The following is a 142,010-nucleotide window of genomic DNA, read 5'->3' as shown; positions in this document are numbered from 1 at the left end:
CGTATGTCTATAAAATTCAACGGTCAACTTCTAAAAATGAGGACAGTTTAGTCGGTCAACCTATTCGGTCACTCGTACCGGTCGGTTAGCGGTCGGTCCTTCGACATAAAATTTTGACCGTGACCGTCCGCCAATTCTTTCGGGCCGGTCGGACACTGACCGTTATGACCATCGGGTGTCCATGGACACTTTTTATCTCGGTCGAACGGGTCGGATAACGGTCTTCCGGATCTTTTTCCCACCCCCGTGAGCATGGAGAAATTTATTTGGGAAATTTGATCAAAATTTCCTATGAATTTTTGGTTTGGTGGAAAAAGATCAGTCAATTTTTTTTTCGTTCAGCTCTTTAGATAATTTTTTAATTTGCAACAACTTATAGCAGTTTTACAACACTTTGTGACAACTTTGCAGGGTTTCAAGGTCTGTTCGCAGGCCATTGATCTGGTTCACCAGATCTGATTCACCACATCTGGTTCACCAAATCTAGAGAGAGAACAAGGTTAAAAAAAGTTTTTTTTTTTATGTTTGAAGGCACCGGTGAAGATGATGATGTGCCGTGTTGGGTGACTTGCAGAGAGAGAAAATGAGATGGAGGAAAGAAAGTAACGGAATGTTAAAGATAACGAAAAAAAATGGGTCATACGAGAATTATTGGTAAAGTAAGGAGCCAGGCAGGAAGTTGATCACAAAGTTGGGGGCCATTTGAGAAATAATCCAAAATTATAACTTGTAACTTAAACAAGTTTAAAATCGAATTTTCGGCTCAATTTCTTGAATTTAAAATGGGTGGTGTGCGAGTGGAGCCAACCCCTAATAGCCATTAGTCCAGGTTCCTTCTAGCAGCGCTCTTGGATGGTGAAGGATCATGGTTTTTGACAATCTATCCCAAAGGTTTAGTCGAGGCGTCGAACCTAGCCCAAGGTCTAGTCGAGACGTCCAACCTAGGCCAAGGTCTTTCACCCCTAGTATTACACCTAGCCCAACCTTGTGTTTGGCATTGGAGAGGGGTATTAGAGCACTCTCTTTGAGTACCTATTTGTAAGGAATCTGCCACTTTATCGATTACCTGAATTTTAATGGCCCACAATGTGAGATAATGCTAATATATCGATTACAAATTTTAATGTCTAAAGGATGAGAGATTATGCCAATATATAGTTGATTAAGCGCATCAAGGAAACTGCAAAATACATCTATTCAAGTTGGGGAAATATTAACTTTATTTATGGATAAGATGTTTCCTACTAAACAGATACCAACACACAAGTCAAATCTACATGAGAAAATAAAACTAGAAGCTCAATTGAAAATAACGGTCTAGATGAAATCTTGAAGTGTGTTAGTTGCCAGGTGGAAGAATCAGGTTAATGAGAAGAATTCCATTGAGCCCAATTAGCTTCACTACCAACACGTGGCATGCTACTGATCCTGGAATATGTATCAACTTTGAAGTTTGCCCCACACATTACTCCTTCACTGTCAACTCTTGGCATTGCCTTCATTTTGTTAATGGGGTGCTCATAGTTAGACAAACCTCCTTCACTGTGGAACATACAACCTACATTTGAAAACCCTAATTCATCAGTCACCCTATAAAGGGATAAATATAAATTTCACATTTTATCTCATAGAAAAATGGCTTTTTGTGGCATGCTAGTTTCGGCTCAATCGGTGTTTCCTCGTCTCACATTGCTTGCTAGAGCTTGTTAGACCCATGGATATGTCTACATGTTGGACTTTGCAAATTTCAAAGTTCGTTTATTAGATTCTGTAAAATTAGATTTGAGTGTAAAAAACAATGACAATATCGATAACTGTTAAGAATTAGAATGTTAAAAACTGTCTCTGTACTACAATATCTACTTTATTACTAGAAGCTAACGTACTCGGTGGGAAAGGAGCGAAAGATTTGCCGCAGCTTCCTTTAATGACACTAATGTCATCTGAAATGACAACTGAACCATCTGCTCCGATACCCCAGAACAACTTTAGGGCTCCATCAGAACCAAGTGCCACAAAGACCGTTTTAGCCTTGTTATCGTGAACTATGAAAGCGAAGCTCCCCTCGAGATCCTTAACAACCTGATCGGCTGGGTATGGGCCTCGGTCACGGAGAGTCCGGTAGGCCTCAATGACAAACATGGCCTCATTTATACCTTTTGATGTGAGCCCATATTGCTTCTTTAATGTGCATAAATTGTTCAAACTCCCTAAGAACAAGCAATATATATCATCCATCCCACAAAATAACCTACAAGAACCACAAAGACAATTCAGATTTCAGAGTTAAATTTCAGATCTGACTTAGAAAAAACAAACACTACCTTACTCAGAAGAAGAAAAGCTAAGAACGTGAACCTCATCATATCTAAGCAATTCCAAATATATAGATTTTTGGGACTATTATAATTAGAATAAGCAAAATATTCAAGATCGGGGTAACTAAAAGAAGAAAGGGTATGTTTTGATTTTACCTTTGGGTAGAGGAGAAATGGCCATTAGGTTTGGCATAAGCAAGAGTAGCACCATTAGCAAAACTCATGGAGAAAGCATTATTTGGATGTAGAGAGAGAAACTCCTTTAAAATCTCATCAGGATGTTTGGGTTTTTTAGATAATCCATCCTTTAATGGAGCTGGACTATTCAGTTCTTGTGGTGGATTTGCTAATTCTTTCTCAAATATTGCCAACATTTTTCCCTTTCTTCTCTTGGATTTTTTTCTCAACTAAAATAAAATTAATTCTGAGATCACAAATAAGTAGGATTTGATTTGATATGAATGATGATGGATTGATGAAGACAAAAGAAACAATGGGAAGTTTATTTATAGAGAGAGAAAGTGATGATAATGTGATGTGTGAGTTTTGTTTAAGGTGGCAATGTTATCCGGATTGGATGAGAATCTTTTTGCTTCAAGTTTTTAGAGAACAGAGGGAGAAATGGATAAGTATTCAGGAAGTTCTAAGAGCGCCCACAATTACTGTTATACGCGCTCTACTTACACATCAACTTCTCAAACGTTTTAGCCGTGCAACTGCATTTACAGCATTAACATGGGGCGTCTTACTATAAATATTTATTAAGTTTGCAGCATATCGGTCAGGCACGAAGAAGATATATTCATGTTAGCTATTTGAATCACTAAAATGAGACAAATCGGAATTAATAAAAATAGACACTAGGTTAGAGTATTGGGGTCACGTTGATATTTGTTGAAAGGGGTCGCGTTTATTTATTGTTGTAAATACATTGTTCTCAAATCTATCTGTATTAAGTTTTTTTTCATAGTCTCTAAGAGTCATATCATAAATATAAATTGAAGTGAATAAACTCAATAACTACTACCTTAAAAATATTTAAGACTTCAGAGCGTGGAAGTCGAATTCTACTTGTACTTTATTCATATCTTTTGATATATATCGATAAATGATAGTTTGTGAATCAAACGTGTGACTTCTTTTTAAAGAAAAAATGCACAAGTAACTAGGGACTTAACAAAAAAACTCGAAAACTATAGGGCGCCTTTGTTCTTGAAATGCTAATAATGGGGTGCCTCCTTGATAAAAAAAATTATGGGGTGCCTTTGTTCTTGAAATACTAATAATGGGGTGTCATTGTTCTTGAAAAAGTAACCGTTTCATATGTACCGTCGGATTACAACTAGATATAGCAAATCTTGAGTTTTTGAAAGGATTTTTGAGTGAGAGGCCCAAAAAATGGAGGGTAAATAAGCATTACCCCCAGTCCCAAAAAAAATGTGAACCCAGTCTAAATTGTCAGGACAGCTCACACTTTTCTGGTTTTTATTTTATTTATCCCTCTTTTACCCCTCCACGGGAAAGTTCCGTGTTTTCTGACAATCTGACGGATGACAGCGAAGCAATTAATTCCCCGTACATGACGTCATGTCAGAGAAACATTCAGATTTTCTGAAAATTCAAAAATGGCTCCATTTTTTGACGAAATTTCAGCCAATTTTTTTTGGATCCCTCCCATTATATTTTGTTTCAATTCCTTCTTTCTTCTTATTTATACATCAAAAAATCTTCTTCATCATTCTTATTTTGTTTTTCACATTTTATCTTCTTCATCTCTTTCAATCTCTAAAAACATAAATTTTCTTTTCTTTCTTTCTCTACAAGTTTTATGTTCTTATTTTTGGATGTTCATCATTCTTATTTTGTTTCATGTTTTATCTTCTTCATCTCTTTCAATCTCTAAAAACATCAATTTTCTGTTCTTTCTCTCTCTTAAAGTTTTATGTTCTCATTTTTTGGTGTTCATCATTCTTATTTTGTTTCACATTTTATCTTCTTCATCTCTTTCAATCTCTAAAAACATCAAGGTTTTCTGTCTTTTTCTCTCTAAAAGTTTCATGTTCTTATTTTTCTCCTTCATCACTCTTATTTGTTTTACATTTTATCTTCTTCATCTCTAAAAACATCAAAGTACATAACCAAATGGCCAGTGCACAGAACCATTTCCGGTACAGAAGAAAATTCCCAGTTCAAAAGTGTCAAGTACTGAACCAAATGGCCAGTACATAGAACAATTCCCGGTGCACAAGAAAATTCCCAACACAAAAATGTCTAGTACATAACCAAATGGCGAGTACACAGAACAATTTCCGGTAAACAAGAAAATTCCCACTACAAAAATTTCTAATACATAACCAAATGGCTTGTACACATAACAATTCCCGGTACACAAGAAAATTCCCAGTACAAAAATGTGCAGTACATATCCTAAAAATGGCCAGTACACTAAATAATTCCCGGTACACAAGAAAATTTCCTTATACAAATCAATGAAATACTACCAAAAATGAAGAAATTTGTTGAGATTGGAAAGAGATAAGAAATAAATCTGGAAAAAAAAAGAACGAAATTTGTTGAGATTGGAAAGAGAAATATGTGTGGGAGAAAATAAAAAAGAAATAAGAAATAAATCTGGAAAAAAGAACGAAAATGACAAGTTGGTAAATTTTGTAATGGCAATTCTGTAAATTCGTGGAAAGTACAAGGTTTGATGTCAGGTGCGTCAGACCATTTTTCAAAAAAATTCGCATTTCCCGGGAATTTTTCGATGGCAATTTTGTGAATTTATGGAAAGTACATAGTCTGATGGGAGGCGTGTCAGATTATTTGTCAGAAATTTTCGAGTTTCCCGGGAATTTTTCGATGTCCGTTTCGTAAATTTCAAAAAGAAGAAGGGTGTTTCGGAAATTCCACCCCCAACCTGACTTGTTGGACCTGCCCCTCATTCTTTATCTGCAGTGGGCCTTATACATATTGTTGGACTGATTTTGGGCCTTTTCCCCAACCCCTCTTTTTGAAAATTAGGTGAGATCTTATCTAGATATCTATAAATGGTAAATGACAAGGAATCTAGTCAGCGTCACCGCATTAGCCGGTACCATCATGACTTTAATCATGACCTGTTGTGGATAAGATGGACTCAATAATTGACCAGGCAGATTTCAGACACTTTTAACACGTGGACTTCTCTGACAAAGCATGGGTTGTACAGGTCATCGAGTAATGGCCTTTTACGTGGCGTATACTGCTTGTTAAAATAGTACAACAACAGCCACCTCAGTCATTTGGGATGATTCTAAAGGCACACCCCAAATCATTCAAAAAGTTAAACCAAATACTTTCTAGTCTACTTACAAGTTATTCTAAAATCATCTAGAACTTAACATAAAATCCAATTATCTAATGATTTGATATTTTAGCATCGGTCTGTGATACTAGAAAAAGACTTTTCGAAGTACTTATTTGCTATTTCTTCAAATTACGAAATGCAAATGGTCTTAAAAGAAACCACAAAAATATCTTGGATTTGTGATGAGAAGTCTAGCAAAAAAAAATGGAATCAGTCTATAAAGTGAGGAAGAAGAAGTCAAGAGGGGATTAACGTGTGAAATATAACGGCAAGAACAATTTTACAAAATAGGGGCCCAAGGGAAAGAAGGTCCAATTGCAAAAAAATTTGAGGCGCCTTTAAAATCACCATATTTGAGGGAGAAATTTGGTCTCAACTCCCTATAAAACTTTTGACTAGGATACAAGATTGTTACTTCGTGCTCTTTTGACTGCGAAACATGATTTGGAAAGTCAACAGTTGGTAGCCCAAGTGGTTCTAAGGTGTTGACATAAACTCCAGAAAGTCCTGGAGGTCCCAAGTTCGAATCCCAGAGAAGGTGGAATCTTTGGTTATTTGATTTGGAATTATTAGGATATAAACAGTTTCAGTTTGAGTGGGCAGTTATTGGTGAGATTTAAGTCTCTTTTCATTTATCTTCTTCTCTTCTTCTTCTTTCCCCTTAATAATATGGATGAAGATGTTTCACTTCCTCCTGGTCTCCTTCTCTTGTTCTCCTTCTATCTTCTCCTGATTCTCTCCCCTCCTCTCCTTCTCTCTTTTCTCATATGGATGGTTCGTGGTGGAACGGTCGAGTTTAGTGGTGACAGATCTGGTTGTAGTGGAGGGGTTAGTGGTGGTGGTGGTATTATTCGGATATGGTGGTGGAGAATTCTATTTTATAATTAAATCGGGTGGTGTTGGGGTTCGTTTCTGATGGTGGTATAGGGGAGATGGTGGTGTTCGGATCTGCTTCATCATATATTTGTTTTGTGGAGCAATTACATTGAAATACTCTATCAAATGTATAAGCAGTTGGGTACATTGATCTTTTTAGGTAGATTGTTCTTGCACATAATGGTATTATCATTAATACATTCCCAATTTGAAACATCATTCTGGCAATTTCTTTTGCATTTAAAGGTCTTAATCTAACTGAAACAAAAAATCCTTTCATGGGTATTTTCCATTTCCATTTTCTCAAACTGGATCACTTGTTCTTCTTCTTCACTCACAGCACCCATTTCTTCTTTGTGGTATGGTGGTTGTGGCATGGAGAAACAAAATTTTGGATGTCATAAATGAAGATGGTGGTGGTGGTGGTTGTGTGGTGGTGGAGAAGAGGGTTGTGGTTCATGGTGGTGGTGGGGGGTTATTAGGACCTTCGTGATGGGAATGTGAGTTGATGGTGATTAGCAATGGTGGTGCTTTCGGTGTGTGTTTAGTGGCGGTGTGGTGGTGGCGCGGCGAAAGGTATAAGAGAGAGGTTCTTTAGTATTAAACTATAGATTAGTACAATAACTTGCCGGTTCTTCAGTGGTGGTTGGCGAATACTTGGTAATGGCGGTGGCGACTACCTCGGTTGGGGCATTGTCAGTCTTATATTATTTACTGTCAACTTTTAGAGTCCTTAATGTTAGATTTTTGTTTTTATTTTCGTCAGTGTCTTGTCAATTTCTCTTAATACATGAGGCACTTTACATTTGAAGTTCTTCGAACTGACTTATGTAACTCTCACGTATCTGGCCTAGAGAAATAACAATTATATACATGTAAATTCGTGATTGTATCACTTATTAATGAAATTGGTATCGCATGGTTTCAAAAAAAAAAAAAAAAAAAAAAAAAAAAAAAAATTGAGAATAAATCAGTTATTTTAACTACATTTTTATCCATGTATTCCAATTGAACGAGTTAAGCCGTGTTACAATGCTAGTTTTTAACAATGATAGTGGTGGAAGTACAGTATTTTCAGTTGGGAATTTTTAAACACACCATCTGCATGTGTTAAAGACGCATCCCTTAAGACAAGTTTGAGAGAAGATTTGTAAGGGTGAGCAATGGTCGACCAAACCAATCATACTGAATTTGACAAATCAAACCGGCGAATAGAAATTTTTTTTGAATTTGCATTGGAGATGCTCTAAGTGTACTTGTATGTAGAAGAGCCGCAAGATTTATCTAAAAGAAGGAAAAGATTCTATAAGTCTTCATTCTATTTCAATTTCAACGTATTGTTATTATGCTCTTTTGAAAAATATTTTACAATTGAATAGGGTGGAGATTTCCCTTTCAACAACAAAAAAAAAGGGTAGAGATTTATAACTGATGAACAAATAATAGACAAATTGAGGGGGCTTTCACGTATCTGATTATAGTCTTGCGAACTCAAATATTTCCTTTACAAATTTTCTAAATTGCTTATTTATCTTTTCGTTAATAGACTCAAAATCACTTATTTATAGGCTCGGGCTAAAAAAATTAGGGCTTCATTGAGATTCCCAAATTTAGAAGATATGAATGTCAGATGAGTCGGGCTAATAAGATAACAAAACGAGTTCCCCCAAGGGGTTGTGGGATTTTTCTACCAATTGGGGCCTCCCTTCACCACCCCCATGGGGACGGTCTCCAGGGTTTATAACGACTCCTCTTACTACATGACGCTTACCTAGCCAACACTTAGATCCGACTCTATCCAAATCTTTTTAGTTCACCACGACATTACCCACTTGTCTGTGTATTCTACAGAATAACAGAGAGTTAATTCTGAGGCTCAACCTGGTCGAGTTAAGTTTTGCGAGTGTTAAAAGCCCCTCGTGGAAGTGTCAAAAGTGCACCCTCAAGATAAATTTTAAGGGAAGATATGAAGAGAACGGACCCCTTAATCAAAACAAAAATTCTATTTATCCTTCTATTTTGGTCCCTCTCGCAACCCTCCGCCGATGTGGCGACAGATCAGTGGAGTATATTTTTTCACAATCCTCTCTCCAATTGCTCCACACTCAAGTGATATGTTGTCACATCGGCGGAGGGCTGGGGGAGGGACCAAAATGGTGGGATGGATAGAATTTCTCAAATCAACACTGGGGGTGCTTTAATACTCCATTTTGGTAGGGAAATTAGTTGAAAGTTAGGCCTGCCAGTTTCACTAAGCCCACCATCCTAGACCTTACCAACTCCATAGTTTTTTTTCAAAAAACCAAGTGAACCATTTTCATTCATAAGTGATAAAATCACAGTATTACATTGATGATAATTGTTATTTCTCTCCTCTGAAGACTTCATGAGAGTTACATACTTTTAAATGTAAAGTGCCTCATGAAGAGATTAAGAGAAAGAAATGCTAATAATAGAGAAAATACGAATATACAATCTTCTCGACTTTCAAGGACCGGCAATAACTCTTGATAGCCTATTCATAGCCACACCAATATTGATCTTGATCTTTTAGTGCACAGAAATTTTAACACCCCATTTTTATTTACTCCATAATAAAAGTATAGAGGAAGTAAGATCTTGTAGACAGTGTTGTTTTGTTCATTACATAACACACTGATTATCTCAAAGTTTTTTTTTTTTGAAATCCATTCCATTAATACCAATAAAAGTTACATAGTTCACCCCATCAACTAAAGATAGGGGTCAAAATGCAAAACAAGCTAACCACAATACTAAAAACCGAAATTACGCAACTCGCCGAGATGAGTCAGCAGCTAAGTCATGAGCCATCGAATTGAGGTCACGTGGACAATAAGTAAACGTGACATGTAGCTGTCGCGCGCGGTCCCTCAAGTCGTTGATCAAATCCAGCAGTCTCCAAGGGATGAACGGATCTACGGCCGAGATTAAATCTAGGGCAACCCTAGAATCCCCTTCAACTATATAAAAGGCTTCCTTCCTGTCCTCCATAATCTCCACAGCCGACCGGAGCCCTAAGAGCTCACTGTGCAGCGGCGATATAGGTGTAAATAGATCTGTCCTAATCTCTATAATGGTTCCATTTTCATCTCTAGCTACTGCTGCACATGCAGCTCTTGTTTCTTTGTGAGACCCATCGAAGTTAATCTTTGTAAATCCAGCCGGTGGGGGACACCATCCATCTGCAGACATCATGTGAAGCGATAAAAGGGGGTTAGAAGTAATCGACGCATACCTGAGTTCATCTCTTGTCTGCCACCAACATCTCTTCAGATCCAGCTCTCTATTTCGAAAGATAAGTTCATTTCTTCCTTTCCACCAATTCCACATGAGTGTAGTTAAGCAATACCATCTGTATTCTCTGTTTTGGTTTGATTTTAGGATCGATTTTAGTAGGTCTATTGGATGTGATCCTATTTGATACCTTTCTGTTTCACCTACTAACCCTAACAACTGTTGGAACTTTGGACAGTAGCCGAAAAGATGTTCGACTGTCTCGGGTTCATTTGAATCACACATCCTGCATGTAATAGGTATTGAATCGATTCTCTTCCCTATATTGCTTAAATTTGCTAGACCGTCGTGGATTAGTTTTCAAATAAAGATTTGTACATTTGGTTTCATTTCTTTCATTTTCCAAAAGGGTTTCCATGGAAATTCTTCGGCTTTATCACTAAGCTGAGGTAAGCTTTTAATTTCTGTATAGTACGACTTGGTCGAGAACTTGCCCCCTTCAGTAGGAATCCATATTAGCTTATCCTTTTGGTTTCTAGCTGAGATCTTCATCCCTATAATTTCCTGAGCTGTCTGACTATCAAAATACTTGTTGATAAGCTGAACATTCCAGCTATTTGTATGCTTTATGATTAAATCTGCAACCCAAAAGATGTTAGATGGAAGTTCTTTAATCATTACTGGTCTGTGGGTAGGGGTGTTGAGGATCCATGGATCCATCTGAATTTTGACGTTCGAACCGTCCCCTATGATCCACAGAACATTCCTCTCCAATGTGTCTCTAGTATGCATAATGGATCTCCAAAATGGAGAAGGGGAGGGTGGGAGAGGGGATGACCAAAAGTCATCATAGGTCAAGTACTTTCCCTTTAGAATCTTGACCCAAGTGTCTGTGGGGTGTGTCAATAGTCTCCAAGCCAATTTTGCTATGAGTGCTTCGTTTACTTGGGCCAGGGACCTAATACCCAGGCCACCTTTGTGTTTAGGGCTACTAATAATATCCCACCTGATAAAATGTATTTTCTTTTCATGTTCTTCGTGGCCCCACCAAAAATTACGTTCCGCTTGTTCGAGTTTGTCAATGACCCCTGTAGGCAATAATTGGTAGCTAAATGGGTATGTGCAGTACGGCCCTAGCACAGATTTTATCAAGACAGTACGTCCAGCTTGCGAGATCAATTTTTCCTTCCATCCTGACAAAGATTTTTGAAATTTGTCTATAAGCCACTCATGACTTTTAATACGGTTACCTGGTTTTAAAAGGAGAGCTCCGAGATATTTTGCCTGGTCCGTCATTTTTGGTGCTCGGAGTTGATCGACATAGAGTTGCTGAATTGTACCTGGGACCCCTCTACTAAACAGAACTGAAGATTTTTCAAAATTTACCTTTTGCCCCGAGAAGGCCTCATATTGAGCAATTAATTGTAATATGTTTTCTAGGTTTTCCTTGTTAGCATTACCAAAGACAATCAAGTCGTCCGCAAATAAAAGATGAGTGATGCTCGGACAGGCTTGATTGATCTTAAACCCTGTAAATTTCTTTTGATTTTCATAATGAGAAATTAAGAGGGAGAGTGATTGGGAGGTTAGAATAAAGAGATAGGGTGATAATGGGCACCCTTGTCTCAGGCCCCGAGAGGCCGAAAAATCACCCACCAAATTCCCATTGACCTTAATATTGAACCGGGTGGTAGTAATACAACATTTAATTAAATTGAGGATCGTACCTTGGAGTCCCGTGGCAGAGAGGACTGTGTAGAGAAAATCCCAGTTGACCCTGTCATATGCCTTAGCCATGTCCATCTTTAGCGTGAACACCCCTTTTTTCCTTTTTGTTAAGTTCATCGAATGCAACAGCTCTTGAGTAATGATTATATTGTCCATGATTTGGCGCCCGGGAACGAACGCATTTTGTGTCCACATAATGTTGTCCTCGAGATATGGTCTCAATCTATTTGCAATGATTTTCGTGATGAATTTGTATACTGAGTTGCAGAGGGAAATCGGTCTGAAGTCCGAGGCCTTACTCGGGTTTCTGATCTTAGGGATCAAGGCTATTGTTGTCTCATTGAGGGTTGGATCGAAAGACCCCGTGGTGAAAGTCTCCTTAATGAAAATAATCAGTTCTGCCCCTAGCACCTCCCAATTGTGTTGGAAAAAATTTCCGGGTAACCCGTCCGGACCCGGACTTTTCATCGACCCCATCTCAAAAACAACGGCCTTGATTTCCTCATCTGAAGGAACCCTAGAGATATGGGTCAGGGCTTCATCCGAGAATACCTTATATGCTTTGATAATCTCAGTTGGTGGATCCGTCACGTGTTCTGCCTGAAACAAGTTCTGAAAAAAGTTTATTAGTTCATTGCAAATGTCACCTTCATTTGTGGAGAGTTGTCCTGAAGTTAGGCGAAGTTGGTGTATTCTGTTTTTCTGTCGCCTCGTAGACATAGCTATGTGAAACGCTTTGGTGTTCCTATCTCCGTTGAGGGCCCACTTTGATCTTGTCCTTTGTTCAGCTTTTGTTTTCTGGACTTCCTCGAGGTGCATTATCTCCTCTTGGATGCTGCTCTCTATAAGAAGTAGGTCCTCTGTCGGTGCAAGACTTTGAATATCTGCAAGTCGTTTTCTCAAAATTTTAAGTCTATTTTTCAGAATGCCGAAGGCCCTTTTACTCCAGGTTTGAATGTTGTCTTTAACTAAGGAAATCTTCTTAAGAAACGTTTCCTGAATGTTTTCCCAACTCTCAGCAAAAGTTGTCTTATAATCATTGTGTTTAGTCCAGTAAGCCTCGAAATTTGAGATAGTGTGGATCACATTGCCCTGAACAGCCAGTCTAAGCAAAATAGGGGCATGATCGCTATTATACCTCGGAAGGTGAAAGACCCCAGATTCAGGGAATTTCGACAACCAAGAAGCGTCACATAGAACACGGTCTAGCCTCTCCCTAGTTAGATGATGTAAAGCCTTACTATTGGTCCAGGTGTAGGCTGGTCCGTTGAACCCTAGGTCCAGGAGATTGGCCTCGCTAATGAAATGCTGAAAGTTAGTCAAAAAAGGGATAGTAGAACTACCTCCCCACTTGTCCGACCTAGAACTCATGGCGTTTAGATCGCCTATACAACAGTATGGATTCGCTACATTTTTAATTTTATCTAACAGGTTAGACCAGAATGGTTGTCTATCTTGTACTCTCGGAGGGCCATAGACACAGAATAAGTCCCACGGGTCTGTTTGATATTGAGTAGTAATAGTAATATGAATATAGTTTATAGACGAAGAGTTGACAACGACCTCGATATCATCGGACCAATGCAACAATAGGCCACCACTTCTACCCGTGGCCGGAATATCAACATAATTTTGTAACTTAAACTTAGAAAAACACGGAAATACAACATAATTAGAAATTCTAGTTTCGGAGAGAAAAACTAGCTGTGGTTTAATCGCTCCTAGGAACTGAGAGAGAGTCTCTTTTGTCGGGGCGTTCCCTAGACCCCGACAATTCCACGCTAGTAGATTCATGGTACATCCGGCATTTAGGTTGCCGGGACCCGTTCTTCCTGCTCCTGTAGTGCTTGTCTGGCTGTCCTTTTATAATGTTTTTTGGAGCGTTCCACATGCTGTCCTTCCAGGGAGATTGGTTGAATGTTGGGGTCTGGAATGACAGCGTAATGAGTGACCTGTTGATCAGTTTCTAGTACTCTTGGGTCTTCTCCGCCAACATTAATCGATGTTACTCCTTCTGACGTTTGGACTTTGCTCCTTTTGACCTGCGAGAGACTTGACAAAAGTTCACCAAAATTAGTTCGGATATTTGGTGTCTGTCTCACTGTCTCGGGCCCTTCATTTGGAATTTCCAAATTCGTGTTCCCGGTTGGGTCGATTGAAAGTCGCTCCAGTCCTAGAGATCCCAACTCTCTGCCTAGGGATTTGGCATTTAATGGAACCTTAAAATTATCTTTGTATTTGGGTTCCATTGCTTTCTTAACTAATTGACTCTGTTCAAAAGAGAGACGCTGTTTAAGGAGGTCTCCAAACGCTAACATGGTTGGACAGAACTTGATAGTGTGGCCGAGATAACCACATGACTGACAAAATCGGGGTAGTTTTTCTACCCTGATTTCAATTGCAACTAACTTTGAATTTGAAATTTTCAGATAAACAATTTGAGGAAGAGGTTTGTTTAGAGAAAACTCGATCTTAGCCCTTCCAAATAAGCTCCACTTTGCCGCTTCCTCTGGAGTCGTCTGCCGGTAGTTTCCTAATGCTGCTGCACACCTATTGACTGTCTCACAATTGAGAAGACCTAGCGGGATTCCATGGAATTGTGTCCAGAAGCAGGCCGTATCAAATTTGAGTTCTCCTGGAGGACAATCTCCTCGGCAAGGTTGAAATACCATAAGTTCCTCCTGTATAACCCAGGGAGAGCTATCCAACGCCAAATCAAGTTCCGTTGCTGTGAGGAAACGTATAATGAAAGTATTTTCCTTTACCTCCGTTATCACAAACTTGTTCGGACCATGGATAACCCTGGCTAGTCTCATCATTGCTTGTCCGATTTCGATTCTTTTGGTACTCTGTATCCACACAACGCCTGTCTTAATCATATCCACTTCTTGGTTGGTGTTTTCCGCCACTTCTACCATCGCCGGTGGCTGTTCGATGGTGGTTAATGCTTCGAACTGTTGAAGAAACTGTGTGTTCGTGTCTGCCATGACTGAAAAGATGAAAATTGATAAAAGAGAGGGAGTCTAAAAACGAAATTGAGACTAAATCTCGAGAATAAGAATCTCCTGTAGAGAGACTAATGAGAAATTTCTTTGCTAAAATAGACGGTAGGAGGAGGCGCAGGGGTGGGAGACATGGGGTAACTGTTGAAAACTGCTAAAAACGTGGGAGAAAACTGCTTTTTTGGCCGGAATGTAACTAACTTAGCACCAATGGAGGAGGCTCCGATTTTCAAACAAAATCGCACCGCCCGGGAGCAAAATTAGGAACATATTGTGTTGTGTGATTATCTCAAAGTTAACTGAGTGAGTGGTCTCAAAATATGCTAATTTTATTCATCTTCTATTTCCCATACGTTGAAAGAGGGTTAATGTAACCACTAACATCTTAGCTAGACGTGGATTATCTGAAAGCTAGCTGAGTGAGTGGTCTCAAAATATACTACTACCTTTATACACCATGGCCCCTCTCTTTATGTTTTGGTTATTGGTACAAAAATTGTCCCTCGAACCACGGACTATCCTCAGGTCGCCAATTGACGTAGTCCGGCCTGACGGATCTATAAATTGGTCCACCTAGGGTGACCATGTCAATCTTTAGTCTTGGTGAGCCCACATTTCCGGCTTGCATTGTTGTTATCTCTCCTCTATGTAGGCCCCTCACCATGATTTTCCACTAATAACGTGTTTGGGTGAAGGAATCATGAGTCTTTCGGATTCATGGTCTAAGGATTAATGAGTCCAAATGATTTTTTTGGTTTGTTGGGTAACTAAAGAATCTCATGATTTATTGTTATTTGATTTTCTTTTTATCGAAAATACTTTTTAATTTTTTTTAAGAAACCGTTTTTCTCAAGACTCGTTTTTTCAAGACCGTCTTTTTTTTTTTTTATTTTTAATAAATCGGTTTTTCTCAAAAATCGTTTTTTTCTGAAAATTTTTGTTCCTTGAAAATTGTTTCTGAAAAAACAAGGTTCCAGGAAGAACGGTTTTTGAGAAAAAAAAAATTATTCTGAGAAAAGCGATTTCCAAGGAAAACGTTTTCCTGAAAAAACGATTCCTCAGGAAAAAAAAATAATTTTTGGGAAAAACGATTTCTAGAAAAAAACGTTTTCCTGGGAAAAAAATAATTTCTAGGAAAAAGCGATTTCCTGCGAAAAACGGTTTAGGGCAAAAATAATTTCTGGGAAAAAAATGTTTTCAAGGAGAAAAATAATTTCCAGGAAAAAAACGGTTTCTAAAGAAACGATTTTCGAAAACAAGATTTCTGGAAAAAACGATGTTTGAAAAAAAAACATAGTCTTAAAACAATTATTTTGTTGAAAAAAATACATTTTTACAGAAATATTTTTCTGGGTTGATTTTAAGTTTGAAATGTAGGTTTAATAATTCAAAATTTTTACAAATCTTAGGGTGTAGGGTGGGATTTTGGTCTAATAAAAAGTTTGAATTTAAGATATCTTTAGGATTCAAGAGTCTTAGGATTTTTAATAGCCAAATAGACCAAAGAATCTCAATTCCTACCAAATCTCAGTTACGATAAGAATCCTATTTAAGAATGTTGCATCCAAATGCACCATTAACCCATTCTCTATTGGTTAGTTAATCAAATTTTTTCAGATATGTTGTTGGAAGAAAATTGGTTATGGTCGTATCCCGATAGCTCATTACGATATACGGTTAGTTTTGGACAAATTAATTTGGTAAAGGGTTTGATTAATCCACCTCTCTATGGAATGTCGAAAAGTGATATCCAAAATTCAATAGTTCAACGAAAAAACAAATAAGTGACTTGTTCAACATGATGAATCGCTGGCATCACCATGGGATCTACTCTCCACAATAACATCGTAACGAAATAATATTCTTCAAAAATCAAAACCAGTTGAGAAGTCTTAAAACATAAAGAAAACTAAATGAGGCCACCAAGTTCAACTTGGCAGGACTATTGTTACTTTTTTTTGTTTTTTTTTTGAAACCATGCGAATCATTACATTCATAAGTGATTAAATCACAATGTTACATGGAAGATAATTCTTATTTCTCTCCTCTTAAAACTTCATGAGAGTTACATACCTTTAAATGCAAAGTGCCTCATGAAGGGAAAGAAATTGGACCAGACACTGACTCCATACAATGACCATAGAGGTCGAAAAATAAAAAGATCCTAAAGATCGAGGATGAAAAGACCCTGAAGGTCGTGAATGAAAAGACCCTAAAGGTCGACAAAATAACTGAAAATAATCTAAAATAACTTATTGAACTAAAACTAAAAGAGCCACCGCCGCTAACGTCGGAAAACCGCCCCTGTCGCCGGAAACCCGCCTCTGAACCCAGATTTGGCCGGAATAAATGTCGGAGACTTATAGCCGGAAAAGTTACTCCTTAAAATTCCATTTCAATTTTCTTCTAAAGCCGATCGATAAACCACTGTCTTCATTGATTTGATGGAGATAGATAGAAACTTGCTTCCTCTATTAAAAGGAAACCCTAGATAGAGCTTTCTGTTCCTTCTTCATCTTCTGTTTAATTATCTATTTATCTCTCTGTAATTGTTGTTGGTTCCATTTCATATGTTGTAGTAGAGCAAATTCAATGATAACAAGACATCAAACAAACACCTTTTTCACCATTAAATGGAATTATTAGAACCCTGGGATCAAAACATGAATGAAGATGATGTGATGGGATTTGACATCGACTCCGGCAAGAAGAATTGATTTAAGAAATTGAAGCAACAGGGGATGAAACCATTGAAACTTAAAGCAGACTCAAAATGAGAGTATGATCCATTGAATCTTCTTCCAAGCCGTACTTAGAGAAGGAATTTGATGTAGACGCAGCGGAAATATAAAAGCGATAAATAAAGTAAACGAAGAACGGTTAAATAACTGAATAAACTGAATAAACTATAAACTTTGATTTGGTTTTTCTCTTCAATATGTATAATAAAATAGACTAGACCTCCTTTTATAGGATAACAAACTTTCCTAGATAGACTCAAACTAGGATTCCTAAAAGGGTTATTTCCCTAATGACCCCCTACTTTGTGACCAGCTTCCCGCCTGGCCCCCTACTTTACAAGAAATACCCATATGGCCCCCTTCCGTTATAACACCGTTACTCTCTCTCTTCCATTTCTTTTCTCTCTCCTCCAACATGTTTTCTCTCTCTGCCACCTCGTTAAAACCTGCCAACTCATCATCTTCTCCGGGAAAGGTCGCCGGCCGACCAATTTCCAGCCGGCGACCTTTAAACCTAAAAAAAAAAAAAAAAATTTTTTTTTTCATCTCTCCTCTCTCTCTCTAAAAAAAAAAAAAAAAAATTTTTTTTTTTTTCACCTTTATGGTCTGTTCCGGCAGACCTTAAAGGTCCTCCGGCGAAGGGTAACCCCCTTCGCCGGAGTTTAGAGAGAGAGAGAGAGAGAGGAGAGATGAAAAAAAAAGGTCGCCGGCCGGAAATTGGTCGGCCGGCGACCTTCCCGGAGAAGATGATGAGTTGGCAGGTTTTAACGAGGTGGCAGAGAGAGAAAACATGTTGGAGGAGAGAGAAAAGTAATGGAAGAGAGAGAGTAACGGTGTTATAACGGAAGGGGGCCATATGGGTATTTCTTGTAAAGTAGGGGGCCAGGCGGGAAGCTGGTCACAAAGTAGGGGGCCATTAGGGAAATAACCCTTCCTAAAATAATAAAATACTCAAAACATAGAAACTTCAAAATAAAGAAATATCAAATTAAAGTAACTTCCTAATCCTATACTAACTAGGACTACTATTATGGCCGAATAGGATGTGGGCACGCGTGGACGTGAGCCCACATGTTATGCGCCTGCATCAGCACCCTGTTCCCCAGAAGGTTCGTCCCGAACCTTTTCAATGAAGAAAACCTTTTGAAGCACCCGCATATGATGAACTTCGCCATACCTATCCTTAATTCTCACTTTTCACGAAATTTCTTGGAAATCCGTAGAAGACAATGATGGACTAGTGAACCCACTAGAATCCGGACCCTTTGACATGCCAAGATTCGCAAAATCAACAATAGTGAAGAAATATCCAACAAATTGCGACATCGACCGTCATCTTTGAGTTTCAGGAAAGAAATCACAAATACGACCTTCTTTATTGGGAAAACAACAATGAATGTCGTCTTCAATTCCAATATGAAAACCACCTTGTTTCGTTTCATAACCACCTGAAATAACTGAACAAGGTGTCGACTATCTTCAAACCCGTAGAAAAAACTCGTAGAAGCATAACCAAGTGCGATTAAGATATCGATCTGGAAACATGTAGCGTTGATATGATACGCAAAAACTACCTTCCCACGTTCATCTTCGTGAATTTTATAAACCCGAACTCGATAATCACGTGGAAATTTAGTTACATTCCGAGCCCACATAGTTCCAAAATTTATATGTTTGACATAAGCTCTGCTTTTTCTAGAAGGTATTGTAGCAAAATTACCTATCGCATGAATATTTCTAAGAAATTCCTTATCGAACACATTAGAGACGTGAATGATCAGTCCCATTAATTTGAACACTTCAATAGAATTTGGTTCATCAATACCATGAATCCTCCCCAATACCAGAGTCACTGGCTTTCTTGTATCTATAAGATATAATTGACACATACTAACAACACAAAAACTAAACCCATCATAATTAAGCCCAAAAGTTTTTATCTTCTCACCAGGAACAATATGTGGTTGTAGATCTTGTATCATAACAAAAGATGGTTGCTGAAGATAACCTCTATTTGATGGATTACCCATTAACGTAACCCATAAATCTGATCCTTGAAAGATATTTCCAAAAGGAGAAGCGCAAGAAGCCGAAGTTCGAGTTTGTGAAACTGTGAAGGCTCCTGGATCCCAAACAAAGTAAAGAATTTCTTCGTCGAGAGAAAAATCATAGTCTTCACTGAGCAAAGGAATGTCTTCTTTAGGCGATGATCCAGAATAGAAACTGTACGATTGACTCAAGGGTGTTGTGACCGAGCTTCTGTTATGAATATAGTGAGTACGTTTTTCTTCATGGTAGTTATAAATTAGCCTCAAATTTCCTTGCCCAACTCCTATGGTGTCATATTCACTTCCCTTGGAAGTATACATGGTGGAACTGGCAAAAAAATTAAGCCAATACTTTGGAGCATCTTTCTGGGATTTACCCAAGTATGCCTTAGCATAAGAATTTCCTAAGGGCAAAGAAACGTTGACTAAGGGTAATATTTTGGACTTGATTACGTTGTCGCTTGAATTCCGAAAAGTAACTGAGCCACTGATAACTTTTTCTTCCACCAAATTCGAAAGAATTTTGTTATGTTTAAAGTGAACGCCTTTATTGGTATCATCTTCTTCTATTATTTCTTTGTAGTTGGAATCATCTTTTTCACAATCTCCCTCTTCAACTTCTTCATGATCAACTTCTTCCACTTCTTTGTATTCTTCTTTTTCTTCTTCATGATTGAAAGATAAAATCGACGAGGAATATGGTTGACGTATTAATGTTCTGAGGTCGTCACACATATCTTGAATCTTAGCTAAATCGGATAGTAGTGATTGAACCGTTTCAGCAGAAGTCGTTTGTGGTGGTGGTGGTGGTGTATAAGAAGATGGAGGTGATGGTAAATAAGAGTACGGAGGTGGTGTATAAGAAGATGGAGGTGATGGTGAATATGGTGGTGAGTACGGTAGTGGTGTATACGAGGACGGAGGTGGTGTATAAGAAGATGGAGGTGATGGTGAATATGGTGGTGAGTACGGTATTGGTGTATACGAGGACGGAGGTGGTGTATAAGAGTAATATGGATGTGAAGTTGTATAAGACAATGGTAGGGGTGGTGACGGTGATGATGAATACGGTGGTGAATTCGGTGGTGGTGAATGATTAGAGTACAGCGGTGGAGTATAAGAGTACGGTGGTGGTGTATAAGAGTACGGAGGTGGTGGTGATGGTGGTGGTTCGGTGTTTGTCGGATAATAAGAGGATGGAGGTTGCGATGAGTTTTCTCGTACGGTTTCTCCCGGATTCCAGTGATAATCGTACGAATTCTTATTCTCATACACACATGATGCACATGAACATCGATTTGTTATCCCTTGATGAGTATAATCTGATTGAATATAATCATCATGACGAATATAATACGATCGATACGGATTTAACAGGTCTGGAAAAAAAATTCCAGAATCATTATCCAAAAACTTTGGTGGCTCTGAATACCACATGATGTAGACGCAGCGGAAATATAAAAACGATAAATAAAGTAAACGAAGAACGGTTAAATAACTGAATAAACTGAATAAACTATAAACTTTGATTTGGTTTTTCTCTTCAATATGTATAATAAAATAGACTAGACCTCCTTTTATAGGATAACAAACTTTCCTAGATAGACTCAAACTAGGATTCCTAAAATAATAAAATACTCAAAACATAGAAACTTCAAAATAAAGAAATATCAAATTAAAGTAACTTCCTAATCCTATACTAACTAGGACTACTATTATGGCCGAATAGGATGTGGGCACGCGTGGACGTGAGCCCACATGTTATGCGCCTGCATCAGAATTGGGTAAATCACCATCTCGAATCAAACTAAACAAAGTTAAGAGTTTGATCCCGCTCAATCACCACCATAGCCCGAACGAATCAAACGATTTAGGATAGAAAAAGAGGAAGAAAATTATGAAGGAAGCATAAAAGAAGGAGATTTCCCTTCGCCGGAAAGGCTGGATCTTGAAACTCTTTCTCTAGAGAGAAAACCGTTTTTCCTTCACTCCCGAACTCTCTGTCCAAATATACCGTTGGATAAAATTAAATGTTAGTTTTTTTTGTTAAGACAGGACTATTGTTACTTTGTTGTTTTTTTTTTCTTTTTTTTGTTGAAAGAGATTGTGACTTGTTGTTACTTGTCCCATTTGTTACCTTATATGTTCACATTGAAAAATATGAATAAGCTCAAACAGTTAGATGCATTCTACCACTTCGCTCCATGAGTATTTGTTTTTTTTGTTGCAATCTCCATGAGTATTAAGAGAATGTCATTATTATACTAGAATACAATTATGTCGACATAATGTTTCACTTGATCATTTGAAAATTTATTAATTGACTAGATGTAACATATAAACTTCGAAAATAATAGCAAATGGTAAAATGGAGACTTGGAGAGAGAGTGAGAATAGGGAAAGAGAAATATTGCTTATTGGTCAAACTATGACAACTTTGACAACATAGAAAATGAGCAGTCGATATAAGGGCATAAATCTTGTTAAATCAATCGTATGCTATATTGAGTGTCTAATACTGGGCTTTTCCCAATCCTAAGTGAATTCGGCCTTCTATTTGCTAAACATTGTGGAGGCATGAAAAAATTAATTCGTGGATCCATCAATACTGGTTGAGTAAAAAAGTTCCTACCGTGACTGCTACATTTGGAGTCTGCAAATTGGAGTAACACGTTCATACTCTTTAAAATATGTTGATATTTCCAAAAAAGAAAAAAGAAATTCTAGGTCACGCTAATAACCTACATGGGCCTCACATGAACGATCTTATGGCACATAATAACAACCAATTAATTCTAAGATGTCGAGTCCTTTAAAGTCATCTTCAAATTTTTTGTTTTTGTTGAAATTAAGTCATCTTCAATTGATATCATGATATGTGATGAGAAAAATATCTAAGAAAACATGACAAAAAATATGATATAAAATGTTGTCGCAATGGGGACCATCTTAAGAAATAAATAAACAAAAACAACAGAAAAAGTATATGCTTAACTCTTCTGCCGTGTGACCACCATCTCTCTTTCTACGAATAATTTAATAAAAATCTCAACCCTCCTACCCTTTCAGTGCGTAACACGGCCCAATCACAATGAAAATAACGGCTATGTTATTTCAATTTTGTTGGCGGTGGACTTCATCCCGATTGATATATTTACAGATCTATCTATTAATAGATAGATCTTAATCTAATTTATTTTATTTCTGGAACCCACGTTTTCTTTTTTAAAATACTAGTGTGACTATTCAAACTATTAGCACAATAAAAATAGAAAATGACAATTGAAATTAAACTTTGTATAATGTAAGACCCTGTACGTTGTGTTGTCATTTTGATATGTATATTAACTTACAAAAATAGAGGCGGATTTATCTTTCAACGTTGATTATCGGTCACGATACACGATTACATAAGTAAAATATGTACTATGTAAACATAATTTTTATGTCATTGGAATATGATCCTTCTAACTGTCTCTTTTCTCCAATAATTACAAATTAAAGACTAAATAGTGATTTATTGGGTGAAGAGAAGTAAAGACAGATAGAACCTGATTTTAATCCCACTTTCTTTTGTTTTAGAATCAGAGTAGGGTGAAGGGAAACCTACCAAACAAAATATTTAGTAAGCCAAGACTTTGGGGGAATAAAGAAAAATCTCCGGAGAATAAAGATTTAAAGACATATTTTATTTTTAGACCACAAATTGACATGATTGTTATTGACTCCCTAAACTTCAATTCTTCATTATCCCTTCTTTCTTCCCCTTTCTCCCACTGAATCTCACAAACTCTCTCTCTCTCTAACAAACTCTCTCTCTGTCGTTCTCTCTCCCCCCCCCTCTCTATCTGTCGGTCTCTCTTTCCCCTCTCTCCGTCGTTTTCTCTCTCTCTCCCCTTCTCTCTCTGTCTTTCTCTCTCCCCCCCTCTCTCTGTCGTTCTCTCTCTCTCTCTATCTCTCTCCCTAATCTAGGATTTCCAAATTATCTATCTTTATCTCCCTGATGTAGGGTTTCCTACATAAATAAGTTTCTATAACTTAGGGTTTCTTATGATTGTTGTGCTTGTTGTTCATTCCTGCCTATTGAAGGCAAAATTTGATAATCGTAGAGTGAGATTTAGGCATTTATAAAAAGAGAATTGTGATGTTTGTTCTATTGAAGAAAACATGGAGGTGGTGACTAACTCTAATGAAGAATTTTAGATTTTAGGAGAGTAGGTGGATTTCATTATTTTTTGCACTTGATTTATTAAGGTATAAATACTATTATTAAACTTTAGATCATAGTTTAGTTTGACTAGAGGCCCGTTTTTGTTGTAATTTGAATTAGATGGTTAGACGGTTATTATCACAATGGATCAGTTGTTATTAATAGTTCCTAGTCGATTTCCAAAAACAAGAAATAATCACTAATAGTTGTTGTTGCAGGATATACCTTTGGGAAACTCTAGAGGTGCCTATCTACACATAAACCTCACCAACAGTTTGGCGGCAGAAAGGCGCCTATACACCTACTCTTTTTCCATTCTCAATCATTGACTTTAAAGTTGTTTACCATTGACTTGGTGACCTGAGCCCTGAGGTGGCTAACAGCATTTACAACCCAAATTTGGATATTTTGAATTTGGGTCATAAAATACTCCAGATTCGTTGGAGGGTCACTTTTTTCTTATATTTTGCGCTTTGGTCCCAAAGTAATAGATTTTACGTTTTATCGTCATTGATTCGTGAAGTAACTAATTGTTATTACTGCTGTTATAATTTTATTTTGTCAAAGTTATTGAGGGTCTCTTTGAGTGACATTCACGACCAACCACTAATAATTATTAACTGTTTTGCGATCTTCTCTCTAATAGTTTTTTATCTGCTAAACCATGTTATCATCTTCTTCCTTCAAAAGATATGTTTACTATTAGCAAATATGTAAAGCTCTCTAAGCAATTCGATGATCTTACGTGCACACAAGACTTATCATAATTAACAATTCCAGTTTAGGTATTTTTATTATCTAATGTAGTGTTATAATATCGCTAATCTGATTAGGAAAATCATGTTAGAAGGCCCCAGACTTGTTTAAGATCTGGTTAAACAAAATTTTGTATAATATATATGTTACATCCACCATTGCCACTTTTGCTTTCTTTCTCTAGAAACGTAAGACTGGGGGGACCCTAATTCGGAGTTCCAGAACAATCGATTGAAATCTTAGGGTTTTAGTTGTAGATCGCGACCAAGACCGTGGTGTTTCATGCGTCTGCGCCACAAGCCACCCCAAGATTTCAATCGAACTTAAACCCAGAGTGAGATTTCCCCAATATTTTAATTTTAGAGAAACAAATAGAAGATGGTAGTGGTGGACGAAGATGGTCGAGTGGTGGTGGAAGGAGAGGGGGAAGAAGAAGAAAAAAAAAAGAGATGTTGAAAAACAAATCAGTTGAAGGTTGTCGACATATGGTCGACCAACTGTGTGCCAACCACTCGTCCACTCGTTCCGACAAGAGGAAAGATAAAGGAACATTGAGAAAACTTTTTTTAAAAGAACGATAAAAAAAGGATTGAAAATAACGACGATTAAGTCGACTGACAAAAGCATGATCTTGGAAGCCTAATCGGAATACGTGGCCAAATTTACTAGTTGGTCTCATATTGGGACCAAATTGAAATCCACCGTAAATTATTATATCAAAAAATAAAAATTAGTATTTCATAATAAAATAAACATTTTTAAAACTGTTATTCCGGTTATTACAACCTTTATTTCACTAGTTAGTTTGTTATAACAGCTAGTATCTTCTTTTCCAAACACGGTTTCCAAACGTCTAGGGTTATCTCTATCTTCTTCTTACCATCTCCCTTATAAATATCCCCTTCCATTTCATTTGTATTATTACCACCCAAACCCCAGGACCTCCATTTCCTCTATCTCTAGTTTCTCTCTCTAATATACTCTAGGGTTTTATGGCAAATAGTTTTTTGGTTAATGAGGTATCAGACCTCTGTCTTGGAAAACCAGCACTAAAATCTCTATCAATCTCTTCAACCATTTCTGAAGCTTTATCTGCTTTAAAGAAATCGAATGATAATTATATCAGTATTTGGAACTTTGATTACTCATCAAATAAGACTGGATTATTATTTCATGATGATTTTCAATGTCTAGGGAAAATTTGTATGGTTGATATTATTTGTTATCTTTGTAGAGAAGAAAATTTATCTTCTCCTTCTTCAGCACTTCAATCTTCTGTTTCTGTTTTGATTCCTAAAGATTCTCGAATTGTTCGTCATATCGAACCTACCTCAAGGTTTGAATTTTTTATTTGTTTGATCATTTTGGTCTTTTCGATTAAGTCATATTCAATTGAAGTTTTTAAATTAGGTTTTCTTTTCCCCGATTTGATTGTCGATTTAGGGCAAATGCCGGTGAAGTTGGTTTGAATTGCTATGAATTCAATTTGAACTAACATTCACAAATTCGACTTGATGGACAATTTTGGTTTTTCATCAATTTAAGGGAGATATTTGTCAATTTGTTCAGAATTTAGATTTTGTAGCAGTTACATCGCTCAGGAGAGTGTCTAGAGCCTAGATTACATGGGACTGTTTAGGTTTATAAAGTAGGGCCAAGATCTCTAGGTGTGGAAGATAAATCGAGCATGTTCATTTTCACGGTGTTAGTGTTTATTCCGATGGGAAGGCGAATCTTCTGTCTAATGGAGTCATTTTGGATAGGCTCGTAAAACCCTTACCAACAAGAAACCCCATTTTTTTTTGTTTGGATTTGAGTGTCGAAACTGACCACAATATAAAAAAACTGTCAATCTTATGTCACTTGGTGTGGTTTGTGTCTGACGATTATGATCAACTGGAGCGGGAACCATAGCAAATCACATAGAATCTCTGTCTAGAGTCTGTCTGGATTTTCTTGTTCCCTACATTACTCTTTTATTTAGATCTAAAGATTTGCTTATTTCATCATTAATTTGGTTACTTGATTAGAAATTTTTGATAACATTGATTGATTTTATTAGTATTAACTCCAATTCTGTTTTTTTTTTTCAGTTTATTGGAAGCAATTGACCAAGTTCTTGATGGAGCACAAAACCTAGTTGTTCCAATTAAAACCAATCCCAACAGAAAGAAAAAACTTCACAAATCATCATTCTGTTGGCTAACTCTAGAAGACATAATCAGATTCCTCCTCAATTCAATCAGTTATTTTTCCCCAATTCCAGCTTACACAATTAAATCATTAGGGATAATTCAAACTGAAGTCTTATCAATTGAATATTATCAACCAGCTTCATCTGCCATTAAAGCTATTTCCAAAGCTTTGATTCAACAAACTTCTGTTGCAGTAATAGATCAAGAAGGGAAATTGATTGGAGAAATTTCTCCATTTACTTTAGCTAGTTGTGAAGAAACAGTAGTAGCTGCAATGACAACACTTTCAGCTGGTGATTTAATGGCTTATATTGATTGTGGTGGTCCACCTGAAGATCTAATTACATTAGTAAAATCAAGATTAAGAGAAAGAAATTTAATGGGTTTGTTGAATTTACTTGATGAATTAAATAACCCATTAAGTTCATCTTCTTCTTCTTCATCGTCTTCTTCGTCTGATGAAGAATTCGCTTGGTCACCGGTAACTCCATTAAATTCGTCTGGTCGGAGAAGAAGGTTAAGTAAATCAGGTAATTACTCAGCAAGAATGGTAAGAAGAGCTGAAGCAATTGTTTGTAATCCAGAAAGTTCATTAGTTGCTGTTATGATTCAAGCATTAGCTCATAGAGTTAATTATGTTTGGGTTATTGAAGATGATAATAGTTTGGCCGGAATTGTTACATTTTCTGATATGCTTAAAGTTTTCAGGCAACATTTACAGTAAACAAATGAAGAGGTTGGGATTTTTTTCCTCTCATTCTGTTTTTGTTTTATGGAACTTTGTGGGTTTTGTAGTTCTGTATGAAAATGAAGAGAAATGAATATAATTCGAAAAAAAAAAAATCATTTTATAATGAATTTTGATTTAGGAAATTGGGCAGGAGGCCCAATTTAATGTTTTTTTTTTTTATCAAAAAAATAAATTATCTTTTTGTCCTTTTAGGTCCCATATATAGTCTGGAAATAGTCTTGAACGACAATTCTAAAAGCACTCTCATTTTTAATGCCGAAATTGCCCCTACAATTTTAGCTTGCGAAGCTTTGCAAACTGGTTTGCACTGCTTTGCAATCTGGTTTACAGAGCTTTGCAATCCTGTTTGCATTGCTTTGCAATCAGGTTTGCCTTGCAAAACTTTGCACACACTTTGTAAAGCTGTGCAATCTGGTTTGCACTAATTTTCAATTTGATTTGTCTGGCAAAGCTTTGCAATCTGATTTTCAGAGCTTTTGCAATCTGGTTTGCAAACTGATTTGCAATAAGGTCAGTTTCGTCTTTTCCCTATATTAGATAATTTACAAAAATGCCATAGGGAGTTGAAATCTATAAAAAGATGGTAAATCCTTTTTAACCAAAACTCAAAATTTTTAAGAAATTTTGGCCAAATTTCCCGTTTGATTTCAAATTGAGACTATCTGAAATTAATGTTACAAAAGATTTCGAGGAACATGAGATAAAGAGGGATAGGGGGATCGAGACTTGAAATGTAAATGATATACTGTCTCTTAAGCATTATTTGCTCCATCTCAATTGAGATTACTTAAGAGTTACTATGCAAATTGCGTTCCAGAACATGATAATTAATCTTGATCATAGTAAATGAATCTGAGCTATTTCAAAAAATGGAGAATAATTTCAAAATGGTGGGTGCTTTAGGGCATATACTGTTTTGGTTGAGGACATAAAGACTTTAGGTCGATCTCGTTTGACCCAAATTGACCTGAGTGCAACTTAATGATAGGTCTTGAAAATTAACTTGTTTGAGTTTTGCCCCTTTAGCTTCACCGCCGCTACTTCCAACCATTACTGGAACTACCAATCACAATCACCTTGGACCACAACTACCCGTTTTCTCTCTCTGACCTCTCTCTCTCTCTCTCTCTCTTTCTGCCCCTCTATCTCTTTTTCTTGGTCTCTTTGTTCTCTCTTTCTATTTTGACGAAAGAAATCGTTCATTTTTCAAAACTTTTTCGTCTAAGAAGGGGGTAGATTGCGTTCTCAAACAAAGGGGATACGACAAGTTCTCCTTCAGCTCTGAAAGGAGTCAATTTCCTTGTGAAATGGATCTATTTTTTATTTTATTTTATTTTTCTTATTGTTTAAATTTCACAAGTCTAACTCTAAGTCGTCTTTACTATCAAATATACCCGAAATAAACTCTAATTAGCTATTCAAATGAGAAAGAAAAAGAGAAACAATATCAAATTTCAGCCAAATCAATACAAACTTCCGCTCAGATTACAAATCTTAAAAAAGACAAAACAAACACCAGTTAAGTTGTTGAATCTATATTATCCACCAAACCAAATCTAAACTATTGAGCAACTTTAAGAAAGAATAGTCTCTTTTGTTCAAAATATGCTTGTAGTCACAAATATAAGGTGTCTATCTATGAAATAATAGTGGAAGGTAGGTTAGTAAATAAACATTTCTAACCTTTCAACAAAAAAAAAAAAAAAAAATAAACATTTCTAACTTGAAAAAAATAATAATTTCTTAGAACGGGGAATATGAATATGACACAGGTAAGTTTGTCAATATTCGCACAGGAATATCTCTAAGGACCATTAGAATATTCTCATAAAACTAGTGTACTCCATGCTCGAATTGTACTGATAATGACTTCTCAAAAATAAATGTTTTATTATGATCAATAATGTTATTAATGTCCATACCTCCACCAAAATTCGAATATAACTACTTCCATTATTTTCTAGATTGGACCACGCGGTTATTTGTCTCATTGTCTTGTTATTTTAAAGGTTGAATTTCATTTCGTCTTCTCAGATTTAACAGTTTTTATGAAAAATCTATCACTTGACAATGAAATTATTTTGTTGGGTTTCCCTTTTTGCTAGATGGACTGCTCAATTATTTCTTAAGTTTACCGTTATTGTGTCCAAATTTTATTTTAAAGACTGAACTTTTAATAAGACTAGGTATAGTCCGTGCCTCCGGCACGGCGAAACTCATCAGGCGCATTATATAATAGCAACTACAAAGGTCTAGTACACTATGTTGGTATTCTTATATTCCATTTATTCATGATGGGTTGGCCCTGTTTCTGATAAATGTACTATATTCACTAATTTGGTTTGAAGATTGTATGTTATTTCAAGTCCTAAATTTAAAATTATTTCGTATAGTTCTTGATTTGTGCGTCATTCCCTGTCTAGTTTCATCAATCAAAAATACTTCATAAGATATTTACAGAGACATACACAAATGTACTATATTCACTAATTTGGTTTGAAGATTGTATGTTATTTCAAGTCCTAAATTTAAAATTATTTCGTATAGTTCTTGATTTGTGCATCACTACCTGTCTAGTTTCATCAATCAAAAATACTTCATAAGCTATTCACTAATTTGGTTTGAAGATTGTATGTTATTTCAAGTCTTAAATTTAAAATTATTTCGTATAATTCTTGATTTGTGCATCATTCCCTGTCTAGTTTCATCAATAAAAAATACTTCATAAGCTATTTACAGAGACATACACAAATATTATTAGGTGTGTCTTATTTATTTATTTATGTCTCCGCACTTCGTTCAATTTCTCCTCATAAAGTGTAAAATCAAAACGTGTCATAGTTGTTTGTTCAGCAAACCAAAGTTCTATATTGAACTAAGTTGAAAGTTATATAAGTTCAGTCACTTGCTTCAAATTTCATATGAAAAAAAAAAAGTTTCACATTAGTTATCACAGACTTGTCGAAATTTTTAATATTAGTAGTATATGGTACTAATATTAACAAATGTAAGAATAAAGAAAGAAAGCAAAATGACAATGAAGTTCAATGGATAAAAAATGAAGTTCGGAATAGATGAAGTTCAGTGGATAAAAATTACCGAATTCAAAATAAAAAGAAATTAATACTATTTAGGACAATGAATAAATTAAAGCAAATACTAATATTAACAAATGTAAGAAAAAAAAAGCAAAATGACCTTAACTTTTTTCCATTGAGTTAAAAAATATGAAATTAAATATTTGTGTTCACATGTCTAAATAATATTTAAAAATATATATAGGGATAAGGAGAAGGAGAGAGAGATCTTGATAATAATATTTCAAATCTAAATACTCCGATGACTGAAACTTCACTACTCTCTGCAAATTTGTCTCCTATAAACTAAAATTACAAAAACTTATGAATAATTTATAAAATTAATAGTTAGATAATACTAATCATAAATGAAAATTAGATAGATGATAAGATGTAAGTTTCGATTTTGATCTACACTTTTCAACAAAAACTGTTTAGCCCTTTTCGGCTGTAATAAAATCTAACGTTCATTTCGCAAAATAAAAATGAGAGAAAATTGAAGAAGTTGAAAAGTTATTAACCGAAAGAGTTGGAAAAGTATGTAATATACATTATGAAATTGAAAATCTTGGAGATCCTGCAATCTAGAGTTGGTCACAAAATCTAGAAAAAAACTAAACATTTCATTATTTTCCTAAACGAATACCTCAACTTATCGAACACCTCGGCTGCAGAGAGAAGCATATAACATGATGAAAAAGAACATATATTTACCCTAATTAATAGCTTGAGTTTCTTAATAAGTACATCTCAAGAAACAAAAATACAAAAAGAAAAACCTCAGATTGTTTGTGTTACCTGTATAATTCGAAAACAAAACTCAGTTTGCATATTGCAAATCTAATAATAAATATTTTGTTGAAATAAAATAAATTTATAATTTTCTTTATACACTATTTTCATATTTCACTTTGACATGTCAAGAAAACACTTCAGAGTACACCCTTTTCTAGTCTTGATTCCAAGCTACTTCAATTCCATTGACTTCACCAAACGCCTTATATCTATACAAAAATCACCATAACTATTAAAATCCATAACAAACGCGAAGTCTCCGCACATAAAAATTTTAAAAAATAATTTTAACTACATATACATCGTTTTGAAAGTGCTTCGTCCAAGAATCCCTTTCTAATACGAATAACAACCAGATAAGGACAAACAAATTGGTATTTGGTGGGTTATAATATGGGAGAGACAAATGTGTACCTGCAAGAGAGCATAGTGTTAGAAAAATAGGTAAATTTGTATTTTTATATCGTAATATCTGAGAGACAAATGAGTACCTTCAAGAGACAGATATCAGTGAAAGAAATTGAGATGATTTGTTTGCTCATTGTAATTTATAATGGTGAAGAGGAAGTAGAAGAGGGGAGTTACAATTTAGTAATGATGGAGAATAAATTATACTAATGGTGAAGAGGAAAAAGAGGGACAGTTACAATTTGGTAATGAAAAAAATAAAACATAACTAAAAATTAGAGGGAAAAAATGAGTAGCATTGAGACGTTTTATTTCAATTTTAATGACCTGTATATATAATATAGTGATAATAATGAAATTCTAATGGCTATCATTAGAAGATAAAATATTGGATGGCTAGTTGTTTCATATCATATCAAAACTCATGCTTTAGAATTTCATCATTATCCATATGTTTGACCCAATTTCTCATTTTCTTTTTTGAACTTTTCAGTTTTTGTTTAGAGAGAGCAGAAGTTATATAAAAATCTTAATGACATTTATTATGTATAATGGTCATTTAGTAGAGGATATTTAGAGGAGGTTTTATGGGTGGTTTGTGAGGGTAAGACATGTTAGGGTTGAGATTTGGAGATAGTGAATCAGACGGTCATGATTTTGAGATATATAAAACGGATAACCGTGATAATGAGTGGGTGAACGAATTATGTCTTTTTTAGGAAGGTAATAAATCTAACCGTCAAGATTTAAGATCAAACACAACGAACGACCGGATTTATCTATGGGTCTGTCCCAGGCAGCACAAATCATTGCGTTTTATATAATAGATTATAATTTTATAGTTTTGCAATAAGGATACATAGGAAATTGGAGGTAAATTAGATAAATGGAGGGGTCGTTGCAACCGTTCGAAAACAAGATACTAATATTAAAAAACTCTTCACTGGGGAAGACTAGCATAACCGACTGTTGGTCAAAATAGACTCATTACTAACACGCGAGATATTTTGATAAGATCCGGAAGGAATGGGAGAACAATTGAACTCATTACTAACACGCGAGATATTTTGATAAGATCCGGAAGGAATGGGAGAACAATTGAACTCATTACTAACACGCGAGATATTTTGATAAGATCCGGAAGGAATGGGAGAACAAATTATACAGGGTTTCTAAAGAGAAAAATAGAGATAAGAGATGAAGAAGACGAAGATGAAATGGTTAATTTATAAAATAACTTAATTGTCGACCGATGAAAAAAAAATGAAGTGAGAGCCATCTAAGTGTTTATTTATCTAAAAACAGGGGCCAAACAAAATGGAAGGATGCTATTTACAGAACTAATAAGTGCTATTTACAGGTCTGGCTATTTGTAGATCTACTTTTTACTATACAAATATTTTGACTTTATCACAACCTTATTAGTTATTTAGAATAAAATCCCTATTTTAGAGATAGGTCTCCTGACCGAAAATGTTGAAAAATTAAACATCAAACTGACTGTAAATGTTGAAAAATTAAACATCAAATTGACCGAAAATATTGAAAAATAAAAAATCTAATTAACTGAAAATGTTCACCGTTCTAAGCATTATTTCACCCCAAATTTGGGTTGTTCACTTATAATGTTGACCTAAAAATTTGAGTTTTTTCAGAAGGATTTTTTGAGCTTACCCCCTCGTCACTAATTGGTAATTGAGTTTACCCCCCTCAATGATGGGTAATTGAGCTTACCCCCTTAGACTTACTATTATAGACAAAAACAAAAAAATTGTGTTTGGCATACGTGAAATAATTGTGACTACCAAGAGCAATTATTCTTTAATATGATTCCTAGTAGAGACTCTACCTTACTTTATTGTTTGATTTTGTCGAGAATATGATTAGTAAAGATTGATTTTGTTTATATGTTATTTAAGTTATGATTTTATTATTACATGCCAAACATGTCTTTAGTAGTTTTGACAAAACTCTAAATTCAAGGGGGTAAGCTAAACCAATTGCTGAAGGGGGTAAACTCAATTACCAATTTGTTTTGAGGGGGTAAGCTCAAAAAACCTCTAAAGTTATGTCTTCACTTAGATTGTTGTTATATGAGTCCAATGAAGAGTTGTAGTTGAGTTCTTCAATATCAAACTTTTCTATTCATGAAGTTTCTTGACCACCAAGCTCCTCCATTAATGTACCTTCCTCATTGTTAGGTTCTTCCATTACTAATGTTTCTAGTAGGTGATTGTGAGTTGATTGTTCATAGTTGTGGTGGTGATTGTTGGGGTGGTGGAAGGTGTTGGTGGTGGGATTTAGGAATGAAGGAAATAAAATATCTTCTACTCTATAATCAATATTTTTTTCAGTTTGATCCTTATCAAAATTTGATTTTAGTCCCTATGTGCTCTGTAAATAGCAAAGCCTTATTTATAAGGAAAGTGAAAAGATTCCAACTTTTGTGCTTTGTAAATAGCCAAAGTAGCTCTGTAAATAGTTTTGACCAACAAAATGGTATGGTGTGTCGTTAGTACGTGGAGTTCTATAGACAGCTAAAGGCGCCTCCTTCAAGATGATGAAAGTGATACAGGAAGTTCCATAAGCGCCCCAAGTTATAAGTCAAAAGGAAGTTAATTATATATACAACCAGGGTTCTTGTTGTTGAAGGAACGAATCCCCCAAATCACAGACGAAGAAGACAAAAAGGCCAGGCCTTCTCTGTCTACAATTTGGACGAAGAAGATGAAGATGCAAGAAGGCAGCTTCAGTTGAAGCTTTTGTATGATAGCAGTGTATTGAATTCAAACTGCATTATCCTGCAGTATTTTCCCATAGTAGCTATGATGGAGACCATCAAGATGGGCCTCACGGCCGAACTAGTTAGAGGGCCTCATGGCCGAGTCCATTAGGGTTAGAGTTTAGGAGTTTCCATGTTTTAGTATTTCCTACTAAGTCTAGGTTTAGAAGTTTCTATATTTGAGTATCTTTGATATTTAGGAATCCTAATTTGAGTCTATCTAGAAGTTTTTAAGTTCCTATAAAAGGAAGTCAGGTCTGTCCTTGTTAATCAGATCAGAGAATATTATCAACCAAGTTTATTATTAATCAAGTTTATTGTTTATCGTTATTTTATCAGTTTTATTTTGTTAGTTTAGTTTATTAACAATGGTGGATTCCATTACTTTTACGCTTCCGCAACAATCTACATCAGCTGGTATTCAGAGCTTTAAGAATCTCGGAACAGATAATTTTTTTTTAAATACTTCTCATCTTGAATGTTGGAATAATCTTCCGCGTTTAGGTTGGGATCCTTTAAGAGATGCACAACAACTCTATGTTGATCGAAAAGATCAAAACAAAATTAATGTCGATTCCAAAATTCCTATGTTTGATTATCAATATCATATAGATTTTTGGATTCAACAGATGGAAGATTGGTTTATAAACCAAGAAGTCCATGACGAAGATAAGGTTTTTGTCATCGAACAACACTTGTCTAAAAGAGTCTATGAAAAATTCAACGAGATGCAATGGAGACTCATTGATCAAGGAAAAAAATTCGTCGACGATTGGACTACATTGAAAAACATCTTTAGGTATGTTTTTCTTCCTTTAGATGAATATTTTTCATATGTAGAGACAAAGATTGAATCTAGTAGACAGTTCTCGAATGTTACTTCGGTCACCGTGTTCGATAGTATTGAAGAAGTTCTTGACAAAAAAAATAAAATTTTCTCAATGACGGAGGAACAAGAAGAACAAAGTGAATTATCCTCTTTTAGCTTGAAAATGTCAGTTCATTCTAGTTTAGATTTGATTAAGCCATATTCGAGTTTGGTTTATAAGCAACACGAAGATGAACGTGGGAAGATCGTTCAAGTGAAGAAATTCAAGGTTGATTTTTCCATAAAATATTATGTGGTGTTTGTGGTCTTCTTCATCAAATTAAAAGATGACGGGAGATGTTGCAATTTGTTGGAAGTTTCTTTCCTACATTTATTTTTGCAAGATTCTTTGCACTATGAGATTGAAGCTAGTGATTTCGTCCAAGTGGGTGTCCTTCGACCCCAATGCACCGTTCGCTCGAAGTGGGAATTAAGGATTGCATTGTTGAGTCTCACTTGAGGGCAAGTTCGTTCTCGGTCGGGGAGTATGATGGAGACCATCAAGATGGGCCTCACGGCCGAACTAGTTAGAGGGCCTCATGGCCGAGTCCATTAGGGTTAGAGTTTAGGAGTTTCCATGTTTTAGTATTTCCTACTAAGTCTAGGTTTAGAAGTTTCTATATTTGAGTATCTTTGATATTTAGGAATCCTAATTTGAGTCTATCTAGAAGTTTCTAAGTTCCTATAAAAGGAAGTCAGGTCTGTCCTTGTTAATCAGATCAGAGAATATTATCAACCAAGTTTATTATTAATCAAGTTTATTGTTTATCGTTATTTTATCAGTTTTATTTCGTTAGTTTAGTTTATTAACAATGGTGGATTCCATTACTTTTACGCTTCCGCAACAATCTACATCAAGCTATTACTCATTTACTCTTTATAATAGCTTCAAGCGAAGAAATTTTAGGGAGAAATTAGAGATAGAGAGAGATGGAGAGGATGATTGTTGTGGTGACAGTTAGTGACGTGTCCATAATTTGGACCAGGGGCAGCGAAGTTATAGACCCTAAAAAACTACAAGTACCACAATTAAAATGCAGGGGTGTCGAAGAGGGGGCCATAAGTGCGACTGCACATGACCCTTACAATTAAAAAGGCCAGCGCTTTGGGGAAAGCTAAATAATTTCCGGGGTGCGAAATTTTAAAGGGAATATGCAAAATTTTGAAAATTTTCTGGAGAAACATATTTTATGGGGAATAATTTTTACCTCTCTCTCTCCCCACCTCACCTCTCTCTCTCTCTCTCTCTCCACCACTCTCTCTGTCTTCTCCAACGAAGGGGTTACCGGAACTCCGGCGAAGGGAAACCCCTTCGCCGGAGTTTCTAGAGAGAGAGAGTAATTTTTTTTTTTAATCTTCCCAGGTCGCCGGTCGAAAAATTTTCTGGCCAGCGACCTGGACAGAGAGAGTAGTGGGGAGAGAGAGAGGTGAGGTGATGAGAGAGAGAGGTGAGGTGGGGAGAGAGAGGTAGAAAATATTCCCCATAAAATAAAATTGTCAAACAAAATTGACCAATTTTTTACCAAGTCTTCACACTCCAGAAACTATTTTGCTTTCTCTGAAGCGCTGGCCATAAAAAAAAGTGAAGAACTTGGAGCCCCCTCAAATAATTAATTTTGGTTCAATTTATGAAAGACTAAATTATTATGGGAACTTAGTTTTTTTTTTGTTGAAACAATGGGACCATTTTTTTTTAAGATAAACAATGGGAACTTTGAGGGTGTTTGATTTTCGCACTTATTAAGTGATTTTCACTTAATAAGTGCGGGCCGACAAATTTAGGCTGTTTGATTTTTCACTTAATAAGTGAATATCACTTTTAAGTAGGGTCAAAGTAAGTGCAAAAAAGTAAGCTCTAATGTGGAGCTTATTTTTTTGCACTTACTTTCTAAGTGCTAAAAAAGACATTTTTATCCTTCTCCGAATATAATAATTACCAATATAATTATAACTAAAAAGAAAATCTTAAACAATTGATAAGTAAAAAATCTTTTTATGACTTTAGCGATGACTCTTTTCATTTTTCACTCATCCTTCACCTAAGCTTTTCTCCTAATTATTTTCGCATCTCTTTCTTCATTAATCACGGAACCACCCAAACTCCATGACGCAATGTAAGTTTTTTCTCGTTCATAATTCTTAATTATTTGAGGTTAATATTTTCAACACAAAGTATTTATAAATCGTAATTATCTTGTATCCAAACTTGCGAGCATAATGAATTAGCATGAAATGCTAAAATGTAACTACTTTAAGGTCAAAATAGACAATTTCTCATTTTTATAACATTTAAAATTAACATAAAAACAAAAATCAAACACTTAGAAACGATGGAAAACAAACGCCATAGCACGTACAAGTGATAGCACTTACTAAAGTGCTAAAAAATCAAACACCCTCTTAATTGGTAGGTGCATTCTTTTAACAAAAAAAAAAAGTTGGTAGGCGCATTCTTTTACAAAGAAGAGTTAGAAGTCTTATCTTTTTTTTTTTCTTTTTTTTTTCCTGAATAGTCCATTACAAGTATATGCTGGTAGGAATATCGCTGAGAAGTTTTTTTAGGAGAGAGAGGCTCCTCAGTGACGTCAGCCCTCCCCCTTTCCACTTCTCTCAAACTCATCTCTCTGAAAAACCCTAATCTCCTCCCAACAGCAACCCCCGTTAGCTTGCAAATCCATCAAAGATATTGCCTTGGTATCTCCCCTCAGCTAAACATTAATTGTTGATAGAAGCTAATCACTCCATCAGTTGAGTGACTAGCTCTCTCCCCAATCGAACGGAGAGCAACTTCTACCCACCTTCATCATTCATGCATGCAGATTTGTAAACTTCCAGAAGGAAGTTAGGCCGTTGGTGGGGTGTCATCTCGAAGGTAGTCACTACTCAGACGAGCAGCAACCCCGAGAGAAGTTGGATCACGCCTGAGCTTGCATTTAAGGTACGTCCTCTCGATCTGCTACTAGTCCCTTGGCCTTCTCGGCCTTATTTGTTCTCTCTCTCCTTTCTCGCTTGTCTGATTAGTGGATCTTTTGTCGTTTGGTTTTCCGAAGTTGGTTTGCGCCTCCTCTCTCTTCTTTTTGGTTGTTTTTTGAGTCTTTTGATTTGATGTTCGTCTTGCCCGACGAGTAGAGTGGACGGGTGGTTGGCTCCCACCAATACTTGAGCATGCAAAGTGATCATTGCATGGCTTGTTTCAGCAGAACTCCCCTCTTCCTCAACCTTATAAACCCCATCCTTGGTCCTCCTCAACTCATCAGCTTCCTCATCTTCATCCTCTCTGTTACCACAAACCCTAACAGACCCTCCTCCTTCACCTATCAAACCTTAGTCATCCTCTCCCCCTCCAGTACCCCTTACATACCCATCGTGTTGCTTTCCTGTCCTTTACTCATGGCCACCCACTTTGCTATATCCCCAAGAGGCCAGCTCTCACTACGCTACCAGAAACCCTCCGTTAACCATGAACTACAGGAGACTTCGGAAGGATGGGTGGCACGTTGGTGCTGCCCGGAAGAGGCCTCCTTAGCTCAGCTCAGACGTATGTTGTATCCCCTCTCTGTTTTCTTCAGAGACTGCTTTTACTCGAGTGTCCAAGGTCCGGTGAATACCTTTCTTATTAAACCCAAAAGCCTCTTTGTGCTCAACACCCTAAACGTCGGTCGACCATGGATTATGAGAGGTTGACTCCTTGTGCTCAAACAGGTAGAGCTCCCACTAAACGAGGAGGTGGATGATCTGTTCTTCGAGCCCATGTGGTGCACCCTTTACAAACTCCCTCTCTCAATCCAAAACAAAGAAGACTTGGACGTGATCTTCGAGAAAATGGGGAAGATCATTGAAATCAAACCTAGAAGTTTAGGTTTCATCAACAACAAAGTCATAAAAGTACATTTCCTCTATGATGTACGTACACCACTCCTTGCTGTCATCAATCTCCTTTTTGCCGATAGAGAATGCTCCATTAACATCAGCTACCAAAAATTCCCGGGAGCTATATGTCAATCCTGTCGTATTATCGAACATCCTCTCGGTCACTGCCCGGAACCAGAACCTATTCCCCATCCGACGATGACGATGACTCCAGCTATGAGCCGATGGAGGACATCGAGGAAGACAACCAAACCTTCAGGCCAGAAGAACCTATTCTAAGGGCACCCCCACCTTCGCCAGTGAGGGCCCTTAACCAAGTTCCCCTTAGGATCAACACCACCGGAAAACGTGCTCGAACCAGCTCCCCACCCCTCTCTATCAGCTCCTCCGAGGAATCCCCACCCTCAACTCGTATGCATGCTCGATTGGTGGATGACTCGGAAGCCAGGCAACTACTCGAAGAATCCAATGTTCTCTACCAGAGTCTGGAGATGATCACTGCTCAAGAGGCGGAGGGGGCCTCTATACCACCCGTCTAGTCCAGTTGGCTTTGTGTTTAGGTCGTGTTTCTGTTTTGGTTGTTCTGTTTAGTTTTCTGTTTTTTGTTTATCGGTGGTTTGTTTGGCAGTTGTTTGTGGTTTCTCCTGGTTCAGGTGCAAGAGTTAGGTCCCCTCTCGGGTGATAGTGTGGTGGCTCGGTCCCCACCTTTTGTGGCCCTTGTGGTTGAACCAGGACAGTAGTGTTGTTTCGGTGCCCCTCAGGGGTGCCTTTAGTTTGTTAGTTGGTGGCTTTAGTCGTTTAAACTTTTGTTTTTGTTTTATTCCCGTGGTGCCTTTAGTTTCTTTTCTGTACTTGATAGTAGGGCCTTTTATTTTGTTCTTGCTGTCCTGATTCGGCGGGTGTCCCTGGGCCTTAAATCCTTTTGGGATGGCCTCAGCCAGTCTGACCCTAGTGCGAGACCCGGTTTCCACCCTTCATTCCCACCCTAACCCGAGCCCTTTAACCATTTTGGCCTGGAACGTCCGGGGGTGTGGAAGCTTTCTAAATCGGAAACACCTTTGGCTGTTACTCAAAGAGCACAATCCTGATCTTATCTTCCTTTCCGAGACTAAATGCATGAACATGAATCTTGACAAATTGCTCAACCTTCACAAAAGCTACAAAAAAGTTACAGTTGAGCCAATTAACAAAGCGGGTGGTCTGGTTCTTTTCTGGAAATCGGATATTGACCTCACGATTCTACAAACCACTCAAAACATGATCCATGTGTCTTTGTCTTTCGAAGATCAAAATAAAAATCTCCGGCTCACTGGATTTTATGGTTGTCCATACAACAAAGACAAACTCAAACCCTGGGAAGCTCTTCAGAATGTCTCCACAGCCCAAACCACACCTTGGTTAGTCATCGGCGACCTGAATACCATCATGTATCCTTCCGATAAAAGTGGCCCCCAGAAACCTCTCCCCCTCATGGTAAGGAAAATTGTGTCCAGTATTCACGATATGGGTCTGCATGACTTAGGTTTCAGTGGTCCGCAATTCACTTGGTCCAATCGGCAGTTCCATGGTACATTGATTCAAGAGCGTCTTGACAGAGCGCTTGCTAATATGGACTGGCTTTCTACCTTCCCGTCTTCCAGCATCACTCACCTCCCGGGGGTGGGATCTGATCACTTACCTATTTTACTCACCACCCACTCCCCATCATATCTGAGTGCCAAACCCTTCAAATTTCTTAGAACTTGGATGTCCCACCCAGACTGTCATACTTTTATCCTTGAAAAATGGACCATGAACAACTACTTGATTCAGCAAAAGCTCAACCAGCTAGCCATCAAACTGTCTCAGTGGAATAGAAATGTCTTTGGTCACATTGAGAAAAAAATCAAACACCTCACTACCCTTATTCAGTCTACGACTAATCAAGTGGGTTCACCTCACTTCTCAGCTGGAGGAGGCTTACAACCTGCAGGAGAGTATCTGGAAGGAAAAATCCAGAGTAGCACACGTTCAGCTGGGTGATAGAAATACCAAATTTTTCCACGCCAAGGCAATAACCAGAAATCGGAAAAATCACATATCATCCATCAAAAAAGATGACAACTCGTGGTGCTCGGATACCCAGGAGATCTCCAATCTCTTCACGACAAACATTAAAAATATTTCCACCACCTCCCCTAACCCCACAAGTACGATCAGATCCCTGTTCACCACCCAGATTTCCGCCTTGCAAAACACTTTCCTCATTCAAGCTCCCAACGAGGAGGAAATCAGAGCATCCATTTTCTCCCTGAAACCTGAGGCTGTGCCAGGACCGGATGGTTTTCCACCCTTCTTCTATCAATCCAATTGGGAAACAGTTAAAATAGACGTCCTCCAGATGGTCCAAGCCTTTTTCAATACAGCCACTCTCCCTCTATACACTAACCACACCCACATCTGCCTCATCCCCAAAACCAAAGCCCCCCAAACCACAGCCGACTTCAGACCCATTAGCCTTCTCAACACCACATATAAAATCATCACCAAAATCCTGGCTAATCGCCTGAAAACCACTCTCCCGGACATCATCTCCCCCTTTCAAGCAGCTTATGTCCCGGGACGCCAAATCACAGATAACATAATCATCAGCCAGGAAATATCTCACTCCTTCAAGAATAAACGTGGGTCGAAAGGCTTCTTTGGTTTAAAATTGGATATGTCCAAAGCCTTCGATCGGGTTGAATGGCATTATCTTGAGGACATTATGGTTAACCTGGGGTATGACACACAGTGGATCAAAATGATACACGCCTGCATCTCTTCATCCTCGATGGCGGTTCTTATTAATGGTAGACCAGGCCCGTCTTTTAATGTGTCTAGAGGCTTAAGGCAAGGAGACCCACTTTCGCCTTTCCTGTTCGCCTTAGCCATGGAAGGCCTGAGTCGTCTACTTGACTCCCCTGATAGCCCTCACAAATTTATCGGTTTCTCTACCCCTAGATCCACTTTTACAATCAATCACCTGCTGTTTGCAGACGACTGCATCATTTTTGGTAGGAATACTCTTGACAACATCTCCAATCTCATCTCCATCCTTTCCTTATTTGGATCGGAATCGGGTCAAATCATCAACTACAACAAATCTACCATCTTCTTCTCTAAAAATACCCACTCCAAATTCAAAAGGTTAATCACCAAATCACTCAAAGTGCATCAAGCTTCGAATTTAGACAAGTACCTGGGAACACAGCTGTTCATAGGGGCACAAAAACAACAGACTTTTGAACCTTTGCTGGCGCAGATTCAGAATAAACTTTCGAAGTGGCAAACAAATCTCCTCTCTCAAGCAGGCCGCACAGTAGTCATCTCGTCTATTACCGCGGCGGTTCCCCGATATCAGATGCAATGCTTTGCCATTCCCAAAGGCATAAGCAAACGCATAGAGACCATTCAAAGGTCATTCTGGTGGGGAAAAACAAAATCCATTCATACTATCAACTGGGCAGCAATCTGTCGTCCTCGTAAACTCGGAGGTCTGGGACTCAGATTGCCTGCCATTGACAATGCAGCTTTTTTATGTAAACTGGGATGGCGCCTTCTCAAAGCTCCTAAAGCACCCTGGGCCCAACTCCTAAAATCCAAATATTACCCAAAAACGGAAAAACCAACCTCCCCAAAACAGAATCATTCGTGGGTCTGGAAATCGTTGGCGGAACCTATCGGCAAACTCTCTAAACTTATCTTTTGGGATGTAAACAAAGGTACCAAAATCAATATTTGGCAAGACTTTTGGATTCCGAATCAGGAACCGCCGCTACACAACCAAAATAATTGCCCGTTGAACACGGTGGACCAACTGATCGACAATAATTCTTGGAAGACAGACCTACTCCAGAGATACTTTGATGCGGAAACTTGCAATGCGATACTTAGCATAAATCTTCACCCGTCGGCAGAGGATGAAATGGTATGGACTCTCACTAATTCTGGCCAATTTACAATTAAATCAATGTACAGGTTTCTGAGTAATGGCACAAGAGAACCAGAAACGATGGAATGGGCGTTCATATGGAACATTAGAACTATACCCAGAATCAAACTTTTTCTTTGGAAATGCTGCACCAATAGTCTCCCGGTCAAAGACATAATCGGTAGTTACATTGGCAACGATCACAACTGCACCTTCTGCGACGAACGCGAAACCACAACCCATGTCCTTCTTCACTGCAACTTTGCCCGAGCAATTTGGTTCCACTACAACATAAGAACGGATGGGATTGGCTCAGTGCTTGAGTGGATCACGAACTGGGCTTCTTTGGAGGATGTTACGACGGAGTATCTTGCTAAAATCATGTGGTTTATTTGGAAAGCTAGATGCGAGAAATGTTTCGGTAAGAAAGCAATCAGTCCTATGCAGCTTATTCGGCAGATTCAAAGCTACGCTACAAACCTTCCAAGGCAAAAAATGGCTAAAAGTAACGCAGTCTTGCCCCAGTGGCAGCCACCTCCACCACCTTTTCTCAAAATAAACGTGGATGCCTCTTTCAAAACCCACACTGGCCCGGCAGGAATCGGAAACATCATCCACGATGCAAACGGTGATTTCATGATGGCTAGAGTAGCAACCATTAGGGGACAGACGGCGAAAGAATGTGAAAGTATAGCTATTCTGCACGCAGTCCAATGGGCGGAGGAGCTTCATCTTAACCACATAATTATCGAAAGCGACAACAACAATTTGATTATGAATATTCGGGACAGAAACAAAGCAATCAACTGGCAATCCCTACACAACATAGAACAGATCAGGGCCCACATAACCCATTTCGAGCAAATTCACTTTCAGTTCAGCCCGAGGACAACAAATGGCCTGGCAGACGCCCTAGCAAAGTGGGGAAGGAAACATAGGGTCAACAGAACGTGGCACTCTATGGACAACTTGAAGTGGGATCTTAATATGTAATTTGTGTTGGCTTCTTTTCAACAAAAAAAAAAAAAGTATATGCTGGTAGGTTAATGATTTATGGAATTCAAAATTAAATAACTATCGTTTTCATCCTCTTTTGAATAATGATTCTTAAGTTGGTTAGTAACTTTTTTGTCCAAGTAATTTGAAACATCAAATACATTTTTTTTTGTTGGACCATTGAAACATCAAATACATAGTTAAAAATAAAATAAAGGTGGAAATGGGTTTTAGGCGCCATGAGCCTTAAATGTCTTAATCAATTTATGATATAGTTATGTAATATACGACGTATTGAATATTGAAAACGATGACTTTCGGAGCCTAGTAAAGCTTTGGAAATGTAAATAGTTATAAGTGACTGCAAATATATTTGCTTTTATTAAAAGAAGGGAAAGATTGAACGCGCAAATACCTGAGTGCAAACTGATGATCTAAAAGTTAGTCATCAGTTAACTAGGTCAATAAGTCAAGAAAAGACCAAGAATTTAATGGATCAACTCTTGTTAAATCACCAGCGAAGTGAATTTGAAGAGCTAAGTCACTCAAATACAAAATTGGGGTGTCAGCACAAATTTCCTCGACACGTAACCGTTGCTCTGGGTCTAAATACAATTAGGTTTGTCCCAAATTTTAGAGAAGTAAAGGAAGTCTGCGAAAGTGAGGCTGATATCTTAGTCCTGAAATATGGGGAGTAGAAGCGTGCATAATACTTTCCCGAGTTAAGCTTGAATATGATCTAAAATCCTGGGTAGCAAAAAAATCTTAAAGCGTGCACAAACTTAAGGGCATATTATTTTTTATCCAAAAATTTACTAGCTTGTCTCTTGCCCCCTAATATCCATGTTCATCTTGCTTCACCTCAATCCCACAAATCCCGACAACTACAAATTCTGACCACCATTTTCATTTTTATCTTGCTACTCTCGCTCCCTCCCATTTTTCTAAGTTGAAGAAATAAAGGGGAAATCCCTTCGTCGTCAATAAGAGAGACGAATGGGCTTTGCCCTTCACATCTTCTTTCTTTCGTAAACTTCTTCAACTCAGAAAAATTCTGGTGGGCGGAATTTGTGGTGGCTAGAATTTGTGGAGTTGAGCTAAGGGGAAGATGAAGATTCGGGGCAAGAGATAAATTAACAAATTTTGGGTCAAACAATAAATGTGCTCCCTTAGTCTATTTTGATTGATGTCCCAGAAACTTTTCTTTACCCCCCAAAATTACTCCCAGTATTAATTATTAATAGGGGTGAACATATGTTGTATAACTGACTTTTTGAACTTATCCGTAGTCCCGTCCAAAGAGTTCAGTTATTGTAAATCTCAATCTGAACCAATCCGTTCATGGTTAAAATTTCACAAACTATTAAGCCTACATGCACGTGATTAATTTGACATAGTTTATCAATATTCGAGGAAGATAAAAAAAACAATAATCAATTAAATCTCCACCGTCCATCATGCACAATCATCTACTTTTACATATATAATATATAAGATAATAATAAATGGTTTGGTTCGATTTTCGGTTATCCTTGAAACAAATCCACGATCCGAACTAAATTCCTCCGTTTCCACCTTTTAATACCCGGATTAATCCGGATAACTATTGATTCGATCTCCAAACCATCTAGATATTTTTGGATCCGATTGATTTGGTCCATATACCGAATGTACCCATGTAATTGATAAAGTTAATTGAAAATGAAAATACCCAGTGAAATGATGATACAATAAAATTCTTGAAAACGATATAGTAATTAATTGAGTTAATTCGTATTTGGCCCCCAACTTTGTGACCAACTTCAAATATGACCCTCAAATTTCTGTAAATTCAAATATGGCCCCCTATTTTCACACAAATGCCATAACTACCCCTCCTATTAATGTATTTTAAAAATAAAATAAAAAAGAAAAACCTAAATTCCACCTCACTTTCCCCTCCACCACTCATCTCTCTCCACGTCACCTTTTTTCTCCAACTCGCCTCTTTCTCTCTCTCCACCTCACCATCATCTTCTCCGGCGAAGGTTTCCGGTCGGCGACCTTCAAACTTTAATTATTTTTTTCTCTCATCTCTCTCTTTCTCTCTAAATCTGGTCTGTTGAAGGTGTAGCTTGTAATGAACATGGAAAAGTAGCTAATGTTTCATTACAAGGAAATGGTTTATCAGGGAAAATACCAGCAGCTGTATTTAGGTTAAAATGTTTGTCTGGTCATTACTTACTTTATAACTCTTTATCTGGTGATATACCCAAAGAGATCTCAAATCTTACTGAACTTTCTGATCTATATCTTAATGTTAATAATCTCTCTAGTATTATTTCACCTGAGATTGGAAATATGGTTGGTCTTCAAGGTTAGTTAGTTCTAAAGGTTATAATTTTTTTTTTTGTTTTTCAGTTTAATCTTTACCTTTTTGGGGGTTCTTTGAATGTTTTGGGTTGTTTTCTTATCTGGGTTTTCATTAATTTGGGTAAAAATTGAAACTTTAAATTTGGAACTAATGAAAACTTAGGGTTTCAACTCAGATCCATGTTTTACCAAGTAAAGGGTTCTCAATTATGTTAACCATGTTGGGTGCTTTACTTGTTCTTACAAGAAGATTAACAAGAAGATAATTGCTAAACTTAAATTGTATTGAAATAGATGCTATATTATTGAATGTTGTTTTTGTTTTTGCTTGATATCTTCTCATTACAAAGACATCTATTTATATAGATCATAGATGATAGACATAACTATTACAATAACTCCTAGACTCTTAGACTTACAAACTCCCAACTTTTGATTTTCTAAACTCTCAAGTCTTGATTGACATAACTCTTGACTCTTGAGTAACATAACTCTTATGTAATTAAAAACATACTTAAAACATAGATAATTATTTTTCTAGAAATTACTAATTACCTTTCAACACCCCTTCATAATTTGTAATTTTTAAGAACTTCTTGAACTTCTCAAATTTCTCACTATTGATGGACTTCGTGAGAAAATCAGCTGGTTGATCATTCGTTCCAATGAATTTTAATTTTATCTCCTCTTTGTTTACCAAATCTCTAATGAAATGGTGACGCAATTCAATGTGTTTCGTTCTTGCATGAAACACTGGATTTTTTGTCATAGCAATTGCTGACATGTTATCACAATGAATGAGAGTGGGTTGTTCTTGAGTCTGGAGTAAATCGACGAGAATTTTTCTCAACCAAACTCCTTCACATGCTGCCTCAGTAGCAGCAAGATATTCAGCTTCAGCGGAAGATAATGCCACGGTCTTTTGTTTCTTTGAACTCCATGAAACAATATTTGTTCCGAGACAAAATATGTAACCTGATGTACTCTTTCGATCCTCTAAAGATCCAGCCCAATCGTTATCAGTATAGCCAACTAAATTGTTATCTTCTTCTTTCTTATACAAGATGCCTTGTTTTCTTGTACCTTGAAGATACCGTAGAACCCTTTTTGCTGCTGCATAATGAAGTATACTTGGCTCATTCATAAACCTCGATATAAGACTAACCGAGTGCATTATGTCTGGCCTTGTATTTGTGAGGTAAATCAAGGATCCAACAAGACTTCGAAATAATTTTGATTCAATTTGTTTTGCTCCATCGTTGACTTGTAATTTTTCATTCAATGCCATAGGAGTAGACAACGGCTTGCACTTGTCCATCTGAAATTTTTTCAATAAATCATCAGTATACTTTTCTTGAGAAATAAATATCTCACCTTTTGATTGCTTCACTTGGATCCCAAGAAAATATTTCATAAGACCCAAGTCAGACATCTCATATTCTTTCATCATTTTGTTTTTGAAATCCTTCACCATATCCATGCTTGAGCCCATGTAAATTAAATCATCAACATATATGCATACAATAAGAAAATCATTTTGGCCTTCCTTCTTCACATAGAGTGATGGTTCACTTGGACTTCTTTGAAAACCATTCTTCTGAAAATAATCATCAATTTTGCTATTCCACGCTCTTGGTGCTTGTTTAAGCCCATAAAGCGCTTTTTGAAGACGATAGACTTTGTCTTCATGTTCTTGCAATTCATAGCCTTGTGGTTGTTCCACATAGACCTCTTCTTCAAGTTCTCCATTAAGAAATGCTGATTTTACATCTAGTTGATAAACATCTAGATCAAATTGTGCTGCCAAGGCTAGAACTGTTCTTATGGTTTCCATTCTTGCAACCGGTGCAAATGTTTCATTGAAATCAATTCCAGGTTGTTGTGAGTAACCCTTTGCTACTAACCTTGCCTTATGTTTTTGGATAGAACCATCTTCATCAAATTTTGTCTTATAAACCCACTTAAGGCCAACAACTTCCTTGCCTTTTGGTAGGTCTACAAGTTCCCAAGTTTTGTTCTTTTCTATTATAGCAATTTCGTCATCCATGGCGCTTCTCCAAACTTGTTCATTTGCTGCTTCATGAAAAGTTTGTGGCTCCCTAGAGAAAAATGCTACATCACACGACTCATATATATCTTGTAATGCCCGTGTCTTTCTTGGTGGTGAATCTGGACTGCTTGGCCTTGTGGCACTTGATGAGCTTGATTGTGGGTTTGTGTTTGGACTAGATGGTGGAGTCTCACCAACTTGTGGTTCTTCTCCCTCGGTTACTGAAGGCTCTAAAATTTCAAATGAATTTGGTGCTTCAGAAGAACTTCCCCAACTCCAAGTTGTCATTTCATCAAATACAACATCTCTTGAAACAATCAACTTGTTAGTGTTAGGATTAAAAAGTCGATAGCCTTTAGATTCATCACTGTAACCAGCAAAAATAAGTTTTTCACCTTTCTTGTCAAATTTTTCTCTTTCTTGAGAAGGAACCAGTGAATATGCTATGCATCCAAAAACTTTTAAATGATCAATTACCGGTTTCTTTTTGTGCCAAGCTTCAAATGGTGTCTTGTTCCGAACAGCCTTTGTTGGTGAACGGTTAAGAATGTAAATTGATGTGTTGACTGCTTCAGCCCAGAATTTGTTAGGAAGATCTTTACCTTTTAACATGCTTCGAGCCATCTCAACGATTGTTCTGTTCTTTCTTTCCGCCACTCCATTTTGTTGTGGGCTTCTTCGGACGGTGAGCTGCCTTTGTATGCCATTTTCTTTGCAATAGTTCATGAATGGACTGTAAAGATATTCACCTCCTCGATCCGTTCGGAGAGACTTAATTTCATACCCACTTTGTTTTTCAACATACACTTTAAATTGAAGAAATGCTGAAAAAGCTTCAGATTTTTGGTTAAGAAAGAAAATCCACATCATTCTAGTAAAATCATCGACAAATAAGATGAAGTATCTCTTATCTCCAAGTGACGGAGTCCTTGTAGGCCCACAAATATCTAAATGTATCAATTTAAGAGGGTCTTTGGCTCTATAAGATGTTTTAGGAAATGGGAGTCTATGTATTTTCCCATATATGCATCCTTCACAAACCTGATTTGTCTTTTCAATAGAGGGGAGTCCAATCACCATATTCTTTTGTTTAAGCAAATGCAATCCATTATTATTCAAATGACCATATCTCAAATGCCATAATAATGTTTTATCATCATTTTCACTTTTGAAGGCAAATGTGTCAACTTGTGACATGAAGAAAGGAAATACCTTGTTTTGGTTCATGTCAATTTCAGCCAAGGTTTTGTTACTTTGTTTGCTGAAAATTCTGCATTTTCCATCTTCAAAATATAGTGAATAACCCTTTTGCAGCAACTGTCCAACACTTAAGAGGTTTTGGGTCAAGTTAGGAACATATAAAACATCATGGATTAATTTTTGTGTACCTCCTTTTGTATCCACTCCAATGACTCCCTTACCAATTACATTTTGAAGATTGCCATCTCCAAGCTTCACTTTTGACTTGTGACTTTGATCAAGCTTCACAAAGATATCTTGATTTCCCGTCATATGATTGCTACAACCACTATCCAAGTACCAAATGTTGTTAGTTACATTTTGGGTATTCATACAAGAGAAGAGTTGATGTTCCTCCTCATCTTTGATAAAGTTTGCTTCTTCCTTATCTTTAAACCAACAATTTGTATAGGAATGGTTTGCATTTTTGCATCTTTTGCATTTGAACCTGCAATCTTTAGTTTCATGATTAGATTTTTTACAAATTCGGCAAGAGGGGTTTGAATTACCGGATTTTGATTGCCAATTTTCCTTTCTTTCTTTACCACCTCCTTTTCTACCTTGCTCGGATTTAGAAAATTTCTTGTTTGAGAAATTATATCTTGATTGGAAAGCTTGCTCCAAAGGTTGATTTGTCGATCTATTGATTCTTTGTTCATGTGCTTGAAGCGAACTCATAAGTTCATTCATGGTATATGTAGATAGATCTTTTGATTCTTCAATAGCTGCAACTACATGATCAAATTTTTTAGGAAGACTACGAAGGATTTTTTGAACAATTTTCTTGTCCTCAAGTATATCTCCACAACTTCGAATTTGATTAACAATTGTAGTCACATGAGAGGAAAATTGTTGAATATTCTCACTCTCTTTCATAGCTAAACTATCAAAGTCCTTCCACAAGGATTGAAGTTTAACTGTAATAATTTTTCAGACCCTTGAAACTCATTTTTCAAAATTTCCCAGGCTTCTTTTGATTTTACTGCACCCATAAGTCTAGGGAAGATTGTTTTACTTACCCCTTGTTGGATGTATTGCAATGCTTTTGCATCTCTTTTCTTTGTTTGTTTTAGTTGTGTTGCATCTAGTGCTTCTTCATCATATCCATCTTCAATGAACTCCCACAAATCTTGTGAGATGAAAATTGTCTTCATTTGAATGCTCCAATAGTCATAGTGCTCACCATAAAAAACATGAACTGAAATTGATGAGAGGTTGAAACATGAATTGTTTGTCGCCATTGGTTTTGAATAAAACAAAATGAGATAGATGGCTCTAGATACCAAATTTGTTGGGTGCTTTACTTGTTCTTACAAGAAGATTAACAAGAAGATAATTGCTAAACTTAAATTGTATTGAAATAGATGCTATATTGTTGAATGTTGTTTTTGTTTTTGCTTGATATCTTCTCATTACAAAGACATCTATTTATATAGATCATAGATGATAGACATAACTATTACAATAACTCCTAGACTCTTAGACTTACAAACTCCCAACTTTTGATTTTCTAAACTCTCAAGTCTTGATTGACATAACTCTTGACTCTTGATTAACATAACTCTTATGTAATTAAAAACATACTTAAAACATAGATAATTATTTTTCTAGAAATTACTAATTACCTTTCAACAAACCAAACAACTCTTTGTTGAGAAGAAATGGCTCTTTGATGTTAGAAGTGAGAGAAAAAGCTTCAACCTTTCTTATCATAAATGGGGTTTTTTGCTTGGTTTTTATGGGTAATCCCAAAGATTTGGTCTTGCTAGCTCATTTTTATTGACTATTCATGGTTTGGGGTTAGGGTTTTTGTTCCTCATATTTTCCATTCTCAAGTAGTAGTCATTAAATGCTTTGTTTTGGTTAACATTAATGACTCATCCAGAAAACCCCCACCTTTTCTCTTTCTATTTTCCTTCATGGAGAATGCTTGAATAAGTACTCCCAATAATGTTTTAGTGACTTATTCAATTACTTATGGTTTTTTATTTGTTCATACTTTAAACCTAATCTGAGTTAGTTTTTTGTTTTTGGTAGTTTTGCAGCTTTGTTATAACCAGTTAGAGAGAGAGAGAGAGAGATGAGAAAAGAAAAAAAAAATTAAGCTTGTCGCCGGCCGGATAATTTTCCGGCCGGCAACCTTTGCCGGAGAAGATGATGGTGAGGTGGAGAGAGAGAGAGGTGAGTTGGAGAGAGAGAGAGGTGAGTTGGAGAGAGAGAGAGGTGAGTTGGAGAGAAAGGTGACGTGGAGAGAGATGAGTGGTGGAGAGGAAAGTGAGGTGGAATTTAGGTTCTTCTTTTTTATTTTACTTTGAAAATACATTAATAGGAGGGGTAGTTATGGCATTTGTATGAAAATAGGGGGTCATATTTAAATTTACAGAAATTTGGGGGTCATATTTGAAGCTGGTCACAAAGTAAGGGGCCAAATAGGAATTAACTCTAATTAATTTCTTTTTTCCTCCACCTATTGGGCTAATGAGTATCTAAAGATATCACACAAGATAATGGGACACATTTTTATTGTTTACAACTGGCAGTCTATTAACTGCCAGTTTAGCTCCATTTGATTAACCTACTGATAACGTGGGTTAACAAATCTTCAGTTTCTAAGGGATTAGACTAGACAAATTGGACATAAACCTGTATTGGTTCCATCTATTCACATCTATACGACGATTCCCCAGGAGAACCCACCCTACCAACCTCGTTGCAGAAGTCTACCGCTTTCTTTTGTAATGGTTTGACATCCACTCCACAATCCGGAAGTCTCAAGTTCAGTCCAATAGAAGTGAAAATCCAAATTTATTAAATTAAAAGTTTTTTTTGTTTGAGTAAAACCACAATTACATTCATAATCGGTACACAACATTACATGGTATGATAGTTCTTATTCCTCTGAGAACTACATGAGAGTTACATAAGTAAAGTTCTATACAAACTTTCGTACGTAAAGTGCATCATGAAGGGGAAAGGAGTTGACAAGACACAGGCTCAAAGAAAAGACCCTAAAGGTCGAAAATGAAAAGATCCTTAAGATCGAGAATGAAAAGACCTTAAAGGTCGATAATATCATTGAATTAAGACTGAAAGTGCCCCAACCGAATCGCAGAACACTCTACCAAACCCGAACCCACCACCACCACCACAACCACTGAATACCGTGGAACACACCACCACTAAACACATCCCTCTTCTTCCACCCTCCACACCATCACCACTAATACACATAACACCCTCCACCATTGAACACACCAGACCCTAACACCGCCCCCACCACCACCGCAGAACACACCACCAGATCCAAACACCCCACCACCACCAACGCCACTAAAACCACTAAAAACACCAGAAGATCTGAAAACCAACACCACCACTGAAACACCACCAAAAATCAGAAAAAAATTTCACCACTACAAACAAGTCAACGGTTAAAGATAGAGGGAGAGAGACGAAACTCTTGCCGGATCTGGCGAGGGTTAACTAGATTGAACGATTAGAGAGAAAGTGAGACTTATAAAGAGGGAAAGATAGGAGAGGGAGAGCAGAAACTACCACCTAATTTTAAATACCACCACCTATATTGGTGGCGCCGACGAGTAATCGAGTGTTTCCTCCGTTGCACAACAAAAAGTAGAGGGAGAAAAGGTTTTTTTATCATAAATAAAGTAAAGTTAGAGTAGGCCCGTTAGAATCATATTGACAATTTAAAGATCGATATTTAACCTTTAAGAGCTCAAACTATCTTGAATCAAATTGTGTAAAAGAAATAACTTCGTTCTAGTACATACATGAAACCAGATGCAAAAGACAAATTTGAAAATTTGGAAAAAATATATTAGGAAACAAGAAAAAGTACGTGGACTCCAAACGGAAATTTTATGTGTCTTGCTCGAATTCGTGTCTTCAATGGGTTTTGATCCACTAAATCGTGAATCATCATTAAGTGGCTAATTTCTTTTGTTCCTATCATTACTGGTACATCAAAACCTCAAAAGCTAAAGGTCTTCCACCTCCTAAACTAACGGTTACAGAACTCAGTGACCGAAAAAAGAAAAAGGTGGCCCAAGTCCAGCCCTACAACACAAAAACACATCAGAGAGAGAGAGAGAAAAAGAGAGAGAGGAGGTGTGATTTGTGTTTCTCCTTCATCTTCGTTCACCGCTTGTTTCCCCCCATTCCCCATTATTAGCTTACAACCTTTCATAAACTACCCAGACAAGAGAAGAAAGAGAAAGAGATACCCAGAGAGAGAAAAGCATAGAGAGTCAGAGAAACCCAGAGAGAGAGTTAGAGAGAGAGAAATGGGATTCGAGGTAGAGAGAGAAGAAGGAGTAATGGCTACAGATTTCTTCTGGTCGTATACTGACGAACCCCATGCTTCACGTAGAAAACAAATACTCTCTCAATACCCTCAAATCAGAGACCTCTTTGGTCCTGATCCCTGGGCTTTCTTCAAGGTTCTTACTCTCTCTCTTTAAAACTTCTCTCCTTTTACTTGATTTATACTTGTTCTACTTCAAAATTGATAATGTGATTTATTTTCCTTCTATTTCAGTTTAGATCTATTGAACAATACAATTATCCGATTAAACAAATTCTTTTTTTTTTGTGCGGATCTTTCTAATCATCCTTATTCATTCTATCACTAATGTGAATCAGATTGGATCTTTTTTTTTTAAGAGAAGATTTATAGATCCAAAATCCATGGAATACAGGAAAATTTCGTAATTTAATTTAAATATTACTATAAATTACTTAGCAATTAAAAACTCAATTTTTACTTTTTTGATGTTTTTTTTTCTATTCTCTTGACTTTGATTCATGTCTAGTTTCTTTTTCATGAAAAGTAATCGGCCAAAGGGAAGTGAAAAATAGGAAGAAATCCAAAAAGAAAAAAACTAGAAAAAGTGAGAAAATGATTTCCCTTATTTACTAGAAAGTCTTGATTGTCAATGTCATTGGGTCTTATTTAGTATGCAAGGAAACTTAAAAACAAAGGAAAAGATAGGGTTTATATGATATTATGTTGAAGATCCGATTTCTTGTTGGTCATGCACTCATGCTTAAAATAGACTTGGGCTGCTCTTGCAAACGCGTGCAGACCTATGCGCAAATTTTATACAATACGTGTGGGCTTGTGCTGACCTTGTTCTGTGCAAAACCGTGCAAACTTTACACACGAATCTAAAGCCGTAATAGAATTTCTTGTTGGGGTTGCACAAACGTGTGTACAAATTTTACATAATATGAACTTGCAAACGTTACTATGTGCAAACCACACATACGGAGTTGAATCGCAAAAAAAAAATCGTTCCATGGTTTTTGTCAAAACTAAATTTGGCCTAGGGAGTTTTTGCTAATATTATCTTTTGTTTATGAATGTCTACCTATCTTTATTTATCATTCATGAACTTTGCTCTCATATTTGTTGATTCTTATTCATGAAATTCTGGTTTTTGCAGATAACTGTGGTTGTTTTGCTTCAATTATGGACATCTACTTGTCTTAATAATTCAAGTTGGTGGAAGATACTAATAGTTGCTTACTTCTTTGGCTCTTTTCTTAACCATAATCTATTTTTAGCCATTCATGAACTCAGCCACAACCTTGCTTTCTCTTCCCCAGTCCTAAACCGATGGTTAGGAATCTTCGCTAATCTCCCAGTTGGTATACCCATGTCTGTCACTTTCCAAAAGTACCACCTCGAGCATCACCGTTATCAAGGAGTTGATGGCATTGACATGGATATTCCTAGCCATACCGAAGCTCATGTCGTTACTAACATTCTCTCAAAATCAATATGGGTTGTTTTTCAACTCTTCTTTTACGCCTTTCGACCTCTCTTTCTCAACCCAAAACCCCCTGGAATTTGGGAATTCACAAACTTTGCCATTCAATTCTCTCTTGATGGAGTGATGGTTTACTTTTGGGGTTGGAAAGCTCTTGGTTATATGATTCTTTCGACATTTGTAGGAGGAGGATTACATCCAATGGCTGGTCATTTCATCTCAGAACATTATATTTTCCACCCAAAACAAGAGACATATTCATATTATGGGCCTTTGAATTTGATGACTTGGAGTGTTGGTTATCATAATGAACACCATGATTTTCCTAGAATTCCAGGGAGCAAGCTCTATAAGGTGAAGGAAATTGCACCAGAGTATTATGAAGATCTAACGTCTTACAGATCTTGGAGTCAAGTAATTTATATGTATATCATGGATAGAACTGTAGGACCATTTAGCAGAATGAAGAGAAAGGCATCCAAAAATGGAGGAACGACGAAGAAAACCGAGTAGAAGTTCTTTCTAATTTATTGTTTATGCTTAGCTTCTAAGTTTTGGGTGATTACTTGGTTTTTTTCTTCATTGTTTGTACTATTCTAGAGAGAAGTTTTTCTCTTTTTTGAGTCTCAAGAGTGGCAGATTCGATTTGTTATTTGGAACAAACATTGTATTTGACTAAATGACAGTTCAACTTTTTGCTATATAATATATGTTTGCAGATTATGAAAACGTCTCGATCTTCTTTAGTTTATGGGGTGAACCATAGGAAAATTACGGAGGGCCTCCTAATTCATGGTGAACTCACCACTAAAGAGCCAATGCCTCTTACACCTAATACATAGCAAAGACAAGCAACTAAACTTCACAATCACTCTATCGACCACAAGCCCTTTGAAAACAGCTTTGTTCCTTGCCTTCCAAAACGACTAGATCACTGTGCAGGCTACGAGTCTCCTCCACATGTTCCTGCCTCTCTTTAGAACCCTTGTAGAGTCGCACTTCTGAAGGAGTAAGAGCAAGTGACGAGCAATAACACGAGCACCTCCAAGCGGATTCGAGAAGAAACTCTCAATTTTCTAAGCTAAAGGACAATGAAGAAGAAGAAGATTATTCGATTTCTCATACTTTTCACAAAGAAAGCACCGGCTAACAAGAATACCACCCACCATTTGGGATCTTCCTGGGAGTTGAGGCTGACAAGCCATCCGAGCAACAAAGCAAATTATAGTCAGAGTCATAATACTAAGTAAGCGGAACGGTGTAGCATATGATGAAGCCTCCCTCCGGATCCGCCTTCCAGACAAGTCGATATCTGTAACTTGTACCGTGTTTGTTCAACTTCAAAGCCCCCGACCTCATCTGCATATCTTGCTCATATTGGACATGGGCATGAATCATCGAATCTGCAATCACCAATAGTAATGCTTTAAAAAAAACTTGTGATTCGGTAAGTGGATGACCCTAAGCTAATAGTTAAACATGTCCCAACTATACATCATGTAGCCGAACTGGGAGCAAGTTGGATAAGCTATGATCCTCTTTAGATTGTCAAGTTGATGACTCAATCCAGCTACCAGCCTTTTGTTTTCGAGCTCCCTTAACCGTCATCATCTTCCTCAGATCGGTTACTTTATTCCAACCTCCTTTATCACCATGAATCTTCGATAACAACGAATAAACAGCAGGATGATCTTGCTCCAATTTGTACATCTCTTCTGCAGCAAACAACCCAAGATCCAAACTTGAATGCAATCCACATGCTCCAAGTAAAGCTCCCCATATAACAACATCGGGCTCAAATGGCATCTTCTTAATCAATTCTACTGCTTTCTCCAACTGTCCAGCCCGTCCGAATAGATCCACCATACAAGCATAATGCTCTATCCCCGCTTTTATCCCATATTCTCTCTCCATCTCCTCGAAATACATTTCACCTTCTTTTACCAACCCACCTCGTGCACAAGCCGATAAAACATGAACATATGTTATTTCATCTAATTTAACACCAATGTCTTTCATTCTTTCGAATTCATTTAACGCTCTTGTTCCAAGTCCATGCCCTGCAAAACCTCCAATCATTGAATTCCATGAAACCAAATTCTTCTCCGAAATTGACTCAAAAACTTGGCTTGCTGCATTAATATCCCCACATTTTGCATACATATCGACAAGTGAACTCGATAATATTATATCAACTGGTTGCCCGGAGTTTATGATGTTTGAGTGAACTTGCATCCCAAAGGTTAGTGACGAAGAACCTGCACAAGCACTCAAAATACAAGACAACGTAAATTGATTGGGACAAAATCCTAATCTTCTCATCGAAACAAACAACTCTAACGCTTCTATAAATCGATCACTTCGTTCGTACCCACTGATCATTACTGTCCATGTAACAACATTCTTTTCTGGCATTTTGTCGAAATAAATTCTAGCTTCATCAAGCTTCTTATTGTAAATATACCCATTAACCAAACCAGTCCAAGATACTACATTTCTCTCTGGCATCCATTCGAAAGCTCTACGAGCTTCCTCAATGCAACCCATATTCATATACCCAGAGATCAATGAGTTCCACGACGTGACATCTTTCACGGAAATCTCATCGAAGATGCGAGATAAAGTGATTTGACATTTTAAATTCACATAAGCACCGAGCAAAGCAGACCCAACAAACACACTAGTGTTAAATGCTAAATGAACTACCCGACTATGGATCTGCGAGATTAAGCCATGGAAACCCGAGTTCGATATCGAAGTAATTACAGTTGATAAGGTGAATTCAGTTGGTCTCAATCCAATTGTTCCCATTTGTATAAAGTACTTAACCACTTTTTCTGAATCATTTAGCCGTTGAAACCCCATTAACATAGTATTCCATGAAACTACATCTCTTTGAGGCATTTGATCGAACAAATCTTGAGCATTTTGAATTTGTTCACCTTTGATGTACCCACCTATCATTGAATTCCAAGTAATTATATCTCGAGTGTTTGGATTTTCATCAAACAGTTTTCGTGCGTCAATTAGACGACTATTTCTAACATTTTCATTGATCATTCGATTCAGGTAAATTGTCGAATAAGAACAACCATGAGTAATGGTTGATAATCTTCTTACTTGCCCTAGTAGGACCATTGTTTTAGCAGACAAAACAGTCGAAATTTTAAGCCCTTAAAGCACTATTTTGTAACTTGTCAAAATAGTGAAAACAAAATTGAAAGTTGGATGATTTTGGTCTTGGCGGGGCTCGAACCCGTGACCTTCGGCTCATAAGACCAACGCTCTAACCAACTGAGCTACAGGACCATGACATTTTTTAAGAAGTACTTACCCTAGATGATGTCAGCCTAACACGTGTAGAACCAACATAACACGGGTAGAACTAGTCTAGAGCGACTTTGTCGGGGCGCTCCTGAGTAATTGAGACACAACTTAAGTATACAGACATTCGCCTTCACCCCGCTACTAGACACAGGCTAGACTCGAAAAGTGACCACCTTATAATAATTAATGGATATACAATAGGTTAATCCATTATTTATTAACGGTTGTTGTAAAGATATGGTTTTGGCCCTTCAATACGAAACAAAAAGACGATAACCCACTAAGATCGGTCTCATATTCTCATACATGTTTCAAGTCTTTGCTCTCTACCCCTCTTTCACTATTTCCCTACAAATTTTTCTAATAATACCCAACCTACATGGGGAGAACGATTCATATATTTGCACCGATTACGTCATGAGATAGATAGAGTTAAATGTTTATTTGACTTATTATTTGATGATCTTATAACATACAAAGAGGAAGATAATAACATATCATGATTGGTGCTTATTTTATGCATTAGTTTAGCTCTAACACATACAAGTACTTGTGGCTGGTTATTTTTCTTAGTCACCTTTTATTTAACCATGGTTCATGGATAGGTTCAAAGTTCATCTTCATGGATCAGTATGACCCGATCCAGATACTGCACCAGATTTCCTTGTCATTCCTTGTGGATCAACTTGCTCGCCTGGCCCATGTGATACTGCACTAGCTTTAGTGCAAAATAGACCACAAAATGTGGGCAACCAATCAGTAGTTGTAGGTAGTTGATGGGTATGACCCGAGTCTGAGGACGCTTCGACTTCCACCATGGTTCCATGTTGATCCAGTTTGTCACCTGACCCATATGACTTGACACTAGATTTTGTGCAAAAAAGAGTACAAAATCCTGGCAACCAATCGCCAGGTCCTGGTGCGGGTGCAGGAGAAGGTCCTGGTGCGGGAGCAGGTCCTGGTGCGGGAGCAGGTCCTGGTGCGGGAGCAGGTCCTGGTGCGGGAGCAGGTCCTGGTGCAGGAGCAGGTTCTGGTGCAGGAGAAGGTTCTGGTGCAGGTGCGGGAGCAGGTGCTGGGGCGGGTGCGGGTGCAGGCGCTGGTGTCGGTTCAGGCTTGGGTTCTGGTGCGGGTGTTGGTTCAGGTTTGGGTTCTGGTGCTGGTGCTGGTGCTGGTGAGGGTCCAGGAAATGGCCAAGGAAATGGCCAATGACTTTTATAAGGAGACTTATAAATACTAACTTCTTCGTACCCGGATCCAGTCTTAGATACATGACCCTCGCTGCTTATAGCCCGTTTTCCTGAACCAGATTCGTGGCTAGACCGATCGCCTGACAACCCACCCATTATGAGTCCATGTTCATGACGGGCATCAGAATTTTGCATACCACCATCATCTCCAACCCCGATAAGACTTTCGATATCCATAAGTACATGACCATGGTTATTTTGTGTGGTTTTATCCATGATTGTTCTGTAAGCAAAGCAAGAATTGATAGTTAGTGAGAGAAGGAAACTCACATAAACCCATTTTAATGAGGCTGCCATGTTTCTACTGCTTTTACTAAGTTGGTGATGTACATATGAAGTTCTATGTACATTTATAGTAATCAAGAGTAAAATAGAATATGGTTTTTATTTCTTAAGATGGTTAGTTTGTTGTAAAAACATCAAATGCATTTTTCTTATAAACCGGATTGTCATGAATCGTATGATCCCAGCTTCTACCAACATTAATTTACGTGTCCTACTCTCTGACTCCCTATGTAATGGCTTAAATTTCATTAGTCACATCATTTCAATCTACAATTGGAACTACTTTTACGCCGTACATTTCCAAGTGCTAAACTCAAATAAATTTTGTTCTTTCATATGTGACAAATTTTAATTGACATTCTCATTCTTAAATCATCTCCAATGCAACAGTGGAGAAAATATCTAACAATCGTATGTGTCATTAAAAAGTGATGCCTACGAGGCTATTTATATATAGATAATTTAGCGAAAAGGTTTTTCCAATGCAACACTTAAAAAAACTCTAAAACTTATATTTATGCTATAAAATTAAATGACTTGATTTATTAGAATGGGATTCGTTCATAATAGTAATTAGGCAGTTCTAAAAGTATTAACCTGAACCACATAATACTCCTCCGCTCGTGGAATCAAGTAAAACTTGTGGAACACCGTGAATCTCTATAAAACATTATGATTGTTCCTAAGGTATTATTGTGACACCCCGTGTCCCAAAATAGACATGATCACGCCCCAGCAATTCACAAACGAGATAAACAAATCCGGCAGAGTCTTCTATGTAAATCAAACTGGTCGCACCTGTAAAAATTGTCATGTAAACCATACATTTGCATAAACAAAGAACAAATTATGGAGTGGAAGCTAAACAAACTCAACTTACCCAAAACACAAAAAAAATAATAGAAGCCTAAAAAACATTGATACAACTTGTATACAAGTCTAAGTGTTACGTATATACATATCCGAGTTTGATTTCTGCAATAACTACATAACTTTAAAATAATGAAAAGCGAATAAGCAAAAAACCAAAGAAAACGACGCAACGTCACTAGCCTCGTCAAACAAGATCACTGGTTGGAATACATACTCCGCCTCGAGGCTACAAGAAATACCTGCACACTGACAACTGGTAGGGGGTCTGAATACTCACTGACACGAGTTATTATGGTGGAAGACCAATCCAAAGTCCATCACGTTTTCAAAAGTTCATTTAATAAGTTGTAAACATCAAGACAAAATGATATATTAAACCAGTTACCACATATACTATTACAAAAAAATTTCCTTACATTTAGCAAGCAATAACAGTGATTTGCTGCCCACCCATGGTGCGATCTCAATTAAGATTTAAGAGAGAGTACCTCAGAAGAATCTATTCCGCGTTAGATAGTACCGTCCCATTTCGGCATTAGCTAATGCACTAGCATTTTCTCGAGAAAGAGACTTACCCCTAGCCAATAAGTCCCTCTCCCACCAAGGGGCTCTGGAATCATTGAAGAGTTTACCTCATGATACATATATACCTTAAGTGCCTAAACACATTTTTAATCAACGAGTTCGAATAAGAGAGGCGTCCCCCAATATCCATGGAAGGACTTGAATATTATCTTCGGTACCCTATCATGCATCTAGTGTGATCTTTCAAAATCCCTTTACATGCATATATCAAAACCAGTATTCTCATTCATTTCATTATCTTATCAAACACGTAAATGGAACGACCAAGAGTCATATCACACACAAAGTAGAGGGATCCCAATCAATGTCACCTCTCAGGCGAGCGGTCAGGGTGTATGACCCTGAGCCTTGAACTAGAGGCACACGCATTAATAGAGAGCGAGTGGAGCACTTCACACCCAGGGGTCTCATGACTAGTGTCGCACCACCTCACCGGTTTCACATGGATTACGCCCATGTCGATAAGTCGTCCTAACCTCAATGGCTATGGGCTCCTAGGTTGACATAATCTGAAGTCGGGTATATACAAGAAAATTCCAAGTAGTTCACAATCATAGTATAACAGTTCAAAAGTATTTCTCGTATCACAGTAAAACCATTCCAGCATATTTCAGTTCATCACGTAAAATCGAGTTTCATGCTACCTGAACTCTAGTTATAATGACGCACAAAATTATAAGACCTAACACATTTCATTACCTATAAAACCATGATAGACAAAGGATTCAGAATCCTACCTCAGTCCTTGCATAATCAAAGACCTCCCGCCTACCAGACGAGTTTATTCCTCCATCATCACTCGCATACCCTCGGATAAAGAAGAATAATCAAAAACACTGAATGAAAACATTAGGTTCTTATACTAAAAACATTCGTACAATCAAAAGAATAATTAAAAGAAATAATACAAATTTAAAAACACAAAAGCAAATTCGCCAACTTTGGAAGATTTCGATAAGTATATTCGATTTCTGATCGATCTCTAACTTTCATACTCATGTTCACTGAATACCTGAAATGCATACAAACCAACCAACCGACTTCTTATAAACTTTATTTTATATTTCAGAGTCTTCATAAGCTGACAAATCATATAATGAACCCCATCACATAAATCTATAACTGAAACTGTTCATTCACGTGAAATATGGCAAAGTTCGGGTAACCATCTCTATTTCAATTCATTCTCAAAACTAGTATAAATATGAAATTCGAGCACTAAAATAATTCGGCAACACCCCGTGTATATATGGATACTCCAAAATAGCCCATAATATCCTAAACATGATCCTGAACATAAATCATTCGATTAAACTAAAGAATAACTACTTCAAATTATGAAACCAAAAGAAATTAGACCCAACTATGCAGTTATCGATATAACTATTAAATAACCATCAGATATATGAGGTGGCAAGGGTGGGTAACGCGTAAACTCCAGAAAATTTGATGATTTCTACAAAGGACAATGCTCTAGGCGCCCTCCCATCTTCTATTGTTCCTGGTCGTAAGAAGGTTGTTTGGTACCTTTCCAACCAAACAGAAGTGCTTTTGGGTGCCACGTGTTGCCATACAAAGTGGTCAGGTAAATTATTTTGTTCTAAGTCCTCAACTTATATATACCTCATAAGCAAGTCTCACCACATTTATATCCAGCTAGTTCAACCCCTATTAGTTATCTTTTGACCTCCAGTTTAACATTTTCTTTTCTTCTTCCTCCTACAACCAACCATGAAGAATGTATATGGTCCCTCCTCTAACTTTCGTCTTCTATATATTTAACCGAAAAACATGGGATGTTACAATTATGAACTGTCTTATTTCAGATCTTCTTTTATGAAAACTCATAATGATGGAGACCATCCTTAGCCGCGTGGGCTTCTCGGACATCGCAAAGTCGGGCATCACGGTGAAGTCACTTACATTTAGGAATTTCGTATTTCCAAGTTTATATATTTTATTTGTTTAGGAGTTTCCAAGATTACAATTAGTATCAATCAAGGAAACTAGAGTTTAGTTATTATCGTATTTTTTATTTCGTGTTTATCTAGGTTTGTCTAAAATTCTATATAGAGTCTAGGTTGTATTTGTTATTTAGATATTAGAATATTATCAATTGAGTTTATTACTAATCAAGTTTGTCATTTTATTCGTTATTTATCAGTTTATTTAGTTATTTTCATTGTATTAATGGTGGATTCCATTACTTTAACGATTCCGCAACAATCTACATCAGCTGGTATTCAGAGCTTGAAGAATATGGGAACAAAAGATGATTTTTTTATGGATGCATCTCTTCTTGAATGTTGGAAAAAATTTCTATGTTTATGTTGGGATCCTATTCGAGATGCACGACAATTTTATGTTGATCGAGAAGATGAGAGAAAAATTAATAGAGTTTCTAAAGTTCTACTCTTCGACAATCAATGTCACATAGATTTCTGGATTCAACACATAGAGAATTTTTTCAGAAACCAAATGTTCATGCCAAAGATAAAACTTTTCTCGTTGAACAGTCTAAGAGAATCTATGAAAATTTTAACGAGATGCAATGGGGACTCGTTGATCAAGGAAAAGATATCATAGATGATTGGGCTCAATCGAAAAGTATTTTCGGGTATGTTTTTCTTCCTACAGATGAATGTTTATCTTATGTTGAAGCAAGAATTGAATAACGAAAACTATTATCAAAAATTCCTTCGACCACCGTGATCGATATTGTTGAAAGAGAGGTTCTTGAAAACAAAAATACTAGTTTTTCAATGACGAGGGAAGAAAAATTCGATGAAACGAATATAGAAGAAGAAATTTAATTGAATAACACAAGCCCGGACAATTTATTTGGTCCATATATAATCCAGGGGAAAGAATTAGTAGTTTCGAATCATAAAATACTTCCTAGTCTATCTTTATCTTCACCCATTTCGACCCCTAAAATTCAGATAAACCCTAGGAATCTAGTTGAAAATCCTAGTTCAAAAAACATATTCAATGAAAACTCTAGTTCAGAAAACCAGTTTTCCGAAAACCCTAATTATCTTGTATTCAAAGAAGTTTCTGGTCTAGTTCAATGTAATATTGGGGATGAAAATAACGTTATTTCTTCATCCAAAAAAGTCTCTACTATGGATTGTTGTCAAATCTTGAAAAAACTGGTATTGTTTTGGAATGTAAAAGTGGGTGTATTAATGGAGTCTAAGGTTTCTAGTAATGGAGATGAGAACCTAGGACCGATATTTAGTTATGGAGAGAAGGGGAAAGCTAAGTTTAATGCAGCTTTGCATCATTATGTGGGTGTTCAAAATTTTTATAACTTTACAACACGAACAAGGCCAGAAGATGTTGTAGAACCATCACCTTTTACAGAAGTTCGATTTGATGCAGATATTGATACCGAGAAGTTCATGTTCCCTCTTGCATCAGCCTCTTCTCTCAAAGAAGCAACGAAGATGGGTGTAGAAGCTAATGCCCATCACCCGTTCGATATGATGTTTCTTAGAGGTTCTTCACCTACTCAATTATGTCGATTGAAGACAATGGTCCTTACTAAACGACACAATTGTGCCGAAAAAACGATGATTACATGTGGTGACTTTTTTCATGTAATTCCTAACTTGACATATTATGATCAATATTTGGTTTATAAGCATCACCAAGATGAACGTGGGAAGATTGTTAAAACAATGAAGTGGTTGAAGAATTTCAAAGGTGTTCTTTCCATCAAGAAGGATGTGTTAATCTTACTTTTTTATTTAAGTAAAAGATGACGTGTGAGAGAGAAAAACCTAGGATGTTTCTCCACAATTGTTGATTTTGCGTGCATAATTGCATAAAGGATTTCACATTATAGTTGGTAATTTGGTCCATCATTGTCTTCTTCTAATTTTTGAAAAATTTCGTGCAAAGTGGGAATTAAGGATCGCATTGTAGAGTCTCACTCGAGGGCAAGTTCGTTCTCGGACGGGGAGTATGATGGAGACCATCCTTAGCCGCATGGGCTTCTCGGCCATGGTAAACTTGGGCCTCACGGTCAAGACACCTAGGTTTAAGAATTAGGTATTTCCAAGTTTAGGTATTTTCAAGTTTAGAAGTTTCCAAGATTAGGATTTGTATCAATCGAGGAAACTAGAGTTTAGTGATTATCGTATTTCCTATTTCGTGTTTACCTAGGTTTGTCTAAAACTCTATATAAGAGAGTCTTGGTTGTCTTTGTTATTTAGATATTGGAATATTATCAATTGAGTTTATTATTAATCACTTTTGCCGTTTTATCCGTTATTTTATCAGTTTATTTAGTTATTTTATCATTGTTTTAATGGTGGATTCCATTACTTTAACGTTTCCGCAACAATCTACATCACATAACCTATTTTTCAACAAAAAAAAATTCATAACGTATTATAAATAGCCATAATGCATTATGACAAAGTCTTTTCTTGTTCTTCAATTCGAACACAAAATCGTTTTTCTTTCTAAACCAGTTTTTTTTTTCAACGCTTCAATTGTTTATAAGAAGTAAGATTTTATCGTTAATTATTATCAATGTCATTTCTAGCAAGAGATTGAGATCGAATCTAGAAAGAAATTAAGCTTCAGTTATAGTGTCTCTCTCTCTATAACAATAATTTTACATGTATCAAAATCAATTTCGTTGTTGTTTGGCGAATATGTTCGTCCACTTATAGTATTAGATATTTTGAAGGCTATGTTTAGTTTCACAAAAAAAAAATTATATTTTACTCTTGATCGAAACAATCAAATTTTTTCTTAAGATTTTCTTTCTCTCTTTAAAAATCTCGTAGTTTTCATAACACATTATAAATTAGTATTATACTGCCTAAATAATTGTTCATAATACGTTATTTTTTCATACACTATTTTTCAGCATGTTCTCGCTATTTCTGTCATTTGGATCTTCGGTCTATTTTTAGTCGAGAAATTTAGTCGAGAAAAGATCCCCCACTCATTTCTGAATGAAAAATAGAATTTTGACGGAAATTTGTTACTTGTCCTCCAAATAGTTATGTTTTCATAGTGGATACACAACCAGAAAGGCCATGTGTATGTCAACTACTCTCGCTATGATGCTTTTGGACAGAAAACCTAAAGTTGTATGTTTGACCATTAGGTTGGCTTGGAAGAAAGACAACCTGGATCTACACATTAAATTCAAAGTTTACAATTAACAGATGGATATGTATGTTGGAATCCTTTTTTTTTTTTTTTAAAGTGAACCACATTCCACTCACTAAGTAGATTCCACACCTCAACAAAAAAAAAAAAAAAGATTCCACACCTTCATCAACAAAAAAAAAAAGATTCCACGCCTTCAACAAAAAAAAAAGAGTAAGATTCCGTCAAACTATCGATTCACACCACTCTAAATAGATTAGAAAAATAGCGTGAAAACTAGATTTGTATGTTGCTAGAGTGTCAATTCATTATGTCATATACTCATATGCACATTTAAGAGGAAAGCAGTGTTTTCGCTTATTGCAATGATAAAACTATCTATTCTCTTTAAATTCCAAGTGATTCCGCTCTCTTTTCATTGGAACAATAACTTCAACAAGAGATGGAATTGCAAGTAAAAGAAAATGAAAAGATAAAAGGGAAATGGATAAGAAACATGCTAAATGCAATGATAAAAGTGACGTGGGTGGGTGGCCTTGATCGATTGGGCCATTTAAGGAGAGAAATGACCTAATCACTTGGAGCGATGGAAATCAGCTTTGAGTTATGGTCTCTTCTCTTTCTCGAGCCATTTACCACTGCTTAGAACAAAACTTTTGTCCCCTTTTGTAGATGTTAAATGCTTGCTCACTTTTATTTTTATGAGAAAAATGCTTGCTCACTCGAGCGTGAGTAATACAGTGAAAGAAATTTCGTGTAATTGTTACTATTTTTACTCATACACTCACATTGAACTTAATTTGGTCAGTGACTTTGACCAAGTTAAAGTTTGACTCACACTCACATTCCGACAGCATCGACGAAGATTGCCCGTATTATTAGTAGATGATCTGACCGGCGGAGTGAGACTTGCAGGTCAGAGTCAATGTGAGTGTATGACGATAAAAATAGTGAGTATATATAACACTTTTCCCCTTCATCAAAAAAAAAAAAAAACACTTTTCCTTAAAGTGATGTGTACGTGTAACAGAGTCGGATCCAACTAAATATATATATTCCAATGCGGTCTTTATAGTTTATATTAGAAGACAGAAATTGACTTCACTCAGAATCAGCTTCCTAAGAAAGAAAAGAAAGCATCCCCAAAAGAAAGAAAGCTGAAGAAGATAAAGAGATATTCTGTAACAGAGCTAGTGAGAGAAAGAGGCAACTCCAAACTCCTACTCCTAACCCTAAACCTAGAATTGTTTATTCATCATCAGAAACAGAGGAAGAAAGAGATGGCAGATTTTGAGAAACAAGTGAAGGAAAGAGCAAAAGAGGTGAAATTATTCTTCAAGAAAGGAGTTCAAATTGTGGGGAGTTCTTTAAAAAAAGGATGGTATAAGGTTAAACATATCAGGGGTTAGATTAATTATTAGAGATCCCCATTTCTGATTTCTTTCTTGATTTTTATTTAAAAATGCAAACCCCTCGAGTCTTTCTGTTTTATTTTTCTCCTTTGTTGTCAAATCCTCAGGTAAATGGTTGTAATTCCTCTACTTGGATATGGACTTCAATGAAGTTTCTTGTTTGATGATTTTTTTTTTTAGTCTTGCCAACTTTACAAGTGAAGGAAATTACACCAACTCTTAGATACAATCACAAGTAAATTAGGAATTACAATCAAATAGGAGTAGTTTCAATTGGGGGTCGCCTCAGGGGTCATTAACAATCTTACAATAATCTCTTGATTATGGTATATTCTTTCCTTTATTACCTCCATTTGGGCCTGAGCAGTCAGTCTTATTCTTCTATAAAATGGTAGCGGCTATAAACACTCGATTAATTGTTGTTAGCACTTGGAAAGGAGATCGGTCAATCTCCTTTAACCCCAAACATTTATTGGCACTAGGGCGACCCGTCCCAAACCCTAAGTTTAACCCCAAACATCTATTGGCACTAGGGCGACCCGTCCGAAACCCTAAGCAAGTTGTTGGACTAGGATTAATCTGAAAAGTTTCTGACTGTGATCAGTCTGAAAAGTTTTGGACTGGCCCAGTCTGAACCCTTGCTTTGAGTTAGAGACTAGTAAGTTCAAAATTTGCTTAAGGTCTCAGACTGACCAGTACGAAACCCCTCGACTGGTCTTAGTTTGAAACCAATCAGAGAGTAGGGTTACCGAGAGTATAAATTAGAGGTCAAATGGCAAGTGAAGCCAATAGTGAACTAGACAACAGAAACAGAAGTCCGATCAGAGTTCGGATGGAGAAGTTATGAAAGAAAGAAATCGAGGGACATATTGGTATTTGCTGGAAATTAGAGGATGTCGAGTCGTCGAGAAAAAGATGAAGTCACCCCTTTAGTTTCTAAATGAAAATCTAAACCAAACCCAAACACCACAAGGCCCAAAAAATAGAATGAACAAATTTTGAAGTCTGTGGCCACCCCCTCTTTTATGGCTTAGGGCTTGCGATTAAGGGTTCGTTTGATACGTGTGAAAATAGGGTTGGAAAAGTTGTTCTCATAAGAAGATTGGTTTTCTGCGTTGGGCAAAAAAGATATGAAAACCAATTTCACATGGTAAAGAAAAGGTGGAAAAAAGTCATTCTCAACTCAAGCAACAAATGTCCACCACCCTCTGGTGTAGCGGTAGGTCATCCTTCTTAAGTCCATGAGGTTTCGAGATCGAATCTTGGTGGAAGCAGTTTATCCCAAAATTTATCTCATGTAATCTAGGCACTAATAAAGTAGTTGTTGTCGAGCTTTAGGCCTCTTTGTTCATTGTCGGACTAGGCCTCTTTCATTATTAGTTTAACTTAGGCCGTTATCGTGCTTATCACATCTTGATGATGTCTCAATGCCTTGTAACGACTGACATAGATCATAGTGGATTTCTCAAAAAAAAAAAAAAAATCAAGCAACAAAATGGGTCCTTCTAACATAAAGAAAAGGTGACGAAATGAGTGAAAACCCCAAAAATCTAGACCCTAATAAGAAAAAAACCCACTCAAAAATAATAATGTCAAAAAACCCCATTTTTAAAACATTTTTCAAAATGTTCACAACATATGTAATTATGTTGTTAACAATACAACATATTTTTTTCATAATTCTATTTTTACCCTTATATGTTGACAACATATATCATTGTGTTGTTATAAAATGTTGACAATATCTATAATATTGTCCCGACTTATTATAAAATGTAGGCGTCATATATAATTATGTTCTTAACAACATATATAATGTATTAGTCAAAATATTATTTGTTTGTTAACGGATTTGTTAAATACAAAGGATAATATGCATAACATTTTAATTTTTGTAAAGGACAAATAAAAAAATGCTTTAGTCTTTATATTTATGTCGAAAGCAAAATAAAAAATGCGGAAACCATTTATTTTTTCACAAGACAAATCGGAAAATGTTGTAGCCAAAATGTTTTTGTTAGTTTGTCTATGTAAAATGCAAAAGAAAAAAATGCGAAATATTTTGGCAAAAAAATGTCTAAGCAAAAACAAATTTGCAAAAATATAGAAACTGTTGAGACAAACTAAGATTTGTTCAGAAATTTACAAAATTGTCGAGAGCAAATCAAAAATTGTTCAGAAATGTTCAAAATTTTTTTTTACCTACTGGGTTTTTTCCTCATTATTATTTAGTATTGGGCCTGATTCTCTTTAACTTTCCCATTTTGGGCCTTATAATTACCGGCCCCACAATTTAAACATGTATACTCTGCAATGGAGGAATGCAACAAAAAAAGAGGAATGCACCAGCCGGGAATCGAACCCGGGTCTGTACCGTGGCAGGGTACTATTCTACCACTAGACCACTGGTGCCTTGATGTATAAAAAATGTTAGTGTTTTATTTTAATATCACATGGAGTTTCTCTCTTCTCCATAAACCCTAGTTATAGAACAAACCTTAACCTCAACTGAAAACAGAGTTTCTTCATTCAGAATCAAAATGGAGTCTCGTATTTTTTCCTCAATCTTGAATCAACTTAGATCCAACAACTTCAAATCAAACGAAAGAATCACTCAAAATCTTATATCAACAACCAGATCATTTTGTACAACCAAAACTAGGGTTCCTAAGACCAATCTATATTCCAAAATCAGTCCACTTGGAAACCCTAGTATCAATCTTTCTCCTGAGCTAGATAAATGGATTAAAGATGGGAAGAACATTTCAGTTGCAGAGCTTCAACGAATCATTCGTGATCTTCGTAAACGTAAGAGATTCACCCAAGCTCTTCAGGTATAATTCTCTCTCTTTTTATTTCTCTCTCTACCCTTACCTTTATTAAAACCCATTAGATGATTTAGAAGTTTGATCACATATCTGTGTTAATATGCAAGTTTTAACCCTAAAAAGATCTCAATGAGGCTCCTTTAACGAAAATCTTATATACATTTGTGTTCTTTATACAAGTAGGTGCCAATTTGATGTATTTTTTGTGCATTTGTACATTAGAGTATTAGACTTGTTTTTGCCCTAATTTGGTTCATGGAATCTTGTGAGTGTAGGTGTCTGAGTGGATGAGTAATAAGGGTATTTGTTCATTGTCTTCTATTGATCATGCTGTTCGGTTAGATTTGATTGGTCGTGTACGTGGGCTTGATTCTGCTGAGAGTTACTTCAATAATATAAACGACAAAGACAAAACTGATAAGACATATGGAGCACTTCTCAATTGTTATGTTAGAGCTAAAGTTACTGATAAGTCATTGTCGCATATGGAGAAGATGAAGAAGCTCGGTTTTGCTTCTTCTCCCCTTAGCTACAATGATCTTATGTGTCTTTACACAAACACGGGTGAGTATGAGAAAATCCCTGGTTTGCTTAATGAAATGAAGAAAAATGGCGTTAATCCTGATAATTTTAGTTATAGGATTTGTATAAACTCTTATGGGGCGAAACGGGATATAAGGGGAATGGAGAAGATTCTCGAGGAAATGGAGAACCAACCCCATATTGTCATGGACTGGAACACTTATGCCGTTGTTGCTAATTTCTATATAAAAGCTTCTCTTACTGATAAGGCTGTTACTTTTCTGAAAAAGTCCGAAGAGAAAATAGATAGGAAGAAAGATGAACTTGCCTATAATCATCTCATTGCTCTCTATGCAAGTCTTGGAAACAAAGCCGAGATTATGAGGTTGTGGGGAGTTGGAGCTTCTTCCAAGAAGTACATGAACAAGGATTATATTACCATGATGGGTGCATTGGTGAAACTCGGCGAGTTTGAAGAAGCAGAGACATTGCTGAAGGAGTGGGAATCGTCTGGAAACAACTTTGATTTACGTGTGCCTAATACGCTTGTACTTGGGTATTCTGAGAAGGGTTTGGTTGAAAAGGCCGAGAAGATGCTTGATGATTTAGTGAAGAAAGGTAAGGTCTTGACCCCAAATATCTGGGGGATAGTTGCTTCTGGATATGTGCAGAAGAAAAATATGGAGAAAGCTGTGAAGTGCATGAAAAAGTGTTTTTCACTACTCGATGGTAACGAGGGGTGGAGGCCGAACCCTAAAATAATTTCGAAAATACTAAAGTGGGCAGGTGATAACTGTGAGAGTAAAGAGGTAGATGCCTTCGTAAAATCGTTAAAGACTGTGATTCCTATGAATCGAGACATGTATCATGCATTGATCAAGGCAAATGTCAGAAAGGGAAAAGGAACTGATGAACTTCTGAAGAGCATGAAGGCAGATAAGATAGAAGAAAATCAAGAAACAAAGAAAATCCTGACGAAACAAAAGATAGCCGCTTGATTTGGTTGTTTTCGTCTATTGCTTGAATTGGGTCAGAAATTGAGACTGACATGCTCGCTGAAAGATGTTCTTCTGGCAAATTTAGGGGTAAACCATGTTTTTGCAGGTCGTTTTTGCTCTCTAAACTCGAACAATGATTCAATTCTTCTGACCAAATTGCTTGGTTTTGTTATAGAATTTGACAGAACATGGAATTATGAACTTGTTCTTTTTAATCTTCCATCTTTATTTTTGCTCTTCTTTTCATTTTGAAAGAAATAATCAGAGTTTTCTTTGTTGATGTAGTTTCATTTCAACCTGAACCTGTAATGAAGTATTTTGGTAATGTTATTAACAATTTTGTTCTTCCCTTGGCCGGTCTGGTTTAAGCGAATTAAACCTTGAGAAGCAAGTTTCATTTCTGTATTTGAACTCTAAGAGGAAAACCAGTACACACTGGCAATTCGTAACGTAGTGCGGTTGGAGAATAATTGCTAAGAGTGGATTGGTACATCGAAAGTTTGAGGTCATGAGCTTGATGGAGCAGTTACGAAGTTCAACATCCAAGGTTCCAAGTTCAAACATTGAAAGTTCCAAGTTCAAACAACATCGAAGGTTCCATGTTCAAACCACATCGAACATTTGAGGTGTCATTAGCTACTATGTAAAGGCACAGATAGGACTTCTCGGGCGTATTACATTTGCTCATAGAAAAAAAATTAATGGAAGGAGGCCAAAAAGTCTAGGACTATTTACCTGAAAGAGAAGGTTGTTGAAAAATTATGGAGTGGGGAGGAATATGTCGACTGTGATGTTTGGCCCTAAAAAGCTGGTTAACCCTAGCACGAGAGTTGACGTGGTCGACCAGGAAGGATGGGCCAAAAATCTTGGGCTCATCATGTTAAACCACATCAACCCTTGACCCGGGTTCAATCTATCAACCAACTTTCTGGGTGTAATCATCATTTTTGTGTTTTAAGAGGTGAGAATGCGAAATGACTATAAATAATAGAGTTCACAAAAAATGTTTGAGTTATTTTGTATATGGGGCACAAATAGATGTCTTTTCTTCCCTAACTTGAAAGGAGGAAACTAAGAAACAGTTTCTCTCTTAACTTCATGTTTGTTTCTTTCTTCTCCATTCCCACCCGGCAAGGCACATATATATGGTTCCTTTTTTCTTCCTTCCTTTAAGAAATTCTACTTGAATAACATTCACTTAATCAAACAAGTTTGGTTAGGGTTTAGGGTTTCTTCATTCATCAGTGCAAAGGTTCAAGACTCAAAATCTAAAGGTATGGTCAAAATCTTAGGTTTTTTTTTTATGGAAATTTAGTGCTTTAAAACCATGTTAAGGTTTATAACGAGAACAACTAGAGTTGTTATTTCGATTAAAACATCAATATGTTATGTAAGTCAATAGTTGGTAGCCTAAGTGGTTCCAAGGTGTTGACATAAACTCCAGAAAGCCCTGGAGATCACGGGTTCGAATCCCAGAGAAGGTGAAATTTTTGGTTATTTGAATTGGGATTATATCTGTGACTCAAATACGATGTAACCTAAAAATATTTTGTGAAAAAAAAAGATTTTCACGTGAAGCCTTGCTTTATGGTTGATCGTCCATTCCAAAAATCGAGAGATCAAAAAGATTTATCATTTTCTTTACTTGTGTGTTTTATACAAGGTATGAATAAAAGTGGTGGCTTTTGGTATAGGAATAACACTATTTAGTAAATGCAGTGCGTTAGAAAGGTCACTTTATATATTTGTTCTTCATTTACCAAATTAGTTTAAGGAGAGCGTTATAAGGATCATTTAATAAATAATGCCAAAATAGAAGGACTTAGATAAAAATTAATAATAAATCTAATATTTTATTCACTTGTAGTTTCCCTCACATAAACAACCAAAACCCTAATATCGTCACTACTATCAACATCACCATTAGTATTAAAAAGACTTGCAAAGTTCACCATCACTGTAGTCTTAGTTTCGAGCTTTTAATGATGCCTCAAGATCTCATGGATGAGGAACCACTGTTAATGGAGGAGGCATCATACATTAAGAAAGAAGATTCATTTGACTTAAACGTAGACATCGACTTAAACGAAACCATCGAGTTAAACAAGGACATCAACCTAAATGAAGTTATCGACTTAAACAAAGACATTTATATGAAGAAAATATGTATCAGGTAAAGAAATATCATATTTTTGTCTTCCTCTATGGTTGAACAAACGTTTTAAGGTTTTAGGTCGTTTTTTTTCGTAAAGAATTTTCGATTGGATCGCCTGAAAAAGACAACAAATTTCGGTAGGGTCGGGTGAAAAGACATCAAATTTCGGTCGTAACGGCTGAAAAAGATGACAAATTTCGGTTGGGTCGATTGAAAAAAATAACAAATTTCGGTCGGTCCCACTGAAAATAATAACAAATTTCGGCTGAGATGGTTGAAATTAGTCTGTTTTTTCAACCACTCTAGCCGATTTTTTTAAAATTTTCAGTTGGTATTCATAAATTTTTATTTATGCTAAGCGAAATTTCTTTTACGTAAATGTCACTTATATAGTTTTCGAGTTACATCCTTGTTTGTATTATTCATTGCAATATTGATACTTGAAATCTTCAAAAATTACTTTAAGTAGTGTTAAAACCCTAAAAATCTATGGAGAAATCAAACAATAACAAGAATTAGGAATTCTCTATGGAGATGAGTGTTGTGTTAGTCATCTAGGGTTTAAGTTTCTATCTCTACATCAGATTTAGGGCTTTTCTCCTTTCCAAGATGTTTATCTCTATACTCTCTTTGATTTGATCGAAGGTTTTAGGTCTAACAGAAGTTTCTCTTCTCTCTTGAAGGTTTTTAGTCGAACAGGAAGATGCTCTCTTCTATCTCTTTTGGTCCAAAATAGTTTGATGGGAGGGACCAAAGTATAAATTTGAGATATTTTTAAGAAAATATTTATCCTTCCCCATTCTAAAACGAGTGTTCTCCTTACCTAATCCACAGTCTTTGCTAAAAATTGCTCATCCTACACCAAAACTGTGGTGGATTAATTTCCTCATGACCTACAAAGTAATGACTATAAAAAGAGAACAATTTTGAGAACATAGTCTGGCCTAAAGCCCTGCCTTCTTCATCTTCTTTCTCTAGTTTGAAGGCCCTAAAACCCTTTCCCTCCCATCTCAAATTTGAAGGCCTAAAATCCTTTCTCTACCATCTCAAGTTTGAAGGCCTAAAACCTCTCTATTTCTCCATTTCTATTGAGATTGAAGCAAAAAAAAAATCGATGAAGCTTGTTAATTTAAGGAACAGATTGAATTCATCGTCTCAGAGAGATGGTTGTCATAGAGCAGCAGCAGTAAGGGTTTTGTTCTACTCCACTGAAACACAAACAACAACCTCTCCTCCTCCCAAGAAAGTAAAGGATACCCTTTACAAAAGGATTTCCCCAATTGGTGATCCTAGTGCTTCAGTCGTTCCAATCCTTGACAAATGGATCAAAGAAGGAAATACCATTAACAAATTTGATCTTCTCTCTATGGTTAAAAAGCTTAGGGTTTACAGACGCTACAAACACGCCCTTGAGGTCTCTCTCTCTCATTTCATTTCATTTCATTTCATTTTGATTACAGCAATGATTGAGCAAACAAATCATGTTTTGAACTAGTAATTTTTCTTAGTTGTTAGTATAGGAAACATTTAAAGGGTTTGTTATCTTATTTAGTGAGATGGGTGTGTATTGAGATACTATTAACTGTTAAAAGTGCAGTGATTTTGAGGACCCAAACCCTACGAGTTATCGATATTATCTACTTCTATCGTCTAGGCTCAATCCCCTCAAGTATGGGGTTTTGTACCCGGGGAGGCTCCACGAGCCCACCCAAAAAGGCATTTGATACTTCACACCTATACCCCGGCTCTAGATTGTCACGGGGGCAAAGTTTCGGGACACGCCATTATCCTAACTAGTGTGTCCATGTGACCCTTTTCTTCCTTGGTGGAGGACTCTATCGCATTTTAGGGGATGGGACAGTCCGGAATCTTATGGAGAACTCAAGACTATGGCAGAACGTTGTGGAGTAAGCCTGAAGGTTCTAGAGAATTCTAGGCATGTCTAGTGCGTGGAGAGTCTTAATATAATTAATGTATGCTTTCTATAGTGTGTCTCGAGGCCTATATAAGGAGGAGGGGTCCTCATTTGTAAAAGAAATCTAGTTCAGAGACAAGTAACCAAGTGAAGGTAAGCGCTTGGGAGTGAGTGACTTGGGACGCGTGCAAATAAGTGCACATTGGTGTTGTACTTGGGAATTCTTGGCAAAAAGAGTTTTTTTCCACCAAGCGTGTTCGTGCACTAAATTAGTGTTCTCTTGCAGTTCTCTTAGTTACTCTGGTAAAGTGTGTTCCTTGCGTGATTCCGCTTCCAAGGAACGTGACTGAGTTGCTCGAGTCAGAGTGGTACTTGGGCAATTAGAGGGAAAGACTTGTGTTCGACGTTCGCCAATCTTGAGCATAAGTGCCGCATGGGTAATAGGTGATAGTGCCGAATCACACTTTACTACGTCACAAGACACTCTCCCAAGTATGGGTGGATTGTCAAGATAAATATACTGAAGAAATTCATGGTACCAATAACTAGACAGACATTTGAGTTTGGGAGTTCAGGGATTAATCTCTCTTTTTGAAATTCTTGAAATTTCAGATTTTCAGTTTAGCAATTACTATGTCATTAAGGTATAAAAACTCAATGTATGGTAAAGGATGCCGTTGAATCTTCTAATAAGCTAAGTCTAATTATTATCGTTTCAAAATCTTCTTTTCAGCATAATTGATCTGCGTCTGTTATATTTAATGGTTTCCATTTCATAAGTTTGCAGTAGAGATCATTGTTTTCGAGTTAAAGGTCTGAAAAATCGTATTTTATCCCTTTTTTTAGATTTCTCAATGGATGAGCGACCGAAGATACATGTCTCTTACACCTGGTGAAATGTCGATAAGGTTAGACTTGATCTCAAAAGTTCATGGCATAGACGAAGCAGAGAAGTATTTTAATACCATTCCGAAACAAAGGAAAGGCTTCCAGACCTATGGTGCTCTTCTGAGCTGCTATTCTCATAATAAATCTCTCCAGAAAGCAGAAGCCCTCATGGAGGAAATGAGAGATTTGGGTTACAATAGAAGTCCTCTGAATTACAATGTTATGCTAAACCTCTACTCTAGGGTTGGTCAATATGAGAAGTTAGATGCTATAATGGAAGAAATGGAACAGAAAGGCATCCATGGTGACAAATTTACATTTAGCATCAGATTGAGTGCATATGGAGCTACTGGTGATACTGATGGGATATCGAGAACTCTGAAGAAGATGGAAGATGATTCTGAGATCGTTATGGATTGGAATTGTTATGTCGTTGCTGCTAATGGTTACATCAAAGTTGGGAAAATCGATATTGCCCTCCAAATGTTAAAGAAAGCAGAGACACTGATTACTGGGAACAAAAGAAAAGTTGCTTATGATTTCCTATTAACACTGTATACTATTACAGGGAAGAAAGATGAAGTATACAGAATCTGGAAATTGTATAAATCATCAGAAAGAGTTTTTAATACAGGTTATCTCTGTATGATAAACTCGTTATTGAAGTTGGATGATTTTGATGGTGCTGAGAAGATATTCGAGGAATGGGAGTCGGCAGGAACTTCATATGATTTCAGAGTAACGAATTTGCTGATTGGTTCTTACTGCAATAGGGGTCTTTTGGGGAAGGCTGAAATGGTGATAAGTAAGGCTATTGAGAAAGGACATAAGCCATACGCGACTACATGGGACATATTGGCGACAGCATATCTTGATGATAATCAGATTCCAAAGGCAACAGAAACAATGAAGAAGGCGATTCTGGCAAACCGACCTGGTTGGAAGCCAAACCGTGTTACTTTAGCCGCATGTTTGGAATACTTGAAAGGGAAGGAGGGTGAAGAAGGAAAGGGGTCTGAAGCAGATTTGATATCGAGAATGGAAGACCTACTTCGTGTTCCAAACACGGAGTCGGAAGAAGGTTATTCAGATGTCAATGAAGTAGCATTATGATCCAAATCTTGGCAGGGTATTATTTATACTAATTTCTGGCCTCTACTAAGGTATCAGATTGTCTGCAATGAAATTTTTTATTTTCAAACATTTCAAGTATTATTTTGAAGGAATAGATATTGTACGGGACAACGGAATCAGAATGATGTCTCTCTTCGTATAAGTTGTATTTTTGTTCTCCTTATTATCTGAATCTGCCTCAACTGAGTTCAATTTGTCAAAACCTAAATAACCCGAGTCTGACTTGTTCTGGTAATGGGCAAAATAATCTGTAAGGGTTTCGACACAATGGTCTCTTAACATAGAACGTGTTTTATGTCAGGTTTAAGTTAACCCAAATTAGCCATTTGACACGAGTATCTCGAGTCAGATGACGTGCATTATATTGACATATTAATATTATACGTGAATCAGAATCACATTATTCTCCGTAAATTTCCATTTCATACATGTATAAAGGTGGAAAAAATCAAGTACGAACGAGACCGAGGAAGATTAGAGTAGAGAGTTATAATCAGAAGGAAAGAAGGCACAAAACCAAACAGCAGAAGAGGAATATAGAAATCCTATTAAGAGATTTCTCTGCCTTCATTTCCTGTCTTCTCAACCTTGGACTAGCATGATTGATTCCCATTAAGTAGTAGGAGCTATTCGGATGAACAAACAAACCCATCTCTGAACCATTCCCAAATATTCTTGCATATACCATTTCTCCTAACATCCCTACAATTTGATGAACTGCTGCAGTTGTTGTCGTCGAGCCACCAAGACTATTAAACATCGGGTAAACTGCAGTTGAAGTTTGATTGTGTAATATAGGATTATACTGTTCCTGTGGTTGATGATTTGGCTGCAATTCGAGTTGGCTGTCATGTGCTTGTCCGCCACTAGTACTAGTACGACCAGAACTTCTAATCACGGAATGAACTCCATGAGCAGGTAGAGGTCTATTAGGTATTTCCAAACCTGGGTAGAAGCTTTTTTCGTTGTTGAATTCTGACTTAACGAGGCTACCGCCTCTACCATAGAGGGGGACGACCATGGACAGAGAAACGTTAGCCTTGCAAACAGGGCACCCGTGTGGTTGTTGATCTAAGGTGGTAGTAGTAGTTGAAGTCGGCCGAAAGTGAAGCCATTTATATATGCAAGGCCAGCAATAGAGATGCCCACAAAGAGTTACGACCGGTTCGTCGGCATGATCAAGACATGTTGCATTGGAAACAGTCGTCGATATTGTCCGCCGCTTTTGCAGCAGCAGAGTTAGATTTTTGCCATGGTTTTTCGATATTGTCATTGTCATCCATCGCAAACTGTAATATGGGTTCTTGGAGATAATCTTCAACCTCCATTATTTGATCAAATCTGGATAGACAAGAGAAAAGATATTGAAGTCAATGTTATTTCAATATGAGCAAAAGAACAAAAAAAAATGTAACCTTTAATTTCTGAAAATCACAATAGACCCCAAGAACAATTTCTGAGAAATCTTTAGAGGATTCCCAGACTGAATTACTAAACTTGGACAAAACTAACCATAATCCAGCTTCAATGGAAAACAAAAATCTTCCTTTTTGTCAATCAAAAAATCTTTGAAATTAGAGATAACCAAATCTCCTGTTCATAAATAGAGAGAGGAAGAAATCTTACAGTGAATTTCCAGAAGCAGATGGGGGAGAGAGAGAGAGAAACAGAGCCAAGCTTTCTTGTAAGAGAAAGTAAAGAAATTAGAAATCTCATCATTTTTGAGACTCATATTTATAGATGGGCGATGGTAATTGATAAATGCCCCCGAAAAAGAGACCAACCACTGCCCAAACCAGATGACGTTTGACCCTTACTGGGTGGTCATTTCTCTCTCTAAATGGTCCGGCCGGCAACTAGGACCGGTCACATCAGTTTCCGGCTTTAGTTGATGTCGCTGACTTCTCCTCTTTCTTGGCCCGTTTAACATTTTGATTGAAAACTATACACGTGCGTGTGGTGGCTTCTGTAATACATATATCCCGTTGTCCCATCTAATTCTAAAATGTGATAAGTAATAGTCAATGCGATTTACTCTTTTAAAATGTTAGTCCATTCATCTTGTTTCGTCCAACAGAAAATAATAACATTGTTTTCAAGATAGGAAGACACAATTTCTTCGCTCTTCTCTTCTCTTCCCACATTATCTAAATACCCAACTTTATTTTTGAAGTAAATCATAAGCACAAGTAATAATAAGATTGCTTCAATAATAGCCTATATTTGATGTGATTTGTGTTATAATTACAATTAAGTTGGTAATGAAGCACCACCTACACCTCTTTTTGACATTTGCAAAAAAAAAAAGTGTTTCTTAATTGAACTTTTTTTTTTGTTGAAAGATTCTTAATTGAACTTGAATGAGAGATGATTACTTCAACAAAAAAAAAATGAGAGATGACCTAAAATGAAAGCTACAAGTCTTTCCAATAACTTTTTCATTTTAAAAATGTTATCCTCAATGGTTTTAGATAAGATTAGATAGCTAATTAGATCATTAATGTTGTACTTTTTTTAATATTACTATTACCATCTCGAAATTGAGCGCTTAGCTTTGACTATTACGTGTATTATGCGTGGAAGTCAATCTAAAATTTTAACGTTCTTCTCTATTGTAAAGGATTATAAAATTTTGAATCGGTTAGGGTTAACTTTTGAGACGTGGGAAGAGACAATATATGTTCAACTAATACAAAACAAAAATGTTTTGTACTTTATTAATATAACTTACGTGAAAACAAGTCCGATCTAAATAAATAAAGAATTGCAACCTTACAAAATGAAAGATGCCTTCCACTTGATCTTAACCTATAGTGGATACAAATTGATATTGAATATCTCTAACTCAAGTCTGGAAAAATTTGGGGCCAAAGCTCAAGTCAGATGGTATTATCGGACCATCTGATTCCAGATTGTCAGAGAAATGTCTTTAAAAGTTATCAGTGAGTAGATGCTGATCAGGCTAATATGAGTAAGCTAATGATGAGAATAGTATGAGTCAGATCCACAGTGGAACTCTTATCCATACAAGGATTTTGCTAATCTGTGCTAGAAATCTCGAATAAAACCTTTTGAGTGTAATTTCGTTCACCCAACTGTAATGTTATGTCGGTGAACCAACGGACATAATCCTAACAGAAGAGAGACGAATAAACCACAGAAATGAATCTTATTGATAATTAGTCATCCCAACGCTGTCGAAAGTGATCATCTGATTTGGTGGTGAGTTAACAGAGTAACGACCGTCTAAGAGAAAGAAAGAGCCTAAGATAACAGAACTATCTGTCTATATGTATATATAATGAAAATGGAAATCACAACTCTAAAAAATTGAAATCTGAACTTTCATTTCTTTATGGTGACAGAAAAACATTCGCTGATATGTCGAACGATATAATTCGGCGATAAACAGTGCGCTAAAAGCAGCATATAGTTCTAATGAAGGCAATTACATACCTCTTCTCTACAAGAATTTTTCAATACTATTAGTTAGTGTAGTCTTTGGGACAGCACCAATGATGGTGTCTTTTTTCTCACCATTCTTGAACATCATGACAGTTGGTATGCTTTTGATTCCATATCGAGTTGCAGTTGACGGGCTTTCATCTGTGTTTAGTTTGTAGCATCTTAGCTTACCTTCGTATTCCTTGGCAAGTTCATCTATCACTGGATGGATCATACGGCACGGGCCACACCAAGGAGCCCAGAATTCAACTAGCACAGGAAGATCGTTCTCTAGGATGAGAGATTGCCAGGTTTCGTCAGTGATTGATGGCACTGCAATATTTGAAAACCAAGAAAACATTAATGGTGTGTTTGGATGGCGGAATCATGAATCCGCGGATTCATGAGTCCTTGGGATTCATGATTCCACGGATTCATGAATCCAAGTAATATTTTTTGGCTTGTTTGGCAACTAAGAATCCTATGATTTATTATTATTTGAGTATTTTTAAACGTCTTTAAAAAAATATGATTTTTGAAAAAAATAATGATTTTGAAAAAAAATAATGATTTTGTAGAAGAAAATATTTTTTTGTTGATTTTAAGGTTGAAATTTAGGTTCATTAATCCAAAATCCTAGCAAATCCTAGGGGGTAGGGTGGGATTTTGGTCCAATACAAATTTTGGAATTAGGAATCCTTAGGATTCAAGAGTCCTAGGATTCTTGGTAGCCAAACAGACCAAGGATTCATGATTCCTACTAAATTCCACTTTTGATAGGAATTCTACTTAGGAATCCCGCAACCAAACACACCATAAGTCAAATTCAAAAAGATTATGCTACTTAGTACTTCTGATAAACTGATTTGAGCTTCCAACATGACAACTGAAAGAGTTCAGCTGGCGAGGAACTCAATAATAGCAGGTAGTCTTATACCCAATGATCCAAATGCAGACAGTATTAACAATGGCATGAGGTCGAGAACTGACCCTTTTTAGGACTAGATATCAAATTTTACGTCAAATTGTACTGCCTTTAAGAGACTTTATTGGGGCATGATGATTCTGACTTCCAATCGTCAATACAAACACCTAATGCAAGTCGTGCAGATTAGAGTCCACGAAGTTGGATGTATAAACATATACGTCTTCTTGCAGTACAGTTAATACTTGATAGTATATCATAGTTTCTTGTGCTTTAATACACTATAAACTATGACATTTATATTTCATCAGTGATGTAGGCGAAATGGTCCTCACGTGGTAGGTATCAATAAACTAGTCCACCCACCCACGTGCTGTGAAGCAAATTTGAGCAATCAGGAAGTGAAGAAAACTAATCCTTACATGCTAAGTACCTAAAAGAGTCCATAGTAGCTTATATTGGAAATCAACAGTTTCCTGCCTCAAACACGTTGCTGGGAGTGTTTCTTTTAATAACACGATACATGTTATAACTAAATATAATATGAAATAAGGTTTAAATTACATAACCTAAGGTAGAACTATAGGGTCATACAAGATACTCATATGATATAAATAAGATCATTAGAATTATTAAATGACATGCATCGACCAAGACTGGTCAGGCATTGAACCAGACTTTCACAGATTTCCTCCTAATCAAAAGATATCACATTGTAAGGCCAACGGGAAAACATTCACATCACTATATGTTCCTATCAGATTCTTCAAGTCTCCGTACTCTTTCTTCTTCCTTTTTTTTTCAGTTATTAGTTTCTACTATTTCTTGCTTCATGCACGCACTTTGTGGTTTTATTCAGACTCCATAATTTTATTCATAGTTCCAAAAAAAATAACTATACGCCTATCAATAAGCTTAGTTCTTGCCTTCTCGACAACACAAACAATGACAAACAACACTTTATTTCACCTAGACCACCTACATTTAGAGGCTTCTAATAACCAGTTCTTTCGGTTCTTCTGGCGATCGTCAACGAAGTTAAATACAAACAACTGAATGCTAAGAATCTGGCGTCGAACTCTGCCGAACTCTAACACCAAGCAATCAAACCCATCATATTAAAGCATCTCAAAACTAAAAAACAAAATAGACGGCCCTCAAACCTCCACTCTGATCCATTTGGAGGATTCAAACAAGTAATGTACTCGATTGAATTTAGGAAATGAACAAAATAGACAGCCCTCAAACCTCTAATCAAGTTTACCCATCAGTTCAACAAATTAACAACAAAATCAAGTTATCCTAATCAGCTTCCTAAAAACCAATCACCTCCAACCTAATCTAGCCTACCCACCAAAGTAATCAAATTTTCATCACTAATTTAACCTAAAAGATGAAAATTCTCCTGTTTTTACAAAAAATCTAGTCACCCACCAAATCATCAAAATTTCATCATTTTTTAACCTAAAGATGAAAATTCTTCCCAGTTGGAAACATTTTCATGGGGAGAAACCCAAAAAGAGGAACTAACAGTCAAAAAATCATAATTTTTCCAGTTAAAAGTATCCACTATTTCCTCCTCTCATGTGATTCAATATTTCTTTTGAGGAATTCGAATTGCAAACAGACAATGTCTAATCCTCAATATATATTGAGATTAAAATAGTTAAAACCCTAACCTTCAACAGTCGTCATTTCTTGAGCCTCAGAAACAATGCTTCCACCATGATAACCATTTCTCACATTTCTGAACTTTACTGAGGTTACCGAATTTCTCAGAGAACACAATTGAATCTTCAAACCTCTATAAATCGGCAACGAACTCAAATTACGAGTGGAGGAAAGATTAGAAACCGGTGACAAAGTAGTTGATGCAGAAAGAGTTGATCGAATGCTAGAAGATCGAGGAATTGTTACTGAATCAAGTATGGCAGCCATTGATGATGAACAAGAAGATTTAATCTAGGGTTTTAGATGAATTGGAGAGATCTAAAGAGAGAGAAAGTACTTTAGGTAGTGAGATCTGAAGAATTAGGTAGAGAAAAAAAATGAAATTATGAAGAGATATTAGTGGAAATCGAAACAAAACCTTTTTCGATTCAGAAATCTAATTTGGTAAAAAAAATTAAAGAACATGAAAAGATTATTGATTTGGTATAGAAATAAAAATGGGTATTTTCTTGCCTTACCCCTTGAATTCAATTAACATTTCAGTTTGCCCCTCTAAGTTAACCTTACGACTTATCTACGTTATCTTGGGGTTAAAGAGAGCCATGTTCAGAAATCAAAACTCACTAGTTTGGTTTTATTGCACTTGTTTTTGAAAAACGGTTGAAGATACTACAAACGTACACCTAATCCAGACTAAGTAGGAATCAACTAATCTATTAAGAGAGTGAAAAAATTCATCAAGAGAGAAAAAAAGTTGACCAAGAAATGGAGATTGTCGATTTCATTTAGGTCTTAGAAAAGCTTTGACCTGTAGCATTTCTCTTTGATTTTTGTCAGATAGGTAGGTTATTGTATTTGAACAAAAACACTTTTTTTTGTTGAAAGAACAAAATATACTTGACGTATCAAATGACATCAGAAATAATCATACCCTACTTGAGAATAAAGGCGAATTAAATGTGCAATCGTTTTTTATTAGACTGTTTGATGTAGTTATATCCTTGTAGAGATAATAAAGAGGAGCGAGAAAACTTTGTGACTAACATGTAAGCGGAGTGTCTTTTTGAGAAAATTAAAGTTTATATGTATAAAGTTATGGACTTAATATAAAACATGAACGGAAATAAATGGAATTTTTCTTTTCATTGGTTGGCAAATGTTTAGTAGCACATTGGACATGAAACATACATGTCACTATCTACTTCTAGGTAAGCTATGTAGCAAATAAAGATTATTCAACAAAAAAAATGTAGCAAATAAAGATACTAATCACTACAAAAATTTATTTTTATTTTTTTCATTATTAACATTTCTTCGGTCTTCTAACACACCGACCTAATTGATTAGAAAAACGGATTCAAATATAGTCCAATTAAATAAGATGTTATCTCATGATTATGTAACAGAAGAATCGTCTTTAAATAAAAAAGAATCTCAAATGGAATATCCTCCCCATAGATGCGTTTTTTATTGGTGGATGCTGACATGGCAACCTCCTCTAATTATAGGATGACCTACTCACACTTCTCAACATATGCCTAAGCATTATTTTCTCCACTTTTAGCTTCAACTCTATCTTATCAAATTACAAAACCATATCTTGCCAATTTTTGACTTTATAATTGTCAAAGAAAATTGTTCCTATAGTGTTATTCATGAAGGCTGGAGAGCTATAGAGTGAACACTAAAGTGAAACGTAAATAACGTATTTTTTACATACCTGCGATACTACTTCCAAACTCACTTATTTTCTTGACAAAAGAATGAAAATTGTTGATTATAGATAGAACAATGAAATTACTGACAGACGGAAGTTATACTCCATCAGATTGTGTTCCTACTAGTCGCGTACTCCAATTGTCTCTCACTTTACCTTTTTTTATTCTCTCTAAAATATGTGTTCTTCCACTAGATCCACAAAGTTGTATCAAATATGATCACTCAAATGAATTTTGTATACCTCCTATTATAAAGTCTTAAATTCATTCATATTGAAATAACTAATAGTAGCAAATCACACCACCATACATGTTGGTACCAATATAATAATTTCATTTACATTTCAAGTAATTATCACAACTTCAAAACCAACCCATAATATTTCCTATCTTCTTCCTCTTCTTCAAATTTGAATCTTATCTATGTCCTGTTACAAGTGTTTCAATAAATCTTAACCCGTCAAATCTGGGTGAGAACTTATCATTCGAATTTGTAGTACTCTTCGTTGTTGATTTCTCTAAACCTGAATTTTCTTGATTATCATCAAACTTCAAACCCATCTCCTAAATAAAATTAAAGGACAGAATTGAGTTGGGTCTCATAGTTAACCTTAATGGAATTCATAAAACAATACTATAAAGTTAATATGTACCTGAGGAGAAGATGGTGGGGAATTCAAATTAACGAAAAAATCCATCGAAGACGAAGAAGTAGTAACAGAGATTGCAGCAGCAGAGACAGCAGCTATTGAAGCCATCTTGATTCCAGTTTTCTTATTCATTTGTGGTTATTAGAGAAAGAAAATGAAGGGAAATAGAGGGGGGAAATTTTGAAGACCTATGGAACTAGGAAAAGTACAAGTTTTCTTCTGCTAATAAACTTTCTATTTTGTAGGTGAGTGAATAGGAACAATAATAGTGTCTATTTATATGGTAGTTTTACCAAGCTAAATTACCATCTTTGTTTTGTTTAATAAATTACAGTACTATCCCTTGTCAGTTGGTTGGGCAAATGAAATTTTATTTGAATTTTCTTGTGACTTGAAATTGTTCTTTATGTCAAACTTTGATTTTTTTTTTTATGAAATGCAGTTAAAAACAACTAATAAAAAACGATTGTTATTGACAAAATTCTATACCTTTTCGAGCTTGCAGAAGACATAGTTAGCAAGAGATGAGTTCTGAACCTAAAGTATAAAGTATCCATCATGACCCACAAAGTACAGTATGGATAGCCTGATACCTCATATATCGTCTTTGGAGGCAATAATTTTGTCAATAAAAGAGCATGAGTTTCTGGTGCAATGGCAAATAATTGTAAAGCGAAATGTTTTTTGTAACCAAAGGGTCGGCCAATTTTGGTGAAGTTCTACAAAAATTGGGTAAAAAACAAGTCAATTTAAACAATTTAGAAATCTAACCAATTTAAACACGGGTTAACAAAAAAAAATAACTTATGAGCTATCAATTAGACTTTTTTTTGCATAAAGCACAAACTAGCCAATATAGTTAATTTTTTTTTTTGTTAAGGATCCAATATAGTTAATACTAAATTGTATATAACATTCTTGTAAAGATAATACAAAAAAAAACATTCTTATAAAGTCAGTTACCAGTCACTATTGTCCAGAGGAGGTATAAGGCCGAAAACCTAGAAAACTCTTTTTCTTCTAGATACTCAGTTAAGTAAGAGAGTTCATCTCTCCCATGATTTATCTTCTACAGTCTCATGAAACAGATAAGTATCTGATGTTTAGGAAAGTAGGGTAGGGATATAGAGAGCGAGAACCTGCAGAAAATTCTCTCTTCTCGCCCAATAAGACAACAATATAGTAAGGAAAAAGATTTTCATCTTTTATCCTCATTTCTTCTTTTGATCCTTTGATTTTTTAACATCCTTAGTCAGCATCCTTGGGGCGATAGCCATGGACATCAGTTCTTGAAACAGAAGCTTGCATGCATATGGAATGTGGACCTGCATTACCGATTCAAAAGACTCAGAAACGGAATTATGTCCAGAATCCAACTAACCTCAATCCATGTTGAAGGATTACAAGAATATCTTCGAATCGAGGAAATCTAAGAGAAAGAGAGAGAGAGAGAGAGTTTACCTGAACAATGTCGGTTTTGTTTTTGCAACTTCTGCACTCGAACGAATTCTTCTTCAGATTTGCAATGGCTATCAATCCACAGCGTTCACAGACGTGAACTCGATAAGCATCACTCTGGTCGAAGAGTCGTTCCTTGAGGAAATTCGCTGCACCGTGAGCTATCATACAATCCCTTTCCATTTCTCCAAACCGTAGACCTCCGTCACGGGACCGCCCTTCAGCTGGTTGTCTGGTCAGAATTTGCACAGGACCCCTTCCCCGAGAGTGAATCTTATCGTCCACCATATGCTTTAGTCTCTGGTAATAAGTAGGACCCAGGAATATCATAGCAGTAAGCTTCCGACCAGTGTGTCCATTATACATCGTTTCAAACCCACGCATTTGATATCCACATTTATGAAGAGCTTTGCTGATATTATCCACCTGAAGAGTATACGAACATGAAACTTAGAAACCAGATACGACTACATATCATGGGTTAGTCAGATATCTTTTGGCCTGAAGTGGCAAGCAAGAATGTCCAAAAGGATACTCACAGTGACATCGGTGAATGGAGTAGCATCACCTTCCTTCCCCATATGAGCTGCAACTTTTCCCATGATACACTCAATAAGCTGACCAATTGTCATTCGAGAAGGAATAGCATGGGGATTCACGATAATATCTGGTGTAATGCCTTCAACTGTCCACGGCATATCTTCTTGAGTGTAGGTCATCCCAACAGTTCCTTTTTGACCATGTCTACTACTGAACTTGTCTCCAATCTGAGGTATTCGAACAGATCTCATCCTTACTTTCACAAACCTCAGTCCATCAGCATTTGTTGTCAACAAGACCTAAAAGTTACACAAAAGAATGAGGAGACATTCTGGGTGCCGAATCCCATTTCAGAAAAGATGAAATACATAAATGTATTACGCCTACCTGATCTACCATCCCACTTTCACTATGACGTAAGCTCGTGCTGTGATCACGTCTTGTGTATCGGGAAGCCTGTCCTTGAGAATCATCCTGTGCAATAGGAGTAGTCTTTCCAATAATGACATCTTCACCCGAAACCCTAGTGCCCTAACTCACAAAAAACAGGAATGTTATTTCGCATAAACTGAAATGTTTGGGAAACAGTGGTAAACGACCCAAATACTCACAGGAGGTGCAAGACCATCATCGTCCAATTTGTCATATGACCCATGTCTCATTCCCTGTTTACATACGAAACTGAGGTCAGACACACAGATAGAGAGAAGTATGAGCTTGCCAGAGTTTGGTTTTAAGTTACTAACCATGGTATTCTCCCTATTTGGGCGTCCAAAATCCTCTTTGATAAGAGTACCCATCTTTTTCTCTTCATCCCTGCAACATAAGATTAAAATTATAGTTTAACTTAAGAAAGGATTCACGATCAATTTCTTGAAAAAATAAATAAGGTAAATCTGTGCAAATTGTCTCACCTGTACGAACGGAAAAATAATGAACGGAAAAATCCACGATCTATTGAAGATTGGTTCATGATAACAGAATCTTCTTGATTATATCCAGAATAACAGGCAATGGCAACAATGGCGTTCTTTAACAACACATTGAAACAGGAAGTAATCATTAGAACCATTTCCAAGCATTCAAGTACAAGCAAGTAATACAGAATTGCTTACAATGCCAGCTGGGAGCTGTCTGAAGTGCAAGTGTTCCATTGCACGAGTTGTAACAAGAGGCTTCTGGGGATAGTAGAGAACATATGCCAGTGTGTCCTGAACCAAGGAAAGAATGACTTATACAGGAAATCATTGCAAAAAAATTCCAGGATGTTACAAGCTTATAGAAAAACAGAAGTGAATCTTGAAGCTTACCATTCGTAACTGGTAGTTGGTGACATAAATGCCCATTGCTTGCTTACCCATGGCAGATTGGTATGTGTTACGAGGAGACTGGTAATTGAAAGATATGAAGCAGAAAAGTAAGTTGATTGTGTAAAATTATTAATACTGGAGATTGCTCATCAGCAAGAGAAACTGACCTGGTTATGATCTGGAAACGGGATAATAGAAGCACAAACACCCAATATCAGTGAAGGATGGATTTCACAGTGGGTGTAAGTTTCAGAATATGCTTCCTTTGGATTAACCCTCGCAGAAACAAGATCCTGCAATGCATATTTTATTACTCATTAAGGACACTGCATATACAAAATTTTAACCAGTGCTCGATGTTGCAACATATATATGTAGGAATGTCAGTTAGAACCTGGTACCATACAAGAATCAGTAAGGACTTGGTCGACGAAGGCATAAAGCCAATAAATATAGGTCATATATCCGGCATAACAAACTGTAAGATGCTTACATTTATTGTCATGGAAATCATAGTGGTCTCTTCTTCCTCCGTGTCTACATATTCTATAAATCCTTTAGCAACAAGATCATGCCATCCACCTTCTTCCGGTGATTCCTAGAAATAGATAAAAATAGTAAAGAAGAGACCAATGTTGTTGTGAAGAAAGATTTGCTAACCAATGTTTACATGCAGAAGTTTCTATAAAAACATACTCTCAGCTGCAATGCTTGAATATCTTTCTTTTTTATCAGCAGCCTCTGTTTCTCCACAATAAACAGTGGACGACTGCAGCGGCCATAATCAGTATAAAGCCGTAGTTCTTTCAAATGGATATCTCGAATGACTCCAACTTCAGTATTTACATCAACCTATAACAAAGTTTTATTTCAGTTCTCAAGAAATAAACTAAGAAGAAACTAGGGAAAAGACATTAAATAGACACACATTGAACTGTTCCGAAAACACAGTTACGTATCTAATCAAGTTGCTTTCAAGAAAAGTAATTGCATCTGTAACTAGTGAGCAATATATCTGGTGCGTGATTTTTCTATTTATTGCAAGGAATACAGTACACTGTGCCTTGGGATAAGGGTGCACTACGCATGGAATAAGCATCTAGGTGTTGTAGTGTGCTAGAGACTAAATTGCACATGCTATTAACCCGAATATTGTCATCCTTAAGCCTACAAAAAAAGGCAAATAGTAGTGACAGAATATGGAAAAATTAGAGTACCTCTCAAAATGTTGATAGCAATTTATGAACTTAAACATGTTCACTAAGTAAAAGTCGTTAGCATGTCAAAATGAAGAGGAACACTAATTATTGGAAATAAGGAATTACATAAGAGAATAAAAACGCAATGAAGATAAAGAAGAAAGAGATGAATACCTGTCTCCTGAGTTGTCTCAGAGTCTTTACTAAAAGTTCAGGATTACGATGAATGCCAACCCAACAACCATTGACAAAAATTTTTGTAGATTGAGGAATAACTGCAGGAGATATTTCCTGCAAACAGAACAGAATGTAAACCAAACAAGAAAACAATCTACGAACAACCCAGACCCATCACCACACAGATTCTAAAAGGAATACCTCAAAGTTTTCCGTACTCCACTCCTCCAGAAATTCCAAGATAGGATGCGCTGCAGATCCTACTGTTATATAAACCATCAAAGCGAGATTCTTGACCAGCCCACAAGCCTATCACATAATAGAGATACATAAAGTTAGTAATACACTTAAGAAACCAAAAAAGATCAATAGAAAAGTTAATACATACTTGTCCCTCTGGTGTTTCTGCTGGACACATCATTCCCCAATGCGAATTATGCAGTTGGCGGGGTTTTGCCAGTTTTCCTAAGTATATCGAAGGAACAAAATTAAGAGCAGAACAGGGAGAACAGAGATATACAAAATAAGAGGAGCTTCAATATCCTCAAACATTACCTTCACGCCCTATTGGAGAGTTTAACCTCCGTAAGTGTGATAGAGTTGAAGCATATGTCAAGCGATTCAACACCTGTTAAATCAAATTAGTTTATGAGGTAAGTGTTTGGAAATCTAGTGTAATACAAACATAGAACAATGAAACTGAGTTCTGACTAACCTGTGAAACACCTGCTCTTGTACCAGCTGCATTTGCTTGTCCCCAGTTACCAGTGGCAAGCGAGTATTTAAGACCACTAGTAATTGTCTTTGCCTTAATAGCGAATTGCAAGTTAACTTCTTTTCCATTATCAACACACTGTCCCATAGTATAAAATCAGCAAAGAAGAGCGGACAAAGAGAATGAACAATTAGTTGCAATCAGCAAACGTCAAATAAAGATAAAACCTTCTGAACGTATCCTCTGACGTCCCTTGTCAATTTCCTGAATAGCTGCACTCAATAAAACAATCAAAATAAGATTTTGCATTCAAGACTTCAATCTTGTAAAGCATTTTGTTTTTTCACAAATCACACACCATTCGAAAGAGGCCTCCAAGTAAAGGACCAGCAAGGTCCAACCTCTTGTTTCCGTAATGATCTCTGTCATCTTCTGGCCTTCGGCCAATTGCACAAAGCAATAGCCGATGGATGATGTACCTATGAGCAGTAGAAGAAAACTTCAATGTAAATTTTTGTAGCAGTAGAATTCACTGAACTGTAGGAGGAAGGATCTATACCCGAAATAGTAAGCCTTCTTAGTTTCACAATACTCCCCAACCCCAACATGGGGTAACATTTCCTTTTGGAGAATCTCTCTGGCATACCTGCGAAGTGGACAAGCATGTGAACTCGTGAGCACGGAGAAATCCTACAAATAGCAAACGTTTAATAAAGACTGAGAGCATTATATGAACTTTGAACATACTTGATCCTTTTTTCCCTCGTCACACCGACAGTGGATCCCCTTTTCCCAATGTAGTCAAGTGCAACCTTTAAGAGTACAAACAAGACAATTTTGTTAGTTGAGCACATCCATTTGAAATAAAACACCAGCATGTAAATAAAAAAAGTAAATGGAATCACAAATATCTGATGCAAGCCGAAGAAACACATGAAGCCGTACAACAAAAACAATGAAAGCTGCTAATAATACAATCCTAAATTTCTCACCCTAGAAGTATATCCACACTTCTATAACATAGGGTTCTTGCATCCATAGAGGACTGCAAGTGGAAACTTATATGAATCTAACTTTGGAGTAAGTTCGCCTACTAGAATAATATAATTAACTTTCTTCATTACCTATCTATTCCACTCATGTAACAGCATCAAAATTCAAATTCTTAACAAATACCAACACAGGGTATCAAAGAGACCTGTTGGTTCTGAATCACAAAAGCTTCCTCAAGAGATGGTCGAAGTAATTCCATCATCTGAGTATCAGCAAAGTCATAGCATATATGCTCCAATATATCCTTATCAGCAACAAACCCGAGTGCACGAAAAACAATAATAATTGGTATCTCTGTGCGTATATATGGAAGTGTAGCCCGAATATATTGTCCGGAAGAACCCTGCAACAACAATTAAGGATATCCCAGATAAATATCATGAGGTTGATACACTTTTGTAGTTCTTTGCACGAAACAACAACCAAAACCCAAAAACAATAATTTACCCCTTTAGCACTAGCCCGAGAAAGCATCCGTACAAACATGCTGCTTGGTGGCCTGTTTTGTGATTCCGCCATTGAACGAACTTCAGCTACATATGCATACTTATTAGGCTGCCTCTTTTTGAACACATACACATGATTGGTACTCATCTTCTCTTGGGCAATTAGAACCTTCTCACTCCCATTGATTATGAAGTAACCCCCTTGATCATAAGGACACTCCCCTAGCTCCGTTAAATCTTTTTCAGAGTTTTGGTAAAGTGTGCAGTAACTCGACCGAAGCATAATCGGAACCTAAAATCGAAAAAAACCATAATTCACAAACGAAATTACACAAATAAAAACTATTGAATTGTTAATATAATACTTGAGAGTTCATCACTATCATTACCCTCCCAATAAAGACTTTGGTGAAGTCTTGCGTCTCAGCTACCTCTTCACAATCATGACCCTTCTTTATAATCCGTTTAGTGACATCCACATACAAAGGAGCCGAGTAGGTTAAGTTACGTAATCTCGCAGCTTTCGGAAATAGAGTAGCACTCTCTCCATCTGATTCCGTCATCATAGGTTTACTAAGGTAAATCTGACCGAAGGTGATTTTGTATATAGTCTGTAACAATTGTTTCACAAAGTACAAATTCATCAAACAAACAAACTAACCAAGCTATAATCATGGAAATTACAACTAAATGTGTCTATGAACATAGATAAATGAGTAGTTCTTTTACTATTGAAATGTAATGATAATCAAACCTCAGCAAAATCAGATTGTCGACCAGGATTATGCTGAGATTCAGGACGGATCTCAATATCAGCAGATTCATCAACAATTTCTTGCATAGTATTTTGAATGAATTCATCGAACGAATCAAGTTGTTGACGAACAAGACCTTTTTCTTCAAAGTAAGCACTAATAACAGCCCAAGCATCTTCTTGTGTAATCTCTTCTTCATCTTCGTTTAAAGATGGATCATACTCATCACCTCCGTACATTTTGAGTTCGAGAAAAATAAACCGAAACTGAAACCCTAATTCCTAAACCCTAACTTTTTTATTCTATTAAGGAGTGATAATTGTCTGAAGATTTGTTCGAGGAATTGAAATGTTAGCTTGTCAATTAGTCACTTTAGTTAGTTTTTAGAGAGTGAGGGAAGGCGGTGACCTTCACTGTGGCGACCCCAGAGCTAGAGAGAGAGAGAGAGAAGAGGGGTTTGTTCTCTCTGGAGTTCGATATCGAAAGAGGCAAATCAAGGGATTTGGGTCTTATTTATAGACGGAGAGAGAGGAACCGATCCAACTCAGTGAAGATGGTACTGAGTTAAGGGCGGTCAATCGGTGACGGGAAAATGAAAGGTGGATCAAGACAACCCGATGGATAAATGATCTGATACTGGACCCGGAACCGGAAGTAAGAGATTGGATGTATTATACAAGCTCCTTTTGTACGGTGAAGGCACAAATTGGGCATTCACGATCAGTTAGGCCTGTGAAAAAGTATGAGAAAGTGAAGTCCGTTAAAGGCACATGAGTCTGTTAGGATCCATGGCCACCTAAAATCCGACGGAGGGTCCAACCTGAGTGACCCAATGAAATAAATGGGTTGGGTTCGCGTTTTGAAGTACTACCAGACATCCCGCTCAAGACCGAACTAGTTAATATTTATTCGACATTACCCGTTTATTAAATGTCTTCATGTTCACGAATACAGAAAGAATAGAAGTGGTCTAATTCACATCGTAAAGGCGCTTTCATTTTAGAAAGTGTAAACCCTAGTCTGGGTCATTCAATCCCCATAAACCCGAAAGACTTGACAAGTTAAAAATATATGGTGGTGAAGATTAGGGTTTATTCTGTGTAAGAAATAGAAAAGGGTGGTGGTGGGCTGGTGCCTGGTGGCTGGAGAACCTCCACATTCACCAATTCTTCTTTCCCATAGAAGGGCCTAAAGCATTGCCTGCTATATGCATGTTAAATTAACTTGATCAATGGTAATTGGTACTCTGGTAGAGTTGCTAATGTTGCTGAAATGGTACCACTTATCAGTTTCCGTGTTTAACAATTGGTCTGCTGATATCAGATGTGCAATTTTGTTAGGAAAAGATACCCACTCGGCTAGCATTGGTCTATACTCAGTCTGGAAAAGTTTTTATTTTACTCTAATCACAAGAAAAGCTAAATAAATATCCAACAGTAATAAAGTCGAAAGAAATTTACATCAATCATTTGTTAATAGCTTAGGAATGGCTTTCGGCCCAGTAAATTTTGAGAACTATAAATCACACAAATAGTACTCTATTGTTGTTAAATAGTACATATGCGTACGTGTGTATGGAAAAGGTAAATGATAAAAGCCTAAAATTTTGAAAACAGAGGACTAAAAAGAGTGTGTGAATGAAAAACAAGAACCACTAAATAAAGAAAAACACCAACTATGCCAGCAGCTAGAGCTCCAGTAACATGGTCACAATAGTTGGGGACCCGACCGCATGTCGGGAGCCAACCTGCACTAGGGTTTCCTTTCTTTCCCACATAAGCGATAGCCAAAGCCGCGGAAATACAAGAAGTGAGTAACATTGTTATAATCTGCAAAAAAAAAAAAAAAAAAAATACAATAACTTAGTCCAAATTTTGTTAAAGAAATGTTTAAATAAATATCACTATCAAGAACAATAGTTGTTAGTAGTGGTTTAATTAATTACCACATCAAGAAGCAAAACCAAGCGTCCAAGCGGACTCTTTAAAGGAATGAAAAGGGCTAAGAGACTATATACGCTTCCAACGACATTTCCAATGAAGAAATACCTACACAAATCATTTTGCAAACACAAACATTATATATAGACTGCCTCAAAATTTTGAGAATATTTAATCGATTTCAGATAAAGAAAACATGTTTGGACAATAGGTATTATATCCCAAATTAAAATGTTTGACACGACCCATATACTTTATTTTGCCCTAGTTTTATAAGAAAAATTTAATGTACAGAGAGTTTTTGGGTGAAAAAGAGGCTCAATGTTTTAGAATTGTTGAGAAGAAATTTTGTTATAAGGTCATTGTAATCTTGTTTTCTAAACATAGTGAATCGTCTTATATTTTCGTCAATAGTGACGACTAAAATATGCACTCTTTTTGTTTATTGTTCGAGTGTTGATGGTTCTTGTGATAAATACTAAAAGATCGTCGACAATTTCCCTCTATTTAGAACCAATACAAAATATCATCTTCAAGAACTTCGATATAAATAAATAAATAAATAAGAACAGAAGCTAAAGGAAAACTCACTTGAATGCAGGTGTGTGACTATATTTTGCTTCAACCTTAAAACCATAAAGCGTCGTAGTTTCATGACTTGTTACCATAATAATAGCAGCACAAAGGGTTGCACCAAAAGCTAAGAACCTGATTAGAAATGTGCAAAGATTCTTTGTCTTTGCCATGGCTGTTATCTCTTGAGTGTTTTTTTATCACTTATGAATTAAGGGTGATAACTAAAAAGTAGTGGCAATGTTTTGTGAAGTTATATAAGTTGTGAAATTTTTAGGCTTTGTTTAGTAAAGGTAGATAAAATAGTGAGGTTAGAGAGAGAGAGAGGAAGTTAGGCAAGGCAGATAGGAGTGGTTAACTAGTCTTGTTTACTAACAATTAGAGTTAAACTTTCTCAACTGTCACCACCACCTGCACCTTGATGATTGGATCGAGTGTTTATTCCATAATTCTTAACTTTTTTTTTTTTTTTTGATGAAAGCCATAATTCTTAACTAAGAAATTATTTTCTTTGAAAGAGTTTCTCCAAACTCATTTGGCTAAATAATATACAGACTATATATTTTTTTTTGTTAGGGGAGATGGGAGTAGTTAAGAAATTAGGAGCTCCGGGTTTGATATTTTGTAATTGTTCGGGTTAGTGCGTCCAAAATTTTCAGCAGTAAAATCTCTATCTTTCGACTAGATTATGATTTTATTTACTTTAAACTTCTTTCACAAAATATATACTAACCTTCTTTTTCTCCATACTATATTTATTCTATTTGTAATTCAAAATATTACCTAAGTAGTAAATTTGTTGGGCTTTAAGCCTCATTCATGTTTTTTGGTTTTAGGCTATTAATGGTTGAGCTTAGGTGGTTATCGTGCTTATCACATCTTCATGATGTACCGATGTCTTGTAATGACTAACATAGATCGTAGTTGATTTCTCAAAAAAAAAAAATCATAATACCAAAAGGGGGTGCCTATAAAACTTCCGATGATAATGAAGGTGGGCCTCTTTATTATTGTTCCAGGGTTGAAATTTACTCCTGGACCTCTTCACATATTGGGCTTGAGATATGTCAAATGCAGTCCCCATTTTTGTTATATGCACTCACGTATATTTTGACTTGAAATTAAAAATACCTTTGGTGTGAATGTATACAACAAAACGGGTGGGTACTTGGCTCATACTATGCTAAACTCCCCATTTTGGTTATAAGCACTCACGGTTACAGGTTACATGTGCCGTTCTAAGCTTACATGAGCCGTTCTAAGCTTAGGATAGGCCCTGGTTGGACCGCATTTCCTCTTATTTCCACCCTGCTAATATGTTTGGTTACAGGAACCTCCGAGTCCCTTTGAGTCGGGTCAAAGGCACACTCGGATGCTTTTGAATTGGGCCCATGCAGCCTCCAAATTGGCAAAGGCTGGAGATGCATACAGGCAAACCGAGAGTGCTTATATAATTTTTACATATATTTATTTTTGTAGATATGGGAAGTTTTATTGACGCCCCTTAAAGTGTTATAGGTGCACCCCTTCTCCTCATACTACCCCGTAAAATTTGTCTTGAGAGGGGACGTGAATGTGGGCAACTACGCTTGCTGGTTATGTTCAATGTGGGCACCCGAAAGAAGCTACGAAACTATTACACAGATGGAAGCAGTTGGAGAAAAAGAGAATGAGGTCATTGTCGTGGTTGTTCGAGTCACTTGTGTAGATATGGGTGCACTAGATCTTGGTAAGAGAACTCACGAGTACTCTGATCGGTGTGGGTTTAAGAACAAATTCGTATTTGAAATAAATTGACCGACATGTACATTCAAGTTTGGTTGTTTAGAGACTGCTAAGCGAGCTTTTGACAAATGAAAGAACAGTCAGTCGTGTCTTGGTGTGCCATGATTGGTGGGCTAGCAGTCCATGGCCAAGGAGAAGAACTTTGAAATTTTTCTTGAAGATGACTCCAATATGAGTTCTACCAAATGGGGTAACTATGATTGGGGTTTTACATGCTTGTAGTCGAATGGGATTAATAGAAGGTCATAAGTTTTCCGCTAGTATGAGCAAAGATATAGTATAGTTCCACATCTTTAGCATTGGTCGATATCCGACCGTGCTATTTTTGGGAGGCACAAAAGTTTATTAGGAACATGCTGATGAAGGCTAATATAGTTGTTTGGAGAGCTTTACTTGAACAACTGAAGTTGAAAGGTTATATTCCAGCACCGAAGTTGTCTTAAACGACAATGAAGAAGATAAGAAAGAACAAGTTTTATATCGACGTAGCAAGAAGTTTCCAGTTGTGTTTGGATTGGAGAAAACACCTCCAAGATCAATCATTAAGATCGTGAAGAATCTTGGTGTTTGTGAGGTTTGTCATTCAGCATTGAAATTGATTTTGAGGGGTTGTTGGGAGTTGTATGAGTCTTTTTGTGAGGAAACCTAATAAACAATTTCAAGACAAGATATTCTCGACCATGGCCTCTAAGAGGGTCTCATTGTGTGGAGAAGGTCTCTGAAAAGTCATAAATGCCATTGCGAAATCACAATTTAATACTGAGTGAAAGTAGGATTGATTCAATGCTAATATGTGGTTTAGAAGATATCATTAAGTAATTTGAGGAAGTGGATCATATGTAAGAGAAGGATAGGTCTTTTATGCCCTCGGAAAATTTACCATAGGTTTGCTTTCTCCCTTAGCACTTCCATGTGGGTCTTTAATTAAACAGTCCGAAATCCATAGACAAGGTAGTCCGAGAGCACCCGAATTGGGTTGAGTTCGTATTGTCCAAACCCATCATGGATTAAGCCTGATCCGAGTGCCCTTGGATAACCTAGTCCGCGGGGTGATAAAAGGGAAGGCATATCTATGACAATTTTTGAGAACCCCTCCCACCTATAAACTCTCATGTATGATAAAGCCTCCTCGGTAACACCTTTACGGCTGGCTGTCAAATTATGTTGTCGTGATCCATGAATGTGTGCCCATGAATAACCGTCCATGTCCATGCTTCTTGATATATGTTGCTGGAGAGTTCTAAAGGCAGCCCACTATATTGTTTAAGCGCCCCATTAATACTTGATTCCGTCCAACAACATTGGCTTTTGGTAGGGTGCCTATTCCCGAAATGTGGGGCGTTAATAGAGTTGTTCACAGACTTTCAGTTTTCGCAATTTTATAGACCCGAGGGAAAAGCTCTCTATTCACTTAGAATGGCAACCCCATAATTGCAATCTGACCAAGAAAGCAACCTAATAAAAGCCCACGTGGGCTATTTTTCCAAAAAACAGGGTAGGATTTCGATTCCAAGTCGAGGAAAGAACCATGGCAATAAAAGAATAGCTTGAAAATTTAAACTGATCATGTTTGGAGGTTCTGTGTTATTTATGAATATCGTTAACAATATAAATCATCGAAAATTTTGTTAGATTAATCCGTCGTTAAAAGTGTTATTCGCAAAAGTTATGTTGTATAAGTTTAACTGTTTAAGTGGGATATTTATCTCTTGCACGCCTAAAGATATACAGAAATTGTACAAAAAAAAGTGACTTTTGTAGATTTTTTTTGTAAATGCCAATGAGTGGAAGCTATGGCAATTGGAAATTAAGACGTTGGAAAATCAATATTTTGCGAAAGACTTAGAAATACTGGACCTTCTATTTCGATCAATTACTTGAGCATTTGTTTTATCTTTTCGATAAAAAGTGTATAAAAATGTGAACGTTAAAATTTGGTGTTGTCTTTTGAAAAGGAAATTCATTTAAAAAAATAGAAGGGATACAAGAAAACAAAACAAACATCCCCAATAATCCCTAAAGACAATTTCTCAGAACAGTCCAATCGCAACTAGGCAAGGAAATGTGAAATCAAAATGTTTTCAAAGCCAATACAAGTGACCTCAGAATCTCTTTTTTTTTTTTTTTTTTTTTGTTGAAAGAGACCTCAGAATCTCTTGGTGTCCCTAAAAGAAACGGGTATCTCAGCCCCACACCTATTATTGTGTGAAATTACCAAAATCCCTCGTCTTATTCGCCCATAAGCGACCGAGTCATCAAGGTTCTTTTTTTCTTACTTATTTTTGAAACTTTCTACTTTTCTAGTCTTTTGTATACAAAAGCATCAGAGACTTGGTCTTTTTTTTTCCGAACACGACTACGATCTACGTATGATTGTTTCTTTAATATCCTCCAGGTCTTGATTTATGGTTTTCGGATAAACAAATTTATTGCAAACAAACTGACTCTTTTTGTAGGTAGCCTAATGTTCAATTTTAAGACAAGACGTTCTTGACCATGGCTTCTGAGGGGGTCTCATTGTGTGGAGAAGGTCCCCAAGATATCATATTTGTCAGTACGAAATCACAATTTATTACGAGTGAAAGTAAGATTAATTTCATGCTAACATTTGCTTTAGAAGAGATAATTATGTAATTCGCATATTAAGAGGAATTATATCATTATGTAAGAGAAGGGTGTTGTTTTGAGGGTATCTTAATACAATAAAATTACATAGAAATTAACGTACATCAAAAATGCAAATTTAGAAATGAATGATAGAAATAGCCGAGGCAAGTTGTCTATTTCCTTAAGACAGTGAAGACCCTGGTATTAGTACCGAAACCAGTACGGTGTTTTTCTCTCAGGATACAACGGCTTTACCTTTCAGTTTGATGATGAAGGTACTTTGAATGTTTGAAAGCGGGCGAACTTAAACAAGCATCATGAACTTCTTTGATGAATTGACTCATGAATTAGACGAAATATTTTATCTAATGTACTCTAGAATAATCTCTTACTAATGAAAAATCCACTGGAAAAACGGATTCAGATTTGGAGTTGTTTTGGGTATATAAATAGGAATTGAATGGATACATACTTTAGGGACATACCTGTTAGATTTGGGACACTATTGGTGACGGTTTATACAATAGAAGTGACCATTCATCAAGATCTGTTGGATCGAGAGTGAAAAGGGTGGGATTGACGTCATCTTAGGATGATCCAAGTTGAGCCCACCTAGCGCCTAAATCAAGTCATAACTCTGTCAAACTTCGATTGAGAATATCTCATTCATCTGGAACCGGATTTGAGCGATTCTTGATTCTAAATTGAAGAGCTCGACGAGACGAACACAATGGTGTGTCTATATCCTGAGTTTGACTATCCGAACCGATCCTAAATCGACTTTGATTCCAACAAAAGGTGGGTCTATATGCGCTTCGAAAATTGTCACATGCGCGCCTCTCTCTTAGCTCTCCATGTGGGTCTTGGATGGAACAACCTGAGATCCACAGACACGGCAGTCCGAGGGTATTCGAACTGGACTGAGTCCTTATTGTTCAAGCCCATCACGGATTAAGTTCAATACAAATGCCATCGAAATGCCTAGTCAGAGCCGTGGCTGACAATTTGAGGGCCCTGGGCGAAATTTGATTTTCGGTCTTTTTTACAATAAAAAAAATTACGAACAAAATGATAAAAAAACTAATAATTTTTTCGTAGAATTTGGTAGCTTTTACATCATGATTATCTCATATGTATTTATATATTGTTGGATTAAAAAAAAAAAAAACACCTAGATTTATATATTTTTTTAAAAACCTCAAAAAATGATAACATTATAAGTAAAAGTATAATTGAGCAAAAAGAGAGGCCCATTTAGCAATTGAACTCTCGATTAAAAAAAAAGGGAAAGAAACCAAGGAAAGGTGAAGACAATGGGACTAGAACCTGGGTGATTTCCTTGGAAGCCCATGACTAGTCCTAGTAGAGCTAACTAGGTGTTTATGTTATAATGTATGCTGTTATCAATATATAATAAAAAAAGACCTTGAGAATAAATGGGCCTCGCTGAGGTGGGGGCCCAGGGCGGATGCCCTGCTCGCCCCCCCCTCAGTCACGGCTCTGTGCCTAGTCCGTGGGGACGGTAAGACTGAAGGCAAATCTATAACAATTTTCCTGACTCATCACGCCAATAAACACTGATATATGAGAAAGCCTCGGTAACACCTTTAAAGTTGGCTGACAAATCTTATTGATCCATGAATGGCTGTTCCATGCTTCTTAATATAAATTGGTTTACCTTTCACAATTGCAGTGATGCAAGAGAAAAAGCCATGATTGCAATCTGACCAAGCAGGTAACATAATAAAGCACACATGGTTCATTTTGCCAAAGAACCATGGCAATCATAGAATAACTCTGAAATTTAAATTGATATTTGGAGGTTGTGTTTTGTTCTAGTTTATGAATATCTTCAATAATATAAATCATTGAATATTTCATCAGATTAAACCGTCATTAAAATTGTTATCTACAAAAGTTATTTGTATAAGTTTAAGTGGAATATTTTTCTCTTACACATCTAAAGTGATACAGAAGTTGTAAAACATCGGAGTTTATGGCCTAACCAAAAATGAATTCGATAGATTTGTTTGTAGATGAAAATGAGTGGAAGCAAGGCACATGCAAGATGACCATTAGAAATTACGACATAAAAAAAATCAATGTTTTGCTAAAGAGTGTACAAATACTAAATCTTTTATATATTCTCTGATTAATCACGTGAGCTCTGTAATTAAAAGATACATAAAATATGTAAGAAGAATGTAGTTTGTTTTGTTGCAAAGAGCATGAATGTAGTTAGGACAAAGAAAATAGAATCTTTTATGACATTATAAAACGGTGACTTTATCACATGGAACATTAAATGGTGGTGTTTTGTCTCCAAAATTAATTTACACATTTTCGTCTTTAACCCTAGATAATATCGTCTCCCAACCAATATACTTATGAAGAGATTTAAAACGTCATAAAATAATATCTCAGAAACTAAAAGACCCTTAATAAGGTAGAAAGTGGGACAAATAATCAATAATATTACAATTGGTCCATTTGCAGTGATAACTATCATATTTTTGTATAAATTTTAGGCATTTTAAATGCTTTTGCCCTCTTTGCATGTTAACATTCCCTTAAATATTTGACATGCCAACAGTTTTTTTTAACATGAGTATTACAAAATTACATGGCACAAAGTGTGACAAAGAGATTATGAACATACCCTAGATGTTAGAGAGGGACAGAGGAAGAGAGATTTTGCTAAAGTTCTTGGTGTTACCAATATTATTTGTTCAAGAGAGAGAGAGAGAGAAAGAAAGAACAGGAGGGGAAGAGAGAGAGAGAGAGAGAGAGAGAGATTTTGTGGTAATGATCATATGCACAGATCATGAGGTCCTAAAATGGCTTAAAAAAAACATATCAAACATAACACAACCCCACCTTTATTTATGTTTAACATTAGACCACTGTTACAAGGAATCACAAAGAAAAACTAAGAAAAACAAAAGATGACAGGGGAGGGGTGTTGGATCATATTTCTAACCATCATTCAAGGGTAGTGATACCCTTGTGCCTCGCAACAAGTTTTAACCACATCGTTGCAACATTCTTTGGGAACTTCCTGTTAATCATCAAGAGTATCCATGACCTTCAGTCATGATGAGCATTTGGGGTTGTTTAGTTCGGTTATCTAAAAAGATGAATACCTCTTCTTGTTAATCATCAAGAGTATCCATGACCTTCAGTCATGATGAGCACATGAGATGTAGTATTTTACCATGCCAACACATAGGGTATGTGGTATGTGGTATCTGGTATGTAATATGTGATGTCCTATGTTTTATTACTAGGTATATGTACAATATTTGTTACACATTGCACTAGGAATCTCCTAAAGATACCTACTTCTATCTTTCAAAATGAAAAGTTTAGCAAGAGAAAAGCTCCTATTAATACATTATTTCATCCAAAAAATGCACATGAACCATAAAAGAAACTTAAACACTTTGGAATACTTTGATTTCTTTATTATTGTTCTTTAAAACTTATTTACAAATGAGAGAGATTCTCTTATTTATAGAATGAACAAACCTAGAGAGAGAGAGATAGAGAGAAGACGACACTTAGTTAGTTTTAGAGAGAGAGAATAACAGATTCATAAGTTTGTTAGAATTTGTTATACTTAACTACCATAACAACCTTCTGTTTGTCTAAAGGCACCTCCAAGTGTTCTCACTCTTTATCCAATTCAGCTCCTCACCTTACCAATTCAGCTCTTCACTAACTTTGAGTATTCAGACCTGACATCTAATCTTTATAGACCATTTTGTCAAATACAGAGACAACCAGAAAGGAAAAGATTTCTATTCCCAGGAAAGAACTATGGAAAACATGGGTTTCTCTTTTTCGATGTCATGTCTAAATTTGTGTTAGATATATTTGTGTGGATAACAATGACCGAAAATTTGACACATACAACTTGTACTAGTTATACTTTAAAATTAATTTTTAATTAGCTTCCTATATCGATTGTGTCCAACTTCAAATTAAGAGAGATGAAATAATCAGTTTGGTAATTTTGTCTAGTTAAGTGTCACCAAACCACTATTATCATCATCATCATATATATATATATATATATATATATATATATATATATATATTAGGTCTCCACCGCGTTCTAAGGATGCAGTAGATTCCTTTTCGCTAACGCCGTCATGAGTGAGACAACCTAAAATATGTGATCTCGCTATTCATATGTCGCAGTTAAGTAGCTCTCAAGTGCGTGTGTCTATATTGGGTCATGCATATATCTAGACGTGTATGCATCTTGGTATTCATTTCTACACCATCCAACATTATACAGGGACCTGTTATTCGCATCTTGTGAATCACAAGACGTTGTGTGATCCTAGATGGTCTAGAAATGAATATCGAAATACATACACGTCTGGATATATGCATGCCCCAATATAGACACACACACTAGAGAGCTACTTGACTACGACATATGAATAGCGAGATCACATATTTTAGGTTTTCTCACTCATGACGGCATTAGCCAAAAAGAATCTACCGCGTCCGTAGGACACGATGGAGACCTAGTTTAGTAAATAGATACATAAATAGCCAAAAAAATTCTTATCATCACATTTGTATCACGGGACTATATTAATGGAAAGAAACACAACAAACAAATAATTAGAAATAAACATTAATTCAAGCAAATTGATATACTCTTGAAAGATAACAAATAATTTAGATAGATTAGTTCACTCTTTAAAGACCAAAAAAACATATTTTATAATTTTATAGAAAGAGAGATTAATTCATTCTTCGTAGTGTGCTTTGAACAAATAAATTTAAACATACAAAGATAGTATAATTTACATAATATATATAGTGTTAGTCCAAGTCGTTGGTATAATGATTTGATAATTATATTAAATCTTCCACACCTTGAAGTGGAGACAATTACATCTATACATAATACAAGTTGTAACAAATAGATAAGTGAGATCTCTTTCTGAGATCTCACTGTTTACAAAAGATATTTATATCTACCAAAAACAACTCAATGGTCATCTAGAACAAACTAATTAATCCTTATCAAATAGTATCTCTGATCAAAAATTTATTCATGAGATCCGATGGGTCCTTATCCTCAACAACCCCCCTCAAGCTAAACTCTGACCCACAGAGATTTAGCTTGCTACGAAGAAACCGAAATCGTGGAGTAGATAAAGGTTTAGTGAAAATGTCGGCAATTTGGTCTTGGGTAGAGATAATTTTGACAATTAATTGGTTGCATTTGACCATTTCTCGAACATAATGAAAATCAACCTCCACGTGCTTCGTACGGGCATGGAAAACTGAGTTTGCTGTGAGGTAGGTTGCTCTAATGTTATCACACCATAAAACGGGAGGACTAGGCACAGAAATGTGTAGTTCTCGTAATAAAGACATAAACCATATAATCTCAGTTGCGGCAGAAGCAATAGCCCGATATTCTGCTTCCGTACTCGACTTTGCCACCGTATTTTGCTTCTTGGAGCTCCACGTAAGAAGATTGTTACCTAAATATATTGCAAACCCCCCAGTAGACGTCGTTCATCAACACAACCTGCCCAATCAGCATCGGAAAATACAGATAATTGACACGATGAATTCTTATAAAATTGCAATCCAAAAACACTTGTCTTCTTCAAATATCGTAAAATGCGCTTCACAAGTTCCCAATGCTCAATTGTCGGTTCATGCATGTACTGGCATGCTCGATTCACTACATAAGCAAGATTTGGACGCGTAATTGTTAAGTATTGTAAAGCTCCAATGATACTGCGATACAATGTTGGATCAGTAAAATCCTCGCCAGAATGCATGCTAAGACGAGTGGAAACTGCAATAGGAGAAGCAATTGGTTTTGCCTCCAACATTTTCACTCGACTTAAAATCTCACGTATATATTTCTTTTGATTAAGGAGAATGCCATCTTGATTATAAGTAACCTCTATACCAAGAAAATAATTTAAACGACCCAAATCCTTTAAGGCAAATTCAGAACTCAAACGAGAAATAATCGAAGAAATAACATCGGAACTTGACCCCATGATGAGGATATCACCAACATAAATCAATATATATAGCCGCGTACCCTCTTTATCATAAATAAAAAGTGAAGGATCAGTGTGAGAACCCATAAAACCGATGGTGAGCAAAAAAACCACTTAAACGATTAAGCCAAGCATGAGGGGATTGTTTAAGACCATATAAAGATTTCCGGAGTTTGCATACGTGATGTGGTCGTTCTTGATCTATAAACCCAGGTGGTTGTTTCATGAAAACATCTTCGTCGAGAGTGCCATTTAAAAAGGCATTATTAAAGTCAATTTGACGAATATCCCATTGATGAGTGACGGCATGAGCAATAACAGTACGAATGGTAGTAAATTTTACGACTGGACTAAATGTATCAAATAGTCAATCCCATACTGCTGATTAAATCTCTTGGCAACTAGGCGCGCTTTATATCGCGCAATGGCGCCATCAACATGTTTCTTCAGAGTGAAACCCCATTTATTACTCAATACACTCATAGACGATTGTCGAGGAACCAAATCTCATGTCTGTTGATGAACAAGAACATTGAGTTCATGAAGCATAGCCTCACGCCAGTGTGGTTCCTTGAGAGCAACCGAAACACATGTTGGAATAAAATCTGAGGATGTCACAGCAAGATCTGCCGAATAATATTTCAGATTTGGTTTAGTGATTCTCGACTTTGATCGAGTTTGAATACCGTGTGAAGTGTGAGAAGGAGTTGTTCTAGAGTGAACAATCTCACCAACTGAATCTATAAGAGGGAGTTGTTGTTGAATACTCTCAAGAGGATGTGCCACCACATCATTGGTATTTGAATTTAGATTTAACAATTCTTGATTTGATGAAGCTTGAGAAGGAACAGAAATATTAGTGCTCAAAGCTTTTTGACTAGGAACAGGAAGTGTTAATGTCGACAAATTGACGGGAACTGTTGAAGATGGAGACTTTTCAACTGTTTGTGGTACTGCAAAAGGAAAACAAGATTCGTTAAAGACAACATGACGAGCAATAAACGTCCGATTAGTGATACGATTATAACACTTGTACCCTTTATGTCGAAAACTATAACCCAAAAACACACATTTTGCCGATCGATAATTGATAGGCCTAGAAAAGGTCTATTCCCGCAAGTATACGGATCAAGTTATAGTAAAGTTTGTAAATCGGGAAATCGTTCCAAGGGACAAGTAATTTTATCTAAATCATAAATTAAAAACCCCCTTCGAATTTTTGGTTTGATTTGGAACCTACTTAAAGAAAGAAAACAATACTAATAGACTAATAAGGATGAAATCAAGGAAGAAGAAGAATCTAGGGTTTTCGATTTCACCACATAAATGGACTACTTAAAACAAGCAATCAATCAACAAATCACTCTTTTTCTATATAACTCAAAACTTAGATTAATGAACTAATTAGATTTCGGATGATATTCTTTAATAACACGATTCAAAATCAATAATGTTTGATTGACTATCATATAAAACCAAATTTCTAGATTATCATTCATTATCTAAAAGGCATATCTCATCTAATAACTCAATAAAAGCATGAAATATCTAATTATAATACATGAATGATAAAAAGATCATAGAATCAACATGAAATGACAATCAATAGGCATTGAAGCTCAATATAAGGATTCATTGATTAATAACATATCTTAAAATTAACCCAAATATGGGTTTCCTCTACACCCTAGATACAAATTTAGCTACTCATGAAATCTAAAGTAATATTCATTGAATTTATAAAGTAAATGGAATTACAAAAGATTAATGGAAAGAAATCACCAAGAATGCTCAAAATCCATATTCCCATGTATCTCCATTTTGATGTCCAATATTAGCTCCAAATGCCTCAAGAATATTACCCAAAACTCCAAATAATAGCTTATTAGAAGATAAAAGAAGAGAAATTTAGAAGAGAGTTAGAAGAAGAAGAGATTTTAGAGAAGAAGGTATGGAGAAATTAGAAGGTTAGAAGAAGAAATTAGAAGTAGAAAGAAAATGTAGAGAAGAGATGAAGGTGGTAGAGAAAGTAGAAGAAAAGAATGGGGGTCTAGGGTTTTTAGTTTAGAAGAGGGGAGAGAGAGGCTAAGAGGGGAGAGAGAGGCTAAGAGAGGATTGAGAGGGTTTGCAAGTTTAGAGAGAAATGAAAGAGGTAGAGATTTATTTATAGATGGGTTGATGGCTAGGGTTTTAGGAGTTAATTGGGAGAAAATGGGAGAAAGAGGGTTAAAATAGGAAGTTAGGGTTGCTTTCTACTCAAGAAATGATTTCTTATTGGTTGAACATAAAGTGAGACAAAAAGGAGGGGCATTTCTGTAAATTATGACCATGACCATGAAGGTTTGTGGTATGGGAAGGCGATGACTTTTTCCAAGTTGACATGCCTGACAAACACCAAATGTCCTTAACGATTCAACCGATAATTTATTATTGGAAAGAACTAATTGAACAATTTTAAAGGATGGATGACCGAGCCTTGAGTGCCAATTTTCAACTGTTGTCCGCTCTCCAATATTAAGCAGTGAATGTTGTTCGAGAGAATTTCAAATGGTAAAGCCCATCTTTATGTGGTCCTTGAAGTACATTGTAACATTCCAAGATTTTAAATTAGATGAGGGACCATTCTGAACTCAGGCCAAGTTAAACATAGGACTAAATGTGCAATCAAGTCAGAATCAGGGAGTATTTTGTAATCAGAACAAATTCATGGACTGAACTGTGATTTCGGCTGGTTAAGGGAATAAACCAAACCAGACTAGTCGTTCGTGGTTTTGGTTCAAGAAAGGTTTGGGTATGTGAGAGATTTCGATGAAAGAGAGGATGTTTTGGGTGAAAAATCAAAAGGGAATGCTTGTTTTTGGAGACTTCCAACTTCTAGAAGTGATCCAAGCTAGGTTTATGGATTTTGGTAAGAATTATTAGTTCCTCTCTCTACAACCTAGTATTTCCATGATTTGAAGTATAATGGAGCTTTTACTTCGTAATTGTAGGCATTTGAGAGGAATTATTGGAACTTATGAAGATACAAATCTACGACAACTAAATTAAGGTAAGGATTGTAGTTTTTGATGATTAATTTAGTTGTTAAAAAATTCTAGGGTTTAGTGATTATAATTTGGGGCTTTCCGTTTTCTAAGGTTTGAATGGGTGAGAATTTCATGTCTTGTAAAGGTTTATCATTGATGTAATTGTAATGATTTAACCTAGAGATGAAATGAGTCGAAATCGAGCAGTTTTCATATGTTGCATACTGTAACAGCTTACTGTTTGGGTCCGTACGACGACATAGAGAATTCAAAAGCTTTTAGAGTCTTTTACGAACTTGTAGCTCGTCTCGAGACGATTCCAAAATAGTATGGTAATAGTCGTTTCGAGTCCGTATGAGGGAGTTATGGCCGTTTGAGTGAGCAGTGCATGTTCGGGGGACTGTGTAATACAGTCTGTTGACGGGCATTTCTGTGATAATTGACTATCCGGATGAAGTTATACAAAAGAGATGAGTTGTAGCTTGGGATGTTAGCTTTCCGAATTGGTATGGTACATGTCGTTTCGAGTTCGGATGAGTGAGTTATGGTGGCTATAGTGCACAGCACGCTTTTAGGAAAGTCAGATTCGCTGCTGTTTGTATTTTTGCTATTTCGAGGATTGTACACTATAAATTTGACCGAGACACTAAGTAATGAAATGTGGGAAACTGAATTATCTTTCCAACGATATATGGTATGATCGAAACGGGTCAGAGTTGGGTTGGGAATGAATCTAATGAAGGAGTAGAGTCAGTCGGGTACGTCCGACGTGAATGCGAGTCAAGTCTCTTTTGTTATTTCTTTTCGTATTGTTCTTTCGTGTTATTTATGTTATTTTGAGATTCTTGGCGAAGAATCTAAACTTTATACTTGTCTAGGTTGTCAGAATGATAGCCGAAACGAGCGGGAGCGAGTTGCTCGAGGCGAAGCGAAGGAGGACGGAGTCCTAAATCGCTAGGTAGGGGATACCTCTTGTTTTCTTTTATACTATTGTCTAGATTTATGCTAGAAGTAGGAGATATGCATGCATCACTATGCGTAGATGAATAGTTGATCATAATGCATGATTTGTACGGCTAATTTCCATGAGGTTTATAATGTTGATTATGGCTATTTCAGGAAGTGATTTTGCGATGAAGTTATATTGTTTATTGTGATTATCAATGAGTTCTTTTGACGATTTTACTTGCAAATGAATTCCATTCTGATAGTTTTTAAATGGGTTGTGATAATCAATGTTTTGAAAAACGGAAAGATTTCGTATGCTGTGTGTGATTGGTGAAGTGGACTGAGACGAGTCATGAGGGTGTTGGCAGTTGTAGTGCTCTACTCTTTGGCCAAGATTCTCGTTTAGGTTGGACTCTCGGGGCTCAGGGACTTGCTACCCTTGACCGCTCGATTGGACTGTAAGCCTGTTTGTTCTTACCCTCGGGGCTCAAAGGCTGTACACCTTAGACCGCCCGACTGGTTTGGTGATTGGGATCCCTCTGCACGTTATGATATGACTCTTGGTTGTGCCACTTCTGTGTGTGATAAGATAAGTAATGTTTTAAAAAGTCTATCTCAGTCGAGGGCGTAACGGGCGAGTTCTGAATCTGCTGAGATTGTGGGTGAAGGATGTTTTCACAAGAAAAGAGTATTATTTCGGTTGTTGACATAATAAATGCTTTTCCAAAACCAGAAGAAATAGTAGCATGCTAGGGTACCGATGAGAATATGCTTTTCGTCCTAACACGAATACTGGAGGGACGACCTGACTATTCGACTTCGGTGAAGCTAAAACGTATCCAGTTAAGCTAGGTGTATATATTTATCACGAGGTTAGCTTTTCAATGACTGTGGAGTCGCCTAGTGGGAGAGGGGCTTACCAACCTAGGGGTAAGCCACTTTCTCGAGAGAATTTGAGTACCTTGGTTAGTGCCGGAATGGGACGGTACTAGCCAAAGTACTATAGAATTCTCTGGGTAACTCTCTGTTAATTGAGAGGCATACCAAGGGTGGGCAGTTAAGTCTGCTATTGTATGCAAGTATTAGGATTGATATATATTTATATGTGTGCATGTTTTACTCGAGAAAAGGTTTATCGCAGTTTTGTTTTGGGACTCCTCTACCAGTTAACTCGTGTCGGTGAGTTACTGACCCCCTACCAGTGTGTTAGTATGCAGGTTCCTAGTTAGAAGCATCTGCTGCGACATGGTTAGCAGATGGGTTGCAGGGGTTGTGGCGGGGTGCCACTTTGGTGTTATTTCCTTTCATTTCGATTTTGATTTATCTTCGAAGTTATACTTTTATACACTGAACACCATGTAATATAAATATATATGTATCACATAGGTTGTACAGGGATGTACGGTGTTGTTGAGGATGAGTTGACCGAGTTATGGTGGTTCGACTTGGAACCAGAGTCTGTTAGTTAATTATGTTTCATTTTAGTTTCCGTTGTGTTTGTGTATGCGAATGTATGGTTTGCATGACAGGTCACAGGTACGACCGGTTCGATTTACAGAGGAGGTGTTGCCGAATTTTCGGCTCGTCTGTGAATTGTCGGGGCGTGGTCGTGCCTAGTTATGGGGCACGGGGCGTCACATACATTCCCCGATTGACGGTCCTTGATGAGAAAATTATCAGATGTAAATTCAAAAGTCACATCGTTATCACGACAAAATTGATGAACAGATAAAAGATTTTTAGCAATGGAAAGAACACGTAAGACATTATTCAAATTGAATCGATGAGGATAAGACTCAAAACAAGAACTACCAATATGGGTGATTTCCAAACCTGATCCGTTGTCAACACGAGAACATCATGACCAGCATAATCAGAGTGGATAGTAAGGTTCCGGAGGTCATTAGTCACATGGTGGGAAGCGCCACTCTCCGAATGATAAGAAATTTCTGAAGTAGGATGGTGCTCAGCTATTATGGTATGTGGTGTACTTGCTTGAAGAGTATCGGCTAGTCGATAACATTGGTTAGCCGTATGACCAATACGGTTGCAATATTGACACACCACTGGATTGGTCGAAAAATTGTTAGGACGACCTCTAAATGATGATTGTTGTTGGTGGGAAGATGAACGATGTCCACGACCACCTCTCTGCCCCCCTTTATTGTTCTTGTTATGATAACAAGGGTTAGAGAAATTTCTATGTGAAGAAGAATCATTTGCTACCTTCGTCGCAGCAAGAGTTTGTGAATCAATTTGAGAAGTAGGAGAAATTTCAACAGCCAACCGAAGTTCTTGGCTTATTAAATAGCCATGTAAATCAGCATACGAAACCCGTTCAGTGCGGGTAGTAATGGAGGTAACAAAAGGACCATATTCAGGGCCCAAACCACTGAGAATATAGAGAACCAAGTCACGATCTAATACGAAACACTCAATAGCAGCAAGATCATCAACAAAGGATTTCATATGAATCATATAGTCTGTAACGCTCATAGCCCCTTTCTTGGTGTTGAGTAAACGATAACGAAGTTGCATAATTCGTGCTTCTGACGAAGAGGCATATGATCTTTCTAGTTGAAGCCACGCTTCACGAGCAGACATGGCACGAAACACTTGAGAATGAACATTTTCGGCAAGAGAAGAAAATAGACAACCGAGAATGGCTTGATCGTACCGCTTCCAGAACGTGTAGTCTGGATTAGGAGTGAAACTATCATCGATACCGGTCGAGATAGTTGAAGAAGGAGCCAGAATCGTTCCATCAACATAGCCAAACATCCCTGTGCTATTAAGAAATGTCATAAAATGAGAATGCCATAGTGGATAGTTTGATCCATTTAACTTAACAGTAAGTAAATGACTCACGGATTGAACAGTGGGAGAGAAAGATGGTGAAGCAGCCATTATTCGAGTGGGAATAAGTGCCAAAATACCCTAGACTACTGATATCATATAATGATTTGATAATTTTATTAAATCTTCCACACCTTTGAAGTGGAGACAATTACATCTATTATATAAAACGCAAAGTTTTTTGCTGACTGGGACAAGCCAAAAGACAAATCCGGTCGTCCGTTTCAATTTTGATACGATCCTCGCCATTTGATCTATCACCCACCCTGAAAATAACAAATTTATTGACCCACTAAATATAAGAAAGTGAATTAAACCCTAAATCTGGTCGGTCAGATATTTTCCTGGAAACCCTAAATCTGGTGGGTAAGATGTTTTCGCGCGTTATCTTCCTCACCGAAGAAAGGCTCTTCTTCCTCTCTTGGTACGTTACAAATTGATGGCAGAAATTGATTACGAATAATGACACAAATCGATTATGAATCATGGTAGAAATTGATTTCCTTTCTTTATTTCTTCATCTATCAAATTCTTTATTTCTTCATCTATCAAATCCTAAACTGTTGATGGGTCATGAAAATGTCCCATCAGAGTCGTTTAATTTAGTCGAGTTAGTTCGTTTCGAGTCTTTATTATAATAAAATGGTTGGTTTTCTTGATTAGGTGTCTTTTGGAGAGTTAGGTGTGAAAAGCGGTTAAAAACGAGGAAAAGATGCATGAAGGGTATTTTGGTCATTTGGAGTCAAGGAAAATCTGGTAATTTGGCCAAGGTCAGTGCGTGGTTGAAAAGTAGAGGTCGAGACGAGTCCGTAGGAGAAAACGGAAGTCAAATCGGAGTCTGGATGGAGGAATAAATCAAGGTCAAAGTCAGGTCAACATTTGGTCAGCTTTCGGTACCATGTCGGGCACTATTCTGGCGCGCGGTACACCAAGGAACACGTGGCGCGCTCCGGAGGTCGTTGCATCTAATTCACGTGTTCTCGCTAAGCAACAAAATAGGACCCTTAGCGCATGATCCGATGCATCCCGTTGCAGCTTAACTCGGTAGCCCCGTCTCCACTTTTTAATCTCAGCCTCTCGCTTCCGCGTTTTCCAGATCCGACGGTTTCGGATGATTTAACCCTTTATTGCTTATTCTGTGTGAACCGAAGTATCATAAGGATAGTGCACCTGGACGCGTGGCAGCTTTCCGTCACTCCAGATCCGCGAGTCTTCTAATCCGACGGCTCCTGCGCGCGCCACAGCTTAAAATCATACACCCGGGAGTACCTAAGCATCCGAAACCCATTAGAAACCCTACCAGCCGCCGACCAGACTTTATTAGTTTAGGGTTTTTTGCATTTTACCCCTTTAATTCCCAAAATAACCCCTTCTTTTCATACTTTCTACCCATTTAACCCAACCAAAACCAAAACCCACCTATAAATAAGTCCCTTTCTCCTCCATTAAAACCTAGACTTCAACAACCCTCTCAAATGGCTTCCTTATCTAATTTCTAAGCCACTTCTCTTTCTATCTTCTAACCCTAGTCCCCCATTCTTTTCTTCTACTTTCTCTACTCAACCTATACTTCCTCTTACCTAATCTTTCTTCTCTACTACTAAATCCATTTCTTTTCCATTCTTTTTCCATCTTCTTCTCTACTACTATTCTTTCTTCCATTAATAGTCTTCTCCTTCTTTCTTCCATATTCTTCTATCATCTTTACCCACTTCATCTATTCTTTCCAACTTCTTTCTAGATCTAATTTCTTCTTTTTCCTTCTTTTTCTTATTTGGGTGGCAATAAAATAGCTATTACTTGGATTTCTTGGAGTACAATTCTTGAGCACAAATGGAGCAAATCTTAGACAAATTGGAGATACATGGGGATATGGAATTTGATTGGTGATTTCTTTCCATTAATTTCTTAGTATTTTCATTTATTTTACAATGTCAATGAATGTTATTCTAGATTCCATGTATAGTTAATTTAGCAATCTAAGGTTGTGAATGAAACCCATTTTGGATCTTTATAATACTTGTTCTTGATTAATTAAATCCTTTGATGTGCTTTAATGTCTATTGATTGTTTATCTATATGGATTGGATTTTCTTTCCATTACTCATGCCTCATAATTAGATATTTCATACTTTCGTTAAGTTGTTAGATGGAGTATGCTTTTTAGATGATGAATAATAGTTAAGTGATCCAAATCTTTATAAGGAAGACAATTAGAATTAGTGATTATAAAATTGTTTTATCTAGAACATCATCCGGAATTCAAATAGTTCATTATATTGGATCCCGAGTAAATACAAAAGAGATTTAAGTAATTAAGTGCTTGTTTTATAAAGTGAAATTATGCGGTGGATTTTATAACCTTAGATATCTTCTTACCTCTCTCTTAGTTAGTTTATTTAGTTTTATTCGTTTTCTTGTTTCTTACATATCAATCATCAAATCTATGAAGTGGAGTGTGTGTGTGTGTTAGTCTAAGTTAGCTATTGACATTTTAATTATTGGGCTAAACTCGCCGTCTAAAGTTACCTACCTATCTCTTGGGACGATACTCGATCTTATTATAAATACTATAACTTGACCCCGTATACTTGCGGGAATAGACCTATTTTTAGGCCCATCAACTGTCTGGAACTATAACGGCTCCTTATCGGCTTCATGTAGCTCGCGATTCTTTCTTCCTCTGAAACGGCTCCTTATCGGCTTCATGTAGCTCGCGATTCTTTCTTCCTCTGAAATTGTAACTCCTTCTGTTACAGATTTATCCACTTTTAATTCTTATTCCTATTTCATCTTTAGGTTTTTGTACTCCCAATTTCTAATTTGTACCACCTGAACATGCTCATTGTTATTGTTCTTTCATTGCGATTTTGATTATGTTGTTCTTCCCAATTTCTCTTTCTAATTTGTACTATCTGAATATGTTATTTCATCATAATTACTATTTTGTTTTGTAGATTTCTTAGTGGATACATGAATGTATATTTAACTAATCAACTTTTTCAATTTCTCAATTCTATCCCTTTCTCTCTAATTTGCAAGACTTTATATTATATGATTTCATATTGAATTTTGTATTTACATGAAATTATGTTCAGGTTGCAGTGTTCTTTATTCATTTCTGTTCAAAATGATTCAAAATGAAATTTTGGCATACATGGTTGTATTATAATTTGCCTCTTTTCAAATCATATTAGTATTGATAACTCAAATTTGTCTTCAATAGATTGAAGGAAATGGCTCAAAATTCTTTGATACGAGTTATCTAATCAAATATTCTTATTGTTACGAAAAGAGTGGGTTGAAGTAAATCACTTAAAGTTGTGTGGCTATGTCGAGTACTTGTAACGTTGAATGGGATGATTTTGTTTGAGTTTGTTTGTATAAAGTTGGTGAGTTTTGCAGTCTGAGCATGCATCAAGGAATTGGGTAAGGATGGTGAGTTGGAAATTGGAAAAGAAAATGAGTTCCTTGCTGATGCTCAAGCCAAAGAAATTGGTGTTTTGAAAGCTAAAAGAAAAAAGATTGTTCCTTGCTGATGTTCAGTCTGAATTCCGTTGGTGAGATCTGGTTGTCAAGGTACTATGTTTTATGTCAGTGCAATTTTATACCTGTTGTTTTTTCTTAGATTAAATGTGTAGGCGTTGAACACTGGATTAGTAATGTTATTTTCTGAAGAAAAAAATTTGATTTGTTAATGCCCATCACATAGTGGAGCCTAAATGTGAGGGGTCAAGTAAATTTGAGCCTTATGTGACGCTCAACTAATATAATGGTTCTGGTAACTCTTTGTATGTGTAGAGTCGAATCAGATCAAATCCATTTTCAACCTCAGTTTCAAAATGTAGTTTAAGATAAGACAGTCCTAATTACAGACCTGACGCCATAACATCTCTGAACCATAAGTCCACCGTCACAAGTAAATAACTTTATCTTGGTCATTACATAATGATAAAAAATGGATAAACTCACTTTGATAGTCAGACACACTCATATGCAATATAATTTATTTACAGAGCAAATGTATTTGTTAAACAATACTGCACTTTTTTAGTATATGAAATGATATATCGTACAATATGTAGTCTATAGTGCATGCTTATAACATTTTATCCGCACACCCAATATTTTGGGGGGTAAGGTACTAACCTATTGATTATTTAACACATTTTCCTTCAACACAAAAAAAATGAAGACAATGAATGCATAGTGGACTTGAAGAGATATTGAATAACACCTGCTCAGCTCGATACGAGAATCTTTGTGTAGGGTTAGTATTTATAGAATTTTTGGTTCCCATATATGACCATTAAGCGCTTAACAATCTTTGGCCAAATTTGGAGTTCTGGTATGTGATTTTTATGTCTTAATAGCTAGCTAGAAATGAAAATTTGGATTTCGATAATGTTCACATATATGTTCCTACTGATATATAATGTTCTGTCATTTTGAAGCAATACTCTGCACAATGGTAATTTGTGGAGATGATAAACTGATACAAGGTGAGTGGAACAAAAATGGGGTCTTTTATGGTTAAATATGGCAAGGCTTTCCTCTTTTTACTCTCCCATGGTTTATGGTTAGGCCATGTATGCATAATAGGTGTCGAACTTGGATGGAATCAACAACTGTACCTTTAGAGGTCATAAAGTCCTTGTTTATTTCCTAAACCCCAATTACAAAGAAAATACAAATGTAAGCACGGTTAATCATTTTGATCTTCAATACTTGCTTGATCGATTCTATTCCACTGATGGTCTCTATGTTTGTGTATAAGATGCAGTAAATTTTTTGTAGTGCTCATGTGAGCAGGTAAAAGAAGATATATGTAAAAGATCTATAATGAACGTGAGTTGCGGTCATTATACTATCCTCTTCAAAAGAAATACATTGTTTTCGTTGTTGTCGTTAATGTTTCTGAGGTTGTTCTCATCTGGGACAAATAATGAGGGAGCCAGCTTCCTAGGTGAATGGAATGAGAAGAATCACTAAAGCTGAGGTAATGTGGTCTTACAAAGAAATCAGAGGGGTCGTTTAATTTGGTATAACGAGGAACGATTTTCTGGTTACTAGATTCTATAAAATCCATGTAGTTTTTTTCCCTCAGCAATCAATTTCTTCAATCAATGAATGCAACAGTGTGGTCACTTTGTTCGAAAATGAATTTGAATTTTGTTCCAATTGATTTTCATGTTGATTACTCCAGTCTTTGCCGTATGAAATAATAAGGTTTTTGTTTGTGAATCTTGATCATTGTCTACTTTGTTGTCAAATTTTCATCAATCTATTTCCAAACATCATCAAATGATGGACGAGAAGAGCATAAATATGTTGCGTTTGTGCTAAACGAATTAGTTTTGATAATAGGAGATTCACCACTTCATAGCACTCAAAATGTTCTACAAGAGCGTCCGTGCCAGAGGCACGGGTTATACCTAGTCTATATATAATACAAGTTGTAACAAATAGATAAGTGAGATCTCTTTTTGAGATCTCACTGTTTACAAAAGATATTGATATCTACCAAAAACAACTCAATGGTCATCTAGAACAAACTAATTAATCCTTATCAAATAGTATCTCTGATCAAAGATTTATTCTTGAGATCCGATGGGTCCTTATCCTCAACAGTTGGCACCTATCTTTGGCGTCTATTTTCTCTTAATACAACAAAAGGAAAAACAAATGTAAATAGTTAGAAGTTAACTTGAGAAAGAGACAATTAATTACAGTTGTCGTGGATGTATCTTCATCGTTCCATAATAACATGGATAGATTTCTTTTAAATTAATTATTATGAGAAACATGGAATATGAGAAGCACAATAGTTATTTTTTAATGGGGGACTTTGAGGTGGGTTATCTGGTATCAAGAGAAGTAAAAAAGTAGTCAACATACATTCACTTGGATGAACAAATTAATAGAGAGAAAACTATAAATGTGTTAAGAAAACGATACAAAATAATAAGGAATTACATGTATCTTTTCAATACATTTCCCTCTTTGAATAACTCCATACAACTTTTACTCTCATCTCCATTCATTCTTGCAAACGTTACAGTATCCATTACTTGTTTTCATAAATTCATCGTAGTTGGATAAAGAACTATCGATTTTCTACAAAAGATTCAAATGCAATGTGTACTAAAATGTGGAACTTTCACCCTGGAAAAAGAACGAGAAAACTTTCATGTAAACTGTTATAATAGACAACAGAAAACAAAACTTCTACCAAACCTTGAGATAAAATGAATAATGAGTAACATGTAAGAAGACAACACATTATTGAGAATAGACAACTCTCAAAACCTCTTAAACCTGTGACACAAATCAAAGATTCTGAAAAATAAACCGACTAAGGTGCTGTTTGTTTTTTTTATTTTTCAGATCTGAAATCTGAATTGGATGGTAATTCAGATTTCAGATGTTTGTTTTATTTATTTGGAAAGATCTGAAATTTGGCTGAATTCTTTTGATGTCTGAAATAGCTGAAAACAGATCCACAAATTTCAGACTTCAAAACAAGTCTGAATTGGTAGTACAACATCTGAAAAAGTCCAAATGACAATAATACCCTTAAAATATCTAAGAAATCACATCTCTGTCTTCTCCTTCATTTTCTCTGTTAACGTCAAACACATCACCGTCGACCACCGTCGACCATCACGTTCTCTCCCTTTTTCTCATACATCACAAATGGTAAAAATAAAACCCTAGAAATCGACAATAAAATGAAACCATGATGATAGATCTGGGATCTAGAGATGTCGCTAGCTTGCGGTTGACACAGAAATTGAACCCACTTTCATCTTCAACCTGTTCATGTTATTAATAAGAAACAAGAAACGGCACCGTGGGTGATCAGTTAGAAGGGTAAGCATCCTCAACAAGTGTGACCATACGAAACCCTAGTTTTTTTTTAAGAAATACGAAACCCTAGTTCATGTTATTCATCTTTTCATTGGGTCTACATGGATATTAACGTCAAAATCTCGATCTAGGGTTTACATAGAACTTAGGGTTTCTTTTGGAGCAAATGTTCATTGCTGTGATTTGTGTTTCTCATTTTGTGTTAGAGAGGGAGAGGAACTAAGAGAGAAAGAGAGATAAACTAACCAACCGGAGAGTCAGAGAGATATCTGGCCGGAAGACAGGTTCGCCGGAGAGAAGTGTGGCCGGAAGTGAGAGGGAGACAGAGAGATGGAGAAAGAGAAATGGAGGAGTTTAGGATTTTGCTTTTCACTTTATGAGAGAGAGATTAGGTTTGTTTGTGAATATTAAATTGGGGGTATAAATGTAAAAGTATTAATTCAGACCTAAATATTCAAATTTAAAAAACAAACATTTAACTTATAAAATATTCAGCCAATTTCAGATTCAGCCAATTCAGTTTACCCAATTCAGATTCAGCCAATTCAGATTCAGACGTATAAAAAAAAAACAAACAGCACCTAAGAGTGAGAGAAAGAGGAGATACATCACCCTGAGTGTCGTTTCTTCACTTTGACAGGAAGAACATGGATGACCTTATACATGAATTAAGTTGAGGAAACCTTCTGAATATCCAAGAGAGAAATCAATATATTTAATTCATTAAGATTGCAGAAAAGCAAACTTTAGATCAAACCTTAGGATTGAAGTATTGATGTTTAACCGACTAAGATTGTACTACCTGTAAAGGAAATTTTTTTTATAAAGAATATTAGTTTCAAACGAAATAATTTTGAAGTTTAACTTAATGGGTGGAAACCTAAAATCATGATCATAAGCCCTGTCTAAGAGAAAAAATTGATTAATATAATAAACTTTAATGAGCATTGAAGAAAATGAACCTAATGAAATAAAAGAAGAAATGAGAAAGAAAAACATATGGATTAAATTAAAAAAAAAATGTTCGAATGAACGACTTAATTTAACTTGAATGACATCAATGATTTCCTACCTGCATTAGAAAATCGACATCACCATTCAAAACATTTTAATAAGTAAGAAGATAACGAAGTTATCTGCACTATAGAATGTAAAGAACAAACAAAAAAGTATAAAGAATATGTTAAATTAGTGAAGAGTCACTGTCTTCTTAATCTACATCCTAAAATAATCACTATAACCACTACTCCTAAAATAAGTATTAAATACTTTTAAAGAAAGGGAGATTTGTTGTTTGGACCCCCTTTCGTATAATTGACTTTCTGTTTGGACTCCCTTTTTTCAGAGTTGCATTTTTTACTCCCTTTTACACTGGGTGAGGAAGATAAGCATGAAAGAGATAAGGATCATTAGACTAAAAAATCTGTAAATCTTTGGTAATATCGAAATATTCACCTTTTCAGTTATAAGAAAAAACCAAATCTATAGGGTTATTTACGTTTGGTTTAATGCAACAAGATAACGATGTCATTCAAATATGATTTTTTTTAATGAAAAATGATTTTTTTGATGAATCTCAGAAAATGAATTATGCAAAATTGTTTGAGACATTTCAAAATTTACATTTTTTTGGAATTTTAGCCTATTTTATATTAATAGTGGACTTATTGTGCAATTAGGGTCCATATGTTAGACTTTCCACCAATACTTCCCAATCAGTAAGCATGCTTTTGATTGATCTCTTATTCATTTTTAAAGACTATCAGGCACCACTCAAACAATCGGTGTCGTTTCTAGTAAGATACTAAGATGACATTATATTGATAGCAGCCACGGATGAAGGTGAAAACAGTTGACACCAAGAAGAATCAGAAGTTGGTATGGAAGTTGTAGAACGAGCTAGAAACCAAAATATGATTAGCTCGAATAGAGGTCAATGAGAAGTAATCAAAAAACGCTTTTATGGTTTGATACATTTGCTAAATTATGGCATGATTTTCGGGTCACACATCATCTTCCAATTAATAATCATCTATATATAGCTTTTACACTCTTCTAACATCATCAGAAACACGAATCACAAGTCAGATAAGACATCTGCTCAGAGTTTACTTCCCTTTTCTTGTTTCATAGCATTTATCATAGCAAATAAATGGGGTAACTTTGATTGGGCTTTTACATGCTTGTAGCCATAGACTCATATATGGATTGATAGAAGAAGGTCATAAGTTTTTTGCTAGTACGAGTAAAGATTATAATATAGTTTGACATCTTTAGCATTACAGGTTCATGGTCGATTTTCTGAGACAAGCGGGCTATCTCCGAGAGCCCACAAATTTATCAGGAACATGCCCATGAAGGCTAATTAATATAGTTATTTGGGGAGCTTTATTTGAAAAAATGAAGTTAAGAGTATATATTCCAGACACTAAAGTTGTAATACTCCACATTAAAGAAGATACGAGAGAAAAAGTTTTATATAAACATAGGAAGAAGTTGCCAACTGTGTTTGGATTAGTGAAAACACCTCCAATATCAACAATTACAATCATGAGGAATCTTGATGTTTGCGAGGATTGCATTCGACATTGAAATTGATTTCAGAGGTTGACAGGGCCGGTCCTGAGAATTTGGTGGCTCGAAGCGAGTCATGAAAATGTGGCCCGGTATATTTAACTGAAATTAAAAAATAATATTGGTTAAGTCGATTAAGCTTGGTTTAGTTTTGTTTGGTTAAGTTGGTTGGTTCAACTTAGGTTTTAGGATTTCTAATTTCCTTAAATTCGTGTTACTAAACATGACGTTTAGCATTTTTCTTAAATGTACTTTTATATATAAAAAAAATCAACCAAGAAATAACATGATTTTGTAATGTGTAATGAACTCAGCTGACAATTTTTTTTCTTTTTTGCAATGTCGGCCGTCATCTTTTGAAATTTTAAATAACTAAGTGTCTAAAAATTCTATAAAGTAGTAAAAGAAATGTCATTGTGTACCAACAAACAACATAAGATAAAATTAAACGACGACACGTCAATGCTTGCAAATTTTTAGCTAAAAGTAGTTTTTGATGAATGTTATACCTTTTGGATCATGCATCTTATCTTCAAATTGATCTGATGACTAAATTTTTTATTAGTTTAAAAAATAATTAAATATCCAATGGAAATGTTGTTATACCTGACCTAACATATGAAGACTATGAATACTATGCAACATATTCAAGATGCAAAGTTGTAGTTTTATGATTTCATTCCATCATTTACCAGATACGATGCTAGATACGACTAAATTCGATAAAATTTGTGATTTTTTTATGAGATAGTTGAAGCACGTTTAGTTAAAAATGAGAATTAGTATTCAGTCTTGCAAACTTGGCAGGAAAAAATCAATAATTAGAATACATTTTTAATTGTTCTGCAATTATATATACATAGCAGCAAAAAGAAGATTCGAACCTGGGCCTCGACCTCCTGATCTTAGAAGTGGGGTCCAACAAACGAACTACATTAGATATTTTGCTTAACATTATCACTACTATAATTAAATTAGTTTGAAGTGTGGCCTCTTTGACCCTGAAACGAGGCTTTGTCTGCTTTGACTTCAGGATCAGCCCTGGGGGTTGATGACAAATAGGGGTTCCTGTTAGGGACATATTCCATTTTTCCCCTTGTTCTTGTAAAGACTATTGGAAGGAAATATATCATCGAACTGATAATTTTCAGAGAAATTAAGGATATAGTTATTTTCTTAATGTTCAAACTTGTGGAAATTGATTTTAGGGATTATTTAAAAGTTCAATTAGTATGTCCTATTCAACATTTTATGGGTATACGCATTCAAGTAGGAGGAAATGGTGGAGTTTGGGCCATTAACTAGGGAATTTTTAAGTACCCCAATTCACTTGGGCCTCCTTAGAATTCTCAATGAAAGTGTTTTCCTGCACTTGTTGTTACATAAAGTGGGTGTACTAGTCCTTAATTCACTTGGGGAAGTTACTCCTTAGAAAAGCTGAAACCTAGTGGATGAACGATACATTCAAACATTGAAATTTTGATATGTTTTTTTGAAAAGATAAACATCCAATTCCATACTAATATGTAGTTAATGAAGTCATACCCCTTAAAGTATTCCGACTTTACAAAAAAAAATGCAGGGTACATGAGAGAAGCAACAATTTCGGCTCATCGTTATCAATAATAATTATTAACCACCATTTTATTTCAATCCATAGTTTCAGAATAAAGGGTTTGTTGGCAAAGAATGATAAGATTTAAGATGCAAGTTCACACTCTCTCATGTGTTGTTTTGTTATGTCCATAGGTGTTTTTTGGAGTCATTGAGTTAGGTTTTCCACTAAGATCACATGCATTTTAATTATGTAAAAAAAAAAACAGAACCTTTAGGTATATTTGGTTGTAGTAGGTAAATGTCATTGAACAGGCCAGCTTCCTCTTTGAACCATTCAGAACTATTCAATACTGTATATATCTTGGATGGTTAGGTGATTTTGCTGGTTTTGAGTTTTTTATACTTTGAAATGTTCTTGAAGAGGTTTCTTATAATCTAACTACTGAAGAGAACTAGAGAAACTATCATCTGGTTCTTGATGTGATTAAGAATTTGATTAAAATTGATGAGCCTGAGATTGTTCTTCTTCATCTCACTAGTGATGGGGTTTTGACAATTCTCAAGATTGAAGTAATTGATATAGGAAACAAGTGATTGAATATGATCTTGGTCAAATTTCTAATGAAGAGTTTGATAATTTGAAGCATGTTAAAGGGTTGATTACTGATTATTCATTCCCGAAAGCCGATAAAGTTAAAGAGTACTTGATGAATCCAAGCATGTTTGTAGTTGCTGCAGCAATTGAGGCAACCCCGTTATCCCAACAGTATGACGATGTTGGTTGGGCACCAAAAAATTATGATCCCGATGAGAAACAACATGTTGTTCGAAGAGATGGTTCAACCCCAACCCACTCTGGGTTTGTATGGGATGAAGCATCTGGCTGCTACTACGATGCTTCTTCTAGATTCTACTATGATTCAGGTCTTTATTTTGATAGTAACGACTCAACCTGGTACTCTTTTGATACTCAAACACAGCACCATGCCCCCTATTCTGATCAAAGTGACCACAAGACATCTGTAAAGCCATCAACCGAGTCAACTAAAACATCTGTTGGTAGTAACAGTCGAAAACTAGTTTTTGGTTTGTACGAAGATTTTAGTGAGTTCGAACGAGTCCAACAATCGATTTAACGTTTAATTAATCGACATAGTTACATCAAAAACTCGTATTCTCTATCGTCTTCTCATAAGAATAACACCATCAAATCAACTATTATATCTCTTAATGGTGAATATCTGATGAAGTTTGGATTAGGAAAATGTTAGAACTAAAAGTCGCGGAAGCTATCAAACCTATCCTAGAAATTGATCCGACTATGAAGATTAATCGTAAAGCTAAGCCAAAATCTAAATATGCGAACAGAATTAACGAGGTTCGGCTTTAAAGCCTACGTCCTCGGGCGAACAAGAAATCTTTATTGAAGGATATATGAAGACGACTCACACAACCCGTAAGCTCGTCCCAAGATGGTACCGTATAGTAATAACCTTCTATACTAAATCTTCGACGACCGAGAAATTTAACACCGCTCAAAAAACTATGAAAAATTTCTCTCACTCTTGCTCTCTCTCTTTAGCTCTCTCTAAAGAAGAGTTGTTGTTGCTTGTGTTGGTGATATTTTTGATTGAACTCAAGACCCCCTATTTATATATTATAATATAAGCCGGTGGGGGAACCAAATTTTGGAAACCAATTCCAATTTTTGGAAACTAAATTGAAACCGCCATCCACATTCCAAACCGCCACAGGCCATGAAACCGCCTATTCAATTTGAAACCAAACCGCCTCCTTTGAATTAGAAACTGCCTCTCACAATTGTCCACCTCGTACACAATTTGATATACTTCAAATTTTGGACGAACACCAGGATACTCCTTGTAAGATATATCTGCTTCATGTAACTTCATCTGACTGCGCCATATGATCATGGCTGCCTACGTACCCTTTTACAGGATCAAGTCTACCGTAGTTCTACCAATCCTCCACATAAAGATTACCTTGTTGCCATTACGCCCTTTCGGGCAACTTAACACGAGCCGATTTGTAGCAATTTCAGGCAATGCTGAAACTTGCTACACGTCACCACTTTAGTCAACATGTCCGCGGGATTCTCATCTGTGTGTACCTTCATAAGAGAAACATCACCTTCCTCTATGACATCTCGTACAAAGTGATACCTGACATCAATATGTTTAGTACGAGCATGATGAACCTGATTCTTCGCCAAGTGAATCGCACTTTGACTATCACACCATACCTCTACGAACTCCTGCTTAATCGCTAGATCATCTAGAAGACCCCACAACCACAATGCTTCCTTCACACCCTCGGCCATAGCCATATACTCGGCCTCCGTAGTAGATAACGCAACTGTAGATTGTAACATCGATCGCCAACTAACTGGAGCACCATGTACCCTAAATACATAACCAGTAGTAGATCGTCTTCTATCTAGATCGCCAGCATAATCTGAGTCAACATAACCGCTTACCTGACATGTGTCTCCACCAAAGCACAAACCCGTATCAACAGTACCCTTCAAGTACCTCAAGACCCACTTCACAGCTTCCCAATGTGTCTTCCCCGGGTTTGCCATAAACCTACTAACCACACTGACCGCCTGTGAAATATCTGGACGAGTACACACCATAGCGTACATCAAACTGCCAACTGCACTAGCATACGATACACGATCCATATGATCCTTCTCCACCGTAGTAGTGGGAGATTGTCTTCCCGAGAGCCTGAAGTGTGGTGCTAAAGGTGTTGACACCGCCTTCGCATCCTGCATCCCGAACCGAGAAACTACTCGTTCGATGTAACCTTTCTGATTCAAGTACAGTTTCTTACTTGACCGCTCTCTTTTAATCTCCATTCCCAGTATCTTCTTTGCAGCGCCCATGTCTTTCATCTCAAACTCTTGACTGAGTTGAGATTTCAACTTATCTATCTCCACCATGCTTCTAGAAGCAATAAGCATGTCATCCACATACAAAAGGAAATAAATAAAGTCACCTTCGCGAAGCTTCTTGATGTATACACAACAATCATAGTCACTTCTACGAAAACCATACTTTAGCATGAAAAAATCAAATCGTTTGTACCATTGGCGAGGGGATTGTTTTAATCCGTAAAGAGATTTCCTCAAACGACATACTTGATTTTCTTTACCCTCAAACTTGTATCCCTCAGGTTGAGCCATATAAATTTCTTCTTCCAAATCTCCGTGCAAGAAGGCGGTTTTAACATCGAGTTGTTCCAGCTCAAGATCCCTGTGAGCAACAATACTCAATAGCACCCGAATAGAAGTATGTTTCACGACCGGTGAGAAAATCTCATTGTAGTCGACCCCTTCTTTCTGTGCGTATCCCTTGGACACTAGTCTTGCCTTATACCTTGTACCCTTGATTTCGGAAGAATCCTCTTTCTTCTTGTACACCCATTTACAACCAATAACAGACTTACCTTCGGGCAATGGGACAACCTCCCATGTCTGGTTCTTGTGAAGAGACTCCATCTCTTCTTGCATAGCAACCAACCAACTCTTTCTTTCCTCCGCGGTAATAGCTTGTTTGAAGGTGACCGGCTCGTCGTCTTCCACCGAGAGTGCATATTCAACCAGATTTGCCTGCCCGTAATGCCTAAGAGGTTTGTCTGACCCTAACCTCTGTACCGGCTTATATAACCGTTTCGGCCTAGTGTGTACTGAAACATCTTGCTGTTGTTGTTGTAAAATTTGTGTACCTTCTCCTTGAACCTCCTCATGATCGGGTTCATCAATTTTCTCATCCTGAGTTTTATCCTGATTCTCCACCTGATCATGATTCCTAGAAACCCGTTGGTCTTCGGCTTCTACTTCCACTACTTGAGCTTTAGTAGACCCAACATCACCACAACTAGGCACCGTAGCTTTCGCCATAGCTACAATAGATGACTCATCAAACACCACATCTCTGCTGATTACAAACTTCTTATCTTCCGTACACCATAGCCGATAACTCTTGACTCCTGTAGCATATCCTAAGAAAATTGCCTTCTTTGCTCTATTGTCAAGTTTGTTACCTTTAACATGGTAATAGGCCGTACAACCGAAAACCTTAAGTCTCCCGTAATCTGCATGTTCACCTGACCACACCTCGTAAGGTATGCCGCCATCTAAAAAAGAATGTGGAGACCTGTTCACAATATAACAAGCTGTAGCAACAGATTCTGCCCACCATTCTACGCCTAATCCCGAATTGGAGCGCATACATCTAGCCTTCTCAAGCAGTGTACGGTTCAATGTCTCTGCGACTCCATTCTGTTGAGGTGTGTTTACTACTGTCCAGTGCCTCACAATGCCTTCCTGATTACAAAACTCCTTGAATGCCCCATCCGTGTACTCGGTCCCATTATCTGACCTTAACGTCTTCAGCTTTCGACCAGTTTTGTTCTCAACCATTGCTTTCCACACCAGGAATGTGTTGAATACCTCATTCTTATGCTTCAGAAAATAAAGCCAGACAAATCTCGAATGATCATCAACGAATGTAACAAAATACCTGGAACCACCCTTGGAAGGTAACTTTGCCGGTCCCCAGACATCGGTGTGTACGTAGTCTAACACCTCTTTGCTCCTGTGCTTGCTTGTAGAGAACGTCACCCTGTGTGCCTTCCCGAACACACAATGCTCACAAAACTCCATGCAAGGCTTCTTCATGTCCTTCAACAAGCCTTTCCCGCACATCAAAGATAGACCCTTTTCTGACATATGCCCAAGGCGCATATGCCAAAGCCTCAAACTAGCCGTTGGATCCCTTTCACTGATTCCTACTGCTACATCTCCCGTAATTGTTGTCCCCAAAAGTTTGTATAAATTACCGTAACGAGTACCTCTCATTACCACCAAAGAACCCTTAACGACTTTTATGGAGCCATTCTCTATAATTATCTTACAGCTGTTCCGCTCCAACACACCAAGGGAAATTAGATTTTTCCGCAATTCGGGTATGTGTCTTACGTCCGTCAATGTTCTCACCACTCCATCATGCATCTTGATCCGTATTGTTCCGAGTCCCACAGTTTTACATATACTATCATCACCCAGTATAACTGTACCACCATCTATACTCCTATAGGTAGTAAACCACTCCCTATTTGGGCACATATGGTGTGGCGCCCCTGAATCAAGCATCCACTTATCGAAGATCTTCTCAGACACCTCTGTCACCGAGAAACATTCGTCCGCCTCTTCTGACACATATCCCGCCTCTTGCATCTCTTGTTTCTCCTTGTAGCCTTCGTTCTTTTGCTTCAACTTTCTCTTTGGACAAGCCGCTTTAAAGTGACCAAGCTCACCATAACTAAAGCACGTTTTCTTGAAAGAGCCTCTAGATTTGGATCTAGATTTCCCGCCCTTTCCCTTTCCCCTTTCATTACTCCTCCCCCTCGTTACAAATAACCCTTGTGCTTGATCCTTGTCTACTCCACCCGACGCCATACTGTTAGTAGCAACCTTACGAAGGTCATCCGCTAATAACGAATTTCTCGTCTCTTCCATGCTTAGACTATCACCAACAAGCATCAAAGTTTGAACAAGGTTCTCATAGGATTTAGGTAATGAAAGTAACAATATGAGGGCTTGGTCCTCATCCTCAACCTCAACATCAATATCCTTCAAATCTGAGATAATCCTGTCAAACCTATTCACATATTCCTGAATAGAAGAACCCTCTTCCATTCTACATGTGAATAATTTGGATTTTAAGTAGACCCGATTCGTTAAAGTTTTCGTCATGAAACTGCTTTTTAGCTTTAACCACACACCCGCCGCCGTTGTTTCTCCATCTACTAGGAACGCCACGTCCCTCTCAAGACAAAACATAATGGTAGCCCGTGCTTCGAGATCTAACTCTTCCCAATCTTCATCTGACATATCTCCTGGTTTCTTTCCCGTCAACGTCTTGTGTAATTTCTGCGAGATTAACAGATTCTTCATCTGCATCCGCCAATAAGAAAAATCGTTTTTCCCATTGAACTTCTCTATCTCATATTTCCCTGCTTTGACCGTACCACTTCTCGATCCCATCTTCTTCTTCGTTCAATCTCAACAAGGCTCTGATACCAATTGATAGAACTAAAAGTCGCGGAAGCTATCGAACCTATCCTAGAAATTGATCCGACTATGAAGATTAATCGTAAAGCTAAGCCAAAATCTAAATATGCGAACAGAATTAACGAGGTTCGGCTTTAAAGCCTACGTCCTCGGGCGAACAAGAAATCTTTATTGAAGGATATATGAAGACGACTCACACAACCCGCAAGCTCGTCCCAAGATGGTACCGTATAGTAATAACCTTCTATACTAAATCTTCGACGACCGAGAAATTTAACACCGCTCAAAAAACTATGAAAAATTTCTCTCACTCTTGCTCTCTCTCTTTAGCTCTCTCTAAAGAAGAGTTGTTGTTGCTTGTGTTGGTGATATTTTTTATTGAACTCAAGACCCCCTATTTATATATTATAATATAAGCCGGTGGGGGAACCAAATTTTGGAAACCAATTCCAATTTTTGGAAACTAAATTGAAACCGCCATCCACATTCCAAACCGCCACAGGCCATGAAACCGCCTATTCAATTTGAAACCAAACCGCCTCTTTTGAATTAGAAACTGCCTCTCACAAAAAACTATCTCATGAAATACTAGCTATTGTTGATACTGGAACTGATTTAACTTGGATTCAATGTTTACCATGTAAAGAGACATCATGTTCTTCGCGTCAATGTCAAGAACTAATTAGTCCTTGTGACCCAAGAGCTAGTTGTATTTATTACTACGGATATGGTGATCAATCCCACACTGAAGGCAATGTGGCACTTGAGACCTTAACTTTCTATTCAACAAATGGTTTTGTAGGTCTTGATGATTTTTCTGCATATATTCATGGTGGTTTAGTCGAGAAGTACATGGAGATTTGCATGGATATAAAGGATATCCACATAGTTGAGCTAGCTAAAGAGCATTACAAAGAATCATCCAACAGATCAAAGACATCAAGGACAAATTTACAGATGATAGAGAGGATTACCAATACCACGACTACTCCACTCAGAACTGAGTCTAGTATTACCACTAAATGTAAGGAAAAAATGAATATCCAAACATGGAGACCTCCATCGACACCGTATATAAAGATCAATGTAGATGCTTCCTTTGTTAGTTTAAATGAACAGGCTGGAATCGGTTACATTATACGAGATGCAGAGGCTAACTATATAATAGCGGTAGCAGATATTGTTCGAGGGCAACATGCGGAAGAATGTGAAAGCTTAGCGGTATTATCTAGTCTCCTAGGTGCTATGCAACTTCAACTACCTTATGTGCATTTAGAAAGTGATAATCAGGCAATAATCTTAGCTCTCAATGGCAATGGAGGAAGTCTTCACTGGCAATCACAAAGAATCATCCAACAGATCAAAGACATCAAGGACAAATTTACAGGAATCATATTCACCCATGTGTCTAGAAATTGTAATACCTATGCAGATGCATTAGCTAAATGGGGTCGTACCCACGGTCATAAGAAAACTTGGAATGAGGTCTCTTCCTTTATTTCTGAATTTTAGTCGGTTTGTAATAGACTCTTTATTTAATGGTTTTACTCTTCATCAAAAAAAAAAAGCTAAAGAGCATTACTTTTCTGTTCGTAGTACCTTATGTCGCTCGGTAAGACTTCCAACAACATATGATATTGCGAAGAAGATGGGTGTAGACTTGGATTTTTCGATCGTTGAGTGTAATCTTCTTCATCGAATTACTAGATGACGGGAGATGTAGAAATTTGTTGGAGGATTATTTCCCACCATCGATCTTTCGAGATTCCTTGAAATATGAGATTGAAGCTAAGGATATAGTCCATGTTGGTGTCTTTTGGTTTTCTTGCACCTTTCGTGCAAAGTAGGATTTACGAATTGCCATGATAAGGGTCATCTTATCGGTTACATCCAACTTTCCTTAGTCAAACGGTTCGGGACGAACCTTCTGGGGAAAGGGGAGCTGATGCAGGCGCATCCAGGCCGGGCCTGCGAACCCGCGCGCCCATGGCCTAGTCGGCCAAGTTAGCAGATTAGGTAAAGTCCCAATTTAGTAAGATTCATAATGAATCTAGGTTTAGGAAGTTGCATTATTTCAGTATTTCTATTATTTAGGAAAGTCCAGTTTGAGTCTATCTAGTAAAATCTAATATCCTATAAAAGGATGTCCAGTCTGTCTTTATATTTTCATGTTGAAGAGAAAATCCCCTTGAGTTTAATAAAGTTTTCAGTTTTAGAGTTATTTAATCTTTCTTTCATCGTTCTTCACATTACTTTTATTGTTTACTTTTAATTCCGCTGCAAACTACATCAATATATAAAAAAATCAACCAAGAAATAACATGATTTTGTAATGTGTAATGAACTCAGCTGACTCTTTTTTTCTTTTTTGCAATGTCGGCTGACATCTTTTGAAATTTTACATAAGATAAAATTAAACGACAACACGTCAATGCTTGCAAAATTTTATCTAAAAGAAGTTTTTGATGAATGTTATACCTTTTGGATCATGCATCTTATCTACAAATTGATCTGATGACTAAATTTTTGATTAGTTTAAAAAATAATTAAATACCCAATGGAAATGTTGTTATACCTAACCTAACATATGAAGACTATGAAGACTATGCAACATATTCAAGATGCAAAGTTGTAGTTTTATGATTTCATTCCATCATTTACCAGATACGACTAAATTCGATAAAATTTGTGATTCTTTTATGAGATTAGTTGTAGCACGTTTAGTTAAAAATGAGAACTAGTATTCAGTCTTGCAAACTTTGCAGGAAAAAAATCAATAATTAGAATACATTTTTAATTGTTCTGCAATTATATATACATAGCAGCAAAAAGAAGATTCAAACCTGGGCCTCGACCTCCAACAAACGAGCTACATTAGATATTTTGCTTAACATTGTCACTTCTATAATTAAATTAGTTTTCCGAGACGGCGAACAAGAAGCATTACCTTATGAATTGTGGCCTCTCTGACCCTGATCTCTGAAACGATGCTTTGTCTGCTTCGACCTCAGGATCAGCCCTGGGGGGTGAAGGAGTTGAAGGAGATGTCCTTCGACCAAGGTGACAATGCGAACAATTTGTCGGATAGGACAATTGATGTGGAAGATCATCAAGTCCGATTGATTTAGGGATCGTAGAGTTGTAGCTAGAGACCAACTACGATCGTCGAATTACGAAGTAATTCGCGGCTAACTTCGATCGGATCCTACAACGGGTTACACATAAGAGTGACAAATTGATCTAGGATATGACTAGTGGGAGTGAGATATAATCATGGGAGTGTCCCATAAACATATCTCATAGGCCTAAAAGGAATTATGCAAAGATAGTACAAAAAGGCCAAAAACAGGGTTTTTGGGCCTAGACCGGTTCGGGTACTTCTAGGACTCGGATTGGGCTGAATTTTGGAGGGTTAGTTGCTGATATAATAAACATTATATCTGCCAATTTTTGGTGGTGTTTGGACACCTCCTCCTTAGGGAATTGAGAAAATACCAATAGTTGTTATTTTCGACTATTTCCCTAAATCTTATTCTAAAGGGTGTTTTAGGAAACCTAAAAGGAGGTGGATTCTTATTAGGGTTCTATATAAACACTCTTAGGGCAGAGAATAAGGTGTGGAATTTCTCTCTAAGCTTTCTTACTCTACCACATCAAGTAGAGAGGAGAAAGTGAGCTAATTCCCATTACTATCAATCTAGTCAAAGAAGAAGGTGTTCTTCTTTTCCAACCACCATTGGTGTGCTAGCTATACAACAAGGTGGGAGATCAAATTGATTGCTCGTGTCCCAAGTAGAGGAGCTACACTTGAAGCTCTTGGTCTTCTTCAATCAATTCAACTAGTTCGAGGGAAAAGCGATTTAGGTAATCTACTATCTCCATTAGATTAATTACTAGTTTTGCATGTGATCCTGGGAATACTAGTGTAGACATTAGATGTCATATTTCCGCTATAAACACTAGTAGAAGGGTGTAAATCCCAACAGTGGCGTCAGAGCCTCTTGCTATTAACTAGTTTTTGCTAAGAATCGAACTAATTTATATGCTTGATAGTTTGAAAATTGAGTTTATAAAAGTATTTTAAAAGGTGTTTTTAAAAAGGTATTTTTAACTCATAATTTGATGGGATTCAATAAATTTTCAAATTGAGAATCACATTGATGATTAAAAGTGTTTTAAAAGTCTCAATTTGATTGAATTTCAAACTAATCCATGCTTGATTAAATTGATAGTTATGTTTAAAAAGATTTTAAAACATAAAATTTGATTAATTTTGAATTGGATTCAAAGATTTTTCAAAATTGATTTCAAAATTGTTCTTTGAAAAATTTCAAAAACCTAGATTTTGATCCAAAATTGGTTTGATTAAGAGTTGTTTTTAAGTTTTGGAAACTTTTGAAAAACAAAATTTTGGAATTTTAGAATTTTAGAAGTGTTCTAAAAAGAGTAGTTTTGACTTTAGGAAGCTCTCAAAAGAAATTTGGAAAAATTTAAAAGTTTCTAAAAGTTTTAAAATTTTTTTTTAGAAGTGTTCTAAAAGGAATTTCAAAAATTTAAGAAAAGTTTTAAAAATTGGAAAATAGCAACTTAGAGTTGCAAAAGAAATTTTTTTTTTTTTTTTTCTTTTTGGAAACTAGGGTTTTGAAAAACCCTAGTGTCCGGCCAGGAAGCTCCTGGATGCGTCCTCTGGACGCGTCCAGAGCAGCTGCTGAGACGCGTCTGTAAGACGCGACCAGCAGCTGCGACAGAAGCTTCTGGACGCGTCTTTGAGACGGGTCCAGAGCAGCTACTAAAGGACGCGTCTTGAAGACGCGTCCAGGTCGCGTCTTGAAGACGCGTCCAGGTCGCGTCTAAGACGCGACCAGCAGCTGCGAAGGAGCTTCCTGGACGCGTCTAGGACGCGTCCAGAGCACTCGACCAGACGCGTCTGGGAGGTTCTGGGTGTCTCGGACTAGTCCGAGACACCGAGTGCTGGTCCGGTCCAGTACCAGACACGTCTAGGACGCGTCTGGTACATGGACTAGCGTCCTGGCTCCGGCCAGGACGAGACCAGGCCTTGATAGGCCTCGGCCAGGACATGCCGGCCCTATGGGCCGTGCTATGTCCGGACCTTGTCCGAGCCCTCTTTGGGCTTGGGCCGGGACTTGTCTAGGACTTGTCCCGGGCTTTTTCGAGGCTTTTCGGACCACGAAAAGGGACCATCGATCATTCGAGTGGGAGTTTTTGCCAAAAATTTTTCCGATTCCAACCAAATAATTCCAAAATCAATCCGGGCCATCCAATAGCCCAAAACGGATTTTTCTTTAAATTGATTTATGAAATCATTAAGAATCGAACCAATATTTTTTTCCGAAATTGACCCGGGCTTTCTCGAGCCCAAAACGGAGTTTTTCTTAAAGATGAGTTTAGAAATCATAAAAGATAAAACCGGAAAGCACCATTAGTAGAATTCTTCGAATTTAGACTTAAGGTCCGTAATGTGACATGTGATGTCAACAAAAGTATCTCCCAAGATAATCATGCATATATAATTCTTAGCCTTGATATATTATATGATTGCATGTGATGTGAATGCGGGAAACTAGTATGGCCATAGATTTATTTCTTTATTCTTGTTTTAAGCACGGATAGGTGCATGCTTTGTAATTAATTTTAATTTCAAGTTTATACGATCTGCGAATCGTTAGAGTCTTGTAATTAGAGTTTAGGGTCTATGAGTCCATTGAAGAAACTCGAGGATGAAATCCAAAGGCGAGTGGGAGAAATCAATGGAGGTTCAAAGATGGCGATCTAAGACGAACCAAAAGGCGAAACAAGAAGAAAACCAAGGGTGATTAGATCTTCTAGGTTAGGGGCCATACTAGGATCCATGTCTGCTTGATTTACTTTCTCGCGCGCATTTACTTACTTATTTACGCTTTATGTCATGGATGTTAGTTAGGCTAAATAGTTCACTATAACAAACGCCAGACTAGCGTAAAAGTCCCCAAAAGTAATCTTGAGTAATCGCCTATCCAGATTAAGACACTCGTTGCGCCCTTGTTCGAGGAAGGTGGGTTGGCCTTCGCAGAGTACCTCCTCTACCTTGGGACAATGCGGGTAGGTCTATAGAAGGGCCTACACGTCTAAATGGTTCTACTCAACGAGATCAGCAAGAGAGTCTTGGATACTCGAGGCAAAAGGATAGATTAGTCATTCATTAATGAAATCTATCAACCAAGAGTCATAAGGTATGATCAGTGAAGTAGTTCGCTCACCCGGAACGACGGAGTCAAAGGGTAGGGCCTTCGTCCGCTTTACTTCGAAGAACTGGGGTCTTGGAATCACTTATTCAATCGGGGACAATTTTATATTGAATAATGTGGGAAAACTAATGTTTTTCAAAAATGATAACGAGTTTTAAAACTTTGCCATTTCTTTTATGTAGTTCAAAGATGACAAAAGATATTTTCAACTTCCGCTCACTTCTCGACAAGGAGAAGCTGAATGAGCACAACTTCCTTGACTGGGAAAGGAACCTAGGAATAGTTCTCAGGATGGAAGGAAAGCAACATGTACTAGAAACTCCAATTCCTGTATTGGATGATAATTCGACTAAAGAAGAGATAGATGAAGAAAGGAGTGTGCGGAAAAAGGCAGAGCCCGTAACTTGCTTAATGCTAGCAACCATGGAACCGACTCTGCAAGAGCAGTTCATAGACATGGATGCTTACTCCATGATGCGACAACTTCGGGAAATGTTCCAGAAACAGTCGAGATTGGAGAGGTTTGAAACCTCTAAAGCGATTATGGACATGCGCCTTGAAAAGGGAAAACCAGTTGGGCCTCATGTTCGTCAAATGATCAGGCTCATAGGCAAACTGGCTAAACTAGGTTTCCCTTATAGCCAACAGACAGCTACCGACACTATCCTTCACTCCCTCCATAGTGGTTTTAATCAGTTTAAGATGAACTACAACATGAATGGATGGGATAAAACGTTGGAGGAACTTCATTCTATGCTTCTAACAGCCGAAAAGGACGTCGCTATAGTGGAAACTAAGAAGGACGTTCTTATGGTACAAAAGGACAAAGGGTTCAAGAAAGGTGGAAAACAGAAGAAGAAAACCACGTCAAAAGGTAAAAGCAAACGAGTTGCCAAACCTAAAGACAAAGGTCCTCCTCCTGACACCAAATGTTTCTACTGTGATGGCAAGGGCCACTGGAAAAGAAACTGCCCTAAGTTCTTGGAGGACAAAAAGAATGGAACAGTGGCTTCCAATTCAGGTATAAACAGTTAACTTATCAAATACTGAAAATTCCCAAACCTTGGTATATGATACCTAAAAATTGCCCTTTCATTGTGAATGTACAGGCGCAGCTGGGAACTGAATATTTGGCTAAGGAAGACAAGATCCAAGAGGGAGCAGAAGCCTCGACTGCTAAGGATGCTGAAAGGGATCGAAGTCTACTTTAGGCACTATTCTAGATTAATCGTTTTCTAGTTTTTTAACATCATCTCTGTACTAAGTATTATGGAGAATCAATAAAGAATTTTATTTCTAAATTGAGATGTTAATAAGTGCTAAGTTTAACAAACTATACCAAAAGATTCTAAACTTGGTCAAAAACCTATAAGATAGGTTCATCCCAATCGAAAGGGATGAGGACAACAAGTCCACTATAACCAAAACATGAATCAAACTGACAAGAAAGAAAGCCTTGAGTCAAAAACAGAGATTGATCTTCAAACGTACTTCTAACCTATCCATATTTGGAGTGTCCAAAAGGATTAAGATGAAGAACACGAATCAAATTCTATCCTCCAAAATCCATTTAGTCTAGACATAGCTTCTCACAAAACTACCAAAATTCCGTCTAACAGCTAAGCTTGTAAAAGCATTACAAAACTAGCTAATATCTGACGCAATTTCTTTTAAAAGAAATTTGGGCTTCTTCCACAACCAATCAAGAGAACAAAGTGTTTGTTGCTCATGATAGTATTCTTCTAACAATTAGCACAACTGGTCGTCTGGGAGAAAAACACTAATTATTACAAGAATAAGTGGGAGAAAAGTACAAGTCGATTTAATTCGATCATGAGAAAAATCATGGAGGGTCATGAAGAACAATCATGAAACTTGTACAAGACGATTAAAGTCGACCAAGAGCAACAAACTGCGGCTCCTCGGAAAAGGAAAGGTTAAAGACATGATCTTATAAACCCACCGCACAAAAGCGAATGTCATTCGCCGGAGAACTCTCAAAACAAGTGAAAGTGTCTCTAAAGGAATATCTTAAAGTAATTGAGAAAATTCCAAATTGTTGTTCAAAAGCCCTAAAAGGTCAAATCTCAAAGACACAAAAAATAAAGGTTATTTCTGAAGAGATAAAAGACCTGCGCAGAAACGGAAACTGACTCTAGATTTTGGCTAGAACCCAAAATCATCGTGGAATCCATATCTCGTCAAGACATGAAGCTTGATAATTTAAGTCAACAAAAGACCTAAATTGGTTTTCCAAAATAGAAAACTGAGAAGGATGGAAACATTCGTGTTTCCCGAAACGAGATAAGAAGAATAAAGATTCTTCCAATCAAGTTATGTCCACAAGCATGCTTCAGAAATCTATCGACGGATTAAAAGCACGCAAGAGTTAGAATCTTCGATTCAAAAGGCAATCAGAGAAATTTGATTCCTGGAGAATGAAGAAAATCTTGAATCACGAGTTTCAAGAAGGTAAGTGGGAGTAAACAAACCTTCCGGGTCCGTATGCAGAGTACATACAAAAGATTGAGTACGACATAAGGTGTTGTATAACAGTAACGAACTGACTCAATAAAGGACCACACACAAAAGGATAAAATGCCATTTTGGGCATCTGAAGATATATAAGCATAGATCAAAAGGATGATAGGATTAGAGAGACTCAGTACGCTGAGATGCTTGAGATCCGAAACAGAAAATCTAAGAATCGGAAAGTCTAAAAGAATTTCGACCCAAAAACTCATGACAGAGGGCGTTGCAAAACTCGGAGTCTAAAAGACACCGATGAGCTAGCACGCATGAGAGAGACATTTATGTTCGAAACCATAAAGTCAATCATGTTGGACATGATTAGCATTTAAACATCCGAATTCGGATTGGAAAACCGAAACACTACTTAGTACATTCTAGAAGGCTAAAGGATGAAGTAGTACAAAGTTGAACATGTCATCGTAGCAAACTTCCAGACATGGAAGGAAAGTAGGCTAAAAGTGTTTTAAGCCGGGAACTGTTGCAAATACTACACAAAGAATAAAAGGCCTTAACTCTAGTAAAGATTACTAGATATTATCAAGGTTGAAGATAGTAATCTTCAAATTAATTGATAATAAGCAAAGTTTAAAACCGACTACCACGGTAGTCAAACTAAACTGTCACCTAAGACATAGTATGAGATTCATACACAGTCTAAGGCATGAGGTGTAATTTTAAACCTCGACAAGTAAAACTGAGTGGGTAAAAGGAGTTTTACGGAAGAGGCTGAGATTTACAACTCTCGTTATCAGAAATAATAAGAATTATTTCACCAGTCGTCTAAACTTGGTTTAGTGTTTAAACGACAGTCCATAGATAATAAAACGTTCCGAATAGGTTTGTCAGATACGTGATCTGATGAATGAAACCCTATTAAGTGAACTTGGAATATTTATTATCAAAAATCCCTGGTCCAGGTCATTGCATGGACAACAATGACTCACGAAGACTAGCACGGGAGTCGATGGGTTAGCGCAGTTTCATGGGCTATAGGAATAGTATATTCTATTCGACTACGTGGGTGTATAAAAGGTTTATACACTGGATAACCCTCAAATGAGAAGTACATCATTCGTGATGAACGTCAATACTTCTCATAAAGACAATTGGAGAGATTCCTCAAAACATGAGTGCTCCACTCATCTTATGTAAGGAATGCCCGACTTTGGTTCCGTTAAACGCCGCGCCGTAAAAGGAGGTTATAAAGACGGATACTGGGAAGGACAGGATAGACATGAAGTTAAGTGGGAGCGCAAGAATGGATTGTGTCACCCTAATCACATTAGGTACAAAGTGTCTCAAGGCTACTTGATGAGTAGCAACTGAAAATGCGTGGCCGCGCTCAAACGGATTAAAAGTTAATCGTTTGTCTTTTACAGTTGTACTCGGATATCAAGAAAGTCTGAATGATGTGACGTATCAGATGGGATACTAAGTTGACACGGGAATCGAGGCATTGTACTTGTTCTAAGTCCAAGTGGGAGTCTGAAGGAGTTGAAGGAGATGTCCTTCGACCAAGGTGACAATGCGAACAATTTGTCGGATAGGACAATTGATGTGGAAGATCATCAAGT

At 36.7% G+C, this 142,010-nt stretch overlaps 9 protein-coding genes, 4 long non-coding RNA genes, 2 other non-coding genes and 2 pseudogenes across 19 annotated transcripts; 6 read left to right on the top strand and 11 right to left on the bottom strand.

The window, feature by feature from the left end:
* Positions 1-1,202: 1,202 nt before the first annotated feature.
* On the bottom strand, positions 1,203-3,158 carry LOC147555664 (stem-specific protein TSJT1-like). The gene is made up of 3 exons (XM_086663331.1): positions 2,475-3,158; positions 1,887-2,251; positions 1,203-1,558 (listed from the first exon to the last, which is right to left on the bottom strand). The coding sequence occupies exons 1-3, from the start codon at positions 2,690-2,692 to the stop codon at positions 1,365-1,367; spliced, it is 777 nt and encodes a 258-aa protein (XP_086519457.1). The 5' UTR covers positions 2,693-3,158; the 3' UTR covers positions 1,203-1,364.
* A 6,172-nt stretch (positions 3,159-9,330) lies between these two features.
* Positions 9,331-10,083, bottom strand: LOC147555663 (uncharacterized). Its single transcript, XM_086658511.1, has one exon. It carries the CDS (start codon positions 10,081-10,083, stop codon positions 9,331-9,333), a length of 753 nt encoding a protein of 250 aa, XP_086514637.1.
* Positions 10,084-25,093: 15,010 nt separating this feature from the next.
* On the top strand, positions 25,094-27,414 carry LOC147555662 (CBS domain-containing protein CBSX5-like). The gene is made up of 2 exons (XM_086663323.1): positions 25,094-25,619; positions 26,377-27,414. The coding sequence occupies exons 1-2, from the start codon at positions 25,276-25,278 to the stop codon at positions 27,200-27,202; spliced, it is 1,170 nt and encodes a 389-aa protein (XP_086519449.1). The 5' UTR covers positions 25,094-25,275; the 3' UTR covers positions 27,203-27,414.
* A 26,207-nt stretch (positions 27,415-53,621) lies between these two features.
* DES-1-LIKE (fatty acid desaturase family protein) lies at positions 53,622-56,139 on the top strand. Its single transcript, XM_086663322.1, has 2 exons — positions 53,622-54,078; positions 55,084-56,139. Exons 1-2 carry the CDS (start codon positions 53,923-53,925, stop codon positions 55,921-55,923), a joined length of 996 nt encoding a protein of 331 aa, XP_086519448.1. The 5' UTR covers positions 53,622-53,922; the 3' UTR covers positions 55,924-56,139.
* On the bottom strand, positions 56,081-58,702 carry LOC147555660 (pentatricopeptide repeat-containing protein At2g21090 pseudogene; annotated as a pseudogene). Of its 3 annotated transcripts, XR_015234942.1 has the most exons (3): positions 56,905-58,702; positions 56,577-56,813; positions 56,081-56,491 (listed from the first exon to the last, which is right to left on the bottom strand). The product of XR_015234942.1 is annotated as a pentatricopeptide repeat-containing protein At2g21090 pseudogene, transcript variant X3 (transcript). The 3 variants fall into 3 exon arrangements; XR_015234940.1 differs by having other exon boundaries at positions 56,081-56,813; XR_015234941.1 differs by having other exon boundaries at positions 56,577-58,693.
* Positions 58,646-58,719, bottom strand: TRNAI-UAU (transfer RNA isoleucine (anticodon UAU)). The gene has a single exon. It is a non-coding gene; the product is annotated as a tRNA-Ile (tRNA).
* Positions 58,720-59,166: 447 nt separating this feature from the next.
* On the bottom strand, positions 59,167-60,339 carry LOC147555658 (uncharacterized). The gene has a single exon (XM_086663321.1). It carries the CDS (start codon positions 60,279-60,281, stop codon positions 59,358-59,360), a length of 924 nt encoding a protein of 307 aa, XP_086519447.1. The 5' UTR covers positions 60,282-60,339; the 3' UTR covers positions 59,167-59,357.
* A 10,274-nt stretch (positions 60,340-70,613) lies between these two features.
* On the bottom strand, positions 70,614-70,684 carry TRNAG-GCC (transfer RNA glycine (anticodon GCC)). Its single transcript has one exon. It is a non-coding gene; the product is annotated as a tRNA-Gly (tRNA).
* A 58-nt stretch (positions 70,685-70,742) lies between these two features.
* LOC147555656 (uncharacterized) lies at positions 70,743-78,875 on the top strand. The gene is made up of 4 exons (XM_086658510.1): positions 70,743-71,106; positions 71,376-72,614; positions 75,761-76,189; positions 77,537-78,875. The coding sequence occupies exons 1-4, from the start codon at positions 70,813-70,815 to the stop codon at positions 78,689-78,691; spliced, it is 3,117 nt and encodes a 1,038-aa protein (XP_086514636.1). The 5' UTR covers positions 70,743-70,812; the 3' UTR covers positions 78,692-78,875.
* A 215-nt stretch (positions 78,876-79,090) lies between these two features.
* Positions 79,091-80,398, bottom strand: LOC147555655 (E3 ubiquitin-protein ligase RMA1H1-like; annotated as a pseudogene). The gene is made up of 2 exons (XR_015234937.1): positions 80,339-80,398; positions 79,091-80,053 (listed from the first exon to the last, which is right to left on the bottom strand). The product of XR_015234937.1 is annotated as an E3 ubiquitin-protein ligase RMA1H1-like (transcript).
* An 823-nt stretch (positions 80,399-81,221) lies between these two features.
* On the top strand, positions 81,222-85,215 carry LOC147555654 (uncharacterized). Its single transcript, XR_015234939.1, has 3 exons — positions 81,222-82,522; positions 82,977-84,085; positions 84,146-85,215. It is a non-coding gene; the product is annotated as an uncharacterized LOC147555654 (long non-coding RNA).
* Positions 82,036-85,729, bottom strand: LOC147555653 (uncharacterized). The gene is made up of 2 exons (XM_086663319.1): positions 84,761-85,729; positions 82,036-82,489 (listed from the first exon to the last, which is right to left on the bottom strand). Exons 1-2 carry the CDS (start codon positions 85,017-85,019, stop codon positions 82,176-82,178), a joined length of 573 nt encoding a protein of 190 aa, XP_086519445.1. The 5' UTR covers positions 85,020-85,729; the 3' UTR covers positions 82,036-82,175.
* A 989-nt stretch (positions 85,730-86,718) lies between these two features.
* LOC147555652 (uncharacterized) lies at positions 86,719-87,371 on the bottom strand. Its single transcript, XR_015234938.1, has 2 exons — positions 87,124-87,371; positions 86,719-87,034 (listed from the first exon to the last, which is right to left on the bottom strand). It is a non-coding gene; the product is annotated as an uncharacterized LOC147555652 (long non-coding RNA).
* A 737-nt stretch (positions 87,372-88,108) lies between these two features.
* Positions 88,109-95,251, bottom strand: LOC147555651 (DNA-directed RNA polymerase II subunit RPB2). Its single transcript, XM_086663309.1, has 25 exons — positions 94,773-95,251; positions 94,408-94,629; positions 94,020-94,310; positions 93,718-93,915; positions 93,267-93,331; positions 93,079-93,165; positions 92,878-92,998; positions 92,747-92,791; positions 92,520-92,657; positions 92,360-92,432; positions 92,193-92,269; positions 92,006-92,113; positions 91,802-91,918; positions 91,125-91,280; positions 90,922-91,026; positions 90,596-90,721; positions 90,429-90,506; positions 90,234-90,329; positions 90,033-90,148; positions 89,865-89,934; positions 89,730-89,783; positions 89,506-89,649; positions 89,118-89,417; positions 88,582-89,004; positions 88,109-88,445 (listed from the first exon to the last, which is right to left on the bottom strand). Exons 1-25 carry the CDS (start codon positions 95,010-95,012, stop codon positions 88,332-88,334), a joined length of 3,564 nt encoding a protein of 1,187 aa, XP_086519435.1. The 5' UTR covers positions 95,013-95,251; the 3' UTR covers positions 88,109-88,331.
* A 965-nt stretch (positions 95,252-96,216) lies between these two features.
* LOC147555650 (CASP-like protein 1C2) lies at positions 96,217-97,528 on the bottom strand. Its single transcript, XM_086663320.1, has 3 exons — positions 97,305-97,528; positions 96,719-96,821; positions 96,217-96,602 (listed from the first exon to the last, which is right to left on the bottom strand). The coding sequence occupies exons 1-3, from the start codon at positions 97,457-97,459 to the stop codon at positions 96,372-96,374; spliced, it is 489 nt and encodes a 162-aa protein (XP_086519446.1). The 5' UTR covers positions 97,460-97,528; the 3' UTR covers positions 96,217-96,371.
* A 12,961-nt stretch (positions 97,529-110,489) lies between these two features.
* Positions 110,490-111,762, top strand: LOC147555649 (uncharacterized). Its single transcript, XR_015235137.1, has 3 exons — positions 110,490-110,636; positions 110,719-110,777; positions 111,633-111,762. It is a non-coding gene; the product is annotated as an uncharacterized LOC147555649 (long non-coding RNA).
* Positions 111,763-116,012: 4,250 nt separating this feature from the next.
* LOC147555648 (uncharacterized) lies at positions 116,013-119,756 on the top strand. Its single transcript, XR_015235136.1, has 3 exons — positions 116,013-118,137; positions 119,013-119,060; positions 119,161-119,756. It is a non-coding gene; the product is annotated as an uncharacterized LOC147555648 (long non-coding RNA).
* Positions 119,757-142,010: the final 22,254 nt, after the last annotated feature.

The sequence above is a fragment of the Eschscholzia californica genome, unplaced genomic scaffold, assembly GCF_041429995.1.
Source record: "Eschscholzia californica isolate CP2 unplaced genomic scaffold, dmEscCali1.0.p SCAF_2, whole genome shotgun sequence".
In the NCBI taxonomy this organism is placed as follows: Eukaryota; Viridiplantae; Streptophyta; class Magnoliopsida; order Ranunculales; family Papaveraceae; genus Eschscholzia; species Eschscholzia californica.
The sequence above is the reverse complement of the archived record's forward strand: the minus strand, read 5'-3'. Positions and strand labels throughout refer to the sequence as shown.

Excerpts from the sequence above, each read along its gene's own strand:
- LOC147555650 (XM_086663320.1), bottom strand. The coding sequence starts at position 97,459 with ATGGCAAAGACAAAGAATCTTTGCACATTTCTAATCAGGTTCTTAGCT. Across the intron at positions 96,822-97,304 it reads AGTCACACACCTGCATTCAA|GTATTTCTTCATTGGAAATG; the intron begins GTGAGTTTTCCT and ends TGATTTGTGTAG. Across the intron at positions 96,603-96,718 it reads TGGTTTTGCTTCTTGATGTG|ATTATAACAATGTTACTCAC; the intron begins GTAATTAATTAA and ends TTTTTTTTGCAG.
- LOC147555662 (XM_086663323.1), top strand. The coding sequence starts at position 25,276 with ATGGCAAATAGTTTTTTGGTTAATGAGGTATCAGACCTCTGTCTTGGA. Across the intron at positions 25,620-26,376 it reads CATATCGAACCTACCTCAAG|TTTATTGGAAGCAATTGACC; the intron begins GTTTGAATTTTT and ends TTTTTTTTTCAG.
- LOC147555656 (XM_086658510.1), top strand. The coding sequence starts at position 70,813 with ATGGAGTCTCGTATTTTTTCCTCAATCTTGAATCAACTTAGATCCAAC. Across the intron at positions 71,107-71,375 it reads GATTCACCCAAGCTCTTCAG|GTGTCTGAGTGGATGAGTAA; the intron begins GTATAATTCTCT and ends TTGTGAGTGTAG. Across the intron at positions 72,615-75,760 it reads TGACGAAACAAAAGATAGCC|GCCCTAAAACCCTTTCCCTC; the intron begins GCTTGATTTGGT and ends TCTAGTTTGAAG.
- DES-1-LIKE (XM_086663322.1), top strand. The coding sequence starts at position 53,923 with ATGGGATTCGAGGTAGAGAGAGAAGAAGGAGTAATGGCTACAGATTTC. Across the intron at positions 54,079-55,083 it reads ATCCCTGGGCTTTCTTCAAG|ATAACTGTGGTTGTTTTGCT; the intron begins GTTCTTACTCTC and ends TGGTTTTTGCAG.
- LOC147555653 (XM_086663319.1), bottom strand. The coding sequence starts at position 85,019 with ATGGCTGCCATACTTGATTCAGTAACAATTCCTCGATCTTCTAGCATT. Across the intron at positions 82,490-84,760 it reads AGAAATGACGACTGTTGAAG|TGCCATCAATCACTGACGAA; the intron begins GTTAGGGTTTTA and ends CAAATATTGCAG.
- LOC147555658 (XM_086663321.1), bottom strand. The coding sequence starts at position 60,281 with ATGGCAGCCTCATTAAAATGGGTTTATGTGAGTTTCCTTCTCTCACTA.
- LOC147555651 (XM_086663309.1), bottom strand. The coding sequence starts at position 95,012 with ATGTACGGAGGTGATGAGTATGATCCATCTTTAAACGAAGATGAAGAA. Across the intron at positions 92,270-92,359 it reads CTCTCCAATAGGGCGTGAAG|GAAAACTGGCAAAACCCCGC; the intron begins GTAATGTTTGAG and ends CGATATACTTAG. Across the intron at positions 89,935-90,032 it reads TTATTTTTCCGTTCGTACAG|GGATGAAGAGAAAAAGATGG; the intron begins GTGAGACAATTT and ends CTTATGTTGCAG.
- LOC147555664 (XM_086663331.1), bottom strand. The coding sequence starts at position 2,692 with ATGTTGGCAATATTTGAGAAAGAATTAGCAAATCCACCACAAGAACTG. Across the intron at positions 2,252-2,474 it reads CATTTCTCCTCTACCCAAAG|GTTATTTTGTGGGATGGATG; the intron begins GTAAAATCAAAA and ends TGGTTCTTGTAG. Across the intron at positions 1,559-1,886 it reads TTTCGCTCCTTTCCCACCGA|GTTGTATGTTCCACAGTGAA; the intron begins GTACGTTAGCTT and ends TTTCAAATGTAG.
- LOC147555663 (XM_086658511.1), bottom strand. The coding sequence starts at position 10,083 with ATGTGTGATTCAAATGAACCCGAGACAGTCGAACATCTTTTCGGCTAC.